This window comes from Rhinatrema bivittatum, chromosome 3 (genome assembly GCF_901001135.1).
Source record: "Rhinatrema bivittatum chromosome 3, aRhiBiv1.1, whole genome shotgun sequence".
Lineage (NCBI taxonomy): Eukaryota > Metazoa > Chordata > Amphibia > Gymnophiona > Rhinatrematidae > Rhinatrema > Rhinatrema bivittatum.
The window spans coordinates 411,839,306-411,983,484 of record NC_042617.1 but is presented as its reverse complement, the minus strand read 5'-3'; the positions used below and the strand labels follow the sequence as shown (position 1 = coordinate 411,983,484).

At 41.9% G+C, this 144,179-nt stretch overlaps 1 protein-coding gene across 1 annotated transcript; it reads right to left on the bottom strand.

Annotated features, from left to right (window-relative positions):
• Nucleotides 1-30,328: 30,328 nt before the first annotated feature.
• LOC115088608 (collagen alpha-1(IX) chain-like) lies at nucleotides 30,329-135,072 on the bottom strand. Its single transcript, XM_029596868.1, has 26 exons — nucleotides 134,943-135,072; nucleotides 119,943-120,066; nucleotides 109,475-109,862; nucleotides 104,955-105,032; nucleotides 104,693-104,785; nucleotides 104,549-104,602; nucleotides 103,674-103,727; nucleotides 103,530-103,583; nucleotides 99,787-99,840; nucleotides 99,573-99,626; nucleotides 97,731-97,784; nucleotides 86,088-86,141; nucleotides 82,618-82,671; nucleotides 74,042-74,086; nucleotides 73,884-73,937; nucleotides 73,726-73,779; nucleotides 72,922-72,975; nucleotides 69,204-69,275; nucleotides 69,069-69,104; nucleotides 61,578-61,622; nucleotides 54,573-54,605; nucleotides 54,336-54,482; nucleotides 51,941-52,117; nucleotides 48,310-48,400; nucleotides 40,262-40,339; nucleotides 30,329-31,060 (listed from the first exon to the last, which is right to left on the bottom strand). Exons 1-26 carry the CDS (start codon nucleotides 135,070-135,072, stop codon nucleotides 30,864-30,866), a joined length of 2,328 nt encoding a protein of 775 aa, XP_029452728.1. The 3' UTR covers nucleotides 30,329-30,863.
• Between the last annotated feature and the right edge of the window lie 9,107 nt (nucleotides 135,073-144,179).

Genomic DNA, 144,179 nt, shown 5'->3' with positions numbered 1-144,179 from the left:
TCTACTGTCCTAGGAAGATGATGGAGGCTTAAGATCAAAGCACTGACGCCTTTCAGAAGGAGGGAGATTTGTTGGTGTCCAAGGAAGATCCTGAGATTGAGAGAACCACAAAAAAGGTAAAGAACAGTGAAAGATGAATTAGTGCTATACTCCTTGCATTTCACTGAAGATTTGCCTTAAGTTTTGCAGAATGGATTTCTGGTTAGAGTGCCTGCCAGACTGGGTGATTTCTGGTAAGGACTGCCTGCCAGACTGGGAGATAACACTCTCAGAGTCGCTGCTTAGGAAAAATCATCAGAAGCTCATCTGTTGAGTGAGTTCCAGTTCAGTTACTGAATTACAGAGTTGTGCACGCCAGAAAGTACACAAAGGTGAGAAAGTACACAAAGGTGAGAACTGTGGGAGGGTCTCGTTTTCCTATGAGTACTTTATAGTTAGTGGGCAGTGGAGGGAGAAAACCCCTGTAAGATTGTGAAGTGACTGTAACGTTTTGGACTGTGTGCTATCTTTTGTTTAAACTATTCTTCAGTGCACATGCTACTGATTTTATTCATCTGCATAAGTTACTCCAGTAAAGGATTTATTTTTTAACAATAGAAGACTGTGTGGTACTGTGTTATTCTTCTTGGAAGATGTCAGAAGACCTCCCCAAAAGTTTAAGAAGCTGGAAAAATGTTTGCTTTCCTCCTACCAGGAGAGAACCGTAGGGGGCATGAAATGTTTGCTTGCCACACCAATCCTGAATGTGCTCCAAATTTCTAATTGCTGGTGGAACGTCAAAATACTTAGAGGAGGATTTTAGGCCAGTACTAACTTTTTGACTAACCCTTGATGCATTTTGCTATCTGCAGTGCCGATTTCAAATGGAAGGAGAACTATCAATATCACAATTCAGTGAGATTCGTATTCAAAAGGCAAAAATTGCCAAACATCTCCCTGCAGAAACTCAGCAGCTCTAATATTGTCTCACTTAAATTGCACAAGTCGTTTGTGCAAGGATTGTTTTCAAATTCTGTTAATGAATGGCACGATATAGAGTTGCTATGAGAGCCTGCTTTTTTGTGCTTTCAGCACTAGCCACTCGTCTGAATGAACGCGCCAGTCCCCTAAAGCACAGCGAGTTTGTGCATGTGAACTTTTACCAGCTCATTCTTCCCAATTTAGACTGCCTGTCAGCCTTATACAGCCCCCAAATCGATGTGCTGCTGTGTTACCTTACACTATCACTTGCCCAGGGCTGCTCTTTCCTCCATAAGGAAATATGTCAATTCCCCCAGTGTGGACGTGGCGTTTCCGAGATATGCAGAACCTCAGAGACGCTCCTTTTACAGACAGGATGCAAAAGTTTGCATTCAGTAAAGTCTATAAATATCTGCCCTAACTTTTTTATTCATCTTGAATCTGGATGGATTGCGCTTCTTCATGATCTCGAGATCACATCTGCTCATGCCTATTTATGCACAATGTAATACGGCACAGAGGAAGTGAAATATGAAGCTCAGGATGTGTTCTTTCCTGAGCTGACAAACAATACCAGAGAATGGTCTCACAATCTCAGCTAATGGCTTCAAATCAAGAAAGAGGAAATCTTGTGTTTCTTACTCCTTTTTCAATGTGCAGGGAAACTGAGATATCACATGAAAGGCATCAAAAGCCACGCATGATCAACTGGAATGTTTCATTTTTACAATGTGGCTTTTATAACCATAGGACACAATCTCTGAAATTATTTTTCACAGAAAGATAAGGAAAGAGGCAAGTGTTCTGTAAATGCAAATAAATTCTGTCCTGAGATGATAGTTTCAGCCCAGTCTCATCATACAGGAATGAAGGATAAGAGTAACCAAAGGCTTGATGTATCCATTTTTCTAAAAAGCAAAAGCCTTTCCCTTGAAAATTTATATAGTAACGCAAGAGAATAAAAAAACTTGACAAGCGGGGGAATAAAATATAAATGAATGAATGAATGAATGAATGAATAAATAATAAATGAGATAAATGTAAAATACAAATGTGTATGTCCATTGAAAAGGAGCATTTTCTCTCTGCCTTATATGATCTGGTTTACTAAGAATTTTTCCCATTCTGTGTCCGTGAGATAAAAAACCCTTTGGTATGAAAAGTCCACTGATTGCTGTCTTATAGAAGCAAACTGTCAGTTTTTCAAACATGGTTATAGTTTTTAAAAGCATCAGAGAAAAAGAAAAAAAGCAAAATGCAATCCTTGGATGTTGATGTGCTCAGCTATGAAGTTCTTTTTTAAAAAAAAAAAAAAAAAAAAGGGCTTTGCACAAAAAAGAGTGCAAAACAACTAGCAACACAAAGAAACTAAAATGTAAGATCTTCAGCTATTTTTTTGTGCAAAGCTCCTTTTGCAAAACAACTTTGCAAAAGTGTGCTTGATGATAAACTTTGGTGCATTGTTCGCTACATACAAAAGTTATTTAAATTCCACATTAATAAGCTGCTGCAATGCAAAATCATGCAAAGCAGTTCATTCATGTGTGAATTTGCAAAAAGTAGGCATGCTAAAAAGTCTTTGCAGGTCATTATCACAAAAGATAACTACACCTTAATAAAGTATAGTTAACTTTGTGGCCGGTCCAGGGGAATACTTATACCACACAAAGAGGATCAATACAAAGAATCAATTTATTTGATCAATATATAACATTCACCTATCTAACAATAAAATCTAACTAACCACTCATCCATCTCATACACACCCCACATAAAATCATAATATTCATCAATAAACATGAAAAATTGTCATATACTGCATGTGCAAAACTTCAATACAATGTATGTAATAAATTGAGTTTTTTAACAATTTGTGCAAATATTTTTCTGCAAATGATACAAATTTAAAAATCTTTTTCTAATCTTCCTAATATTGGATAATTTATACAAAATACAAATCTGTATAAAGTACAAATGCTTTTATGTGAATATAGACTGACCTAAATAACAGCAGGACAAAAATAGTCCATAACTAGTTTTGAGCAATTAATACAAAATACAACTGTATAAAGTGCAACTGTGTTTATATAAATGTTGATTGACCTACATGACAGTATAATGATGTTAGTCCATAAATAATCCTACAAAGATCTTTGTTTCGCCCGACATCTCTCAAGGGCTTCCTCAGGGATGAACTAAAACACCAATATAAACCCTATATCACAACGGGTGTATTTATAAATCTCTTCCACACGTTGAAAATCTTCACATGAAAGAATTTTATTGTAGCTCATCAATATCTCAAATTCTATCCCATTCGGGACTTCATGTCTTCAAAAATGCTGAATAAAATAGAAGCAATGAATAAATTTAAAGAACAAGTACCAGATTAACATGCCAAGACCAAAAATCCCCAATTTCAAAAGGTATAACCTTCTTTGAAAATACTGAACAAGACTTCATATATATCCCAAGGATACTCCCCTATCTTTTCTCTATCTCTATTATCCTATCCCCACACTGATTCAAGTTATTACACGAGCACCAACAAACCCACATCACTTGAAGCCCCGCCATCCCATCGAAAATCTCAAGTACAATCATTACCTTCCCGATATTTATGAGAAAGTGTTCACTTAAATGACTATTCCAGATATGTTCACATCAAAGTACTCCATCTATAACATAAATGCACAAGCAACGTGAATCACGTATAAACACCCCAAACCCATTTTATTTTATGTTATTTTATACCACTAATAACATCCTACCTGTAGACGAAACAATTCAAACTCACTGTATAATCATATGTTTCTTCAATGAATTCTTCTCAAAAGGATATTTTCTAAATAAATCATCACCTAAACAAAACGATATATAATATACCCACAAATATTTGCACAAATTGTTAAAAAACTCAATTTATTACATACATTGTATTGAAGTTTTGCACATGCAGTATATGACAATTTTTCATGTTTATTGATGAATATTATGATTTTATGTGGGGTGTGTATGAGATGGATGAGTGGTTAGTTAGATTTTATTGTTAGATAGGTGAATGTTATATATTGATCAAATAAATTGATTCTTTGTATTGATCCTCTTTGTGTGGTATATGTATACAGTGTTGTGACTAAGAGGTTGTTTAGTTGTTTATAACCCGTGTGTGACTATACTAGCGGTCCAGGGGAATGGCAGTTTGTTTGTACTAGCCCATGATGTCAAATGGGTCATGGAAACTGCCCTTCCACCCACCACCATCCCTACCACCATGTTTTCAAAACTCCCTGGTGGCATATGTGGATATGACCCCTCCCTCAACCCCAAACCACTCAAGCCGAGTTGCTCCGCTGCTGAAATCCAGGCTTTGTTCTTTATGGGCAGCGGTAAGAGGGTGATTGGGCTGATATTAACATTCTTGGATCTGTCATCTTGATGAATAAGCCGTATTTGGACATTGGGCTTCTGGCCCCGCCCCTTATACTTGATGTGGACATCAGCCACTGATTGAAAGCTGCTGTGGCTCGCCATTGCAGCTTGTTGAAGAGGCAAACCTAAGAAGATTGTCTCTTAGGGAGCCTCTTTGGGAGAATTAACAGAATTTCAATGGGTGGGGGGAATAATATAGGAAATGGGAGTATTATGATGTCGTTTATTCCTGTTTTGTGGGGAAAGGGAAATATGGGAGGTAGAATGGGAGGGGAGAGAAGAAGAATAGTAATGGTGGTCAGGTGGGAGATAGTTGTTTGATTGTTCCAGAATGCTCTGTAAAAATAGGGAAAAGGAAAGGAGGGGGAGTGTAAAAAAAGTAGCCTAAAATGCTTATTAATTAATGTGGGCTCCTAGCAAAAGCATTGGCTTTCTGTTAATGATTTGATTATTGATAATAATTTGCCTTACTGAATCCTAGTTGACCAATAAGCAATCTATTTCCATCACACAGGCTTGCCCAAAGGTTTTCTCATTGTTAAGTTTTAATAGAATAGGTAAATGGGGGGGGGGGGAGTTGAGGTGTAGCTATTATTTTTATAGATTTTCTACCTTTGAGAAGACTTTACTTGGATTCTGTGCAGGGATATAAAAATTTTTCAGTAAAGTTAGAATATGAAGAAGCAATAGTGATTTCACTATGGAACTGTCCCCCTGGTGATTCTAATGATCTATTTAAGAACATAAGAACATGCCTATACTGGGTCAGACCAAGGGTCCATCAAGCCCAGCATCCTGTTTCCAACAGTGGCCAATCCAGGCCACAAGAACCTGGCAAGTACCCAACAATTAAGTCTATTCCATGTTACTGTTGCTAGTAATAGCAGTGGCTATTTTCTAAGTCAACTGAATTAATAGCAGGTAATGGACTTCTCCTCCAAGAACTTATCCAATCCTTTTTTAAACACAGCTATACTAACTGCACTAACCACATCCTCTGGCAACAAATTCCAGAGTTTAATTGTGCATTGAGTGAAAAAGAACTTTCTCCGATTAGTTTTAGATGTGCCACATGCTAACTTCATGGAGTGCCCCCTAGTCTTTCTATTATCCAAAAGAGAAAATAACCGATTCACATTAACCCGTTCTAGACCTGTCATGATTTTAAACACCTCTATCATATCCCCCCTCAGCTGTCTCTTCTCCAAGCTGAAAAGTCCTAACCACTTTAGTCTTTCCTCATAGGGGAGCTGTTCCATCCCCTTTATCATTTTGGTCACCCTTCTCAGTACCTTCTCCATCACAACTATATCTTTTTTGAGATGCGGCATCCAGAATTGTACACAGTATTCAAGGTGCGGTCTCACCATGGAGCGATACAGAGGCATTATGACATTTTCCGTTTTATTCACCATTCCCTTTCTAATAATTCCCAACATACTGTTTGCATTTTTGACTGCCACAGCACACTGAACCGATGATTTCAATGTGTTATCCACTATGACGCCTAGACCTCTTTCTTGGTGGTAGCTCCAAATATGGAACCTAACATTTTGTAACTATTCAATGGGTTATTTTTCCCTATATGCATCACCTTGCACTTATCCACATTAAATTTCATCTGCCATTTGGATGTCCAATTTTCCAGTCTCAGAAGGTCTTCCTGCAATTTATCACAATCTGCTTGTGATATGACTACTCTGAACAATTTTGTATCATCTGCAAATTTGATTACCTCACTTGTCGTATTTCTTTCCAGATCATTTATAAATATATTGAAAAGTACGGGTCCCAATACAGATCCCTGAGGCACTCCACTGCCCACTGCCTTCCACTGAGAAAATTGTCCATTTAATCCTATTCTCTGTTTCCTGTCTTTTAGCCAGTTTGTAATCCACAAAAGGACATCACCTCCTATCCCATGACTTTTTAGTTTTCATAGAAGCCTCTCATGAGGGACATTATTTATAGTATTCTTTTAACCCACATATTCCTTGTGTTAGTTCACAGTGGCTTACAACTTACATACATACTAGAATAAAAACAAACTAAAAACAATTACAAATTCAGAGAAAGAGAGAAAAAAATACTCCAAAGAGAAAAAAGTATTTTAGCACAAGCAATGAGAAACCCTTATTTGTTAGTAATGGGTGATTTTAATCTTGAAGTGGATATTTAGGGATACAAGAAAGCTAGGGTGTTTTGGATTCATTGAAGGTTAGTGAATTAGAATAAATAGTTGTTGAGAGGACTCACACAGGGGGCCACACTCTGGGCATGGTCTAAAAAACTTCTTTGGCATTAAAGTGTGGTGGGTTGAAGTTCTTGGGTTCTGAAAAACATCTGTGGAGTTATCATTTAATTAGCTGTAGGTTTGATCATGTAGTTAAAGCAAGAGGGAAAACAGAGAAGATCTTGCAACACTTCAAACTTCAAAGGGTAAATTTGGGAGATGCTTGTTGAAAAGGTATTACATTTGTTGGATAGCCATCTGCCTAACGATTTGAGTACTGCTGATGACTGGACCATGGGCTGGCACTCCATGTTGGAACAGGGAGTATCTCTTTGTGGTACAGATTTTAGGGTTAACAAGAAGGATGGTGTTAAAAAGAATAAAGGGTTGGTTTCTCCATGGTATACTACTGGTATGTAATTGTTGGAATTGAAAAGACATTTGCACCAATTAGAAAGGCAATGGAGGAAAACGGGTTTCTGCTGAAGATAAGTCTCAGTATCGGGTAGTCAGTAATGAATATTTTAGGGTTATAATTCAGGAGAAAAAGAAATACTACTCTAGGCTTATTGAGAAGACCTATAATAATCCCAGAGTAGTTTTCAGTGTGATCAACTCTTTTTTGGGCTGTAGGAAGGAAATTTTGCTGTATGATGATTTCCCTCAATGAGAAGAGTTGAGTGTTTTCTTTGAGGAAAATAATATATCTTTATGCAGAATTTGTGGAAGGATTTAGGAGTTTATAGTAATGCATGAGAGGATGTTGACTTGTTGCAAAATGGGGATTTAACAGTTAGGGATAAACTGATGGAATTTGAACTGATTTCTTTTGTGGTATTTACCACTATTTTGAAAGAAGAAGTCAAAATTTTTATTTGACCTTAGTCCAACCTTTTTTATTTCAGGATTTCCAAATTTATAGGGTCATTCTTTATTGTGCGATGTGCCAGTATTGCAGCGGTGTTATTTAAATTAGGGGAAGAGGAGGAGTGTAGGCGGGATTTGGATGGAGTTATCTCCCAGCAGCTCTGTGAGCGATAATGTGTTTCATATTATCACCGACAGCACCACGGGAAATAACTACTCCTTTTCCTGTGGTACTATGGGGGCAATAGTGTGCGGTGTGCCCGCACAGCCGCGATGTGGCCAGCTGCCCACTATCACCCCTTTTTTTTTTGTGACACATCATTCTGCTATAAATATAGAAGTATGATAAATCTAGGGGTTAGTTTTGAAAGGACTATGGAATTTAGTTAAAACATCATTATTTAAAGAAAAGTCCCCTCAGTTTTGAAAACAGAGGTAAGTTCCTCTATTTTGAAGAACTCAGATCTGGACCCTAGGGGGTGTAGTAATTATAGGCTAGTGGCTAATCTCCCATTCACAGCTAAGGTTATTGAAAAAGCAGTTATGAAGCAGGTTGTGGATTTTATGGAGGAAAATGAGAAATTGGATCAGTCCCAGGTTGGATTTAGGAGAAGCTGTAGCACTGAAACTGTCATGGTAGATCTGATAGAATCAGTGCCGCAGCACCTTGATAGATGGTTTTCCACTTTGTATCATTGGACTTGTCCAGTGCTTTCAGTTTGATCGAGCATCCAGTGTTGCTTTTTCACTGTCCTGAGGTAGGCTTGAGAGGAAACATTCTACATTGGATATCATCATTTTTTACAAAATAGAATGCATATAGTGAATTTTCAGGTAGTTGTTAAAATATGTAAAGAGCAATTTGAAGCTCCCCAGGGGTCTTTATTATCCCCAATATGTTTTAATATTTATTTAGCCTCGGGGTGTTTGATCATTTACGTTTAACCCATTTTTATACACTGACGATATGCAAATTTTATTGAATTTGGGATATGATTTTGAGGTGGCTTTAATGAGTTTTAAGGAATATATGGGGCACTGGGCAGTGGGCAATTGGCTTAACAACAATGGTTTAGTTTTAAATGTCAAGGAAACCAAAGTATTACAGGTTGGTGGAGGCTTGGGAAAAATGTTATTTACAGATTGGTGATGAGCTGGTGTCAGTAAAAGAAGAGATAAAAGCAATGGGGTTAACATTGGATGGTGGTTGGAGCTTGTGAAATCACATCTGTGGGGTGATGCGAAAGGCCATTCATTACCACCACAGCCCTGAAATCTGTGGTTTACACATTGATAGTCCATGATAGACTACTGTAATGCTCTTTACAGTGGTGTACCAGGGATATCTATCCAGCTTTTATAGATCATTCAGAACATGGTGGCTAGGTTAATCATGGGTGAGATTATGCAGCACCATTGTTAAAAAATGTACATTAGTTTCTTATAAGATCTCAATATAAGTTGGTTTAAGGTGCTAGTATAGGCCAACAAAATATTGAAAGGGAAGGTCCACCTCACATGAAGGATCACTTGATATGGAAAAAATCAAGTAGATTACAGAGAAGTCAATATTAATTCCAATTGCAATTGCCATCAGTCAAAGCTTTCTGCCAAGTGAAATTACAAAATAAAGCATTCTCCATGGTAGTTCCTAAATTGTGGAATGAACTCCCCTTGGAGATCAGGGAAGAACAGGACTTACTGAAATTCTGAAAGAAAGAAATGTAAGTCTTGGTTCTTGCTGAATGATGTGAATTGAGAAAGTTGATAGAAATTAACCTTGTAATTCAAACTGTAACTATGATGTCTGTATTATGATGATTTTGGATGTTATTTTTGTTTATGGATTTATTGTATGATTATATTTTATTATTGTACACCATTTTGAGCAATTTTGCTTAAATCATGAAAGCAGTTTATACATTTTTTTAAATAAATAAATAAATGTGATAAAAATGGTGTCTTCTATTAAACCTCACCCTTTAAAACCCACTTCCTTTGCCCCAAAAAATGTATGTTCCAGTATGGACCCCCACAATGCTTTCCCCCCAAATTTTACCCCCAAAATGGGATAGTCTTTTGGGGCAGGAGTAAATTCCACTCTCTCATGCCCCATTGGTGCCATCTTGGATTCTGGTACTAGATGACCCCATATGCCTCTTTGCAAATGCTTTGGCAAAGGAGAACATGGTGTCAGCAGGCACCATTTTCCTGCTCCTACATTTGAGCTTGCACTAATTTTGGGGAGCAAGGGGGCTGGGCTTGAAATGGTAGAGCTAAATAAAGGATAACTTTTTTATTACATTTTCAACCCATGAGTGGGTCAGGATCAGGAGTGACAATGGGGAGGGAGGGTCCATGTGGACCACCAGATATTTTTGGAAACACAAGGGCTGAAAATCAGATGAAGCTATGGCCCCTTTAATATTGTAATAGCCATCAGGAGCCTGAGCCAGCACCTTGCATTACTCTGACCAGGAAAATGCAAAGTTCCTGTCCATGTCAACATGCGAAATGCTACAGAGCACAAGAAATAGAGAGAAATCTTACTTAGAGAAATTAAATAAGGACCATCATTTTATAAAGACCAGCATACTAAGCACTACCGGTCCAAAAACCTTCTTTGCTTTTTAGATAATCATCGGATCCATTGAACCTTATAATGTATTGGTGTGACAAGATAATCCCCTGAAGCTGAGGTTTACCTCAAATATGGTGCATTTTGGGATTGATGGGATTTTCATACCAAAGATAATAAGAACAAAGTGTTTGTTCACTTTTATTTTATTTGCATAAAAAATACCAAAAAATATACCTGGACTTTTGGACGGATGATTTGCAGTTCTTCAGCCTTCCAAGGCAAATCTTCTAAAACTCAGAATTTAATTTTTCACAAAGCAACCTAGCTTCTCGAATTGTCTTTTCTGATTTCTAAGAGTACAATATTTAAAGCCATTTACCCAGATAAACAGTGAATTACCTGGACAAATTGACTTAGCTGAAAATTGCCCTCTTCTGACCAGCTAAATATATGATCTGTCTTACATAACATGAATATTTTTAGTAGGATGAAAAAGGGCATTCTTAAGGTGATGCAAGATGATGGAGGCAAGTAGCTGAATGCTCATAATGCTGCCGTGTTCAATATATCCAATAAATCACTTTTCTTACCTGCATATATAATAAAGAGAAAAGGTAACACTTGGGTCCTACTCCTGACCTGATCAATTGGTTTGTTCATTGGTGGACCATAATGTCCCGGGTCTCCAGAGCAGTGCCATTTGGCAGTGAAGGTGAGGAAAGAAGTGCCACAGATATTCCTAGCCATCTGGGCTTCTATGAGAGCTGAAGAACAGAGGACACCAACAGACCCAGCTGTGGGAACCTCTAGATGTATGTTCCAGAAACAGTAGCTGACCGTTGAGGTCATTATTTCAGCAGGCTTGAATGAGGCTCCACATAGGCAGTGACTCCTTGCTCAGAGGTAATGCCACAACCTGCCCTTTCCTTTGATGAGGCTATGAAGGTAACAAAGCAGTCAGGTTGCAATATTGACAGAAGGGAGGTTACCAGAGGAGTCAGTGTAGTATTCCATCTGGAGAAGCCAACAGGAGGCTATTTGGCTGGCCATTGAAGAGTTGAGTAAGTTCTAGTTGGGGAATATTCTGAGTTTATGATTCAGTTCTGTACTCTTACTAATAAGTTTGCTGTTCAAACATTTGGGCTTTCAGATTGCAACAAAAGGTTGAATGAATTGGAAATAAAAGTTGCTAAAGTTCAGCAAAATGAGTCTTTGTTGGTAAAAGATAACATAGAACAACTTTCAACAGCTGGGTGCACGCCCATATATGCATATATAATATGGACACATGAAAATCTTCTCATGTACTTTATAATCTGAAGATATATGATATACACAGGCTATCAAATATGTGGAAATGCACCCTGCAACATGCATGTGCATGTAAATAAAATATGGAAATACATATTACAGCTATCTGAATAAATTCTGACTTATCCAGTTAAATAGCGGCACTTATCCATATAAGTTCCAATTTATCCAGCTAAGCATCTCCCTGTCTCTTCTCTCTTCCAGGGTATACAAGTCCTTTGGTCTCATTTCGTATGGTTTTCCATATAGACCACACACCATTTTGGTCACCTTTTTCTGGACTGCTTCCAGTTGTGAAGGGCAGCTATAGGGGTGGGATTGTAGCACCACTTCTTGGAGCAGCGCAGGGTGACAAGGCTAGAGGCTAGGCATGGGCGGTCCGGTGAATCTGGAATGGAGATCTGGAGCAAAGTGCTGACTGGTATGAAGCCCTGAAGCAGAGTGCAGGTAACCATAGGAACAGACTGGAACTGAGTGCTGGAAAGCGTGAACTGGAACAGCAGGAACAGGCTGGATCTGGATGCAGGTACATGTGGAGTGACTGCAGGTATACATGGAACTGGAACAGTGGAACAGACAGGATCTGAGTACAGGTAAGCATGGACTGGAACAGCAGGAACAGACTGGATCTGGATGCAGGTACATGTGGAATGACTGCAGGTATACGTGGAACTAGAACACTGGAACAGACAGTATCTGAGTGCAGGTAAGCATGGAAATAGAACTCTGAAAACATGACTAGGGCAAGACAGACTAGGACATGACAGGACAAACCAGGATGAGGACTACACAGGACATACAACAAGATAGCCCAAAAGCTGCAAAGGCAAGGCAGAGAGATCAAGAAATAGGAAGAGACCTAGAGAGTCTCAGGGCTAGGCCAGATCAGGGAAAAGAGAGAGGACTAGTATCATAGAAGAGACTTTGGAGTCTCAGAGCTAGGCCAGGGGTCAGAAAACAGAGAAGCCTAGGGTAGGCCACAAAGCAAAGAAGGGTCGGAAGGCCCATTGGCCAAGGCTTGGAACAGAAGGCTGGATGACCACAAAGCAAGACAAAGGCAAACTGGGGTCAGAAGGCCCAGAGGCCAGGAGATAGGGCAAAGCAAGGTTCGAGTCAGAAGGCCTGGAGGCCTTGAGACAAAGCAAAGAATGGCTTAAGAAAGCCACAAGGCAGAGGTGGCTAGAGCAGGGAGCCAACAAAGACTTAATGCCGAAGCATTGAGGCATAGGAGAGAGAGTTAAGTAGGGCTGGAGTCTGGGTATGGTGCAGGCAGGAAAGAAGGGCTTGGCCAGCTAAGGGGTGAAAGCTTGTGGAGGTCCTCCGGTGGTGCGGAGGCTGTAGGACAGGTGGAGGCCATGGACCAAAGACATGCTGGTAGTTTGGAGCCAGACTCACCGGGGTCCTCTGGTGGAGGGGAGTCTGCACAGTGGCCAGAAACACAACACTTCCATTCTGCCCTTATTCTTTTTTGAGATGAGGGCTCCAGAACTGAATGCAGTACTCTAGGTATGTATGCTTTTAATGATATGTTTTACGTTTTACTGTAATCCTGGCAGGTATGATATCAGTTACCCCCAGGCTTGATATTAGTTTTAATTAGACGCAGATTAAGTTTAGTCAGAAACAGCAAGAGTGTATTTGTTCTCTATATGCGATGTGTGTATTAGCCATTTGTCTTTGTATTGTATATTTTTAGGACTGTTTTCTTTTTTGGAACCCACTTAGGGCTGGATTTTCTAACACCACAGGGATTTGTGAATCCCGCGGTAATGGGGAAGGGGGGCAAAGCGGGGGGGGGGCGGGCCTGTAAATGCCGGCAGCGATCACATCACCGTGGTGTTATCGCTGCCAGCTTTCACACCCAATAGCACCACTGTGAAAGGTGGGGCTATTGGGCACGCTACTGGCAGCGATTAGGTGTCCTACCTTTTTGCCATCGGCGAAGTTGTCGCAGAGTCCATCCCGACACCGCCCTGACTCCTCCCCTTCCGGTGCGGACTCCGCCCCAACTCCACCCCGATTTAGCTATCGCACACGATCCCTTTAGAAAATGACCCCCCTTAGACATAATGATAATGCGGGATATGAGATTTTTTTAAATACATAAGCAAGCCCAGGAGGCTGCTCCAATTTCTGCAACTCAATTTTGATCACTTTCCCAAAAAAGATGTATAGGTGTAAAGTCATAAATTAGATCATTAGAAAAAGAAAAACTATTCCTGGAGCAATTTTAGAGTAGTAGAAGAAAATCCCATGTACATTTTATTTTAAAAATGTGCACTATTTTGCCATCCCCCCCAGCCACCCATCCAAGTAACATGTACAAGTACACAGCTGCTTTTAGTATGCATATTTTGGTTTTGCTAATTTTCAAAGGGAAACTACACTCATGGTTTCTCTTTGAAAAATTGCCTCAATGTATGCAGGATAAAAGTGTCCTCATATATTACACTCAATGCAGACTCCTCAAAAGCAGCTCTGTCGGTGAACAGAACCCTTACATAATTGGTTTATGTTAATTATGAAGTGCAAGGGCAAATAGTAGGATGATGCCAGGTATTTTATCGTCCTCTTCCTATGTGACACAAATATGCTCAATTATCAGAAAGAGCTTATTCAAAAGTTTCAGGCTAAGGATCTGATTTAATAAACCATGCTAAAAACTGGCCATTATAATATACATTATTAATTATAATTTTGATATGGCTTGCCTTACTGTGAATGGGGTCTACATGTGTTATCACACATGAGCACACAGTGATACAGTAGCATACTTTAGTAAGTCAGTTCCTAAGATGCTAAAAGGACAATGTACTAAAATGCATTAACACAGCCCTTTAAGTCATGTTAATTAGCTCACATTAATGGCATGCACATTAACTCTGCATTAATTCACTAGCATTAAAGTTAGTGAATTAACATGAATGTTATTGCATAAACTTAACCACAGCTCTCAAATGTGTAATTAATTTTTTTGCATTGATGGGTCTGTATTCATTTTTCCATCATTTAACACACATTATTTTTATGTGTTAATAGACAGTAATCTGTTTTGCATAGTTTTGCATCCTCAGTACCTAATTAACATAGGTTTCTTCATGAAAGCTCTTTTAAGCTAACTATTATGCATTAAAACCACTATTAACATATGTAAACTGTCAGTTTACATTGTAACAAAATAACAAGAGAGAGAAATACAATAAACAGGGAAGGGAAGGGGGGAGCAGTAATGAAGGAGGAGAGAGGACAGCAGTAGGAAGGATAGGGAAAGAGAGAAATTTGATAGGAACATTTGAAGAAAATAAATTAACAATAGACACTATGTACAGGTGGGCTGGTAGGTACCAGACCAGTGATGGCATGGGCTAACAGCACTTTTAATGTAGTTTAATGTTTACCTAAAGGTTAGCACATTTTAGTGCATTGGTGTCTAAGGGAGCCATAATCAAAACTGCCTGTGTTGGTGTAAACTCTCCAGGTACTTTTAGTTTGGCTTGTGTTGGAAAATCCCATAGGTACTCTTACTGCACAGGCTTTTACTTTTTATTGCCCCCCAGAAAAATTAGCCACAGAGATTGTGCCGCCTTTCTCTATGCATAACTTTTCCACTGAAAATTATACGGGTAGATTGAAATATGCACACACTTCCTCTCTATGCCCCCACTCTGTCACCTGGAACACCTCCAAACACTGTAGACAGGTTGAGTTTATACAAATCCCCACCTAAGCAGGTAAAATCTTTTTTTTTTTTTTTTTTTACCAGCAGAAAGGGTCTTCAATATCAACTTCAGGGAGGGCAATTTTATAACTGTGCATGGTCAAGAACATCTGTACATCTCTTTTATGTGCAGACTTCAGACCAACTTTTCAAACCAAACTTATGAACATAAATTCACTTGGAAAAATTGTGGATAATTAGCCCGGTACATGCACAGATTAACTCTCACAAAGTTTCACCTCTTCTTCAGAAGCCTAACTTGTGAAGGTTAATTTATGCTTATACTCTTTTTAAAAAGAAGAGTAGACATGTAGGTTCCAGCCCCCCCCTCCCCCTCCCCCTCCCCCTCCCCCCAATCTGTCTCCTCTGCTCAGCCTATTGCCAGTTTACATCTGTGGAACCCGACTGGGCATGTACTTTTATGCACACTGATCCCTGAGCTTTTTCTAACAACCTTTTACATGCATAAAACCAAGTTGTATGCTTGTAAATAGCTTTGAAATTCTGGCCCTAAATGGTACAATTATATGGATTCATTTGTTTGATTTGATTTGACATTCTGCATTATCCAGAATTGTATCGATTGCCCAACATATTTGCAATGTGCAACAGAAAGAATTATAAAGAGGCATAAATCTAACTAACGTGTCACCTTTTTATGTTTTGGGCTAGAGTCCTTAAAGATTAAATCTTTATTGGAAAGTTAAAGATAAAGCCAAGAAAAAGTAATTTAGCAATCCGGATGTTTACCTTCTTTATACAAAAGATTTTTTTCTTTGGCTCAGCAGTTTACTCCTGTTTCTTTGGGTTTTCAGCTCCTCAGAACGCAGGATTTTAGACTGGCCTCTGTTCAGAATCACATGATATATTATTACAATATGCACGACCCCTCATTATTTCTTCTCAGATATAGTAAGTTGCTCTTCTAATATCCCCATCATCTGGAATTGAGCAGAGTAAAAGTAATCACACAGAATATGCTCACACTATGACACCAGCTGGATTTAAGAAGCAGCCAAAAATACTTGGATATACTTCAATCATTATACTATCTCATTGTGATGTCCTCAAAGCCACTTACATGGCATCGTTCCATATGAAATAATGGAAATAAATGGAAATAAAAAGATCTGAAATTGTTCATTTCTGGTGATAAAAACATCAACATAAGTAAAAGGAAGTTAATGAGAGTTCTATACAGGAGTTATGAAAGGTTCTCGTGTGCCAAAATACAAAAAAATATAAATAAAAATAAAATGTCTTGTCCTCTTTGAACATTTTGTCTTGCCCTGACTGCATTATCAGCAGATCCAAATATCAAGGAGGAAAAAGCACTTCATAAATAAAACATGCCTGCTTTTTATTACTTCTTTGGCTTCAGTCTCCACTCTACCCCTCCTTCTCTATAAGATGCCTTGACAGTTTAGAGCTAATTTTGCAGCGCAATCTAGTACAGGAAGAGCAGAAAGATGGGAAAAAGGACAATCATCTGCCCTGCACAAAAGAGTCATTCTTTATGCAACTCTATTCCCACTGAATTCTTTTAAAATTCTTTTTTTAATATACCGATGCTCAAGACCAGGTCTTATCGTACCGGTTTACAATGAACTAGGGGGAAAAAAACCAGTTAACAATGGAAGCAAGAAATTATATTATAACAGGGAATGTGGAACTTGGTTGTTAGAGAAAAGGATAGGTTAAACAATTTCTAACTGGAGAACAAAGCAAATAATCAGAAATGTAAGTGCTTACATGGTAAGCATTATACATCTGATTATATGAAATTTCAGAAAGTATTGAAAATCTTTTTGTTTTTAAATGCTTTTATTTATTGATCTTGTTGTTTGTTTTTATTTGTTATGTGTTGCGCAGATAGTAGACCCTTGGCCCGAGGTGGGGTTGACGCTACCCATAGGGCAAGCCCTACGGGTCCCCACCATCGGGTGGCAGAGCAGGATAGGAGGTGGAGGCCGACTGGAGCTTCACCAGTACCAGCCCACGTTCCACTTAGGTTGAGCCCTCAGGTGCTGGGGCCGGCTGGACTTAGGCGGGCCTCCATGTGATGACTCCCAGTTGATGTAGACAAGGGTATGCCAGGAATCAGCAGAGGTATTGGAGGGCCGAGGATGGTCCAGATGAGGCAGGGTTCCAAAGACCCAGATGACAACAGGTACAGAGGAGAGCAGGGGGTGTCCAGGTAAAAATAGGATGAAGCCTGAGAGGCCAGGTCCGTAGGAAACAAGGAGAGTCCAAGGCAAACTAGAGTCAGGGCAGGCAGCAGGAAGGCACAGTTCTGGAAGCAGAGCTGAGGTCAGAGCCAGGAGATCAAATCAAGCATAGTCCAGATGAAGCAGGGGTCAATATCAGAGAATCAGTCCAAGCATAGTCCAAACAAAGCAGGGGGTCGAAACCAGAGAATCAGTCCAAGCATAGTCCAAACAAAGCAGGGGTCAATACCAGAGAATCAGTCCAAACATAGTCCAAACAAAGCAGGGGTCAATACCAGAGTATCAGTCCAAGCGTAGTCCAGATGAAGCAGGGGTCAATACCAGAGAATCAGTCCAAGGGTACGAGGAGCAGATGAAGGGACAAGCAGGAACAGGAACCAGGAACAACGGCAGGAATTGGAGACAGAATGATGACAGGAACAGGAACCAGGAACGAGCAACGAGTACACGAGCAATCATGGAGACTTGTTGCCAAGGCAGGGAACAAGTGGCTGGGCCCTGCCTTTTATACAGAGGCCCAGTGATGTCATCATCATAGGCTGCAGGCTACTTTCCCACCGTGGCCCCTTTAAGAGAGCACGAGTTGCACGCACGCCTAAGCCGGAGCCCGGAGGAAGCAGAGCGGCGGCGTCACTACGCAGCCCTCACAGGGAGGCACGCTGGGTGCAAGGAGAAACCACGCAGGAGTCAGAAGCGGCAGAGGTGGCTGCAGGCACTCAGGGATGGAGGCGGCTGTCCACCGCAGTGAGCGAAGGTGAACTGGAGCTGGCAGCTGGATTCCTAGGGTAAGTGGGCCCGGGCATGGTCCTAGCATGGCCAGGAAGCGTAACTTTAACTTTTTTAGATCATATTAGCAATTTGGGAATACAGTTTGATTCCCATTTGAACTACATTTCTCAAATTAGAACCGTCTTATCTAAAGGCTATTTTAAAATAAAACAAGTTCATCATCTTGGGCCATTTTTAGAGCAAAACAATTTTTGAACAGTTGTCGAAACTTTCATTTTAACTACAGTAGACGACTGTAAATCCTTATATATGAGTCTGCCTGTTTACAACCCTTGCAATATTTTCAAAATTCTGCTGCAAGGCTGATTACAAAAAAGCCAAAACATGAACATATCACCCCCATATTGCAAATTCTGCATTGATTACCTGTAGTCCAACAGATAAAGTTTAAAATTATCATGTTAGTATTCAGATCACTTCAAGAAGATAGTCCAGATTATCTGTCTAAGATATTTAGGAAGTATACTCCTTCGAGATTATTGCAGTCAGCCTCACAGCATTTACTTGAGATTAGGGATGTGAATCGTTTTTTGACGATTAAAAAAAATCGTCAGATATTTTTTAAATCGTCAAAAATCATTAAGAGTCACGATACAATAGAAATTCCCCCGATTTATCGTGAAAAATCGTAAATCGGGGGAGGGGGAGGGCGGGGAAAACCAGCACACCAAAAACAACCCCTAAACCCACCCCCAACCCTATAAAACTAATCCCTTACCTTCCCCCACCCTCCCGAACCCCCCCAAAACTTTTACAAGTACCTGGTGGTCCAGTGAGGGCGCGGGGACCGATCTCCCGCTCTCGGTCCATCGGCGCCATTTTGCCTGCCACTCAAAAATGGCGCCGATGGCCCGATAAAAAAAAAAAAAACCCGACTTTTAAAAACAACCCCTTAGCTTCCCCCACCCTCCCGAGCCCTGGTGGTCTAGTGGTGGTCCCGGGAGCGATGGCCGCCACTGTCGTAAAGATGGTGCCGGCCAGCCAGTGCTCCTACCATGTGACAGGGGCCAGCCAATGGCACGGATACCCTGTCATCTGGTAAGGGCAAAGGGCCATCGGCGCCATCTTTATGAGTGGCAGCCGATGGCCTGAGAACGGGAGATCGCTCCCGGGACCACCACTAGACCACCAGGTTATCTTCAAACCTCTGCCAGTTCCTGAGGAGCCCTGGACACACATTGTGACTGACTTCGTAGTGGATCTACCATCCTCTAGATTTTTAAGATCAATCTAGATAGTTACCGTGTGCTTGGCTTCTTCCAAGGATATCTTGACAATTAATAGCTCACACTCTCCAATGATATAATTCTTCTCTGCTGGAAAGAATTTCTTTGAAAAGTAGGAGCAAGTCATGAGTGTACCATTATGGTTATGCTGTAGGAGGACAGCACCTACCCCAAGAATAGACACATCTACAGTAGGAATGAATGATTTGGATGGATCTACATGGTGTAGGCACGGATTAAGGGTGAACTCCTCTTTGAGATGTTCAAAGGCTTGGATAGCATCTGTAGTCCAGTTCTTGGTGTCTGAGCCCTTTCTAGTTAGGGCTGTGAGTGGGGCCACCAAGGAGGAGTAAACAAGGATAAATTGCCTATAGTAATTTGCAAATCCCAGGAAGCATTACAGTGCTTTAAGGCCCACAGGCCTGGGCCACGCCAGTATGGTATTTTAATTTATCTAAGTCCATACAGAGGCGAGAGATAATATATCCCAAGAAGAGAAGTTCTTCCTGTTCAAAAGTACACTTCTCTAACCTAGGATAGAAGTGGTATACATGGATTTTCTGGCAGACCTGTTTCACATGTTATCGGTGCTCTGACAACAACTTTGAGAAGACTAGAATTTCATTCAGGTAAACTACCACATGAAAGTAGAGGAGGTTCAAGAAGATCTTGTTTACATAAATTGGAAGACTTTGAGGGCATTGCACAACCAGAAGGGCATCACTAGGTATTCATAGTGTCTTCCATTCATCACCCTCTCAGATTCTGATCAGGTTGCATGCCCCTCAAAGGTCCAGCTTGGTAAATATTTGTGCATACTGAAGATGGTCAAAGAGCTCAGAGATCAAGGGAAGAGGATAATGATTCTTCTTGATAATAGAGTTAAGACCACTATAATCCATGCAGGGACATAACAACCCGTCCTTCTTTCCTATGAAAAAGAATCCAGTCCTTGCAGATGAATAAGAGGTGAATGAAGCCCATGCCCAAGTTTTCTTTAATATATTTGGTCATAGTTTCTATTTCAGGAGCAGAGAGCAAGTATAGTCTGCCTCTGGGTGGAACCTTGCCAGGGACCAAGTCTATGACACAATCTTAGGAGTGATGAGGTGATAGGATCTCCACCTGCTGCTTGCTGAAAACATCAGCAAACTTGGTATACTGTGGTGGCAGACCCAGAAGCTCTGAAGTAACTGTCTGAGCCACGGGCACCAGAGTCAAGACTTTGCTATGACAGCTAGGGCTACATCTGGTAATTTGCAACATGGTCCAATCGATGTGGGTCTAATGTAGCATGAACCATGGTAAGCCCAAGATAATTGCATTGATTGCCTTGGGCAACACTTAGAGGCTGATTTGCTCTTCATGCAGGATCCCTGTTTGCATGGTCAGTGATACTATGGCTCATGTAACATGTCCGGGCAAGGGTTTCCTGTAAAAGGGGATTACAAGCAGGGTGTCCAATGGAATCTGTGGTATGTGATAGTGTTCGACCAGAGCCTCATGGATAAAGTTGTCCCCAGTTTTGATATCCAGAAAGGCAAGAGCGTCAACAAGAATGTCCGCAAGAAATAGGCGTAATGGGACTAGCAGTTGTGGGGAGGTGCAGAGAGGATCTAGGGTGGCCTCTTCCACGAGGTCTAGGTCCTTGAGTTTTCCTGACTTATTCAGGCAGTGACTTCCAAAATGCCCAGATGCAGAACAATATAAGCACAAGTTATGGTTATGGCACTTCTGCTTCCCCTCTGCTGACAGCTTGAAGCAATCTACCTGCATGACTTCTACTGCTGCAAGTTCCGGTCTGGAGGAGAGCAAGAGGTTATAGAACACTGGAAATTTGGGACAGGGCAGACAGGACACTAAGCCGAGCCTCTCTCTCTGGCCTGTTCCTGAAACCTCAGGTCTAGCCATTTGGCTAGACTTATCAGGCTTTCCAATGTATTTGGCAGTCCCAGATAGCTAGCTCCTCTTTAATGCACTCTGAGAGTCCTTGTCCCTGCCCCATAGAAGTTCAGAGGCCAAAGTGCAGATGTGCACTGTGTACTCTCTCACAGACAGGAAGCCTTGCCTAATCTGTAGGAATTCAGATGCCTTGGAAGCCATGCGACTGGGCTCGTTGAGATTTGACAGAATTCTTGCAATAGGCGCATCAGGTTCCCCAAAGGAGTGAGGCCCAAGCTAGAGCAGCGCCACCCAACAAGGACTCAGTCTGTTAGAAACAAGGATACCTGCAATTCAAATTGCATCTGACATTGGCTAAGGAAGCCTCTATATTTTAATCGATCTCCATCATACCTCAGAGTGGAGGCACATGGAGCATGAGAGTAGCAGGCTGCAAGATGGGTGCTGGAGCTGAAGACAGATCAGGCTGAGCCGCAATGCCTCGAAGATATCCAGTCATAGTATTAAGCTGATCCTGCTGCTGCTGGAGCCAATGTGCTAAGCCGGCAATGACAGAGGCCAGAAGCGTATCCATCAAGCTCATGGTCTCAGGGAACTGTGAAGGATAGAGGTGGTGTGAGCCCTATGTACTGCTGTGTAGTTGATGTAGCCTCTAGAGCAAACCCACGAGGCCTACACCAGCAGCTGGAAAATGCACCATGTAGCAGGACAATCTGGAGCTTCACCTATACCAGCCACCTTCCCCATAAATTGAGCCCTTGGATTCTAGCAGCCGGCAGAACTTAGGTGGGTCCCTAGGGCAGTGAAAAGAACTAGAGTCCAGAAGCATACCGGGCTCCGGGCAGAAGCAGAATAACAGAGTCAGAGACAGGCCAAGGTCTGGGCAGGTGATTAGCAAGAGTGGTCAGGTCCAGGCAAGGGTTCAGATCCAGGCGGCAAGCAATCGTGGTTAGGTCCAGGCAAGAAGTCAAGATCCATAGACTCAGGCCAAGGGTGGACAAGGACACACATAAAACACTAGATGAAATGCACAGGACAAGGCGAGGCTGGACAAGGCAAGGCCTGAAAGCAAGGCTGGACGAGGCAAGGATAAAAGAGGCAAGGGTGGAGGCAAGGCTGGACGAGGCAAGGCTAAAAGAGGCAAGGCTGGATAAGGCAAGACTGGACAACAGAAACACAGGAGAACAGAAATCAGGAACATACAAACAATATATATTGCTGAGGTGAGGTAATGCTACAGGGCCCTTGCTTAAAATAGTCTGGTTGTGCTGACGTCATTGGGAGGCAACACTCAGAGTTTCCCGCTGCAGGGCCTACATTATGTGCACACGTGTGTACAGTCACCTTAGGGAAGGCAGTGACCTGGTGGAATCAGCAGCAGTGTATGACAACAGAAGTGTGTCACCACAGCAGGAGGCCTCAGGGAGGGTTGGTCAGCAGTGGGGGTGAGTGCAGCAGCTCACAGGTCAGTCCTCTGAGCCGCCACACATAACAAGATGAGATAGTAATTTCAAATATTGTTGGGTCTGCTGAGGATCATTTGGTCCAATCTATCCAGTTTTTACTACTTATGAATATATCAGAGACTTGCTCCAGTTTCATATTACTTGACCTTGTTCTTCTTCTTGGAGTTTAATGCAGCTGTACTATGACTCTGTCCACATTAGCTTGTTTTCTCCCCTGTATGAGCCTCTAATATCGATTTGAACAAATAGAGCTCTTAAATTAGTTCTGCCCTCAGGTATTCCTATCCCTCCAAACCTACACAAACACATACACTTTTCTAACTGCTACTTCCTTACCACTATTACCACCGCACTCTGTTTCTATCCTGAGCATGTTTAAATATGACATAGTTTTGTATGCTTACTATCTTGGCTGATACGTTATTACAGGCACCCACCACCCTTTCAGGAAGGAAGCTATTTTTTTTCATATTTCCTCCTGAACTTTCCTTCCTGCAAATTGATATCATGGCCCTTTATTCTTGAATCTCTTTTTAAATAGAGCAGAGTATTGTGGTTAATGCCTCCTTCCATTTTATTGAAGCAAGCTTTTCCCTTTGTCTACAAGAAAGTGAATTTTGAATTCTTAAGCCTGAGTGGGGTTTGTGTTGCAGAGCTTTGGCTTTTCTGAACTGCTTCCACCCTATCACCATCTTTACAGACATATGATGTCCAGAACCGAGCACATTACTCTGGGTGGGATCTCACAAGTGCTCTAAAAAAGAGAAATATGACCTTCTTTTTCCTGTTGGTGATAGTCACTCCCATGACCATAGCCTACGGTTAAAGGAAAGGAATAGTTTTCGCCATAATTAAAGATCTATGACTCATAGAAATTGATATCTTTCAGCTTGAACTCATGATCAAAGGAAATTGAGACTGCTTCTTCTTATATATAAAAAGTCATATCTGCGAATTATTGCTATTTCAAAAGAAGTATCTGTAAAAAATTCAGTTTTACATCTTTATTTAAGAAGAAATTACTATATTTAAATGATTACATACATTAGATTGAAATCTTGTAAAGGACAATTGGCTTGGTTCTATAAATTAATGTGCAATATATTTGCTGTTTTATTTGGGATGCATGAATGTGTGTGTGTGTGTGCTAGTTTAGTTTTTCAAGTGTTTATATAGGTGAACATGTGATTGTATTAAATTACTATTACACATATTGTGAATGTGTTGTCTCTCTATTTGTGTGGTAGAGTTAATGATAGATTAATAGGGAGTTATATCTAAAAGGTTACCCTCTGTATTATTATACCGTATTGGTTTCATAGCCATCATTAGACATGCCCAAAGAGCAGATCCAGGAATGAGGTTCAAAGCGTGATGATGGGGACTGGCAGGGGAGGAAGAGAAGGAGACCCTTGAGTCACTGTAAGGCTGGCCATCTCCTCCTGTAAATGTAATGAGTGTCTGAGTAATGGGATTCAAAGTGGGGCGCACAGTGAGTGATCATCAGCCAGTGAGGAATTCTTCCCTAAACAGAGTGTGGCAGAACATGTTTTGCAGGCAAGACCTCTCTGTTCCTCTGGCACTCGGGCATTGTTAACTGTGACATCAAAACTAAACCTCAGAAGTACAAGGACTATGACAGTGAAAGAACTGAACTTACTATAGATTGGGAAGGAGGGAGGAGGAGTGGGAATAAGGGGAAGGAATGGAGAGAGAGAGTGAACTGGGGATGGAGCAGGGAAGAGAGGGAGTAAAACTAAGCACTTCAAGGGAGGGAGGGACACAGGGAATTGGAAATGGGGGCAGGGATGGGAGTAAACCGGGGATTGTGTGGGGAAGGAAGGGACAGAGTGAACTGGGAAATGTGGGAGGGAGGGAATGAACCAGGGTTAGTGAGGGGTTTGTGGGGGAGGAGGGAGTTAACCATAGTATGTGAGGGTATCAGGTGGGGGAAGAAAGTAAAAGAAGGAGAGCAAAGGATCAAAGGGGCTTTGGAAGGGGGATAAGGAGAAGAGGGAATGGAGGTGTGATTAGGGGGGCTGTGACTTCCTTTCTGCTCCTTCTCTACCCTATCTGTAGTCCTGTCTCTTTTCTACTTCTCCTCATCCCAGTCTTCCATCTTTTTCTTCCACCCCATCCCCATCCCTAACCCCATCCCAAATACTCCCTTACTTCCCATCCTTGATCCTTCTCCATCCCACACCTGACCTCTCTTCTTTCCCCTCCCTTCTCACCTCTATTCTCTTCTTTCCTGAATCCTCTCCATACTCACCCTTTGATCTCCTCTAACTCTTATCTCTCTGCCCCTCCTACCTAAGAATCTTTCTTCATATCCCTCCTCTGCAAATTCTCATTCCCAGATCCCTTCCCCAGCCCCAGTCACTAAAATCCTTTTTTCCTCTAATGAAAAACCAGTTATATTAACTGGACACAGACATTTCTGAAAACAACTTCATTTTTTAGAAAGTTTAAAAATATATTGAAATTGCAAGTTTATGCAAAATTATGCAAATCTGCCTCATAATTGCTGCAGAATTTTGAAAAATCTGCAACAGAATGTGTTAACTCTTGCCACCTATTCTTGAAAATGCTGCTGCAGAAAACCGGGTGTTCTTGTTATTTTTAATGTTATTTTATTCTTATCATGAAAAAAAACAACTTTTAAATAAATAAAATGTGAACACAGATAGATACAGGTAATCATACGTGCACTGAGGATCAAGTAAGACTAAGGAAGTGTACGGAAGAGTAAGACTACTTCACCTCTTCCTTTCAGGACCTGTTGCGAGGTCCCAATGCTCTATGCTAAATTTCTCTATCCCAGAAGGTGTTCAGAAAATGGTAGTGGAACATCTAGTCAAAAGCACCACAGTAGTCAATGAATTGAGCCACACTGCATACAGACTCAAGAAACATTTTAGAGAAGCAGCCTAGGCCAAACAATGAAGGAGATTATGAAACATGGCTCCTATACATATACATGCACAAGCAGGTCTTCTTCTCATCTGAAAGCCAAGGAGTGAGTCCTCCTCTTTGCCTACAGCACTAGCAGCATCAGGGGGTGGAGCAGCACAGTGAATTTAGCAGCGGCCACTAAGTGACGGCGTGCACATGTTCCCGTCCATGCTTAAAATACTCCCTCTTCTGCTGTGCTGAATCCCTTCAGCCCATTGTATATGCCCCAGCTTAATATAACACATGTAACTGTTTACTTCAACACAACATACATAACATTATTAACAGTTGATGCACAGGGATCAATGCTGGGACCAATTCTGTTCAAAATCTTTGTGAGCGACATTGAGGAAGGGATAGAAGATAAAGTATGTCTACTGGTGGATGAAACTAAGATCTGCAACAGAGTGGACATGCTTGAAGGAGTAGAGAGAATGAAAAGTGATTTAAGAAAACTTGAAGTGTGACCGAAGATTTGGCTGCTGGGATTCGATGCGAAAAAGTGCAGAGTCATGCATCTGGGATGCACTAATCCAAAAGAGCTGTATGTGATGGGGGGTGAAAGACTGATGTGCATGGACCAAGAGAGGGATCTTGGGGTGATAGTATCTGAGGATCTGAAGATGTCGAAGCAATGTGACAAGGTAATTGCTAAAATCATAAGAATGCTGGACTGCTTAGAGCAGAACTTTTCAAACTTTTCATGTTGGTGACACACGTTTTAGACAAACATAATTTCACGACACAGTAATTCAGTCTACTAGCAAACCAGAGGTTAAAGGTTAATTGAACGAAACGTATTTCGACAATTTATGTATGTTTCCTTAAATATATACATAAATAAAATGTTTCACGACACAACCTATCTCATGAAAACCTTTCATTTATATTAAAAATATATAATATTCCAAGATTAATGTTATTGATATAATTTGTGAGTAACAATAATAAAACAAATTGTATGTCCCCCCACACACTCATCTCTCTCCCCCCCCCAAGCACATATCTGGCCCCCACACACTAATATCTCCCCCCCCACCCAGCACGTCTGTCCCCCACACACTCCTCTCTCTCCCCCCACCAAGCACATGTCAGGCCCCCACACACTAATATCTCCCCCCCAGCACATCTGTCCCACACACACATTCATCTCTCTCCCCCCACCAAGCATATGTCTGGCCCCCACACACTAATATCTCCCCCCCACCCAACACGTCTATCCCCCACACACTCATCTCTCTCCCCCCCCCCCAGCATGTCTGGCCCCCACACACTAATATCTCCCCCCCCCCCCCCCCCAGCACGTCTGTCCTCCACACACTCATCTCTCTCCACCCCCCCAGCATGTCTGGCCCCCACACACACACTAATATCTCCCCTCCCCAGCACATCTGTTCCCCACACACTCATCTCTCTCCCCCCCAGCATGTCTGGCTCCCGCACTAATCTCTCTCCCCCCCCCCCAGCATGTCTGGCCCCCACATACTAATACCTCCCCCCCCCCCCCCAGCACGTCTGTCCCCCACACACTCATCTCTCTCTCCCCCCAACCACATGTCTGGCCCCCACACATTCATATCTCCCTTCCCCCAGCTCATGTCTGGCCTCCACACTCATGTACCTCTTCTTTTTGATTGTTGCCAGTGTTTCATGAAAAAACAAGCACTATTTTCCAAAAAAACAAGCCTAAGCACATGTCTGGCCCCCACACACTCATATCTCCCCTCCCCCCCAGCACATTTCTGGCCCCCTCATTCATGTACCTCTTCTTTTTGATTGTTGCCAGTTAAGTGCTTCACTCCCTTCAGGGTTCAAGCCTGCCGTGGTGCATAACACCTTCCATGATCACCAGACACTGTTGCTTGCAGTCAGTACTCCTCGTGGCCAGGCCTCATCGGCAGCAGCAGCCAATGACAGGGACAGCTGGGCTCAAGTCCCACCCACCAAGCCCAAAAAAAATGCGATTGACAGCAAAAATCACCCAATAATAAGTAACCCACGAACTGAAAAAAAAAGTAAATCACTGGAAGAGAGCGGCTATGTGGACCGGGCCTGCGCAACACACCTGCACACTGCAGGCGACACACTAACGTGTCCCGACACACAGTTTGGAAAGCTATGCTTTAAAGTCTTGGTTGGCTTGCAAAACTCCATCTGCCAGTCATTCCTTGCAGAAATCCCTCTGCCTTCCTGGAACTGATTAAAAAAAAAGCATTTCCCATCTTTTTTTGGATGCTGTGGAACTGTTTCCATTTAAGCTGTGGGGGTAAACTCCCTGTGTGTGCAGCTAGCCCCAGAGATAGCAGACCTTGGACCATTCAACCAGACAGTTGCAGAGAGATTGCCAGATGTTGCAATCTCCTTCCTGGATGCATACATTAAGATTTAATCTAAGTTATTATTTTTATGTTGGGCAGTTAGCTTTGCAATGTAAGTGTTAAAAGTGGGGATTGCTCCTGATTCTGAAACATCTGACATAGGCACCTCTTACATCCAGAAGGATTGCTAGGTGATGCCTAGCAAGTCTAAGCCATGTCCCACTTAATTGCCATTCATTGTGAGTTATAGCATGTCACGATAAAAAAAAATCCATACAAGAAATGAAAAAAGGTATAATATAATTTTGTCCCTGGTGAATTTGGATCATTTTATTGATTTTGATATAAACAGTTTCAAATATATATATACGGTATATATATATATATATATATATATATGAGTATTATTCATCCCCCAACCCTAATTATCCTTTTACTTTCAAAACAAATACTGATGGTATAATCCAATCTGGAAATCATTTCTGTATTTGGAAGCATCATTCTTAGATCACTTTGCATTGACCTGATAAAGGAAGCATAGGTAAGAACATAAGAACATGTCATACTGGGTCAGACCAAGAGTCCATCAAGCCCAGCATCCTGTTTCCAACAGTGGCCAATCCAGGCCATAATAACCTGGCAAGTACCCAAAAACTAAGTCTGTTCCATGTTACTGTTGCTAGTAATAGCAGTGGCTATTTTCTAAGTCAACTTAATTAATAGCAGGTAATGGACTTCTCCTCCAAGAACTTATCCAATCATTTTTTAAACAAGCTATACTAACTGCACTAACCACATCTTCTGGCAACAAATTCCAGAGCTTAATTGTGCGTTGTGTGAAAAAGAACTTTCTACGATTAGTTTTAAATGTGCCACATGCTAACTTCATGGAGTGCTCCCTAGTCTTTCTATTATCCGAAAGAGTAAATAGCCGATTCACATTTACCCGTTGTAGACCTCTCATGATTTTAAACATCTCTATCATATCCCCCTTCAGCCATCTCTTCTCAAAGCTGAAAAGTCCTAAGCTCTTTAGTCTTTTCTCATAGGGGAGCTGTTCCATTCCCTTTATCATTTTGGTCGCCCTTCTCTGTACCTTCTCCATTGCAACTATATCTTTTTTTAGATGCGGCGACCAGAATTGTACACAATATTCAAGGTGTGTCTCACCATGGAGCGATACAGAGACATTATGACATTTTCCATTTTATTCACCATTCCCTTTCTAATAATTCCCAACATACTGTTTGCTTTTTTGACTGCTGCAGCACACTGAACCGATAATTTCAATGTGTTATCCACTCTGACGTCTAAATCTCTTTCTTGGGTGGTAGGCCAGAATGCAGTAAAATTAATGTAGTTAGTCCAATAAAAATGTGTTACCTACTGTTTATTTGTTAAACTTTATTGCTATGTATCTACGTGGCATGGCATAATCTCACTATTGTGGGAATCCCCTGGTCTCTCACTAGATGGAGCTAGATCCCTACTATAGGAATTAGATAGCTAGAAGGTGATATTTTCATATCAGCACCTCCCCCTGAGGATTGCCTGTGATAACTGTAACCCCTTCCTAGAATTGGGGGCTAGGAATAGGTGAGATGTGGCATTTTTGGTTGGCATTTGAGGAATGAGGAGCTTTTGGGATTTGCTTTTAGAGTGTGACCTGTCGTCCCCATCCCCCCCACGAGTATATTTTTGGAGGAAATTCCTTTCTAGGCATTGCCTGCTTTTTAAGGATCTACCTCAGATTCAGAAAAGAGATTTGATTTAAGATTTTCTCTGTGAATTGTTTCTGGTGTGCAGCCTGGGTTTCTCCTGGAGATGGCCATCCCCCTGATCTGGAGTCCAGAACACTGAAGACCTGCTAGCTCCCATTTAGGTCAGAGAAGGACTGCAGAGAAAGTAGCACCCCAGAAGAGTTTTGGGGTTTGTCTTTTTTCAGGACAGTTGAGTGAAGTATTTTCTCTTCTTTTAGAGGAGGTTTCTTTCACTGTTTAGCCTGATCTTTGTCAGCTACAGTCCATTCCCTCTGAAAGGGCATCAGGACTGAGTTTGGAGAAAGAAGGATAAAGATCAGAAATGGAGACCCACCACTGAATCTCCGCCCCCCTCCCTCCCCCATGGACACAAGCACAGGCTGAGTGAAAGTAAAAATAACCTTGGACTCAGGTAGGATTTTTCCATGTTCTAAGAGGATTCCATATGAGGCTGAGCATCTGATACTCTCAGTTCAGGAGTGGTAAAAAGTGTCCCAATGAACCTGAGCTCAGAAAACCTACACAGAGGAAAATGGACCCTCAGCTGTAAAAGCCAACTTTTTATTGATGATTGGACATTTATTTAATTTTTTCCAAAATCAGCAAAGTTTATTTGAACACCCAGCACTGTGACCAGTTCATCTGTCCAGCAGCATTGCATCACCACACTGCCAGAGTCTACAGAGAGACTTACACACATAGGGAAAAGTGCACCACTGTCGAGAAGGACTGCCTTCACCCCTACAGAAAGGACCCACTCCTTGGGGAAATATTGGAAGGGGAAAGGATAGTGAAGATATCCCAGAAAACCTACATTCTTTTGTGTGTCCTTTGGGATATAGCAAACCCATGAAAAAAGGATTACATGATTTTAACCAAAACAAAAATTAACTCCGTTGTTATACCTTATATTATGCTTGATGAATGATACGTATCTCATCACTGTCATTCAAAAGCCAGCCTAAAGCATCTCAGAGTTAGTCCATTTAAAAGGTATCACCTGGAGCTTGTTCATGTTGACTTTCATCTGCCTTTACAGAAATTGTAACAGTTTTAGAAAGGAAAACAACTTTGCTTGCCATCTGTTTATTTTTACCATGTAAACCTCTAAAACTTTTCACGGGAGTTCATTCTGTCCACTTTGCTGATCACTGTTAGCTGAAAGATTGATTGCATCACACCCGGCTGTTAGGCATTTTCCTGGTGGTCCTCTGAACCCTGAATGTCCTCTCAAGCCAGGCTGACCCATATGTCCACGTGCACCATGCTGTCCAGGATTTCCATCAAATGTAAGTCCAGGCCTCCCTCTTTCACCTTAAACAGTTGGAAAAAAATAAAATAGTAACTGATAATAATAAGTCAGCATATTTTTCTCTTCAGCATTTCAACATTGTCTTCAACATTTTTGTCAGCAATATTGCAGAAGGGCTACAGGGAAAGGTTCACCCTTTTGTGGATGATATAAAAATCTTTAGCAGGCTATGCACCCTGAAAGATGTGGAAAACATGAGGTGAGATCAAGTGAACATTGAGGAATGGTCTAGAGTTTGGCAGCTAACAAGTAAGCTATAAAATGCAAGGTTATGCAATTGGGTTGAAGTTCTCCTGTGTGCAGAACAGTAGCAGCATCTGGGTGGAATCATATCTGATGATCTAACGATGGCCAAATAAGTAGATAAGGTGACAGCAAAAGTCAGAATGTTAACAAGTGAGCCAGCAGGAAAAAGGAGGTGATAATGCTTCTTTATAACTCTCTGGTGAGACCTCATTTGGAGCATAGTGTACAATTCTGGAGACCTCACCTTCAAAAGGATATAAACCAAATAGAGTTGGTAAAGAGGATAGCTATTAAAATGGTTAACAGTTATCATCATAAAGCATATGGAGACAGAATTAAAGATCCAAACATGTATGTCCTGAATTAAATGAAGGAACAGAGAGCTATGATAAAGACATTTAAATAACTCTAAGGAATAAAGGCATAGAAGTTCTCCAATAAGGGGTCATGTGATAAAGTGAAAAGAGGAAGACTTAGGGGTCCATATTCAGCTGCTGAGCAGCTAGTTCATTTAGATGGATACAACTATCCAGCTAACGTGACCGGGATATTCAGTGGCACAGCAGTGCCGCTTAATATACCCTGCTATCTTAAAAGTTAGCCAGAAAGGCATATCCGGCTAACTTTAGAGCTGGCTACAGTGCGGTGAATCTAACCAGCTAACTCCACTCCTACCCAGAGTGCCTACTGCCAGCCCCAGGAATGCCCCCGACATAGCCGGTTAAATTCTAGTTGGATAAAGACTTCTGGCTAGAATTTAGCTGTTTAAGTCACCGAATATAACTGCTAAGCCATTTAGACAGATAACTTTTCAGTCATCAGTCTAAATGGCTTTTGAATATCCACCCTTTAGAAGTAATCTAAGGAAATGTGGTGGGGAAAGGGAGCAAAAGAAGCAGGGGCTAGACTTGGAGAAAGAAGGAGCAAATGCTGGAAAAGGGGGAAAAAAAGCAAGGGACAGATAAGGTAGAGAAGGGGAAAATGGAGAAATGTGAAGGCAAAGGTTAAAAAATGTGAAGGGATGGGTGAGGCGACATTATATGGATGTGGGATCGTGAGAGGATGCAGGACTAGGAGAAGGGGGATGAGTGGGATGAGATAATGAAAAGGAATGATAGAGCAGGAGAAAGGAAATTGGAGCAGAGGGATAGGTGAAGAAGCGAAAGATGTGAGAAAATCCAAGGAGACCTGAGAAAAATGAAAGGAAAAGATGAAAGCTGAGAAGAGAAAGAGGGAGAAGCTGAGGAAGAAAGGAGGAAAGAGATGGAGCTCGGGCCCCTGGTGGTGGCGGCATTAGGGTAGAAAGAGCACATAGGGAGCTGGAAACAGCACATGCTCTCGGACACCCCCATCCCTGCACACTTGCAAATGTATGTGTACAACAGTAGTGCACACATATACACACCCGGCATGAAAATGAGAGAGAACACCTGGGGAACACAATAAGGAAGAAACTCCTCCCCGTCCCACCCCCAGCTTCTCACTGCCAAAATTATGTTACCCAAAAGCAGTGCACAAAAAAAAATTAGAAGGGCCGTTGGTCTGCCTGACAGCATGGGACTTCAAAATACCCTGCCACTGTCCCCTTGCCATCTTACAGACAAGAAAAAGGTTGGGAGGAGAGGGGAGAAACAAAGTAGGGTTTGGACTTAGCTGAAGGAACAGTCTTTAAGGGGTCCAGCTAGGTTACGTTTGTACATATTATGGATTTTTTTTTATTTTTTTTTAAATATTTCATCTATCATTTTCCATTATACATTTGATAATCCTTCCATTATATACCATAATATTGATTAACATTATATTATTCAGTTCTCAACCTTTCATAAATACCACAAAAAATTAAATTAACCCACTAACCCAAGCATTATAATAAGGATATTCAAAATATAACATTCAGAAGACAGCCTAACAGGGAGGCAAACAAAAATATAATCAGGAGTTAAAAAAAAGAAAACAAAAGGAAAGGGCTTTACATAGACTCACAGTGATATATTCAAATAGACCTTCTACCTCTTAAGCATTGGGAGATGATGTTACTGGCCTACGGGCTTCAATAAACTGGCGCAATTGGTCAGTTTGAAAAAACACAAATATTTCTTCCCTTCTTTAGAATACGTTTTCAAGGGTATCGTAATGAAAAGGAGAAACCTAAGGATTCTATGCCCTTTTTTACTTTCAAAAACATTTAAAAATTGGAGGGGCAGCATCTATATAGCTTTATGCTGCTGTACCTGCTTGTGAATTCAAAAGAGACATCCAATAGCCAGGTTCTCTAGGTAAGCAGAAATTAAATATACTTCAAAGAACTTGATCTACACAGGATAAGATGCAAAAACATAGAGTTGTGTTTCAGTCCTAGAACAGAATAATCTATTAAGCTTCAATGCAGCACCTGAAGGAGATCGAGAAAGAAGGGTGGAAGATCGCAAGCTTTAGGTGCATAAGGCAAGGAGAAGAAGCCACACGTACACACACATAAAATCCTCTTAGAATACCAAAGATTCCCTTCTACAGATAAAAATCACTGTGTAGAAATGAGATCTTTTGAATGTCTGTGTGCAATTGTTCTGAGTGACTCTTTCATTGTAATAGTACGCATTTAGGTACTAAATAGGAGAAAAGCAATAAACGGTACATCATTTGTTCTTAGGGTTTTGTAAGTACATGTTACGCTCCTGCCCACAAGAAGCTTGGGCAGGCTCTTACCTTTCTCACAGACAGCCAGCCACGCTGCTGCTTCTCTTTCTCCCTGAATCAGCTGGGGCTGTCCCCGCAGCTCTTGCCATGCGGTCTGCTTCTCTGCTACTGTTCCTGCCTTTCCCCGACGTGCTGCTGCGATCCCGGGACCTTTAGCCAGCAGCGAGACCGTCTCTCCCAGTGCCTGCTTCAGCCCGGGTCCTTGCCCGGCAGAGAGCCGTCCCGGCCGGTGCCTGCAGCTTGCTACAGCTCTCTACTCTCCCTGCAGTCTTACCTCTGCTCCTGGGGCTGTCTTCACGGCATGGAGCCGTTCCTGCAGTCAGCCCTTCCCCCGCTTCCTCTGCAGCCAGCACTTCTCTCTACCGGTGCCTGCAGCCAGCCTTACCTTCTCTGTTTCTGTCCATGCGGCTGGGAGCTGCTCCACTGAACTGCCTTCACCCAGCTCCAGTCCAGGGCTGCTCCGCGGCTTCCTTGGGCCCTCCACGTGGCTGAGGACGCCACCAGCTTCCAGCTCTTCTCTCCAGCCTCCTAGGGCGCGAGCGCGCGCCTCTTTGCTCCTCTTAAGGGGCCAGCCAGGTGTGGCCCCCTGCTGACCCCTCCCTGGGCGTTGTCCACCTCAGCCCTACTAAAGGGCTCAGCTTTCAGTGTGTCTTTGCCTTCGCAAGGAGTTGGTCACTCCTGAGATCCTCGTTCCAGGAGATGCCTTGTATTCCAGCCTTCTGCAAGGTCCTGTGTTCCATGTTTCCTGTTGAAGCTTCTTGTCAAGTTGTTCCAGTCCTGATGTCTTCAGTGTTCCAGTCCTGATGTCTGTCTGCCGTTCCAGTCCCAAGGTCTGTCTCTTGATCCAGTCCTGATGTTCCTGATGTCCATGTTCCAGCCCAGAGGTGTGTCTCCTATTCCAGTATATGTGTTCCAGTCCTGATGTTCCTGATATCCTTGTTCCTGATCCTGATGCTTCTACCTGCCTTGAGCTGCCAGGAGTGCAGCGAATCCTGCTTTGGCTGCCGGTGTGCAGCAACCAGCTTCTTTCCTGTTACCTAGATGTTGGTGCCAGATCCTGTTCCTAATCCAGTCCATATGTTCTGCCCTTCGTCTCGTCTGGCTCCTGAGCCTTCTGGCCTGTTGGGCCCTGGAGTGGCCAACAGGTGGGATTCGTCCCTGTGCTCTGGAGCTTCTGTTCCTGCCAGCCGATGGCACTTCGGATGTCAGTAAACCAGCATCGGAGTTTGCTTCGCCTAGATCTCTCCTGCATTCTCCCGCTCTCAGCGTGGTCCGTGACCAGCCTTCCAGGGCTGTGTAGGGCGCGCATGGGACAGGGTGGTCCGCGACTCAGTCCCGCGGGTGGCCTGAGTAGGGCGCCCTGAGGGTCAGTGCCCTTGTCTACCTTCAGCCCTCGTTCCTGATTCTACCTCTGTGCATCCAGTCCTGAGTCCTTGCCTGTGCCTGTCCACGTCTATGCATCCAGCACCTCGTCCTGAGTCCACGTCTATGCATCCAGCACCTCGTCCTGAGTCCACGTCTATGCATCCTACACCTCATTCCTGAGTCCACGTCTTTGCCTGAGTCCACGTCTAAGGATCCTGCATCTATGCCTGAGGCCACGTCTATGGATCCTGCACCTCATTCCTGAGTCCACGTCTATGCCTGAGTCTACGTCGTTCCTGAGTCTCGTCCGAATCCATGTTCCAGTCCTCGCTATCCTGGCCTCCATCCGGCCTGCCGCTTCGTGCCGTACCCTGCGGCAGGTCCGAAAGGGCTAGGAACGGTCGGAGGACTGTTCACAAGACCAACATTGCGTTGTTGGGTCTTCCGAAGCGTGCAGGTCCGGAGGAGGGCCTGTCTTCCTTGTCACTCCAGCCCTGCTCCCGTCCAGCCCATGCTCGGGCATGCCATGCCTCCCACGGCACTTCTTCAGAGCCCTCTGGGGTCGAGCCGTGGCCCAAGGACACACATCACCCAGGAGTGGGATCGCTCTCCTAGCGCTCCACAACAGTACAGCCTTGAACAGGTACAACAAGTTGCCTGTGTTCATCTATGCAGAGCTGATTCTACCATTAGGGGAACTAGGTAGTTGCTTAAAGTGCCAAAATATGTTTTTTTTGTGGGGGACTAGCTAAAATCCTGAAAATCTCCAGGAGTAGCTAAAATCCTGAAAATCTCCAGGTGCCGTCTGGATTTATCACAACCACTAAATAATATTTAATATGAAACTATGTTACAGTATTTGATGGCACCTGTTTAGTTAATATTACTCAACACATTTAAGTTTGAAATTATGTGCTTTATTGTGAACCGTTGTGACGGCAACTAGCTTAACGACGGTATAGAAAAGATTTTAAATAAATAAAAATAAATAAATAAGGTATGACCCTACAGGAGAAACGGGAATAGATGCTGAGTACATGTTGACTGTGGAGGCCAAAAGGAAACTGGATGGATGGGGGAGTTGTGGAGAGAGAGTGTTGGGTGCGTGGAGAAAGAGAAGGTAATGAACACTGCAAAAATGGTACTTGCCAGGTTCTTATGGCCTGGATTGGCCACTGTTGGAAACAGGATGCTGGGCTTGATGGACCCTTGGTCTGACCCAGTATGGCATGTTCTTAAGAGATTGGAATGATGTGTGCTGAGCAGGGAGTGAAGGGAAGAAAAGGGGAATGCTAATGCTGGGGGGGGGGGGGAGAGAAGAGAGGCAAATTGCTGGACAGGGGGACAGAGAGTAGAGATACTGGGCACTGTGGGGGGGGGGGGGGACAAAGAAAGGGGGTACAAGACTTGGCAGAGGATGAGAGGAGAATAAGAGTGGATGTTGAGCAGGGCAAGAGAGGGGGATGCTGTGCCAGCATTTCTACCAATAGGCAGGTGTGCAAAAGGGAAGGCACAATATTCAATATTCACCTGGGGTACATAACACCCTTGCCCTCCCCTTGTACCTATGTGTCATCAAAATAACCATTAAGTATGCATAAGAGTAACTCACCACACTTCCACAAATACTGCCAAAGCTGACAATGTACAGAAATAAACAGCTAGGAACCAAATGTAGATGGCAATATATATGCTTCTTCTTCATATACTGATATTTCTCATCCTTACTGCTGTCTCCTATGCTACCCCTTATCCCTTCACCTCCACCTCTTGACTCTCTCAGAACCTTTGTCTGGCCTAATATCCCTATTCCTCCATTATACATACACACCCAGCCAGCTGGATGCTTAAAAGCCCTGCCTCTCCTCCTTCACATTCGCAATTCGCTTTCAACCTTTTTTCCACCCAGGCCTCCAGACCACTTCTCTCTCACCTTTCATATCATTCTCTTGACACCTCTAAACCAGCTCTCCTTACCCACCTTCCATGATACCTCCTGACTATACTGCTTCTCCTTTCTACCTCCAGCAATTCCTCAGCCCTTGCTCTTCCCAGTTACACCTTCAGGCTCCATTTCCTTCCCCATTATCCTTTCAAGTCCCACTTCTTCTTTGCAATACCCCCATGCCCCAGTCTTGTCCCAAACTCTGCTATTTCCACTGCTTTCTGTCTCTGCCCCACCCTATCACACCTCCGCTTTCTTATTCCTTTCCCCATCCTATAATGGTTTTGCCACCTCATCTCCACCCCAATGAGCCTCCTGCTTCCTCATTCCATCCCTCCTTCCTCCCAGTGATGCCTCCACCTTCTAACCCCCACCTCTGACCTCCCCACCTCCTCACCACTCCTGCAACTGTACATCAGCGTCTTACTATATCCTTCCCCTAAACCCCTGATGATATTTGTATTTCCTTGCATTGCTTGTTCCTCCAGTAATACCATCACCCCAATCACCTGCCCTCCTTTCTTCTCTTGTGATACTCCACTGCTTCCCTCCTCCCCAACAACTCAAATTTCTCACACTGCACCTTGTACTCATCTTCACCCCTCCCTTCATCTTCCAGTCCACACAGTGACATTTTTCTTCCATTCCCAATATCTTCCACCTGCATACTGCATGCTAGGGATTCTCTTTCTTGCCCTTTTCCCTGTCCCCTCATTATATGCCCCCTCTTTCCCCTCCTACAAAAATTAGTGACTCTCCTTCTCCTTTTTCCGCATTCACCATCTCCCAGAGCCAATGCTCCTCTACCCTGATCTCCTCACAGGGCGAACGCTCCTCTTTATCCTTCCTCATCCCTTTTGCAGTGCCAATAGTCTTCCTCTTCCTCACAATGAGTGTAGCATATTTTATGGTTCTGAAGGTGGAAATTTGAGGAGGCAAGGACTAGTATCATCCAGGTTGAGGAGAAGCACCATGGAGAGGTTTGACACAAGCAATATCAAAGCTAGGGAAGGGTGAGCTCTTGCACTATGGTACTTTTTTCTGTAAAGGATACACTTGGATAATAGAATGGCTATTGCTGAATGATGTCTGCCAATTGTATGATTATATTCTGGTCTGTGAATTCTAGTCTCTTTCAACACTTGCTAATTGTGAAAAAAAGGATAACACTCATTAACCAAACATATGTGGCTCAGAGTTAGCTAAGCAAATATACCCAGGAAACCCAAAGGTCTCATTTGTACATTGTAACTTATCACCAGAAGGTTTTTTTTTTATCACAAATTACATGCATAAATATAGAGATATGATTCAAATTTATAAAAAGTGGGATTTGTCTTAGATCCATTGAGGCAATCTTTTTAATCTTTCAATCTTGAGCTGAATTTGGATAAAATTCAAAATAAATTCAATAAATCTCAAATAAGTTTGATTAGGATTTTTTTAAAAAAAATCTGAAGTGGATCTACAATCCAGTCAAATCTGTTTGTTTGTTTATTTATTTATTTATTTTTAAATCTGAGGCAAATTTTTTAATTTGCTTCCAACCTTCCCATGAAATCATCAATTAACCAAATTTATTCTAATCTGTAGTCTTCTAAGGTTTTTCATGAATGTCATAACACTCATAAAGATCTCAATTTTATAACTTTCCATTAATTATTTTTACCTTTTTCATGATTTTAAACATTTCTGACATTTTTCATATCAAAGTTTTGGACATTTCCTATGATGTCCCTGAATTTGAATACTTTTTCAACATTTTATAAAAGTTTTTATTATTATCCTTCATGTGATCTTTTTTGTAAGATTACATAACTGTTTGTCAATGGTGATTTGGATGCCTGGTGTGCTCTGCTATCTTTCTTCAGATCACAATAGCCAGGGGGGAAATAAAGTCTTTTAACCAGACTGAGGTTCTGACCCCCAAAATAGCAAAACTGGATATGTTAACTGTGCTATAAATTTTGCATTTGTGCCAAATTTAAAACTCACCCCAAAAATAACTCCTTAAAATCAGTGCATACTTGAAAATTGCACAAGGTATCTCCAAATATGCCATGTATTTATTTTCCACAAATTTAAAACAGTAAGCAGTTTTCCTATGACAAATGTAGTACTTCAGAAAACTTTGTGCAAAATTATAATACTTGCTACAAGATGCACAAATAGCACTGCATGACCTTTACCCAGTCCTTAAATCCAGCTCTTTCTGCTTTTCAAGTTAATTTTTAGGTAATGTTACTCTTCTTTCTTTAACTATATTATTAAGTATACCAAAAGCTGCTAGAAAAGAAAAATAAAGAATGTTTCAACCATTTGTCAGTAAAGATATTACATTGACTCCTATTTAATCTGCCTGCTAGCATGTATCTCTCAGACAGAGAAGAGATACGCAAGGGGAAAATGTGGACCAGCCACTCTGGATGATTCTATTTTTCCAGTTCATATTTTCCCTCCATAATGGTGAAATATACCAGCTGCAAAGTTTGAATCAGGCCCATAGTTATTTGCTTTCATTCAATTCACAGAAAATTATTCACAACGAAATGCTTCTAGCAGTTTTTGGTAAAGATTACTTTGTCAGTATAATATAGTGTATAATAAACAAAAGGATATGTATAAAGAAAAACATATATATATATATAATATCACCTGATAAATTAGAATAGAATGACTACTATTTTGATCAGGCACTTCCTATTGTATAATACCTAGGCAGGTTGAAGGTTATTTTCTTATTATTGCATAGAAGTGCCTGATCAAAATAGTAGTCATTCTATTCTATTTTATCAGGTTGTAAAAACAAAATTAAAATCATTTCTAAAGTTTTTTTCATGCAACAATATCATGGGTTAGTAGGAAATATTTGCCAAATCAGTGCTCAGTAGTCCCAAATCAGTTTCTGACCCTACATTCAGCTTAGCTGTAAAGTAAAAATAATTACCTCTATGGCCTTGGTCTCCTTCAAAACCAACAAACCCAAAGCCTTTGGAACCCTTATCACCTTTATCTCCGGCTTCACCTGAAATAAAAATGCAAAGGTTTCATTTTCATTACAACAAACCTTTTAGTTGTACTCTTGATGGCTTATGGGTACGCAACCTTGAGGGGTCCAGATTGTGTTCCTACCCCAGTACCACACATGGTGCCCCTTGTTGGTAGTAGGATGTTCATAAGAAAACACCACACCTAAATAGAACAATATAAAACATTTACTACAAACTTGAGGAAAAAACAATGAATCTGAATAGGTAGCAACAATGAAGTTGATATTCAAAAGCCATTTAGCTGGATAAATGAAAGGTTATCCATCTAAATGGCTAGCTGGTTATATTTAAAGCCATATGGAGTTAATGACTTATGTGTCTAGAATTTAACCACATAAGTTAGGGTGTTCCTGGGGTAGATGGGAGGCATTTCCGGGTGGGCCAGAGTTATCTGCATAAACGTATGCAGCTAACTCTAGTCGTGCCGTAGGGCTGCCCTAAAGTTGTCCAGATATACCTATCTGGCTAACTTTAAGATAGCCGGGGATATTCAGTGGCGCAGACTTGCTGCTGTATACCCCCGATAAGTCAGCCGGATAACTATATAGCTATATCTGGCTAACTTACCCCTAGATTCATCAAAATATTTTGTTTATTGTGTGCATGACATGCACAATAAACAAAAGGGGCATGTCTATTTAAATTGCCAGTCTGCTGCATGGCACAGCTAAATAACTCTTGTAGCAGTGTGTCATCGAAGTGCGCAGTGTTTCAAGCAGCACATTATTTTTCATCAGTATAAAAGCTGACTACCTGCATCTCCTTCTTTGAGGGTGTGTCAGGCATTGGAGTGAGAGGAGAGGTGGTCATTACAGGAGTTTTGGAGTGGTTCTTTGCGATTGCTGAGTAAGTTGTTTTGTTTTCTGTAGTCATCTGTTTCCCTTTGTCTATTGAGATATTTGTTGAAGTGAAAGTTAGTAAGTCCAGTTTGTCTGTTTGTGAGGAGAAGAAGAGGAGTTGAGGGGTGTGAGAAGCAGCGTAGGGTGTGAGGAGGAGCAGAGGGTGTGAGGAGGAGTGGAGGAGCGGAGGAGTATGAGGAGAAGCAGAGAGTGTGAGGAAGAACGGAGGAGCAGAGGAGTGAGAGGAGAAGCAGAGCATGTGAGGAGGAGCGGGGGAGTGGAGGATGTAAGGAGGACTAGAGGAGTGTGAGGAGGAGAAGTGGAGGAATGGAGGTATGTGAGGAGGAGTGAAGGAGTGTGCAAAGGAGAGGAGGATGAGTGTGTGTGTGTGTGTTTGTGTGAGCATTGTGTAGTGTGTGTATTGTGTGTGTGTGCTGAGAGGATAGGGTGACAGGCCTGGGAAGAGAGGAAAGAAGAGGCTTGAGGCCTGAGGATAGTAGGGGAAGAAGGAGGCAGAGGGAGTGGGAGATGAGGGCAGGAACGCCATGGGAAGGAGGAGTAGGAGTAGGGACAGGAGGAGAAGTAAAGAGGGGCAGACGGGAAGGGATAGGAAGGTGCAGGTGGAGGAAGGGGTTAGGCAGGAAAGAGTGGTGGAGGGAGCAGGGCAGCATAAGGACTGACAGACAGGGCAGAGGGGAATGGAGTTGGTAGGCCAGGGTGAGGTGGGAGGGAACTAGGGAGTGGAGAGGAGAGTGGGACGGAGAGTGAGGGAAGGGAGGACACCTCTCTGGGAGAGGAAATGGCACCTCCTTCAGGCAGCCAGGTAGCACCATGGCAGCATCAGAGAGCCATAAAGTTTAGTGTAGCAGAGAATAAGCTTTTCATTGCTGGTGTCCTGCAGCATTACGCCATGTTTCTAAGACAGCCAAAGGTCAAGTATGGTGAAACATTGCCCAGGCCATCAGCCACCACAGCGGAGTACAAAGAAGTGGGGAGCAGGTCATCCATTGATACTGGGACATGAAAGCTCAGCTGAAGGCAAAATTAGCATTGAGATACGAGCATGAACGGCAGACTGGAGGAGGGGCCCCCTGTCCTATAGTAGTGACCGAGATGAAGCAGTGACTCATAGAAAGGCTGGGACTGGATGTTTTTGAGAGCATGGATGAGTGGTTAGATACCACATGAGCTTCAACTGGTAAGTAAACCTCACCCTAAAATGAGCATACAGCAACGGGTGTACACATAATTTGGCATTAGTTGATCACTTTGCAAATAAGTGTACCTGTGATGTCAAATAAATATACCATACTTGCTGGCATATCTACTTATGTCTTTATTTTGTTTGTTGTTTCTTCTCTGTTTCCACAGCTTTTGAGCAGCAAGCTGCCAATCCAAGCCAAGAATGCCTAGGACCCAGCCGCGATGCCTCTAGGACCAGCTGAGAGGCCCCTGGGACCAGCAGCCTGATACCAATGATACAGAGGCCCTTACGCTGAAATACACGAGGAGGAGGAGGAAGAGCAGCAGGCAGAGCAATCACAGCCTATGTTCTTGCTGCAGCACCTCGGCTCATGAACCCCAGTTCATGTGGACCTCGATCTGGAGACATTAATGGAGGCAGGCAATCTGGACTGGAGCATTTAGCAGGAACCAGCACCCCATGCCAGCCTGTGGACTCTCCATCACCAGGCCACATGGTGGGCACAAGCCCGTCTATGCCCAGGTTGCAAACTCATACACCACCAGTGCCATCATCACCGGCACCAACACTGCCACCATCAGAGCCACCACCACCATCAGGGCCTCCGCCAGCAGCACCCACACTGCCAGCAGGATCGGAACCAGCAGGCACCTGCAACAGGTATGACTGCAGTTAAAGTCAGGCACTTGCAGGGAGAGATACGGGTCCTGCGAAGATCCATAGACAGGCAGAACAGGATCTTGCAGCAAACCATGGCTGCCAACACACAAAATGCTAATAGCATTGGTGCAGCTATTAGTAGCCTCACCAACGTGCTGATGCAAATTCTTCAGCGCATGCCAGAGCAGCACTCAGAGTCCTCAGCTGCACCCCTTGCATCAAACATCCCACAGCAGTCCTGGAGATTCAACAAGTCACAGGAGTAGGCCCCCAAAAATTATGCCCCCACCGCACCAAATGGGAAGCCATGGTGTGGTAAGAGGCCTTGAAAAAATGTATAAAATGGCTAATAAGGGCCAAGAAGGGAATTTTTCAAAGAAGACTGGGATGGTCTCTTCACAGAGATGCTGTGCCGTCTAGATGGAAGAAACCGGCTCAGTGTGTCCTTACTACAGAGTTGCTGTGCCATCTAGATGGAAGAAACCAGCTCTGCTTGTCCTCAGTACAGAGTTGCTGTGCCATCTAGATGGAAGAAACCGGCTCAGCGTATCCTCACTACAGAGTTGCTGTGCCGCCATGCACGATGGATGATATTTTGTGAAGCATTTTCAAACAGAACACTTACTAAGATGCGGTCCTTGAGCCACTGAGCCTATTATGGCCTGCTTTAAGTAGAGATGTGCAGAGGGACACCATACATTGCATTTGGGATTCGTATTCGTCGGGGGACAGATGCGTTGCATTCGGCAAGGGGGGCCCCCCCCGATACATTTATATGTCAATTCCAATTCGTTTCCCCGCTAAAATTAAATTAACTACAACCCCCCACCCTTCTGACCCCCCCCCCCCCAAGACTTACCAAAGCTCCCTGATGGTCCAGCGGGGGATCCGGGAGCCATTCCCTGCACTCATACCCTCGGCTGCCGGTTTCAAAATGGCGCCGATAGCCTTTGACCTACTATGTCACAGGGGCTACCGGTGCCATTGGTCAGCCCCTGTCACATGGCCATTGGCGCCATCTTGTGCTCTTCCCATGTGCAGGACATCGTTCCCAGACCCCCACTGGACTACAGGGACTTTTGGCAAGTCTTGGGGGACCCTCCTGACCCCCAAAAGACTTGCCAAAAGTCAAGCGGGGGTCCGGGAACGACCTCCTGCACTCCGACCATTGGCTGCCAGTATTCAAAATGGCACCGATAGCCTTTGCCCTCACTATGTCACAGGCCTGCCGTCGGGTTAGGAAATGGATGCCGGTAAAATTAAGATTCCGTTTCTCTAACCTGCTGACCAGCAGACAGATTTTATTTATTTATTTATTTTATTTTTGGTTCCTCCAACTTAACATCACTAGGATATTAAGTTGGAGTGTGTACAAAAAAAAGCAGTATTTTCTGCTTTTCTGTCCATGTTTCTAAGTGTAAAATGTGTGGCTTGGGGTAATGGACATGCATTGAAAATGCGTGGCCAATTATGTGGTGAATCAATTTCAATCATTGCTGGATAAGCACGACTTAGCATCAGTGATTCAAACGCTGGATTTATCCAAAATGGACTGCTTGCAAAATTGTTTACCTGGGTCTGTCCAAAACACATGTTGCATGGGTTTAGAATTATTCATAAAATTAATGCAAGAATGATTAATGAGTTAAACAACAAGGTACCTGCCACCCCTCTATTGTCTGACCATAATTATTTGTCTATAACTTACGGTATTCAGTTTAAGGCACTTACTTTGGTTTTTAGAGCATTTCATAATATGTCAAAAGTTCTTTTGAAAGATTTAATTTCTCCACATGTGCCTGGAAGGATTCTTAGGTCCTCTAGGGAAACTCCCCTTGAATTTTCATCATTGAAGGCTATCCAGCTTGTAGATATTAAAAAGAGAACTTTTTCCTATTCAGGTCCACATTTTTTGAATCATCTTCCTGGTAACCATTGTAAACTTATCTTGCAATTATCTTGTAATTATCTAGAGACCAGTATTCAGCTATACTTAGCCGGACAAGAAGGGACTTATCCGGCTAAGTGGTGGTGGATGAATATCTGGTCCTATTCACCAGCCGCCACTTAACCAAATACGTACTTATCCATCTAAATAGTTAGGCAGCTAAGTGGTTGGTGGGATATGGGTGTTCTGAGAAGAAGCTACTCATCTGGATAACTTAGGCCTGGATTTATCAAAATGCACTAAATATTAGAGATTTGAATCGGAACCGGAATCGGTTCCGTTTCACATCGTGCATTTTTTTTTCGTGCGGCCCGATCGGGTCTTTTTTTATCGGCTGTGCCCGAGCCGATAAACAAAAAACCCACCCCGACACTTCAAAACAGCTCCCTTAGCTCCCCCCCCAAAAAACATTTTAAATCACCTGGTGGACCAGTGGTGGTCCCGGGAGCGATCTCCCGCTCTCGGGGCGTCGGCTGCCACTAATAAAAATGGCGCTGATGGCCCTTTGCCCTTACCATGTGACAGGGTATCCGTGCCATTGGCCGGCCCCTGTCACATGGTAGGAGCACTGGATGGCCTGCGCCATTTTTAAAGATGGCCAATTGTCTATTCAGCAATATATATACTGTATATTTTACGGTTATATTTTGCCAGTTGTTCCTATCACATCATTTATTAATTGTTGCATGTTAAGAACACAGTGTCTGATCCCAGGAAGGTGGGTGTGAGCAGATTAAAGTCAGAGAGGGGAATGGAGCTGCCTGTTATAGAATCCTGTGCATGGCCTGGGTTTGTTTGCTATATGGGCCATTTGCTGCAGACTGGAAGCACTCCAGTACAGTGGTGCAATGGCTTGGGGGATTAGCAGCCTTGCTTGCAAGGAGAGGACTGCCAGAGATGCCCAGCCACTACTTCCCTCAAATGCACTGGACTACTCAGTCCTGATGGGAGTAGTTTTGTTCCTGAAGAGCGTTGGTCTCTACATTCCACACAATATAATAGTTCAGGTTCAGGTACTTAATCAGTTAGCTGGTTACATTAGTAATAAAGCTGCAGCCAAACAATTCTGTGTGGTGTCTTCCATGAGTATTTAGCACCCTCCTCCCCCTTGGGGCACATGGTCAAGACTGCCTTGGTTATATCAGAATTAGCCCATCATGTACAAATTCTAAATTTATACTTAATGATGATCACCAATCTTCATTAATATTAATAACAATAAAACTACAAAAATGTAATTTGTTTGAAAAATGTTAAATCTGAGCAGTATAGGCATTCAGATGTTAATACAATTTTGCAAATGTTCAGATGATAATAACAAATATTAACATTATATACCATGAGCACACATGTCAAAGCCATTTACCAGGATAAACTGCAATTTACTTGAGTAAACTGACCATTTAAAAATTGTTCTCACTCAATCCAACAAAAAAGTGTGCCCAGGCTTCCATATCTTTCCTACTATTAGCCGGATTAAGAGGAGGCATTCCCAGGGGTATATTTGGGGCAGGAACAGAAAATAATGCATAGATTATATTTTCAAATCTACACAAGTTATTTTCCATAGGAATTTTACCCACACAAAATTCAGTTATAAAAGTCCATGAGAACATTTGCTGCAGTAGAACTTGGAATTAGGGATCAATTTGAAACTGTGAATTATGAATTTATGGTGATTTTGGAGGCAAATCCGTTATAATTATTGGTGGTTTCTTGTGCTTTTCTAACAAAAGAAACAAATAATAGCAACAAAATTATATAATGGAATCATAAGATCAAAACTGATGCATGAAAAATTTCTGTAGTTTTTCATACTGGAGGATCAAAAGCAAAAGTTAATCCCTTATCCCAGACTGCAATGGGTTAACATTCCCTGGCTGTGTCACCTGATCCTCCTTGGGAAGAAGAGGGGTTGTAAAGATTACCTAGCTAGGGTAGTAACTTGTTTTAGTCAGTCTGCTGCCCTTCTTCACTTCTAGTCAAACCAGCACAATTTCTATGTACAGAACCAGGTGTCTATGTAGATAATGTGAAAGAATCCATCTGGAACGGAGAGGGGAGGGGCGGTGAGTGATCCTTGATCGGGAGACCCGTCCCCTCTGACATCACTGAGGACTGTGACGGACGTTAAAGCGCCAGAACACCAGGCGTCGTGCGCCGTGCGCCGAAGGGGCTCGACAAAGGGGCACTCCCCTTTGTGCATCCCATAGTGTTAGCTATTCCCCATGTTCTTTTATATCCCTTGTTAACAATCCCCATATTTAAATGTTTAATGTATTTGAGAAAGGTAATGCATGAGTACCTGCAAAGTTTGTTTAAATGTAAACCGATGTGATATGTAAAATCGAACACCGGTATATAGAAAATAATTTATTTATTTATTTTTATCTCAGCTTTTCAGATAAAGTATCCTTGCATGCCACCACTGAAGAGCACCGAGTCACTTTTTACTTCACAGAGGTACAGTAACTTTCAAACCAGCACACATGCGCACATTTGTATCCATATGTTGACATGTGCAGGTACACGACCATTTTATACCATACACACACATATGTGCAAATGTTATAAAATAGTTTGGCCGTGCGCACATATGCACTGAATTTTAAGTGGGCGTGCGTATGTGTGAGCGAATCCAACTCCTACTGAGTAAATCAAGGGATTTTAAAAGAGGCATGTGCTGACATCATTCCCAGTTTTACTAGTTCGTCCCCAGTTTGCCCCGTTAAGAGAGAAGTCCTCCAACCCCACGGTTTCGTAACCTTCACTCCCCCCAGTAATCTCCGACCCTTATCTCACAGATCTGCCTGGTTTCCTTTAAATTTTAACTTACCTTGCATCCGTAGCAGAAGTAGAGTTACAGGGCACGGGGCCTCGGCGCGCGCCAGGTCACATCAGTATTTAAGCGTGCATCTTGGGTTCATGCCCCAACACGCCCATACTCCACTCAAACCATGCCCATACCCCGTCCCTTTTTGAAAACCTTTGAGATGTGCACGCTGTGGGAGATACCCACGTATCTCGATGGCTTTTAATATCTGCTTGGCACGCACGAGCCTGACTTCTTCGTGCATCCCCTAATTATGCACGTGTCAGGCTTTTAAAATTTACCTCTAATGGTTTTAACTGTAGGCATGGAATCCCTACTGCACACAACAGGTTCTGACCCTGAACACAGACTGCTGCAACTCTGCCAACATTTCAAACATATGGCTCTTGTTTAGTATTTTTTATTTACTATAAATGGTGCAGAATGTATATACTACTATTCATTTTAAACACAGGATTTACCATTTTGTCCTTTTTTCCCCACATCTCCTTCTTCACCATATAAACCTTCCAGTCCAGGTTCTCCATTAATTCCGTTCAATCCCGGTTTTCCCTATATATATTTAAAAGAAATCATGCGATATCAAGTTGTTGTACTTTATTAAAAAAATAAGTTCTGTGTTTCCCTGTACGACAAGGAAAAAGCACTGCATACCAAGTAACTAATAAACCAGCTAGAGCATCAATAACTGAATAAAAACTCAATTTTTAAAACGTGAAATCAATTGTACTGGTATTCTATCATTTAGATTGTTTCCATATAATATCTTTTCAGTTACATAGGTGTCCATGTTCAATGACATTTAGTGGGATAATATGAATTATCAGGCTAAATGCCGACGTTTGGATATTTCCATCACTTAACCAGTTAAGTTATCCAACTAAGGCTTAGATTCATCAAAATGCTATACATTTTGAATGAATAACACCTGTGATAAGGAAAAGGGGTGAGATTAAGAATTTTTGAGTTACTGTATTGTGTGCTGTTTTAGGAGAGAGAGAGAGAGACTCTTTATAATACTATAAAGGAGAGAGAGAGAGAGAGAGAGACTCTTTATAATACTAGTGATTTGTAATGAGGAAAGATACACAAAGATGAGATTTCATCAATGTTCTCTCGTCCTAGCCTGATGCATCTCTATCTGGGTACTATCAAGCTAGGGCATGAGAACATTGTAGAAAACTCATCCAGTCTTCACTGATGTGTACTGTGCTGTTCGTACTATGCTGTTCGTACTGTGCATGTAAAACTGGCCCCAAAACCCTAGTCCACCACCAAAACTTCACCTCAAGTTACTAGATGACCCACCTATAGTAGTATAAATAGATGACAATTATATGTGCCACCCCAGAGGTTCTCTCTCTCTCTCTCAACAGAATTCATGATAAATATGAATTTGCCATGGAAAAAGGTTTAGTTAATGCCCCTTATTTTCATAAACCCCACTCAAACTCCCCCCCTTGAATAAATTTGCATTGACATCTCGCGATGTAATAAATAATGTGGGTGTTAGGGCCCTAATGCCCGCGATAATGGCCTAACGCACTTTGATGAATGACCGTGTAAGTTATATGGCTAATTCTAATATTTAGAGTTTGCCCAATAACTTATCTGGTTGTGCCATAGAGTATTTCTAAAGTTAGGTGAACATATCCAGCGGCGCCACCACACCACTGAATATCTTGACATACTAAGCCATCTATGTTTCTGAGCACAAAACATAGGTATTCCAGGGTAGAGATGAGGGTGAAGCTGGGCATTATGAAGATACTTTTGATTTTAAAAGGTACAAGGTCCATCTTCAGTAAGCCATTTAGTGGGCAAGTAATCCGGCTAAAGTTAGCTGGATAACTTATTCCCTATATTCAGCCGAATAAACGTCCCACTAAATTTTCTTTCCTAAAGCTATCTGACTACATATGGCCAGATAACCAAAAATACCTAAGTGGTTATGTTATAATTTTTAGTTATCTGGCCAAATATAGCCTGATAACTTGCTACTTCACCAGATATTTTGAAAAGATATCCAGTTAAGTAGTGATGTGTTTAAAAATAAATAAATAAATAAATAAGGGGCCTGTGGCCTGATTTTCTGCTTCCCACCCCCCAAATTTAATAGATGCCCTATTGGGCCATGCACCCCTCACCCCACTACACATCCCTTCTAATTATTAAAAATGTCCCGGGCCCACTACTAAGCCTGCCTCCCACCCCATTACTGTACATATTAAAAATCTTGTTTTGCTGCTGGACCCACCCCCCCAGTCCAAAGATGTGGTATGGTATGGATTTCTTTTAATTGATAAATTTCGGTGCTTCTTGGGTAGTTTCTTTTTTTTTGCAGTCTATCCCGAAAAATCACAGGTAACATGTTCCTCAAGCACTGCAACATGATTTCTGAAACATATTTGTATTATGTATGTATATACTGAATAAACCAAAGTTTAATATTTAAAAGTATTGGGGCAATTTTCAAAAAACCCTAAAATGGCAAATTGATTCAGTTACAGTTGGACAGATAAATTATCCTGGGTATTTGCCGCATCAGGTCAGGTCGACACCATTTTGGAAAATGGCGTCAACTGGGCTCTAAGCTAGGGGATGTAGGGGAGGCCAAGGGGTGCTCACCTAGAACACCAAGGTCTTTGTTTTCTGATGGGGAGGGGCTTGGGGGATCACTAGACCCCAGGGAGTTTGTAACATTTTGGCTAGGCGGGAAGGAAGGGGGAAGGTGGGTGGGGGGGCTGCTGTAGAGAGAGTTATTAGAAGAGAGGGGGCTTTGGTTGGGGTGGGGTGTAGGTTTTAAGATCAAGGGAAGGGGTTTGGGATGGGGACAGGACATTGCCACACAGTTTTAAAGTTTATTTTTTTTAATTATTTTTAAAGCCCATGCCACCTCAGAAGGTGGCAGGGGCCTGGGGTCTCCATAGATGCCCCAGGGGGAATTTGCCACTTGGTGCTGTGAGCCCTTTAATGTGATGGCAACCTTGGCCATTTTGCCGCCCAATTTCTTGTCATGAATTTCTCCTACAATCAAAAATCACATGGCATGACCACCGCAATACTGTACCACGGAAGGGCAACATATCCCACAAACACCCACCATGATATTTTGCCCCTCCCACGATAAAATATTGCGGCTTAGAAAATTACCCCTATGTTTTCAAAAACAAAGTCCTACTTAATACAAATGCACACAAGTGATTTTTCTATCTTATCTCTCCATAGACCAACATATGCTTCATCAATAGTTCTATGTTCATTATATTTAGGGTCCTTCATTTTCAGTTTAAACCAATTTTCACCCATAAATGCCTGGATTTTTCCAGAACTGACAATTGCTTTAAACCAATTTTCACCTTCATTTTAGATTGATTAAAGAGCAGCTCGCAGTGTCTCATGACCTGCAGCAACTGCTGGAAGCCAGTGTGGGCCAAAGCACCTGCAGTATTTCCAGTCCTGCCCTCCACCAGCAAAAGCACTTGTGCCCTCCAGTGCCGCTGATGTGGTGTTTCAAGTCCTGCCTCCCCCCCTCCCCCAGGGCAGGCAAAGTGCCCGTAACTTAGTGCCACTAATGCAACATATGAAGCAGGTCATGCCCACCAGAATCACTTCCTGGCAAACTCTCCCTGGCTCCTGCACAAAAGCAGAAGTGCAGCGCTGCAGAGTGCAAGAGCCTCAGTAAGCAAGCTGCCAAAAAAGAGAGGAACAACCTGGAGCCTTCACTAGTTTGGATGAATAGGGAGGGAAGATGGAGATTCTCAAGAGTTTGGGGACAGAATGGGACGTGCTAGGCAGGTGATGGGGGTAGAGATAGGGATGGTGCTGAATGGGTGAGTGGGAGAATCTGTTTAATATTGTATTACTGTCCTGGGCTTCTGTCCACCAAAATAAACTCTGATAGTTTCCCGGAAATATAATGACTCACATTTTTTTCACTGATTTTTTTTTTCCTGTTTTTGTTCTTGTCATAATAAACCCTGATAAATTCCCAGGAAAATTTTTAAAAAATAAAAACCAAAAATGAAGGTTCCTAATTCTAGTATAGGAAGTTCTACAAAACATTCTTGCACCTTGTGCATGAATACTTACAGGCTCTCCTGGTGGTCCAGGCAAACCAACAGCTCCCGGTGGTCCCATAGGAACTTCTCCATACAGCGGACAGGCACTGGCACAGCTCCTTCTCACAGCATAGGCAAATGTTGACATTTGTTCTCGAACAATTCTTCTACACACTTCAGTCACATGAGATGCTGGCAAAGAAGGCCCCTAAGGCATAAAAATGAATAGCAAACCAGTGTACTGTAATTCAATTACTGTAGCCTCCAGAAATGCTTTTCTGCACTACCTGCAATTTTATTTATTTATTTGTTTGTTTGTTTTTCTATACCGATGTTCATCGTACATATCACACCAGTTTACATAGTAATAGAGGGGGTCTATCGATGTAGACTTCCTATTTTACATTGGAGCTTCGTGAGCTTATTGCACTTTGTAACATTATTTCATTATACAATGTACAATAAACTAGGTAGCTTTTTACCTTGAGAATAGTTACTATTTACAATGAAGTTAATAACTTTTTGCAGTGACTTTTATGTGTGTGTGGAACTATGTATGTGGTATAATAAGGTTTGTATTGTTGGGGTTGATCACAATGAGGGCTAACGCAGTTCTGTGGGGGGTGTTGTGGGATGTAGTGGGAAGAGGAGGGAAGATGTGTGTGAAGGTGTGGGGGGGGGGGGGATTTAGCTTTGTGTGTTATAAAATTTATTTCACCCCTCTTCCAATACAATAGCCCAGGGTGGGTTCCAATTAACAATAAGCAAACAATTCTAGCCTACTGTGTGCCCTTCTGTGATGTTCCTGCCTTCTGATGTCATTAAATATAAGAGTCTGGCACAGTTTTAAAGCATGTTTGCAAATGATTATGTTTCCAAACAAAAGATACATGTACTTTACTAGAGCACTTATACCAAGTTGCATAACTGGAAAGAGTACCTAATCCATAAAGACAGAAATACGTAACAACAATAACTGGTATTTATGTTATTCCTAATCCATTTTTTCCATAAAAATGTATTAGGACAATAACTTTCAAATCGGTGCATGTGTACACATTTGCACGCATACATCAGCCCAAGCATATGCATGCACGTTATAAAATAGCCTGGCTGTGCGCAGATATATGCCAGATTTTAAGTGGGTGTGCGCCTGTGCATGCAAATGCCACTTCTATCTTGTAAATGGGGGGAATTTAAAAGGAGCGCATCCTGACACTATTCTCAGTTTTACCAGTTTGTCTCCAGTTCAGCCAGTTAAGAGACAGATCCTCTAAACCTCCCCTAGCTTGATAGCCTTCACTCCCCCCAGTTATCCCCAACCCTTAAAACCCCTGCAAATCTGCCTATTTTTCTTTATTTTTCAACTTACCCGTCTTCCATAGCAGAAGCAAAGTTACACGGCAGGGTGCCTTGGCGCGTGCCAGATCACGTAAGTATTTACGTGCATATCTGAGGTTCACACCCCTGAATGCCCATGCTCAGCTCAGACCACACCCAGGCCCCCTCCCCTTTTTGACAATGTCTGAGATGTGCACACTCCGGGCGATAATGTGCATATCTCGGCAGTTTTTAAAATTCGCTTGGCACGCACAAGCACAACATATTAATGCATCCCCTTATTAATGCGCATGTTGGTCTTTTAAAATTCATCTTTAGTGTACTAATTCACATAGGGGCGGATTTTCAGACTCCGCGAATAGGCCTACTTTTGTTTGCGCTCCAGGCGCAAACAAAAGTACGCTGGATTTTAGTAGATACGCGCGGAGCCGCGTGTATCTGCTAAAAACCTGGATCGGCGCGAGCAAGGCTATCGATTTTGTATAGCCGGCGCGCGCCGAGCTGCACAGCCTACCCCCGTTCCCCTCCAAGGCCGCTCCGAAATCGGAGTGGCCTTGGAGGGAATCCTCTAACGCCCTCCCCTCACCTTCCCCTCCCTTCCTCTACCTAACCCCCCCGCCCGGCCCTGTCTACACACCCCCCCCCCCCTTACCTTTCTCCGGGGATTTACGCCTCCCGAGGGAGAAGTAAATCCCCGCGCGCGAGCGGGCCTCCTGCGCGCCGGGCCGCGACCTGGGGGCGGGTACGGAGAAACTATTTTCCTATGTATAACAAGGTTCCATATGTATGGAGGATTTCAGCAGGCTGGAACATAATACTTGTGTTGGAATTTAGCTTCAACACTAAAATTAGATTTGTCTTTACTGTTCCCCTATAGACATTAGACAATTCTATTCAAATCCTGTAGTTTGCAGTGACTACTACAGTAGTGCTTAAAATTAAATAATTGATAAAGAAAGTTATATTGTATGGTACATCAGAAATATTTAAAATTGAAGACAAAGAAGGTAGGGTAACTTACTGCTACTAATAGGAATATATTGTAATGTTGGTGAACAGCAATTTAAAGGAAAAAACAACCTCACCGGAGGACCAAAAGAGCCAATATTTCCTGGTAAGCCGTTATCACCAGGAACACCCTGTTCTCCAGGTGTGCCTTGGCGTCCGATCTCTCCTGCTGAGCCCCTTTTACCCATGACTCCATGAAGTCCAGGTGGCCCTATGTCTCCAACCTTAAATGAAAATGTACATTTTAGAAAAAGAATTGATGACAGAAAGCCAGCACTACACATGAATACTGTACAAGGTGAATGTGTACTTACACTTCCTTTGGGTCCTTTAAACCCTTGGGCTCCCTTTAAATGAAAAAAAAAAAAAAGACACCTTTGTTTTCTTCCTTTTGGAAAGTAACATTTCTATTAGTATCCCCACTGCTCTCTCAAGCAAAGACAGGAACACCTTCTAGTAGTAGTATAGATCCTGCTAGCAAAGAATGTGGCAAAGTATCATCTGGGAGAGTCAAATGCTCGGTCTTGTTAATAAAATGCCTGACCTGAAAGTAGAAATTGGCTATAGATGCAAAAATGTGATGTTGTGTGTAATGAATGGTTATTATCTTTGATCTATCACCCTCCCAGCCAAGAATGTATTGAGTGGACAGCAATAGGTAACTATATTGTGTCTCCAGCCTCTTGGACCAAACAAATTGTAATTATAGGAGACTAAAACTTCCTTGCTCTTTAAAGCATTTATATATCGAAACAATCTATGTAAACCCAAAATATGGAAACAATGATATCCCCCATTTGATTATGACTTTTTAAAAGTTGGTCTCAAAAACTAGGTGAACTGGATTATCACTCTGTTAGCAGTGTCATTTTTGAATGCTCAATGAATGAAGTAGCACCAGTGCTAATAAGGAAAGTGAATAGATCAAATAGCTCAGTACCCTGGCATTTTAAGTTATTGATCAAAAAACAGCGAGCCACATAGAGTGCTGAACACAAACGGCAAAAGGATAAGATCCCTGAAAACGCCACAGCTTTTAAAGCAACATGACAGGCTTATAGGGCAGCTTTTAACTTAAATAGAAAGGAATATTATACACAACTCAAGAAATCTTTAAATAGGACAATAGAGCTGTTTTTAATTATCTGTTCATTATGTAAAGTACCGAAAATAAAAACTGACAAAGAAACTCCTGGTTGTCAATCGTTATCTGATTACTTTGAGACCAAGATTAATTTATTGTTAAAAACAACTGGTACCATTACCCCTCCATTAATTACTTCTAAGAGCTGCCTGACCACTGTAAACGGGATATCTTCTAATTGATTGCTTCTACTGAGCTGGAAAATACACTTAACAGATTAAGAAAGCCCCATTGCCTTCTAGATCCTTGTCCACTGACTGTATTTTATAATAGAAGGACATTTTCTAAATATTTTAGTTAACATCGTGAACCACTCTTTATCTGATGGCATCCTCCCTAATGTGCACTTGTACATCCAATTGTCAAATGTAGACCTTTCCAGTTGACCAATGTTCTAGCTACAGACCAATTTAGAATTTGCCCTAGTAAAAATTATCAGATGATCTGTACTGGCACAGCTGACTGATTTTCGAGATCAACAGAATATTTGATGTCCCCACCAATGTGGATTCAGACGTGGTCAAGGCATATAAATACTGTTTGTATCTTTGTTAGATTTCTTGCATCTCCAGGCAGACTCTAACAGGGCTTTTATTGCTGTGTTTCTTGACATCTCAGCAGCCTTTGACAATATGAATCACGCCCTTGTGAATTAGGCTGCCATTGTGAGTTAGGATTAGGGGGGCAAGTGCTCACCTGGTTTACTTCATTTTTATCCAGGAGGACATACCAAGAAAGGTGAGGCTTATGTCACTTTACCTCATACAACTTAATTGTAGATATCCCTCATGGATCTGTGCTCTCTGCTATACTTTTTAATACTTATCTTTACCCATTATGCATCATTTTTTATCAATATGTGCCTTTTTATAAAATATACACCAGTGATATACAGCTCTTTTCCTTTAACATCTGCGCTGTCATATGTTTTATCCCAAGTGACTCAATGTTTACAAAATGTAACCCCACTCCAGCGGGCCTATCCTGTTCAGGTGGAGCCATCAACTTATGGGTAGTCTCTTTGTGGCAAGGACCTTGACTACTCTTTCAGTGCTGGTGTGGATCCTTTGACTTGGGAAGAAAGGGTTCCTTTCGGGTCCCAGTGCAGGGGTGGCTAACTTCCTTCCGAAATTTCCTGGAAGAGGGTAATTTATATCCACTGTGAGCTGAGTGCCCAAATAACACGCTGGAGCCACTGGATTCGTATCCAAAATAAAGTCTTTACTGCAAGCACTGATTGAATAATGGCACAATAAATATGTTTCCAGCTCCACAGTCTTCCCAATTCCTTTTACAATTCCTTTGTCCTCTATCTGTGCAGGAGTCTTTAAAGTAGGCAACAGAACTATCCACCCTCCTGGATTTGGAAAAATGGAAGTCACAGTGGGAAGGGCAGCCCTTAGATGAATGGGAAAACTCGTTCCAAGCTGACCAAAAGTCCTGTCTCTCATACAGGCTGATACAGTAAGGACGTGTAAGAAAGAGTGCGGTAGTGCCGGGCGCACCCGCGTTTGCCACACGCACAGTTTAGATCACATACCGCTCGATACAGTATTTAAATGACACGCAAATACAAGCCGCGTCCAAAGCGCATCCATGAAGTGTCCATGAAGTGCAATCCATTTTACTGTATAGAGCGCTATACAGCGCCTATACAGTATCCTGGGAGCACTGGTACCTGTCATTTCAAATGACATTTGAAATGACAGGTACCAGGAAGTGGATGGTTCACCTGTGCGCGCAGTTCCGATTTTCTGCCTCCTTCGGACGGGCAAGAGATGAAATTTCACGGGCAAACTTTCCCTCAGCCCCGCTCACCTGCCCTGGCCACGGCCACGCAAGCCCCGAGCAGCAGAAGGGCATCCATGGGTGCCGGTCTCCCGTGCGGGCTCGCTGACAGTTCCGGAGCAGCCCCAGTTCTCTCTCCTCTCCTCCCAAGGCACGCACCACGGCTCCCCTGCTTCCCAGGGGCAGCCGGTGGCGAGAGCGGCTTCAGCAGTCTGGGGCAGATCGGGCGCTCCCCATGCGAGGCGCAGCTTCCAGCAGCCCCCGCCGGTGAAGGTGCATGAATGCCCACCTGTACGTGCATGAGAGCAATCCGTGACCTCGGACGTCCAGCCGGGCGCTCAGGTCACGGCGTGCGCTCATGCACCTTCGCTGCCTTGAGCGCCCTGTATGTGCATGAGCGCACGCCGTGACCTCGGACGTCCAGCCGGGTGCTCAGGTCATGGTGTGCACTCATGCACCTTTGCCGGCGGGGGCTGCTGGAAGCCGTGCCTCGCATGGGGAGTGCCCGGTCCGCCCCGGGCTGCTGAAACCGCTCTCACCGCCGGCTGCCCCGGGTGGCAGGGGAGCTGCGGTGCGTGCCTCTGGAGGAGGGGGAGAGAGGACTGGGGCTGCTCCGGAGCAGTTCTTGTTTCTGCTGGCGACGTATCTGTTTGTCATTCAAAAGAAAATTCACATGCAGTAAGTTTGTTAGAATTTATTCACTATTTGCTTTAATAACATGGCGAGTCGTTTTCTCTCTTTTGTTCCTGGCTGACAGCTTAATAGCATCATTTCAGCTTTAGTATTGCTGCCACTTTAGTAATTATTTCTCCTTTGCAGTGAGCTTTAACACTGTTCATTTTTGAATTTCGTCTCTCTCTGCTAAGTTTACCACACTAACGCCAGGGTAAGGGTAGGCGGTAAATTAACAGGTTAAAGACGCGGCAAAACAGTGGGTTAAAAAGGCAATAATTGGGCCACACGTTACTGTATCAGAGGGAATAGCTAATCCGATCATTTACATATATACATGCCGCGGGCGGAAAGGGATATGCGTCAGTTTCAGGAAGCGGTAAGGATTGGTAAAAACGGATAGTGAATCACGGGTTAGACTTATGCGGTCAAATTGGGGTACAAAGTGGGTTAGAAACAGGGTAACCACAGCCGCGCTTTACTGTATCGGCCTGATAGAGAGCAAATCCTTTCTCTCCCAGGGGTGTGAAGACTCCTGATGAGTGTCCTCCAAATCGTAAATATGTTCTTATTCACAGTTAATAGTTCTTGTCCTTTCAACTCGATGGGGATCCCTTTTGGGAGGGATCCTAGATAGAATTGCAACTTCACAGGTCCCTGGATGGGTAGGAAGAGGAGGAAAAAAAACCACTTCCACCCAGATCTTCAAAATAACTTCTTTTGGTTCCCAAAAAGGAAATTACACTGGAGTTGCCCCTTGCAATGGGTCACCATCACTTCTGGGGTTGATCTTCCCTATCCCTGGGCATCCCAAACACAGGGTTCCCCATTCCCAGAATCCAGGAGAGGCCCAGGTGTCCAGCAAGACTCCTACCACATAAAAGTAAAAAAGCCAAAATATCCCCAGAACAACCACTCTGCACCTGTGGCGTTCTCAATCTGTCCTGAAAGATCCCAGGTAGGATGGAGCCCAGACCCCAGGTAGGCCAAAAATACAATTGAGGAAATATCTACAACCTTCCTCCTGAACTACCAACTTAGACTGCCCCCAGATCCCTTGGCTGAGCTCTGCTCTAAAACTTCTGATGTGGGACATCCATTCCAGCACCCTCAAGGGGAGGGGCTGCAGATGAATGAATCCTCCCCTAATTATCTCTCTCGCTAACCGCACTAGCACTATTTCTCAGGGCTTACTGGTAACCGAAAAGGATGCTCAGGTTACAAAAATATAAACACTTGGATGAGAGCTAACCAGTTAGTTTTAAATATTAAAATAAAAAACAGAAGCAATGTGAATTTATAAGTAGCGAACTCCAACAACTTGCATTGGACTTAAATTTCATGGAAATGTCCTTCCTTTCAAAGAGATGGTATGTAACTTGTGGTTTCTGATTGATTCTACTCTAGGCTATATCATTATCCCCTATTTGAGTATGATGCTACAATCAGGGTTTCATAAATTTTATTATGCTATTTAAACTATATTTTATTGTAGAACAGTTGCTTGAGCTTTTCGTTTAACCACTGTAGATTACAGTAATGCATTGTTAATTGGTCTGCCCAAGTTCCAGCTACGTGCTATTCAACTGTTGCAAAATCCCACCGCTTGTCTTGTATTGTGAGGAAATTCTATGGATCAGATTACTCCAATGCTGATAAAACTCCACTTGTTGCCAGTGGAACAAAGAATCACATTTAAGATCCTGGTTCTAGTCTTTAAATCAATTACAGAGTCTGGCCCAACTTATCTGTCTCAATTGCTGTTATTATACGAGCCATGACGAAGCAGTATTTTCTGCTTTTCTGTACAACTTTTGGGCTGCTCAGAAATTAAGGCCTGCTCTGGGCAGATGTTAATTTCTGAGTGTAAAAATGTGTGGGTCCGGCGCACATTTTTTTTTTTTGCATCTGGGGAGCATAGCTAATAGCTTCGTTATTGCGCCCGTCGGTCGCAAACAGCTGCGCCCTCTGTTGCCTACCTTTCTTCTGCTTAACTCCATTCATCTTGGGAAGACGGCTGCCTCCACCTCTCTACACCAACCCCTCCGGTGTCTCCAGTCCAGAATGGGCGATTGCATTCGCCATCTTTCTCCTGGGATTACCTAGGGCATGCGCGCGTCATGGCAGGAACCTCAGGGGCGTCCCGACCACAAGATGTCACAAGCTCAGGACATTTATACCCAGTTCACAATTCCAGCTATGAGTTATCAAGGAATCCTCCACGCTGATCTCCCCTCGCTACTAGATGCTCCCGCTCTGTGTTCGCTCATTCCAGGACAACTTAGGTACCCGCTCCTCGGGGGCCTTGCCTCGCTCCTCTTTACCCTCCGGGGTATCTGCTACCAACAAGGACGTCCAGGTACCCACTCCTCGGGTCCTTGCATGTCTGAGACCTCCGCTCCTCGGGGCTCTCTCCTACTACAACTACCAGCATCAGAGTGAATACTGCCGCATCAGTTCTGTCTTTGCTGTTTCTCATCTCTCTCTCCATAGACTCCAGAACACCTTGCACTATGGGACTGGTGAGACTGTGGAACTGCCATTCCACTCTGCTACATACAGACGGAACAGTATCATCTGGCTCTCCTCTCCTAGCTGGGATTTTCACCCAATCCTCGGGTTACCATCTACATTGCAGTACAATAAAGATATATCTCTGTGTCCATCTCTGCCTAGAGCTAGCCTATCGCTGCAAGTCCCTACAGGGCCCTGCCCTGTGGGAGGAGTCATCTCTTACAGTGACCAAGGGCCCATGCTTCAATGTCCAAAGTACAACACTCATCAACATGCATTTGCATGTGATGAGCGTTATTAGTTTCGCTGCGCATTGGATGCGTGTTGTGGATGCGCTAATTCCCTTGTAGCATAAGAGGCTGTGGACACAAGTTCACAACGCGTGTCCAACTGTTGGTAAACCAGGGCACTCAGCTGATCACACCATATTGTATTGGCCTGCAGTTTGTAAAACTGCAATGATCATATGCTGCAATTTCTAATGTAATATAAACTACTTTGGGTGAATTTCATATTCAAAATAGTAGGTAACAAATCCAAATCAATAAAAATAATAAATTTAATAATTAATCTTTTCACTTTATCATTAGAAATTTTTTCTAGACTTACATTTTTCTATTAATTGAAGATTTGGAAATTTATACCAAATGATTTGAAAATCAGCTACATTTTTATTACAAGGGATTTTCTGATTGTGAAGCCTTTCCCAGTAACAATTAAAGATAAAATAAATGCATTACTTTTAAAAATATATTCTAGTGAAAATGGCCTAATTTTAATAATCCATAACATAGTTTGTAATAAAAAGAAAATTAAATTATTAGTATAGATTTTTCTACATCTATATTATAGTATAAAACACAAAAGCATACATCCCATTTCACATGTACAGTAATACTAATCATCCTATAAATGTATATGCAAAACAATAATTTATGTAAATTCATTCCTATCTTCATTTTTACCTTAATATAATAGTTAAATATAATTCCCATTTACTTTAGGATGGTCTGTTATAATTAAAACATTCCTCTATTCAAATTGACCTCTTCTTTCAAAATTAAAGCTAAGAATCATAACTTTAGGTACTATAATTTGTTAGATAGTTCAAAGTGCTTTATAACAACATGAACAATCCACTATGTTCCGCAATTATTTTTTATTATTTTTTATTTAAACAAAAAGACGTGTTATGTTATACCTTGTGGCCATCTTTACCCTGAATGCCTGGATTACCAAAATCACCCTATAGAGCAAATGGAAGAAACATTTAATTGACAATAATCACATAATGTTTCACTAGTGGATAATATACTGTAATTTGTGCACAATAATTATTTTAAAACATAGCATTGGCATAATACAATAAAAAAGAAAGTTACAAACAATAAGTGTATAGCTCTAACATGCAGTATTAATGCACCATACCCCAGATTTTCCTATAAATCAAATCTGTTATGTAACACATCTATCTTCATCATTTCAGGGGAAGATGCATTCCTTTCTAATAACATGGGCCATTTAAATATCAAAAAACAAGTATTATTTTTTAACCAATATTATCAAGTATTGATTTTGAATGTACTGAAATTTTGGAGGTCTATATTCAGTCACTGTTCAGATAGCAAATTTAGACCTAGATTTATCAAATTGCTATAAATATAGTAGAAATAGTACCTGCGATCAAAAAGGGGTGTGGTTAGGCTAATTACCCTGCTCCCTGAAAGGTACAAGAGGAGTTGATTTGTACAATGCATGCTCTACCTAGCTTCAAACAAGCTTCAAACAAGCTAGGTAGATAGTACATCAAGCTAGGTGGAGTATGCATTGTATAAATCAACTCCTCTTGTACCTTTCATCGATTCAAATGACAGAAAATCTTCAGTGATGTTGTCAATGTTCGTACCTCTGACTGTGAATGTAAAACCACCCACCCAAACCTCCCCACTCCTAAACCCCACTCCAAGTTAAAAGTATGCTTATCCATGGGATCTGCTGGAGAGTAGTGACCCTGATTGGTTACTGTTAAAGAAAGGATACTGGGTTTGATGGAACTGAGGTCTGACTCAATATAGCATATCTTATGTTCATATTTATTTATTTAGATTTAATTTGCCTCTCTTTAACTCAATGTCAAATCACAAAGTGGATTATAGTCAAATTATATAAAATATGATAACAAATGCACATCAGATAATTTGGAAGTTTTCCATTCCATCTTCTAGTATAATGTAACTTAATGTTTAATGTATCGCCTACCCGCGACTTCTGTTGTACTGTAAACCGGTGTGATCTGTATTTCATACAGGAATGTCGGTATATAAGAATTCAAAATAAATAAATAAAATAAATATGTAGTATAATTTGCTGTGTTTTGACTCCTGTATTGTATATCTTGTTTTAAGGGAGAAATATCCCAACAATAAAGGATGATCAAATATATGCTGAATTAAACAGTTGCAGCTTCAAGACATCTTTGTAAATATTTAGTGCATTACAACACTACAAGGTTCATATTCAAAATAATTCCAACTCAGAAGTTATCCAGCTAAATGAATATTTGGGGAATTAGTCCACTGTATTTTAGCCAGCTATTTTATTATCTGGTTAAAATTTAGTAACTTAGGGGCATTCCTGGGCATTTTAGGAAGGAGTTTCGTTAGATGCCTAAATTATCCCGCTAACTCTGATCTTCGGAGATGGCTGGATAACTATCTGGCTATAAGTCTGGTTTAGACATTGAGCCGTCCAAAACTTACCCAGATAATGTTAGTTGGCTAACTTTAAGTTACTGTGGCTGCACCATTGAATATGCCTGACTCTATGCCATCCTTAACATATAGTGACACCTCTCCAAGAATATAATCAGCTCTGTCATATCAATATAAACTGTCCCCTGGTATTACAGTAATATAATAAATGACATCAGATAAAAATCAAAATGGCCAATCCAGTCTGCCCAGCCAGGTGTTTAGGTTTGTAACTGCCAATCCATACAGGTTACCCCCTCACCTTCTTTTAAGGGTTGTAAATGCTGTCCTATGCAAGTTACCCTCTTGCCTTTTTAGGGTTGTAACTGCAGGTAACCTCTATATAGTAAAGATACCATGGGTTCCTCATAACTTTCTGCTGCTGTACTGTACATATAAAGTAAAGTAAAGTAAAGTAAACTGTAAAGTAAAGTTAGCATGGTGCTATATTTCCATCCTCTTGCCATGAGGGATCCTCTGTGTTTATTCCTTGCCCAAACCTGTGTCCCATTGGTTATCCTTCTTCTATCAGGTCTCTGAGATGCCTTTTATATTCATGTTATGTCACTCCATGCTGCAACCGTACCTAGAATACTGTGTTCGGTTTTGGTCACTACATCTCATAAAAGATATAATGGAATTAGAAAAGGTGACCAAAATGTTAAAGGAGATGAAACAGCAAACCTATGAGGAAAGGTTAAAAAGGTTAGGACTTTTCAGCTTGGAGAAGAGATGACTGAGGGGAGATATGATAGAGGTCTATAAAATCATGAGCAGGGTAGAACAGATAAATGCAAATCGGTTGTTTACTCTTTCAAGAAATTAAAAGATTAAAGGACACTCCATAAAGTTAGTAAATAGAACATTTAAAACAAATCAGAGAAAATATTTTTTCACTCAATGCAAAACTAAGCTCAGGAATTCATTACCAGAGGATGTATTAAGGCAGTTAATGTTAGAGATGTGAATCGTGTCCTCGATCGTCTTAACGATCGATTTCGGCTGGGAGGGGGAGGGAATCGTATTGTTGCCGTTTGGGGGGGTAAAATATCGTGAAAAATCGTGAAAAATCGTGAAAACGTAAAATCGCAAAACCGGCACATTAAAACCCCCTAAAACCCACCCCCGACCCTTTAAATTAAATCCTCCACCCCCCCGAACCCCCCCCCCCCAAATGACTTAAATAACCTGCGGGTCCAGCGGCGGTCCAGAACAGCAGCGGTCCGGAACGGGCTCCTGCTACTGAATCTTGTTGTCTTCAGCCGGCGCCATTTTCCAAAATGGTGCCGAAAAATGGCGGCGGCCATAGACGAACACGATTGGACGGCAGGAGGTCCTTCCGGACCCCCGCTGGACTTTTGGCAAGTCTTGTGGGGGTCAGGAGGCCCCCCCAAGCTGGCCAAAAGTTCCTGGAGGTCCAGCGGGGGTCAGGGAGCGATTTCCCGCCGCGAATCGTTTTCGTACGGAAAATGGCGCCGGCAGGAGATCGACTGCAGGAGGTCATTCAGCGAGGCGCCGGAACCCTCGCTGAATGACCTCCTGCAGTCGATCTCCTGCCGGCGCCATTTTCCGTACGAAAACGATTCGCGGCGGGAAATCGCTCCCTGACCCCCGCTGGACCTCCAGGAACTTTTGGCCAGCTTGGGGGGGCCTCCTGACCCCCACAAGACTTGCCAAAAGTCCAGCGGGGGTCCAGAAGGACCTCCTGCCGTCCAATCGTGTTCGTCTATGGCCGCCGCCATTTTTCGGCGCCATTTTGGAAAATGGCGCCGGCTGAAGACAACAAGATTCAGTAGCAGAAGCCCATTCCGGACCGCTGCCATTCCGGACCGCCGATGGACCCGCAGGTTATTTAAGTCATTTGGGGGGGGGTTCGGGAGGGTGGGGGATTTAATTTAAAGGGTCGGGGGTGGGTTTTAGGGGGTTTTAGTGTGCCGGCTCACGATTCTAACGATTTATAACGATAAATCGTTAGAATCTCTATTGTATTGTGTTCCATAACGGTTTAAGACGATATTAAAATTATCGGACGATAATTTTAATCGTCCTAAAATGATTCACATCCCTAGTTAATGTAGCTGGTTTTAAAAAAAGATATGGACAAGATCATGAAGGAAAAGTCCATAAACTGCTTATCCCTTGCCATAAGCAGCATAGAATTTATTTACTATTTAGGATTCTGCCAGGTACTTGTGACCTGGACTGATTATTGTTGGAAATAGGATACTGGGCTTGATGGATCATTGGTCAGACCCAGAATGGAGTTTCTTATTTTCTATATTTTCATTGTGCCATTCATTCTAAATCTTTAATCTTGTTTTTCAGACTTCTGTCATTCACATACAGACAAATTAGAGTATGTGCTATTTTTATTGACAACCTGCTTATTATCCATTGATACAGGTAATTTGGATTCCTGCTCTTTATTTAATTGTACCTGAGTTACTTCAGCCTTTATCATAACTTATCTATTGAAGTATTCTAACTTTCTTGTAATGTCAGTACCATTTGAAGAAGACTTTCTCCAAACCATGTGCTCCTAAGCAACTGTCAGCTTTCCCCATGATCTAATGTAACAGCTGCTCTATTTGCCTTTTAAATCTTAGCACCAGCAACCATGTTCCATCTTGGTTAAGGTGGAACCCATCCCATTGGCATAAGCTCCCCCTTCTCCAGGATCTAATAAATCTAAAGCCTTCTTCACTGTACCATTGTCTCATCCATACATTGAGACTCTGGAACTCAGCTTGTACATGGAACAGTGAACATTTCTGAGAATGTAACCCTATAGGAGCAGCTAGTCCTCAATTTCCTACCTAAATTCCTAAATTTGGCTTCCAGAACCTCCCTCCTGTACCTTCCTATATCACTAGCACCTACATCTTGTGACAAATATTGGGAATTCCAGATTGTAATTCCTTTAATAGTTATACAGACAGTTGTCATAAGATTTGAGACTGTGCTGTTTATCTAGGCAAGATGACAGAGAAATTGCTAAAGGTGAGAGAACCAAACTGACATAAGAACATAAGAAATTGCAATGCTGGGTCAGACCAAGGGTCCATCAAGCCCAGCATCCTGTTTCCCAACAGAGGTCAAACCAGGACACAAGAACCTGGCAATTACCCAAACACTAAGAAGATCCCATGCTACTGATGCAATTAATAGGAGTGGCTATTCCCTATGCAAACTTGATTAATAGCCGTTAATGGACTTCTCCAAGAACTTATCCAAACCTTTTTTGAACCCAGCTACACTAACTGCACTAACCACATCCTCTGGCAACAAATTACAGAGCTTTATTGTGCATTGAGTGAAAAAGAATTTTCTTCGATTAGTCTTAAATGTGCCACTTGTTAACTTCATGGAATGCCCCCTAGTCCTTCTATTATTCGAAAGTGTAAATAACTGATTCACAGCTAGTCGTTCAAGACTTCTCATGATCTTAAAGACCTCTATCATATCCCCCCTCAGCCGTCTCTTCTCCAAGCTGAACAGACCTAACCTCTTCAGCCTTTCCTCATAGGAGGAAACAAACAAATAATCATTAGAAGCTTAAGTTTACTAGGCACATGCAGCAAGAAAAAATTCATTTCATTTTAAAATTCATTTTGTGGCAACCCTAATTCATTTCATTAGTTTGTATACAAAATGAATGTATACAAAATGAATGTATACTCATAAAGTTCCAAGTTACTTCCCTGCCCCTTCCCTTCCCTCCCCCCCAAGTTATAATATCAGTTACAATGTAAAGCCCTGTTGGCTGAATTTGCTGTTTTCTGGAAACCGATGTGATGTCTCGTGCGAATGTCGGTATAGAAAAATGTTAAATAAATAAATAAATAAATAAATAAATAAATAAAACAAAATTCATTTTTTTTGTTTGATTTGTTTTCATTTGCCATTAAAGTCAATGGGAGGAAGGATTACAGGTAATTTAAAGCCTATATTGGGTTCCAGAATATGGGTATTTTTATTGTCTTAAAACTTGCTCAAAGAAATCAACAGAAGGAGGAAAAAAAACTCCAAGGTACCTAGAAAGACTGAGGAGATTGGAAAATGGCACCAAAAGTGCCATGAATAGGCTACAACTCTGTAAAGAGGAAAAGGAGTACCAGCATTGGCAGCAATTCACCAAGTCACTTAAGAAAAGCAAAGAAGCAGAAAAAAGCTCCAAAGCTCCAAGAGGCACCAGCATCAGTGCAATGAACTCTTGATGACATCTCAAGTGGAAAACGGGCACTAAAAGTGGCATTAGCATCCAACGGCAAACATGAAGGAGGAACAAAGTAAAAAAATGTGTCATTAAAATCTCCACGGCAGATACTGAGGAGCTTTGAAGCAGCACAAAGAGTGGCCTCAAGGCTCCAAACCACCATGGGAGGTGCAAAGCAGCCACCCAACCCCAGACTGGCAAGGTGTTAGCTCTGGGGTATGACAGCAAGGCACAATGGCAAAGGAAACTCTAAGGTGTAAGGTCTGAGCATGGAAGCAAGTCTGAGTGGCACAAAGATCCCCAAGGTGCAGGATGGAATTTATATTTTCTTGTAGAATGGGTTTGCCAAATGTAAAGTTTATTATCACACTTACTACATCAAATTGGTTTTTCTAATTATTGTGGGGTGGTAGGAAAGTAGTGAGGGCTGCTTTATCTAAAGATCATTTTCCACATCATTACATTGAGCTGCCCTCAGCTTGCTAGTTGTCAAGATTTTCTGCTTTTACATGAAATCTCTGGCACTACTTCAAGTCTTATCACATTCAGAACAGTAAAATGTTATGCTTGAGCATCTTTTGTCTTGTGCCAGAATTTTGTCCTTCAGAATGAGGGTTTTTTTTGGCCCCAAAAAATCTTCCCATATCCTGTACCTGAATGCTATCAAGTTGGCACTTACTCATTTATTGGTTTTGCATGAGTCCCTCTTACTACTTTAACCTTTTATTGTATTCCGTTCAGTAAATGGTTTCTCTTGAGCATCTTTTGTCTTATACCAGCAGCACTTCCTCTGAATTAGGGCTTTGTTGGAGAAACCACCCCAGTTTAATCAAACATACAACAGAGTGGGTGAACCATGATGAGATTGTTGGAGGAAAAGAAGAACCATTCAACAAGTTTGGGGCTCTGGTAAATAAACCTGTGTCTTTTTTACTCTTCAAATGTATTTTCTGGGGACAAAGCACCCTATTACAACAAACTAAGAAGAGTGCAAATGTGGGAAAAACACCCCCGGGTTCCAAAAGAGAGCATCAGCAATATTATGGAAGGTGGCATGTGACAGTAAATTCTTTATCGTGGTATGGCGTTAAGTCCGTGCGATAGGACTGTCACATGGTGGGAGCAATGGATGGCCCACACCATTTTTTAAGATGGCACTGGCCGTCCATTGCTCCTACCATGTGACAGGGGCCGGCCAATGACACCGATAGCCCCTGTCACATGGTAAGGGCAAAGGGTCACCTGCACCATTTTGTTTACTGGCACCCGACAGCCCGAGAGTGGGAGATCGCTCCCAGGACCCCACTGGACCACCAGGGATTTTAGGCAAGTTTTTTGGGGGGCAGGAGGATAGGGGATTGTAAATAATTAGATCTAAAGGGTCGGGGGGGGGGGTTTCAGCTTGGGACAGCCAAAAAAAAAAAAACATCCGGACCACAGGAAACGAAATTTCCCTTGGGTCCACGATACCGAAACCAGAACCAATTCCAGCACCTGATTCACATCTCTATTAATCACTGGAGCTTTACAGTATAAATCTTAGCTATGTAACTAACGTTTCTAATCTTTACTTAAATACATATTAAATAAAGATACTTTTATGGGTTTATAATCCCAATAAAATTCTCTAAGAGGAGATAATTATCTTGGCAGCATTACTGAGTTATGGTCAGGTTGCTATATCTTTGTATCAGTGGGTTAATTGAAGACATATTTCTCACAATACCTTCTGTCCTGGTTGTCCTGCGAGGCCTATATGACCCTAAAGGGAATAGAAATTAAACTTTTAAAATTACTAGCTCTAGTGTTCGAAACATTTATAATGCACATTCCATATTGCTGAAAAGCAAAAAAAACTTACAGCAGCACCAGGTAGTCCAATGAAGCCAGGTCTGCCAGGATGACCGACTTCCCCTTTTCGACCTTGAGCACCCTGTCCAAAAAGCATGATGTAAATATTTCAAATATAAGTTCAAAATATACAGATTCATTTTCAAAGGAGTTATGCATATAAATATAACAAATTTTCATAGCAGTTTTCAAAAGCCATTTACCCACGTTAAGTACACTTAACATGGGTAAAACATATTGACAATTCAATGGCATATATTATAGCAATTTTGAAGAGCCTAGTTGCATCAGTAAAGTGCAGTAATACATATAAAACCCAGTTTTAAGCATGGATATTCTTTTGAAATCAGGCCCTCTTTTAATAATTGATAATTCTAATGATACACTAGCTGAATTTTAACCCTAATAGATACACTAATAATCTAACAATAAAGATTAGGGATGTGCAGAGCAAAAGTTTATGTCCATATGTCAATATGTCCAAAGGGGGTCCCATTTGCGGTCAATATGGACATAAAAAAAATTAAATGAGTTGGGTATATGTCCATATGTGCAAAAAAAAAAATTTAAACCCCCTCACCCTCCTTAATCCCCCCCCCAGACTTACCACAACTCCCTGGTGATCGAGCGAGGAGTGAGGATATGCATTGAAAGTGGGCCGAACGAGCCTTCTGGCGCGACAACGCCGGGAATCTCGTGACGTCGGCGCCACATGATTCCCGGCGAGTTCGCGCCGGAAGGCTCGTTCGGCCCAAAAAGAACTTTTGGCCAGCTTGGGGGGGCCTCCTGACCCCCCCAAGCTGGCCAAAAGTTCCTTTTGGGCCGAACGAGCCTTCCGGCGCGAACTCGCCGGGAATCACGTGACGCCGCGTCACTCGACGTGGCGCCGACGTCACATGCTTCTCGCCAAGGATTGCAGAAATGGCGTCCTCACTCCTCGCTCGATCACCAGGGAGTTGTGGTAAGTCTGGGGGGGGATTAAGGAGGATGAGGGGGTTTAAATTTTTATTTTGGCTCAACAATCGCGATTTCCAACATATCCAACATAGCTATGTTGGATATGTGGGAAATCCGATCGTTTATGTCACATCACTTTTTTAAGTTAAAAAAAAAATATGCGTAGCGTTTTACATATGCGGTCAATACGAATGCACACCCCTAATAAAGATATCCCACTCTTATTTTTGTTCTAGTCTTGATGAAATGCCTCCTTTAAACTTGCTTATCCGGATGCTTAAAATTTCTACGTTTTGGTTGGCTGCACTGTATCAATTTGTTATTTCACATTTCCATTTCAATGCATTGTTCTTATGTAAGGCATCCTGAGTAGGAAAAACTGAAACTAAACAAACAGGCAAATACATAACATAGTAGATGATAGCAGATAAAGATCATTTGGCCCATCCAGTCTGTTCATTTTTTCCAGTCTAAGCATCTATCTTAGGGGGTCATTTATCAAAATGCGCTAAGGCGTTTTTGCATGCGTTAAGGGCTGATCGCATGCGAAAAGCCCCGTTAACACATGTGATAAGCCCTTAACACGTGCGAAAATGCCTTTAACGCATGCGATAGCGCCATATCATATGGTGCGATGCAAATCCGAAAAAGAGGAGGAGTGGGCTCGGTTTACCAGTTTGCGAAGTCCTATCGCACGGACTTAACGCCAATTTTAGCTACACCTTTTTCAGTAGTGTTAAGCCGTGTGATAGCTTGCGTTACGGGGCGGTAAGGTGTTAGCGCATTTCACGATTTCTCCTCGAGGTACTAGGTGGGCCTCCCATAGGGATATAAATACCTATCTAGAGAGAGGGCATTATGGCTAAGTGCGCTCTCTCTCTCTCTCTCTCTCTCTCTCTCCATTAAATTGTATGCAGGAAATACAACAGGTTTGGCACATATCACAATTTGCGATAAACTGTCTATTAGCATAAAACACACCCCTTTTTCTATCGCATGCGATACTTATCGCATTTTGATAAATCCAGGCCTTAGCTTCCAGTCATGGAAACATGACTGCTTATAGAGTATTATCTAAGTCAGTTTTTATTGTCTTCCTCTTTGGTTCTCTACCATCCCGGGTAGATGAATACGAAAGATACCACATTTAATCCAACACCCAAAGTTTAGTAGCAAGCCTTGTAATTATCTAACCAGATACCAAAACAGGTGCGGCTGTTGTAACATCTGGCTGTCCTAGGTCTCCCTGACCTTGCCTGATTTTATCCACTCACCACCAACCTGCCAACATTCACCTGCTTTGTTTCTGGAGAGTTGTAGGCTGCTGGTTCCAACCTGGCTGTGGGCTGTGGTGTGAGCAGGCAGTCCTTCCTTTACCTGCCTCTTGCTTTTTCTTTATCACCTTCCTGCTTGCTGCTACTCTTGAGGGAATGAAGGCTGGGTTGCCTGCTCTGTTTCTACCAATGTACTCTATATCTATCCCAAACATGCTTGAATTCTATCACAGTTCTGGTATGCATCATCTCTGTTGGTGGGTCATTCTATAATAGGCTTTCTAGGTTAAGAAACCATTGAGATGATGAACACCACTTCTTATTTTTAGAATTCAGCACGGTATCTCTCACTTCATTTGTATACCTATTTATTTATTTATTTATAATATGTCTCATTTCCATACCCACACATATTTATTTATATATCATTTGCATACCTATTTACTTTATTAGGTATTTTCTAATATGTTGATAAATCCTAATAAACTAATTTGTAAATATAGGTTAGGGAGTCATTTACAAAGCATTTTTCCCATAGACACAGAATTGGAATAAACCTTTAGTAAATATGGCCATAATTCTCTAATCCATTAACATATCATCATGAAGTAAAGCAAGAATGTAGTTTTCAAAGGCATTTAACCTGGAAAAATGATTTGGCTGAAAACTACCATCCTCAAATGCAGCTAAAAGTATACTCAGATTCCGTAGTATGTGTACTTTCAGACACATTGGCCAATCAGACTCATCTGTTGACTGCTATTGTTGGGTGGGTGGTCTGGGTGAACTAGAGAGAGTTCAATGAACTGAAGACAGACTGGATGATCTGGTGGACATATCAACAAACTGGTGATTTCAATTACATGCACATTTTTTTAAATATACCTATTTTGCGTATAAATCTGGGTTTTACATACACAAGTTCTAATTTTTTTCACATGTAAATATTTACATTTATGTTTATAAAATAGGTAGAGAAAGTATATGCTTCCAATGCATTGCTAATATTCATGCATAATGAAACATAAGCACTTATGTAAGGAGGTGGACATATGCGGGTTTTATAATCTGAATGGTGCCACACTATTGAATATTATTTATTTATTTATTTTTAGATTTTTATATACCGGTGTTCCTGTATTAAAATACAGATCACATCGGTTTACATTGAAACATAAAAATTACGCCAAGAGGCGGTACATATAACAAGGTTATAGAACTTGGAAAACATGGAAAACAGGTTCGAAAAATAATATAGTTGGCTATCTTTAGCTGATAAGTTTATCTGGCTAACTTTAGGACTGCTCTACAGCGCAAACAGAGTTACCCAAATATGTTATCCAGAAATGCCCCCAGATCACCCCTATGTGATACAGCTAAATTTTAGCCAAATAATAAGATTTCCAGCTAGCCAGATAAATTCCCATAAGTTATCCAGCTAAATGCCACTGAATAAGGACTCTTATATGGCCCATCCAATCTTCCAATTATACTTACTGTTCTCCCTCTTGAACCCTCAGGGCCTGGTTCCCCTGGAAGCCCTTTTTCTCCCTTAAAGAAAAGGGAGAGGATGAAGGTAAGAAACAGGTTACACTCATGTATTATATTCCCTATGGGGTAGATTTTTAAAAAGTGCGCCTTCGCGTACTTTTGTTGGCGCACCAGGCGCAAACAAAGGTCCACTGGATTTTAGTAGATACGCGCGTAGCCGTGCATATCTGCTAAAATCCTGGATCGGCGCGCACAAGGCTGCTGATTTTGGGCAGCCGGCGCGCACCGAGCCGCGCAGCTTGTCTCCGTTCCCTCCAAGGCCGCTCCGAAATTGGAGCGGCCTCGGAGGGAACTCCCTTTCACCCTCCCCTCACCTTCCCCTCCCTTCCTCTACCTAACCCACCCCCCCGGCCCTATCTAAACCCCCCCCCCTACCTTTATCCTTGGATTTACGCCTCCTGGAGGGAGACGTAAATCCGCGCCCTCCAGAACCGCCCTCCAGAACCGCCCCCGGACCGCCCCGGCCCCAGGGTCCGCCCCCGAAACACCGCATCCCGCCCCCAAAATGCCGCACCGATCGGCCTCACCCCGACACACCCACGACACGCCCCCCTCGAAAAACCCCGGGACTTATGCGAGTCCCAGGGCTCTGCGCGCACCAGCAGGCCTATGGAAAATAGGCGCGCCGGCGCGCAAGGCCCTGCTCGCGTAAATCCGGGTGGATTTACGCGAGCAGGGCTTTTAAAATCCGCCCCTATGTCTACAGTGTGTAAATGATTAAATCTGAAGTTTGAAAACTACTTTTTTTACCTTCAGCCCTAAATATCCTTGATTGCCCTCCTGCCCTTGTGGTCCTTGGTAAGCCTAAACAAAATTTAAAAAATTCAAAAGAAAAAGAAAAATGAAAAATTTCTATTTAAATAGACTTGTACGAAACATTAGTTGCTTCTGTAATTCTGTCATCATACTTCAATACCAGGATCTCCATCTCTCCCAGGCAGTCCAGGGTCTCCAATTATTCCCTAATCCAAAAAGAGAGTTACATCGAGTGAGTATATGCAAAATGGAAATCTGTAAACAATAACTATTCATTAGAAATGCAAATACCAGCACATGCTTGCAGTACCTGATGACCCTCTGTACCTTGTCTCCCCTGAGGACCTGGCATACCCTAGAAAGGTCATGAAAGATGTTAGAAATAGAAAATAATATTTAAAAAAAGTACATAAAGTAGATAGCCCATTTTTTCTGGCTCAGATGTTTATAAATAAACAGTAGAATATTGATTGATATCATTTTGTATCCATACAATAATATATAACACCATGCTCAATTCATCCAAATAAAGAACTTAGGAAATATTGCAAGGGAGCCAGGAGGATGAAGGTGCCATACACAGAGACAGAAAAAGAGGAAAGAAAGGAAATTGATTTGTGGAAAATGATAAGAAGTTTTGACTTGACTATGTTAAGTTTAAGGTAGCAGTAGGATATTTAGACAAAGATGTCAGACAAGCAAGCTGAGATTTGGGACTGGATTTTTGTTGGAATTTCTGGTGTAGGGAAATAGGTCTGAGATAAAGCAGTTTAAAAGTGGTACTGAAAACTGTGAGAGATAGGGAAGAAGTGTAGAAAGAAAAGAGAAGAGAACCTAGGGCAAAGCCTTGAGTTACAATGACTGATAGCGGAATAGCAGTGGAGGAAGAACCACCAGAGGATATAGTACAAGTATGATAGGAGAGGTAAGATGAAAACCAGTGTAGGGATCCTGTTAGTACCCTACTAGAATGTACCATTTGGGTGGGGAGAGACATGGTGGTAATTTTGTTGGTTTACAGCTTTCCCATATGGAAGCTGATAATGGATGTGTCCCTCTGCCTTATATAGCCTGACCACCATTTTACCTTGTGAATCCTCTGTTTTTGCTTGGGAGGTAGCATGCCTTGCCTGTCCTCTTGTTTTCTTTTGTTTGAGTAGATGCCTTCATGAAGTCTTTTATCTAGATGACATTTTCTTTCCACCCTCCCAATCCACTCTGTTGTCTTCTATTAATTTATTTAAGTTTGGAGTACCCAGTAACTTGGGACTCAGTTAAGCTAATTTAATTTCTGCTCTAACATCTACTGTGAGAAGTTCCCTTCATGCAAGAGGAGTATATGATCATCAAGATCAATGAGAAGATTACTTTCAGCCATCCTGAGAAGAAGAAAGAGAAAGGGGGAAAGGAGAGAAGTTTGGCCCCATCCATGGTCCAAGAACATCCACTGAAGATCTGGAGAACAGGGGAAAAGGTATCACCCTGATACTAAAAATGAAAAGAGAAGATAGGAGATAAATGACTATGTGATATGAATTCCATCTTTAATATTTCACCTACATTGGGAGGGAAGCTATCAGCTTGCCCTGTATCCAATAAGAGAGAAGAAATCATAGTCATATAGAGATATTTTACTCAGAACGCTGAACCTGTGGCTGGAAGGTTCATGTCAAGGTTCGGCGTTCTGAGTAAAATATCTCTATATGACTATTGAGCATTGACAACTTTGAATCACAAGGAATTGCCCCCTGATGTAGGCTTCAAAACACAGCTCCATGTTGTGGATATGTTGTCAAGCAAAGTAAATTTTACCTGCAATATAAAAAAATATAAAAAAATATACACAAAACATTTAACCGGCCGACGATTATTGATAAGGCAAATGAAGGTCTGACTATACCGGAAGTGCCTATTATGACTGGCCACTTTGATGGTTTATGGGGTCCCTCAGGGTTCCTCCCTTTCCCCTACCCTCTTCAACATTTACCTCTTACCTCTATGTCATCTACTTACTAAACTAAACCTAACTCACTATCTCTACGCGGATGACATCCAGATACTCATCCCAATCTCAGAATCCTTACAAAAAACCTTGGCTCACTGGAACAATTGTTTGCAACAGATCAATCATCTTCTCTCCAGCCTTTGCCTCATTCTTAACAACAACAAAACTGAGATCCTAATCATCAATCAAGACATCAACATCAAACTTCTAAACCCAGCTGACCTACTCAACTCATCCACTCCCATATTAAATCACTCACCACATGTTCGAGATCTAGGTATCATGCTAGACAATCAGCTCAATTTTAAAAAATTCATAAGCACAACCACCAAAGACTGTTTTTATAAGTTACAAGTCTTAAAAAAATTGAAGCCTCTTCTTTATTTCAACGATTTTCGGATGGTCCTACAAGCCATTATTCTATCAAAAGTCGACTATTGCAATTCGCTTCTCTTTGGCCTTCCATATTCATCCATCAAACCCCTCCAAATGCTACAGAACTCTGCAGCCAGAATCCTTACCAATACAAATAAAAGAGATCACATCACCCCCATTCTCAAGCTCCTCCACTGGCTGCCTATAAAGCAAAGGATCCTATATAAAGTACTCACCGTAATTCATAAATCCATTCACAATATCTCTCCTCTTCAATTATGTAACCAACTACGCCCTCACTCCTCCTCTAGACCCATCAGAGGAGCATATAAAGGCACACTCTATGTACCTTCAACAAAATCCTCGCATCATAAACGTGCCATATCTACAGCAGGCCCCATTCAATGGAATGCGCTCCCACCAGACATTCGGCTTGAGTTCTGCCACTCTTCATTCAAAAAAAAACTTAAAACCTGGCTCTTTAGCCAAGCTTTTCCAGGACCATGATCATCATTTTTTCCCCTCCAACCAGCAAGAACATATCTTCTTCACAAACCCCCATTTTCCATACCACTACCTACTTCGGTATCTAATCTCTTGCTGCAGGACACTTGAGACTTTCTCACTTATACGTTATAATTTTTATGCTCAATAAGACCTGTCAACTTAATTGTTTAAGTCTTTTTTTTTTTTTTTTTTCTCCTTTATCTTTTGGTCATCAATGTTACAACGTTATTGTTAAATTTTGAACTTATGTACACTGTTCCAAGTTTCATAACCTTGTTCTATGTAATGCCTTTTGGCAATTTTCATGTTCTGTTTCAATGTAAACCGATGTGATCTTTATTTCATATAGGAACACCGGTATATAAAAATCTAAAAATAAATAAATAAATAAATTTATTATTAATATAGGACTTTTTTGTTATTGATAGCTTTAAGCTGGTCCTACATTTACCCTCATTGTGCAGAGTATAATATTTATAAACTACAGGAGATCACAGAAAGAGGAAGATAGGTAACAATATCTGGAAAAGCTAATAGATGATGGGAAAGAAGTTTGGAATGCAAAGATACAAATGGAAGAAAAAATAACAAAGATGGTAAACTGAAGGGACAAGGCCTCTTTTTAAATATGTTAGTGATAGAAGGAAGTGCAAAATTGGCAATGTGAGACTCAGAGGTGAAGGGGAGGAATATGTAGAGGCTAATAAGTTAAAACCCGAATTGCTTAACAACTATTTCTGTTTGGAGTTCATTGTAGAAGGGCTGGGATCACTACCACAAAAAAATGAAGAAAGGAGCGATGGAGAGAGATGGGGGTACATCTGAAGTTTTTAAGAGAACTTAGAGAAGTTCTGGCTGTGCCACTGGCTGAATGTTTCAATGCTTCTTTAGAGTTGGAAGTAGTTCCAGAGGACTGGAGACACTGGATGTGGTTCCTATTCATAAAAGCTGAAATAAAGAGAAGGCTGGGAACTACAAGCAAGTTAGTCTGACAACTGTGGTAAGCTAATTAATGAAATCGCTGATGAAACAGAGGATGGCACAGTTTCTGGAATCCAATGAATTCAAGATCCAAGGCTGAATGGCTCTACCAGAAATAGGTCTTGTCAGGTGAATCTGATGAATGTCTTTCATTGGGTGACTAACTGTTTGAATCACGGGAGAACATTGGATGCAGTGTACTTGGATTTCAGTAAGGCTTTTGAAAAGGTTCTACATTTGTGACTTAGAAATAAATTGAGCTCCCTTGATATGAGTTTCAAAGTGACTGACTGGCTGAGTGGGGGCAACAACAAAGGGTAGTGATAAATGGAGTTCATGCAGAGGAGAGGGAAATTACTAGTGGTATGCCACAGAGATTAGAAGGATTATTAGATTAGAGGAAATGTGGGGAAAAGATTATTAGATGAGGAATGTGGGAAAAAGAATCTGCAATCACAAATAAGCGTGGGCGTAGCTTGCTTGTTACGGCGGTTACTACCCCAAACAAATTAGCCTGATACTTCACTTTCAATGCATATCCAAGCAGATCTCTGCTTCAATGGCAGGGGGGAATGAAGAAAAGAGGATTCATATTCAATCAACCAACAAGGACTAACTTGTACAGGCTGGAAAAACAAATAAGCGTGGGAGTAGCTTGCTTGTTACGGCGGTTACAACCCTGAACCAATCAAGCCTGTTACTTCACTTTGAAGTGAACAGCTCACTGCTTCAATGGCAGGGGGGAATGAAGAAAAGAGGAATTATATTCAGACAGCAACCAACAAGGACTAAATTCCTCATTTGGAATATTGTATACAGTTCTGGAGACTACATCTTTAAAAGAATATAAACTAGTTGGAATCAGTCTAGATGCTGGCTACTAAAATGATCAATGGAATTCATTCTAAGCATTTCGGGATAGACTTAAAGATCTAAACATGTATGCCCTGCAGGAAAGGCAAGATAGGGAAGATATGATAGAGACATTTAAATACCTTCAAAGTTTCCATGCAGTGGAGATGGGCCTCTTTCAAAAGAATAGAGGTTCTAGAATGTCCCCCTAGAATGAGCAGTCATAAGATGAGAGTGAAAAGGGGTAGACTCAGGAGTAATCAAAGGAAATATTTCTTTACAGAGAAGGCAGTGGATGCATGGAATAGCCTCCCCAAAGGGATGTAGAGACAAGGACAATATTTGAAATCAAGAATGCATGGGAAAGACAGGATCTATGAGGCAGTTGTAGGAATCATAAAACTAAGAAGTTGGTGTGGATGGGCAGATTGGATAAACTGTAATGGTCTTTACCATCATGTTTCTATATTTCTATGAAAAAGAGGAGGGAGATGGGACATTAGTTTGTAGGGTATGTAGGGTCAGTGAACTGTTTTGAAGAGCAATGTGATCACATCATGTTGAAGGAAGAGGGGAGAGTCACAGTTGCACAGAATGTGATAGATGGAAGGGATGATTTCAGAGGAGAAAGAACTAAAAAAATGGGTGGGAATGAATTCAGAGAAACAAGTAATAATTTGGAGGAGGAGAGAAAATGGGCAGTTTACTCCTCTGTGATTTCAGAAAAGGAAGAAAGTGTGGCAAGGGCCAAAGGAAGGAGAGGTGAGTTAAGTAGGGGCAGAGAATTCATGATCAATCTTGTCAGTCTTCTCATGAAAGAAGTCAGTTATAGTCTGGGAAGAGAGTTAATAGCAGGTGGAATGGCAGGCAGAGGCAGTTTGAAGAGTCAAAGTGTGGCAAAGAGACGATGGAGGTTGGAGGCAAGAGTATTTGGCAAATGGACATAATAATCTTGCTGGGCAAGTGTAATAGTGTTAGGAATATGAACCCTTAGACCAAGGGGAGTTGGTGCAACTTGTCCCCACCATTGGCAGGCAGAGTAAATCGGAGTGGAGGCCCAGGACCAGCCTATGTTCCCCTTATGCTGAGCCCTCGGATGCCGGGGCTGGCTGGAAATAGGTACGGGCCTCCAGTGGATGGATCCAATGCGACAGGTGTAATAGGCCACGACAGGAAGAGCATATGGCGTGGTTCAGGCCAAGATCTAGGCAGGCAGCGATCAGACAGAATCGTGAGTCAGGCAGAGGTCTGGGCAGGTGGCAAACAAGCAGATTCAGGAAGCAAGCAGTGATCAAAGTCAATCTGAGGAGAAATCAGGAGCCAGTCTGAGGTCAAGAGCCAGGAATCCAAACTGAGGAGCAAGGAATGAAGAGGGTGGAAAAGACAAGACGCTGGAAACAGACGAAGGCAGGAATCAGAATGCAGGGAAACAGGAACCTGAGACAGGAACACTCTCCAGATAAGGAATCAGTAACAGGTAAACTGGCAATCCACTTCTCAAAGATGTGATGACCAGTTGCCAAGGCACTGGAGGGAGGAGGGAGGTGGCCTTATATAGGCCTCTTCCAATGATGTCATAAGAGGGTGCCACCGAACCATTCCCACCACTGGCCTTTTAAAAGTGGGGGAGATGGCCACGCGCACACCTAGGAAGGCAGAAGCCGAGACTGGGAGGAAGACAGCTCCTGTCCAAAATCCCCGAAAACATCCTGCCACATTGGGAAGAGAGAGGCAGAAGCGGCATAGCCCGTTGCCACACTCATCATAGGCCTCTATGTCAGGCCTTCCAGGAGCAGGGAGAGCGCAGCATTGTGAGACCATGTGGCCGGGCCCAACTAGAAGGTTGGCACACAATCCACCGAGCATAACAAATAGTAGACCAGAAGGAGGTGGGCATGAATTTTAATTTTACAAAATCAGCATGGAAGGAGGCTTCAGCCAGAGATTTTCTGTACAGTGGGTGCAGGAAGATAAGCAAATTGTGGGGGTGAGCCAAGTATTGGGTTTGGTATGCTTTACAGGCTGGGGAGGGATAGAGCAATAGTGACCAAAGCAGAGAAGAGTATAGTATTATAAGAAGAAACTGCTCATCAATGGACTCTGACAAGAATGTAGAAGAGGGGAGAGATAAAACAGTACAGGAGATATTGAAGGAGACAAGAGCCTTGATTTTCCTGAAGGTGTTGGTGGTCATTGGATGAGACTGCAAGAAAGGGTAGTTAGGTGTCAAAGTTATCAAATGATGGGAAGAAAAGAGGTAAAGAAGCCTGAGCAGGAGCAGTTGGAAAAAGAAACTAGATCAAGTCAGTAGTCATGCTAATGAGTGGGAACAATAGAGCTTACTTTGAAATTGAATGAAGAGATTAAAACAAAGTATTTTGGGGCAAAAAAGGAGAGTCATCAGCATGAAGGTTAAAGTCCACAAACGTATGGGAAGAAGAAGATGGTTCCTGGAAGAAGAAAAGACAGGAACCAAATTCGGCAAAGAAGGAGGATAGCTGGGGTACTTATGAGTAGGACAATAAATGATATCACCTAGAGTGAAAGTGGGGTGGAAAAACAAATGGAGTGGGACTCAAAAAAGTGAGCTTAAGGTGGAAGAAGGGGATGAAACTTGCAAGAAGAGGAGAGTAGCAACTGAGCACTGCTGTCACAACCTATCAAACATGACTGTGGTGATAGTGTTGGGAGAAATGGTACTCTCCACTACAGAGAACAGTAATAGAAGCAAAGTCCTCATGGGAAAGCCAAGTCTTGGTCAAATCAAAAAGATAGAGGGCATGAGAGATAAAGAAGTCATGAATGTAGGCATGCTTACTGGAAATGGAGCAGGCATGCCACAGGGAACATGAGAAAGGGAGATAAAAGGCAGAAAGGAAAGAGATAGGGATACAATTGGAGGAGTGACAGCTTGAAGTCCTGGTCCTCCAAGGACTAGGTTTTATGTATCCAGATGAATGGAGAAGGAGGAGGAGATTACTGAGAGAAGCAGAGGGACAAGCATAAGATGGTCTCAGGGAGAGCAAGGAAGGCTGGATAAGAGTTAGAACATTTTGAAGCTCAAGAGCATTAGGGAAGAAAACTAAATGGCTGGGGAACTGGAACATGTTTACAGGGACTTTGATACTTGCAATGGTGACACGGAAGAAGAGCAGTAGAACCATAGGAAGTAAGGTGGCCTGCAGTAGTCATCTGGCATCTATTGAGAAGTGCTGCCTTTATGGCCTATTCGATGCCCAAATTCTTTTGGATTATGGTGACATATGGTTTCTAAATTGTTTTGTTCCATATTATAGTATTGTAATTATGTATAGGTAAATACAAGAAATATTGAGTTATTTTGTTTTCCTGGTATTTCTCATTTTGATTCTCTAACATTATCTGTAGGAATATAGGAATGAACTGTAATTCCCACAGGCCTGGAGACAAGCTAGTCTGATTCCAAGCTTTCTTAAAACAGTATATCTTTATTATAGCTTCACACATGCACAACAATAGACTCTCTTCCCTTCAGAACAGTATACTCTCTTTACTTAAAGTTCAGTACTGCTTCCCTCAGTACTCACAATACTTCATCTCAGCTCAGTCCTGGAGACCTGGGCCTGGTCTAATTATCCCCACCTGGATCTCAGCTCTTATTCCCCAGTCTCTGGTTGCACTCTCTGAGCCCTACCTGCCCCACAGAATCCTGCCCATAGAGCATGCTCTACTTAAGGAATTTAAGATGGACCAGGCATCTAGCCTGGTCCTGCATAGGTAAATAGGGGAACACAAGGGGCACTATCTCACAAGAGGTTATTCACTAGCATTATGAAGGAACAGTAGTTATCTGTTCTTTACTTCAGGGTCTAATGTCATAATACTAACATTTAGCATTTTCCTAGACATTCAGTTTCTCATGATGCTATTACATGTCGATCTCTACCTCTTGATCTATACTCACATGAATGCATTAAATGACTTGATGCAGCCAATGCCCATATTAAACTATTTAAACTAAAGTTTAATGAAGATTTAACCTTCTTCTGTAGTAATTATTTTTCTTTTCCTGGCTGAAATTCTTTCTGGCCATGAGTGTATACTAGATTTATACCCAGAATAGGTAAAATAAATGAATAAGTATTTATGTATACAATAATAAAAAGAAAAAAAAACTGTTTTCCTACTGGAATTCCTTTTAAACCTGGTGGTCTGGGATAGCCTGGATCTCCCACAAGGCCCTGCAATTAAACACAGAGATATTTTTTTAATCCACAATTAAAAAATAAAGCATCAGGACCAAACTATGATTTATAGAGTAATCCTGTTATCTAACACAAATTGTAATAAAAGATCCCTATTAGCATAAAAAAGCACATTTGTAAGTTTTGCTTTTTTAAGTTTGGTAAACAATATTTTCAACAAATCAAAAAGGCAGCAATGGGATCAATTTTGGCCCCATCTGTAGCATGCATTAATGTCTCTTTGAGGAAAAATATATCTGTAAGTCATCATTTTGGTCATACATAAAATTTTAGAAGCATTTTATTAATGATATATTTTTTACTCACTGATCATTAAAAGCTTTCTATTTATAGATTAATACATTGTATTCTAATTTACAATTTACTATTCAAAGTAATGAGTAGACTATTTCTTTTTTGGACATTTTTATTTACAGAGTTGCAAATAGAGATATGCATTGTTTTTTGTGTTCGTGTCATTCTTCATTTTTCGGCCGCCATGGAAAATATCGGGTTTTTTCGGTTCGGGTCTTTTTTTTCGCGAAAAATCGATTTTCAGTTAGTGTACGCTAACTTCCCGTTAGTGCACGCTAACTGCCATTAGTGCGCGCTAACTCCCCGTTAGTGCACACTAACAAAAACCGTTAGATTTTGTTAGTTTTTGTTAGTTTTTGTTAGTGCCCACTAACAGGAGTTAGCACGCACTGACTCCCGTTAGTGCGCACTAATCGAAAAAATGAATTTTTGCAAAAAAAATGGGAAAATCCCGATCTTTTTTGGGCTCCCTGAAACATGCCGAATTGGACAATTTTGTTGAAATTTTCCAATTCAGCAAAATCGAATGCACATCTCTAGTTGCAAATGAGTTATGTACCACTGTCTACATTAAGCCCACAGACATATATATACTTCTTCAATTTTCTAGCCACCATTCGACTTCTGAATGAAAACATTCCGACTGGACAATTTTTAAGATTATGGTGATTGTGTACATCAACAGAGGAATATAGAAATCAAGCATTACATATGGGAGAGAGATTTCAACAGAGAGGCTATCTAAATACATTAGGCAATTTTACAAGTGTGCTTTGTATGCTAATAGGGATCTTTTATTACAGACTATGGAGAAATCTTCATTAACAAGAATGGTATGAATCTCCCTTTTGTGACTAGCGTGTGTTTTGTTAAACAAGCAGCTTTTTGTCATTGGAACATTTTATCCATATATGAAGTTTTTAAAGATTGCCCAATGTTTGCATTTAAGAAGGGAAGAAATATAAGGGACCAGTTAATTTAGTCAGTCCTTCCCTCTCTGTTTCTGACTGAACAGCATAATGAAATTGGTGATTTTCAGTATGTCTCATGTTCTGTATGTGATCATTGCCTGGTCAAATAAGGCTTTATTTATTCCAGATTATACATAAGTTTTTAGGTCATTTCGACTGCACTACTCCATCTGTTATTTATGTGATTGTATGTCTGTGCAACAAAATATACATCGGTCAGAATAAGAATCAGATTAGAACTCAAAAGCTGTATACAGAATAAGAAAATGAAAGTACCACTTCTAATATATTGGATTAATATACACCATACCCCTGATCATTTGAAATTTTTTGTTATACAGCAAGTCACTTTACTTCAGAAGGTGATGCTTCTTTAAATTTGCCTCATCAGGAGCAGTACTTTATTTTCCGATGGACCCAGAAAACAAATTGGAAGATGATCCAGTTGGCTGTGTAGCAGTAAAGAATGCGAAGATCGGTGTATAAAAAAGTCCTTTATTAGAAATGGCCCGACTCTGGCCGAGTTTCGCACTTTGGTCGAGAGCTGCCTCAGGGGTAATGCATGTTAGTGGTAGGATTTTCCGAATACACTTTGCAGTCTCTTTTGTGCTCTGTACTTTGGAGACAGAACTGAGCAATACAGTTTACCCATCCTGAGTTGGACAACACAACTACATGGTTCAGTTTACACTTGCCCGCGCTGCCTCGGCATCCCCCGGCACAGGCTGCAGTGCCGGGGGACTCGGGACCGCCATCCCAGCCTGCCCCCGAACCGTCACCACGCCCCTAGTTCCACCCCGGACCGCCCCCTGACCCCAGACACACCCCCGGACATTCCCCCTCTCGCCCCTTTTACGAAGCCCCGGGACTTACACGCGTCCCGGGGCTTTGCACGCGCCGGTGGCCTAGGCAAAATAGGCGTGCCGGCGAGCGAGTGCCCTGCGCACGTAAATCCGGCATGATTTACGCGCGCAGGGCTTTTAAAATCTAGCCCATATTAGTCAACTTTTTATACCACTGTAAGAGGGGCCATTCTGAACTCGGGGTTAAGGTTTTAGGGGTGGCTTAGGTTTTGGGGGGCAGTTTTACATGCAGAGCCAGAGGTACGAACAGCACAGTAAACATAAAAAGATGAGATTTGTACAATGTACTCTCGACCTAGCTTGATGCACTCTACCTAGCTTCTATCGAGCTAGGTCAAGAGTACAATGTACAAATCTGATCATTGTGTACCTATCATCAGTCCAAATCACATAAAATCTCCGGTGATGTCTGTGCTGTTCGTACCTCTGACTGTGCATGTAAAACTGCCCCCCAAAACCTAGGCCACCACCAAAATCTCACCCTGAGTTACTAGTTGCCCCTCTAACAGTGGTATAAATAGTTTCCTTATATAACAGCCTTATAAAGAATCTCTCTTGCTCTCTCTCTCGCTGTCTCTCACCTGCTTGGGCAATTGTATTCCTGTATATTAGTGCAGAAATGACAGCCATAATTCTAAGGAACTTTCTGTGTCTTTACTCCTCTACCATTTGCTCTTTCAGATAAATTTAGCTGTGAAGTGAAACAGTGTTTCATACAATCCTCTACCTAAACTTAGGGAGCCCAATTTTATATGCTTAGGGCTAGACTGCATATAAAAAGTGCATGTGGATTTCAACCATAATTTTCAAAGTGGACTTGTGTTCGTAAATTAGCAGATATGTGTGACCCCGTTGTGCAGCACACACAAGCACATTTATGCCTGCATGGGAGAAAGTGTAAATGTTCACATGTACCTTTACGAGCATGTGTCTGATTTTAGAAAGCACACTTACCAATGGTTTCTCTGCCCTAACTCAGCCCCTGGGAATTCCTCTTTCAAGTGCACATAAAAGTACGAGTAACATAGCTTCTATGCATGCTTTTCCACATATAACCAGGGGTAATTTTCAAAAGACCTAGATTCATGAGTAAAATGGTGCTTTTAAAAATGATTTTAAAAATCACTCTTTAATGTACCAGAGATATCATGAGCAGCACCTGTTAAAATATGATTCATTGCCTGGATTAGACAGAGGAAAAGGGAATAAATTGTGTAGAAAAAGTGTACAAAATATTTTTAGATAATTACTCAATTAACTTTACCCTAATTCCTTCAGGGCCTTGTGGACCATCATCTCCTGAAAAGCCATCATCACCCTAAAAGTGCAGAAATAAGGAAAAAAAAAATAAAAGGATGAGGGTTTTTTTTAGGGCAGAGATTTTCTATGTATCAGAAAACAAGGTTAAAAATACAGGACCTATGCAAACAACAAATCAGAGATGTACAAATAAATGATTAAGTAAGTGATCCAAGGAAAGCATTTCTCCCCACTTTGAAAATTCCCGGTTTGTGCTGGCATGCGCGTGGTGTCATTTTCTGCATGAGCATTTATGTACATATTTACCAAAACTGAAAGTATGAGTGTAAATGCTTACCCCCCCCCCCCCCCAATTCTGTCCCCTAGAATACCTCCTGTGAGTGCAGGGAAAACCATGCATGAAATCGTGTTTCATATGTGTGCTTTTCCATGCACAACCCACCAGTTCTTTTTCAGAAGGAGATTTACATGCATACATAATTTTGAAAACTATCTCCTTATATGTGCACTACTGTATTTCGTAATGTATGTCGAAGGTGAAATAATCTTTAATGTGAACCATCTTATGGTTACAAAGGTCTAATCAACTTTATTCATGCATTTTTAAATTGCATTACATCTATTTGTGCAATTTTAATGGTCACTTTTTTTTTTTTTTTACGAGGAATAATTATATAAAAACATGAAAATGTCATCAAAGATGCATATTTATCACATATAAATCCTCCTGGCAGCAATGCCAAGCGGAAGAACCTGGCTTTATTTACTGGTTCAGGCCTTTTGTTCCCTGGATTGGTTGGGGCTGAAGATGCTGGGGAGGCATGCAGGGTTCCGGAAGGAGTCCTGGTGCTGCACCTCCCCACCCCCACTCCACCACCAACCAAGGGCTGTCGCTGGGAGGGAATATATAATAGGAAAAAAAATCCTTGAGTAGTTGCAAATGAAAACTCTTAGCTCCAGATGCCAGCTCTGGTTCCAACTGAGCTGGAAACTGAAAGGTACAGGAGAAAACTCCTGAGTCAAACACAATTTTTCAAAGCTAAAGATTATTATATAAGATTGTTTTACTTAAATTTCCTCAATTGCCAATGTATTTTTCAGCTTTTATTTATTCTCAGCTAATATATTTGAATTGTAGACAACTTGCAGTGTTAAGGGAATAAAGGAGGAAACATTCTCTTGCCACATTGATTTATACCAGTATTTAGGAGACCCATCTAACCAGGGCAGCCTATATTATTATATAGTTCCATTGCTCTATGGACTGTGTATAATTGATTAATTATGGGATAGATATTCAAAGGCAGCCAGCTAAGCAACTGAGCCGGATATAGCTTATCCGGCTAAGTTACAAGGACATTCAGCGGCATAGCTATGCCACTTTATATTCATGTACAAAACGCTACTTATCCAGGTAAGTGTATTCCAGTTAAGTCTAGACATGCTCAATAGCAGGTCTAGACTTAGCAGGTTAACTTATCCGGCTAAGACTCAATATCGTTACTTAGCCGGATAAGTTATCCATCTAAGTAGCATAGCCCCGATCCACCCACCAGATAGCTAGATAAGTGACTTATCAATAGGTCCAATATATATACGAATACCAGATTTTCTGGGTTTGTGTGGATGCAATGTTAGACTTTCTTCCTCTTATGTCAGACTTACAGTTGAAATGTTTAAAGAAGAAACATATAGTTTTGCAGAAAACATTTTTTTTCTCAGAAAAAGTAACATGTGATCTAAACTTTGAAGCAAGAAGAATTGGCTTTCCAATGGTTGCTAGTCACCTGACAATATGATTTAAGAACATTAAAGCCAGTATCAAGGAGTAGACGGTGAAAACTAATCCTGCAAGATGAGAAGTGACCACTATGAGGCTTCCTCGCCTGCTGATAACAGAGAAGGCGGTCACTGTGGGCCCTCCAGCTGACAAGAAAAGAGCTTGGTACAAATCAAGACATGACAGCATCACTGTGGGTCCACTCCCCACTGATTGCTGACAATAGAAAAGCATGCAGTTCAGGCTCTTCTATCCCTACCAGATGACATAACAAAAAAAGATCAGTGCAACTCAGTTCCAGTCAACCACTTAAACAGAGACAGTAGGAGCTCCATGCTGACCAAAAATGTAAGTGGGATCTGCCAGTGCTGCATGGCTACCAGACAACCAGGAGTGAAGCACCAGCTGGACTGCTACTGATAAGAGGGTGGAGATGCAACTCCTCTGTATGTGGTTTCGACTGGTGAGCAGCCATTGGGTTAAGAGGTAAAGAAGGTTAATGAAGGAAGAATATAGATAATTTTAGTGGTAACAAAGAAATACAATTTAAAGAAATGAAGTGTGAGTGACCGAGACAAGGAGGCCTTGGATGGAGGAAGAAGGGTGAGAGATAGAGAGGTTGATGGAGTCCTGGGAGATTTCAGAAGTAGAGGAAGATAGAGAAGTTAGAAAAGGTGGTGAAGGGGCACCAACGGCAGACAGAGACATGGGGAGGCACAATAATCTTTTCTGCAAATTTTTATGGGTTTTCACTTGTAACCTTCTGTTAAGCACTACAAGTTGAAATATGACTTAATTTCAAACAAATAAAATCACATTTTTGGTGCAGATGTGTTTCTGCATTAAAGGTGAATTTTAAAAGCCGGGCGCACGCCAAAATCGGGAGCTGGGTGCACATCTACAACACATGCACATATCCACCCAATTTTATGAGCCGCCCACATGCACGCACAAGTACCGATGCGTGAATATTTAACAACGTGGAAAAAAAGGGATGGGATGTGGGCGGGGAATTAGCATTCTGGGGCAGGACAAAGAGGTCTGTACACAAGTAGCTACACATCTGGGTGCAGGTATATCTCAGCACAAAGTTACTTCTGCTATGAAGGAGGTGTACATCTTCATAAAACTATTTCCAGGCATCTATGAAGTGTTTGAGGGGTCTGGGTTAATTGGGGGGAGTGCAGGCTAAAGAACCAGTGGAGTTTGGGGGACCCAACTCTAGAATGGGCAAACTGGTGAAAGTGGTCATGGGCTGGATGTGCGTCAGTTATAAAATATTCTCACTTGCGTGTTCCATGCAATATTCTCACTTGCGTAGGCATGCAAGTTTAAATTTAGGGGCACACACATGCGTACCGGGGCTATTTTATTACATGTGCACATATGTGTGCGCAGGATGTAAAACTGCCACGTATCTGGCCATGCGCCCACATACACATGTGTAAATGCGCATGCCTGAAAGTTATCATCCCTGTAAAAGTACTAGGGGGCCTATGTACTAAACATTTTCTCCTATTTAGGGGCAGATTTTCAAAAGTTTACGCACGCCGGGCCTATTTTCAAAAGGCCCGGCAACGCGCGTAAAGCCCTGGGAAGCGTGTAAGTCCCAAGGCTTGCAAAAAAGGAGGGGAGGGAGCGGGGTGGGATCAGAGGCTCCCGGCACAGCGGCCCATTTGCCGCTGTGCCGGGAATCGCACGCCGGCAGTCGGCCGGCGCACACAACTTACTTCAGCCCCAGGGCTGAAGTAAGTTTTACAACAAATGTAAAAACAAGAAAAAGGTAGGGGGAAAGGGCGGGGGAGGTAGGGGAAGGGAAAGGAAGGTGGGGTGGGGGGTAGGAGCGGCCTGGGAGGGAACAGGGGAAGGCAGCGCGGCTCGGCACGGGCTCACCGTACACAAGGTGCACAATTGTGCACCCCCTTGTGCGCGCCAACCCCCGATTTTATAACATGCATGCGCCTGTGTGCATGTTGTAAAATTGGGCGTACATGTGCGCGTGACGGGTAGCGCGCGCACATGTACGCCCGCGCGCAGGTCTTAAAATCTCGCCCTGTTTATGGGAAAAATGCTTAAAGGTAAATTTTAAAAGCCCGGCATGAGCATCAATTAGGGGATGTGCGTAGATGTCAGAATTACATGCACTGACCGTATTTTAAAAAGCACCCAGATACGCATGTAAATGCCGCAGCACGCACATCCAAAAATTTCCAAAAAGAGGTGAGTTGATAAAGCAAGGAGGAAGGCGATCTAGGAAAGCCATGTGGGCAACAAGAAAGATAGACGCCAAATAATGTCCATTGAACTTCTTTATTAGGAGACTGGATAAACAAATACTGAACCGCCCGACTCAGATCGAGTTTCGCCCCCTCAGGGGCTGCCTCAGGGGCTGTTGGAGAAGTGTCTTATGTACATCTAGGGGTTTTCATGCATAAATAATTTGTTCAAAAATGCTGCACGTCAGAGTGGTATGGCTCCCGTATCTCAAATTTTGCACGGAGCGTAATTATGCCAGTGATTTCAATGCGCTGCGAACCCCGCCGTAGCTGCTAACACTGAGCACGGAGCGTAATTATGCCAGTGATTTCAATGCGCTGTGAACCCCGCCGTAGCTGCTAACACTGAGAGCTGTAATCTCGACAATGTAACACCCGGCGCGCTTGTCTCCTTCTGAACGAATCAGGAGACAAGCGCGCCGGGTGTTACATTGTCGAGATTACAGCTCTCAGTGTTAGCAGCTACGGCGGGGTTCGCAGCGCATTGAAATCACTGGCATAATTACTCTCCATGCAAAATTTGAGATACGGGAGCCATACCATTCTGACGTGCAGCATTTTTGAACAAATTATTTATGCATGAAAACTCCTACATGTACATAAGACACTTCTCCAACAGCCCCTGAGGCAGCCCCTGAGGGGGTGAAACTCGATTTGAGTCGGGCGGTTCAGTATTTGTTTATCAAGTCTCCTAATAAATAAGTTCAATGGACATTATTTGGCGTCTATCTTTCTTGTTGCCCAAAAAGAGGTGAGGCATGGACGTTGTCCGGGCAGAATGTGGATGTTTTGGAGCCTGGTCAAGAGATGCATGTGTAAATACTTAAGTGCCTCGGCGCATGCAGAGGTTTCTTGCTGTGTTACTTTACTTCTGCTATGGAACGCGTGTAACTCGTAAAATAAAAGGATCGAGCCATTTCTAAAGGGTTTAAACAGTCTGGGGTAACTGGAGGAGTGTAGGCTATCAAACCAGCGGAGTTTGGAGGACTTATTAACTGGGCAAAATGGTGGATGAACTGGTAAACTGGGAATGTTGTGGACGCACGCCCCTTTTTAAAATCCACTAACTTACACAGTAGAAGCAGGATTTTCACATCCATGTAAAATTTGGCGCACATGCACGCAGTCAAGCTATTTTATAACTTGCACGCATATACGCATGCAGGTTAGAAAATAGCTGCGGCCTTGGGCATCGGTCGGCGCATACGTACAAATGTGCGCCCTCACTCCAGTTTGAAAGTTACCATCCCTGTATACAGCTACTACTACAAATAGGGCTCTGTCTCCTGTGAATTCCTCCTGTACTGAGTCTTTGTATATTCATTTTAAAACTTCGAATTCTCCCTATCCAGAATGTGCTCTATTTTGACCAATAATCAGTACACCAAATCTTTTTTAATATTATTAATAAGTTCTGGAAAATTAACTTTATATATGCTATATATGCAAGGTTTTCTCCCATTTTTTTGTCCTTTGGTAAAATGCTTAGTAAATGGGCCTTAAATCCCTTGCTAAGTGATCTATGTAATAAGCATTTTTTCCAAAGACACAAAATGTGAAAAATCCTTTTGCTCATTAGTCCTTAAATTAATTCATAGATATTTAATAAACAGAGGAGTCAAAATGAAATGGAAAATTGGATTGGATGATTTTAACTTCTAACCTCTTCTAACAATAAGAAGTGCATTTTCAAAAGATGTGCTTGTAAAAAAGCATACGTGCACATACAAAAGTGGATACATGAGTATAATTTTTTTTCAAATCTGCAAAATCCGTGGATACATTGGAGTCCACAAGTAAATGTGCTTGTGTAAAAAAGGGATATGTTGGGGTGTTCAATTCAATCAAGTCCATAGGGCTCCATAATATTTAGACGAAATATTCATCATTGCTCTAATTAATGTAGCTGTTTATCTCGATCTCCTCCTCTGATGTTATTGTTCACTCAGTTACTGTTCAATTGAGATAAATAGCTACATTGATTAGAGCACAGGTGGCAAACTCCAGTCCCCGAGGGCCACAAACAGGCCAGGTTTTCAGGATAACCACAATGAATATACATGAGATAGATCTGCATGCTCTGCCTCCAATGTATGCAAAACTATCTCATGCATATTCATTATGGGGCGGGCCATCCATTGCTCCTTCCATGTGACAGGGGCCGATCAATGGCACGGTAGCCCCTGTCACATGGTAAGGGCAAAGGGCCACCGGCGCCATTTTGTTTACTGGCTGCCGATGGCCCAAGAGTGGGAGATCGCTCCCGGGACTACCGCTGACCACCACGGATCATAGGAAAGTTTTGGGGAGGTCCGCAGGGTGGGGGGGGTGTAAATAACTAAATTCTAAGGGTTGGGTGTTTTTTTGTTTTTTTTTAATAAAGGTGCCCCTCCCCCCGCACTAACCCGAACAATGAACTTTCCCCAAGGTTCAGGGAAAATCCGTCTCGGGCTTTGGGTCCTCTGACCCATGCCGAATTGGAATATTTCTTTGAAATATTCCAATTCTTTGAAATATTCCAATTCAGCAAAAACGATTGCACATCTCTAATGGTTATCCTGAAAACCTGGCCTGTTTGTGGCCCTCAAGGACTGGAGTTCACCACCCCTGGATTAGAGCAATGATGGATATTTCGTCTAAAATCTATGGAGCCCTATGGATTTAATTCAATGATTAAATGGAATTCCTTTTATCCAATTAGTTAACATTTTTCAGGGTACGTCTTGTGACTTAAATATAAGGTGCATGCACCAGCGTTTTTCGACTTTGACTTTGAATCGTGAATGAGAGTGTCGCTCTGTCTGCAAGCATTTAGATTAGACTGAAACGTGAGTAAGAGACTGAGAAAATTGGTGTGGTTTTATATTTTATCTATAATAATAATAATTGCACTGTTATTCAGCAACTATGCCGCTGAATATCCATGGTCAAGGCATCACTTAGCAGGATAAGATATAGGGGCGGATTTTAAGAGCCCTGCTCGCCTAAATCCGCCCAAATCCGGGCGGATTTAGGCGAGCAGGGCCCTGCGCACCGGTGAGCCTATTTTACATGGGCTCACCGGCACACGCAGACCCCGGGACTCGCGTAAGTCCCGGGGTTCTCCGAGAGGGGCGTGTCGGGGGCGGGCCCGAACCGCGCGGCGTTTAGGGGGCATGCCGGGAGCGTTTCGGGGGCGGACCCGGAGGTGTGGTTACGGCCCGGGGCGGCCCGGGGGCGTGGCCGCGCCCTCTGGACCCGCCCCCAGGTCGCGTCCCGGCGCGCAGGAGGCCCGCTGACGCGCGGGGATTTACGCCTCCCAGAGGGAGGCGTAAATCCCCCGACAAAGGTAAGGGGGGGCTTAGACAGGGCCGAGTGGGTGGGTTAGGTAGGGGAAGGGAGGGGAAGGTGAGGGGAGGGCAAAAGGAAGTTCCCTCCGAGGCCGCTCCGATTTCGGAGCGGCCTTGGAGGGAACGGGGGTAGGCTGCGCGGCTCGGCGCGCGCCGGCTATACAGAATTGATAGCCTTGCGCGCGCCGATCCAGGATTTTAGTGGATACGCGCGGCTCCGCGCGTATCTACTAAAATCCAGCGTACTTTTGCTTGCGCCTGATGCGCCAGCAAAAGTAGGCCTATTCGCATAGTTTGAAAATCTACCCCATAGTGTATTTGAATTTTCAAAAGACATTTGACAAAGTCAAATCATGAGAAGCTTTTAGGAAAACTAAAAGGTCATGGGATTGGAGGCGATGACCTTTTGTGGATTACAAGCTGATTAAAATACAGGAAACAGAGTAAGATTAAATGGTCAATTTCCACAGTGGAAAAAGGTGAACAGTGGAGTACCTCAGGGATCTATACCTGGACCAGTGCTTTTCAATATATTTATAAATTGTCTGGAAAGGGAAACAACAAGTGAGGTAATCAAATTTGCAGATGATACAAAATTAATCAGAGTAGTTAAATTACAAGTGGATTGTCATAAATTGCAGGAGAACCTTGCGAGACTGGAAGATTGGGCATCCAAATGGCAGATGAAATTTAATGTGGACAAGTGCAAGGTGATGCATATAGGGAAAAATAACCCTTGTAAGTTCACAATGTTAGGTTCTATATTAGGAGCTACCACCCAGGAAAAAGATCTAGGCATCATAGTGGATAATACATTGAAATTGTCAGCTCAGTGTGCTGCAGCAGTCAAAAAGCAAACAGAATTTTAGGAATTATTAGAAAGAGAATGCTGAATAAAACAAAAAAATGTCTTAATGCCTCTGTATCACTCCATGGTGAGACTGCACCTTGAGTACTGTGTACATTTCTCTCAAAAAGATATAGTTGCACTGGAGAAGGACAGAGAAGGGTGACCAAAATGATAAAGGGAATGGAATGGTTCCTCTATGAGGAAAGTTTAAAGATGTTAGGATGTTCAGCTTGCAGAAGAGTCAACTGAGGGAGGATATGATATGATAGAGATCTATAAAATCATGAGCGGTCTAGACGGGTAAATATGAATCGGTTATTTACTATTTCAGATAATAAAAGTACTAGGGGGCACTAATCAGAGAAAATACATTTTTTACTCAATGCACAATTAAGCTCTGGAATTTTTTGCCAGAGGATGTGGATAGAGCAGTTAGTATGGCTGGTTTTAAAAAGGTTTGGCTAAGTTTTTGGAGAAGTCCATTAACTGTTAATAAGCAAGTTGACTTAGGAAATAGCCACTGCTAATACTAGCATTAGCAGCATGTGATCTACTTAATATTTTGAGTGCTTGCCAGGTACTTGTAATCTGGATTTATGCTCTTATGTTCTTACTTAAAACTGGGTTTTATGCGTGTAAATGCGCTTTATGGGGTAGATTTTAAAAAGCATTTACTCGAGCAAAACTGGTTTTTGCTCGAGTAAATACACTTTACTCAAGTAAGTGGGCTTTTCAAAATTGCTACAATATATGCCATTGAATTGTCCATAGGATTTACTCAAGTAAGTGCACTTTACTCGAGTAAATAGCTTTTGAAAATTGCTACGATAGTATGTCACATTTACATGCGTAACTCCTTTGAAAATGACCCCCTATGCGTGTAAGTAGGCTTTTGAAAATTGCTACAATATATGCTTCTTTCAAGGCTATTTTGTAAAAGAGTTACACATGTAAATATACTATCATAGCAATTTTAAAGCTATTTAAACATGTAACGTGCACTTTATTGTGAATATCTATGGACAATTCAATGGCATATATTATAACAATTTTCAAAAGCCCACTTACATGGGTAAAGTGCATTTACATGTCTAAAACCCAATTTTAAGTGTGTAAATACTTTATAAAATTACCCTCTTTATGTACATAAATCCTTTTGAAAATTACCCCCACTGTCTCCATTTGTGGGTACAAGATCTAGTATCACTCCTCCCTTTGTGGGTTCTATCACCATTTGTCTGATGAGAATCCCTTGAGGGGCATCCACAATCTCTCTATTTCTTGCAGATTCTGTAAAAGGGATAATCCAATTCATATCTGACAGATTAAAATCCCCCAAAAAGAAAAACCTCACCCTTCCTTCCCACCTTTTGATGTATTTAGCTAGATCTCTGCCAGTTCCTCTACCAATGTAGATGGATATGCCATCATCTCTTTTTAAGAGCAGCCCATATCACATCTTACTTTCCCTATGTATCCTGCGTATCAGTTGTTTGGAAATTGTTTATAACTTAAAACGCTGCTCCTCCCCCTTTTCTGTTATCTCTATTGTTCTTCAACAGCTTATAACTGATATGGCCATATCCAATTCATGAGACTCAATGAACCAGGTGTTTGTAATAGCAACAATATCCACATCTACTTCCACCATTAGAGCCTGCAGATCTAGAACTATATTGCCCAGACTATGAGTAATTGTGCTCATAGAGGCAGATTTTCAAAAGGTTATGCCCGTAAATCTGCCTGATCAACCTAGTTTGATGTTACCCAGGTAGAGAGCCCATCAAGCTAGGTTGAGAGAATATTGTACAAATCTCACCTTTGGTTGAGTTTCCTCACTCCAAAGGACATCAAATCTTCACAAGAGTGCACTGTTCTGTTCATATGTCTCACTCTGAATGTCAAAGTGGCCCCTAACCCCTACACTACTGCCTAAACCTCACCTCGATTAACTAGGTGGGCCTCCTATAGAGGTATAAATACCTAACTCTCTCTCTCTCTCTCTATCTCTGATTAGAAACACTGTGGAGCAGATTTTCAAAGGGTTACGCGCGTAACCCCGAAAACCTGCCCCTTCGCGCGCCGAGTCTATCTTACATAGGCTTGGTAGCGCGCGCAAGCCCCGGGATGTGCGTGTATCCCGGGGCTTGCAAAAAGGGGCGGGGCGTGGGCGGTCCAGGGGTGAGGTGGGGGTGTGGCCTGAGCCTCCAGGCACAGCGGCAATTTGCTGCTGTGCCCGGGATCGCGGGCCGGCTGTTTTGCCGGCGCACGTAAGCTACACCTGCCGGGAGGCATGTGCAACTTCTCCAACAAAGGTAGGGGGGGTTAGGTAGGGTTGGGGGGCGGGTTAGGTAGGGGAAGGGAGGGGAAGGTGGGGGGAGGTGGAAGGAAAGTTCCTTCCGAGGCCGCTCCGATTTCGGACATTCCAATTCTATTGGCTTCCTTCTGCCACATCCATCTTCTAGTTTAATTGTCTCTTCTATTTGTTAGGGTCAGTCAATAGAAATTGATTTTCTAATTGAATTGCTCTCGCTGGTCAGAACCATTTTAGCATCTTTGTGAGATATACTGGGCTTTTCATATGAAGAGCCCTAAAAGTCAAAGTTAGTACTTTAAACTTGATTTTCTGCTCCACAGGGACCCAATGCAGTGCTTTCAAAGCAGCAGAAATGTGAATACTTGTAGGACTGCCAGAGATCAGGTGAGCTGCTGCATTCATAAGCAGCTGCAAAGCTGCCAAGTGGCATTTGGGTAAACCCAACTAGAGAGCATTACAATAGTCGATCACTAAGAGATCAAAAGCCTGGATAACCAACCTGAAGTCATTACATTCCAAGATGTTTTTAAGTGTTGTAACTTCCTGAGCCTAAAGAAACCATTCTTAAACACTAGGTGCAATTGGGACTGAAATGTGAAAGAAGCATCAAATAGGAATCAAAGATTTCGGACATTATCTAGAAAAGGAACAATAGCCCCATCCATAACCAGCTGAGGGGTAGGGAGCTCAGAAATTTGTAGGGGAGATCAGAATTGCCTCGGTTTTATTTAAATTTAATAGCAAGCTATTGTTATTCATCCATTTCTTAATATTTCTTAAGATCTGGTGAATCGTATTATACTTCTCTGTTAAATCCGTGGATGCTGGGAATAGAAGCTGAATATCATCAGCATATATTTTAAAAGTTATCCCCAAATCCTGCAAAAATCTACCTAAAGGTTACATATATATATATATATATATATATAATATATATAAAATAAGGCTGCTGATAAGCAAGATCTTTGAGGATCTATAGAATACTTGTCTGAAAAAGGTTTTGGCCAACATGAATGAAAATTAATTAGTGCATTATTTGCAGTGTAGATTTATTGCTTACATAATTGGGTTATGATAGCTTTCATTCATCTTTACCTTCACTCCTCGGAATCCTGCAATTCCTTCAAATCCTTGTTCTCCCTCATCTCCCTGAAATATTAAAATAGGTGGGGTGTATATCAAGAGAACAAGAATGAATTATAAGTATACCGTGCACACTACGTCATTGATTTTCATTGTAAGGCGAAAGCTAAACTCCTTCCAGTAGAGCACAAATATAAAACAAACCCGGGGTACCAAGTAAAGGTGCTACAAATAAAGAAAACTAAAAATGCAGAAGATAAAGACAGAATGACAGACATAAAAATATATTAGGAAAGTCTGAAAGGTAATACAGTAGATTATCTTCTATTTGGAATGGTTGGGATGAAGCTTGTCCTGGATAATGGATTTTTCTGGATAATGGAAATTCCAGATAAGGTGAGTTTTCGGATAAAAGAATTTTGAAAAATGGAACTTTTCTGAATAATGGAACATACAAAGCCAACCAGTTTTCGGATAATAGAATTTTTTCCAGGTAATAAAACTTAGGCTGAAGCCCATGGTTTTTTTTTCAGATATAGAAAATTCTGGTTGAAGGAACTCTGGATAAAAGACACTCTACTGCATAATATTTACTGACAGAAAATAAGCAATGGAGATAAAAATGTCTGAGAGGTATGAACAGAAACTTACATGTTTGCTCCTTCAGAGGCCAATCCAAAAGGTAGAGTTTTCCCTTAAGGTAAAACTATGGGGTCAGTATTCAGACAATTTGTCTGGCTAAGTTTTGAACTTAACCAAAGAAACCGTGTGCTTTCAAATTTCCCATCACTCTGAATGTCTCCAACTTATCCAGCTAATTATATAGCCAGTGAAAAGTTAGCTGGATAAGCTGGAGGAATTCTCAGAGCATTCCACTGTGGTATCAGGTTAGCTGGATAACTTATCTGCCCATCTCCGATATTCAAATTCAGCTGGATAAGTTATCCAGCTCACTCTGGTCATACCAGAGAGCAGTCCTAAATAGCTGGGTAAGTTTATCCTGCTAACTAGGACTTTATCCAGGCAGCTATATTCAGCACCTTATTAGTAGTGCTCCGTTGTGACAATTTATCCGCTCGACGAGCTGCTAAATATTGACCTCTATGTGAATTGCTCTTTTTGTCTATTGGGTCCCAAATACAAGGGAAAGTAGGAGAAATAAAATTCTGTCTCTATTATTCTTTCTTATATATGTTTGTGCAACAACTAATTCCTTCACTACTGTTATATTTACTAAACATAGGGGTGGATTTTAAAAGGGTTACGTGCGTAATATACACGTGTAAACCTTTTAAACCCGCTCCTGCACGCGCTGAGCCTATTTTGCATAGGCCCGGTGATGTGCGCAAGCCCCGGGACACGCGCATGTCCCGGGGCTTGAAAAAAGGGGCGGGGCGGGGTGGGGCGGGGCGGAACCGAGGCCTCCTGCACAGCGGCAGTGCTGGGGGATCGCACGCCGGCTGCGCAACCTACACCTAACCAGAGGCAGGCGCAACTTATAAAATAAAGGTAGGGGGGTGATTTAGGTAGGGCTGGGGGGTGGGTTAGGTAGGGAAAGGGAGGGGAAGGTGGGGGGTGTGGAAGGAAAGTTGCTTCCGAGGCCGCTCCGATTTCGGAGCGGCCTCGGAGGGAACGGGGAAAGCCATCGGGGCTCCCCTAGGGCTCGGCGTGCGCAAGGTGCACAAGTGTGCACCCGCTTGTGCGCCGACCCTGGATTTTATAATAAGTGCACGGCTGCGCGCGCATGTTATAAAATCTACGCCCGTGCGTAGCTACTAAAATCTGGCCCATACTGCATTAGCATGCATATGAGCTGTAGAAAATATGATTTGCAGGTTTCTCAGAAGAAAATACCTTTTCTCCTTGTGCTCCAGGTTCTCCTTTATATCCCATTAAACCTGCTATTCCCTAAAGGAAAATGAAATAATTAGAGCACAGACCATGGCTTCCTAAAGTAGTAAGCCACATATCAACAGACAAAGCTTAAGACACTTTGCATTATATTTGAAATCTGATGATCTTCAATATGTATTACAATACACAAAAATTCCCACAGTATTTTATTTACCTTGAAACCTTCTACTCCTGGCAATCCTTTGAGCCCTGAAGGACCACGAACACCCTTTCAAAATAAAAATAAAATATATTTTTTTACATAGGTAAACCATGCATTTTACATTGAGCCATGATAAAATTTAATATAACTGAGCGGGCTTCTATATTACCAACAATGTATTAAGCTATATAATTTGAATTTTCCTGCATCACTATCCAATATTCTGACTTTTGTTCCATTTAGAGTAAACTTAGACTTATTACGTTAGGGGGCGGATTTTAAAAGGGTTATGCGCGTATATTACAAGCGTAACCACGAATACCCGCTCCTGCGCGTGCCGAGCCTATTTTGATTAGGCCCAGCAACGCACGCAAGCCCCGGGACGTGCATATGTCTTGGGGCTTGAAAAAAGGGGCGGGGAGTGGGCGGTCTGGGGTGGGGAAGGGGCGTGGCCAGAGGCCTCCCTAGGGCCTCTAGGCTGGGGGATCACGCGCTGGCACTCAGCCAGTGTGCGCAACCTACGCCTGCTCGGAGGCAGGCGCAACTTCTTTAACAAAGATGAGTGGGGGTTAGGTAAGGCTGGGGGGCGGGTTAGGTAGGGGAAGGGAAGGGAAGGTGGGGGGGCGGAAGGAAAGTTCCCTCCAAGGCCGCTCCAATTTCGGAGTGGCCTTGGAGGGAACGGGGAAAGCCATCGGGTCTCCCCTAGGGCTCGGCGTGCGCAAGGTGCACAAATGTGCACCCCCTTGTGCGCGCTGACCCTGGATTTTATAACTTGCGCGTGGCTGTGTGCACATGTTATAAAATCGGGCATAGATCTGTGCACGCCGGGTTGCGCTCACAAATCTACGCCCACGCATAACTCTTAAAATCCGGCCCTAAGTGTCTATTCTGTGTAGGAACATCTTTGGTTTCTTATGGAATATTAACTTCTGGGTGGTACCTAAGCACATGATAAGGAATCTGTGACAGCCATAACTCCAAATACAGTGTTTTCTTTACCTTTTCTGATTTTAACTATAGTAATCTACTGAACTGTAATTTCCTGAAATGTCAGTGGTTGCTCATGATTTATCTAAAAATTGCCAGGAAAATTACTTTAACTGTCTGATTGGCCTATGAGCTAGGGCACAGAGGTTGGGAGTCTGAAGATCAAATTTAAATCCCATATCTTGTACTTATTCATTGGATGGTATTCCGAAAATTAAGAGACCCCACCTAGGACAAAATTTCTGTTGGATGAGACTTTTTCCTTAATTTTCTTCCACAAATAGTAGCATACATTCAGGAGCTGCTGTGGCTTGTGAAGCATTCTGAGACACTGATGATATCAAAAGAGTTTCCCTTCCTTTTCACACTGAAGTGATTCTAATCAATCTTCTATACAATGGTTTGGCTTCCATTATTTCTCATCACAGATCAAAAAATCTGTTATTTCTCTCTGGGTAGGTGGTAGCAGTCATAGTATATTTTGATATAGTGACCAAAGTTAACTCAGAGCTGTAGAGCAGACAATACACTTGATAATAGCAGAAAAACAAACCTAGAAAAACAAAAAATATTCAAGTAACCCATGAAATTGTGGCACAAAATTCTTTATCATGCTCAAATTTAAAATATATAAAAGGACTGTGTGCCATGGAAGGCAGATTCAAACTAGTTTGTTCCAATACTTTTTCCTCTAATGCATCTCAAAATTCCAGCACTCGCAGGTGAATTTTAAAAGCTTGATGCGCGCATCGAATAGGGGATAAGCAAACAAGCGTTTTTAAAAGCCTCCCGGATATGTGCATGTCTCCTGCTGTGCGCACACATTTTTTTTTTTTTCAAAAAAGGGGAACAGCTAACAGGGGGAAGGAGGGCTATTAAACTGGGGGGTTGAAAGTGCAGTCCCTTAACTGGGTGAACTGGTGAAAACCTGGGAAAACAGGCAATGATGTCAGCGCGCATCTATTAAAATTCCCCACTTACATGGTAGAAGTGGCAATGACTCGCGTAGGCGCACCCCCACCTAAAATTGAGTGCACCTATGCATGCATTCAGCCTATTTTATAACATGTGTGTATATAGCTGCATATGTTATAAAAAAGCCATATCCCTGGGCGTGGGCCAACAAATGCGCCAGCGTGCCGGTTTAAAAGTTACCGTCTTAATGTTTCCTCTTTCTTAAAAGGTGTATTAGGGTCATATCCAGTTGGAAATCGGGAGCTCCATTTCAGATGTTCTTTAATTGCGATTGGAAGAGAAATAAATCAACCTTCTTTCAATTTCTCTTCACCTGGAAATGGCTTCGCATACAGAGAGAAAGAGGATGTTTCAGAGACAGGAGGGCTGAAAAGGGACTAGGAGATACAGAACAAGGGATAGAAAAAAAAGAATAAAGAGGGATGCTTTGGTATGTGCAAGAGAGGACACAGGTGAGAGTATAATGGCATATAAGTGCATGTGTAAAAGGAGGAGGAAAGGTGCTGTAATGGGAGGGACATGAGGATTTTGCACGGGAAAAGTTTAAAGGCAATAGAGAGAAACCAAGGGCCTGATTTACTACCCCGTCTTTCCCAAAGATTCAAAATGGGGAAAACGTCTTAGTAACTCAAGCCATAAATCAGCCAGGAGAGCAGACAGAGCAGCAAGAGATCTCACATACAAATACAACATTCCAAAAGGACTTGACGGTGAGAAGTAGAACATGAAGAGAATGGATAAGAGATCACACAAATCTAAGGACAATTTTCAAAGCCATTTGCACGTGTAAATAGTGATTTACATACATAAATCGTTGGTCCAAAATTGCCCTCCCTCTATGCAGCTAAAAACATGGACTAAGGCATGTACCTTAAGCCAAATTAAGAGGTGGAAATCCCGGGGCTCGTGTTTTTTGGTTGGGGGAGGAAAATAACAGACAGGGATGGTAACTATTTTGGGCACATAAGCACACACGCCTAGGGATGTGGCCATTTTATAACTTGTGCACGCAGGTGTGCGGCTGTTATAAAATAGCCTGACCACGCGTACATGGGCATGCAATTTAAAGTGTGTGTGTGCCCAGTTGTGTAAATTGGGTATTTACTGCAATAATCAGTGCATTTTATAACCAGCGCACATCCATACCATGAGCAGTTTCACCAGTTCAGCCACCAGTTTGCCAGTCTAGAGTTACATCTTCCAAACCTCTTTGCTTTAATAGCCTGCAACCCCCAGTTAGTTACCCTATACCCTTTAAACCCCTCAAAGATAGCAGGTTTTTATTTTTATTTTTTTAACATACACCTCCTCCATAGGTGAAGTAAAGTTACGCGCTACTGGACCTGGGCGCATGCCCGGTCACATAAGTATTTATGCGCACATCTGTTGGTCACACCCCAAAATGCCCATTGCCCTCCCAGACCACACCCGAGTGAGATGTGCGTACAGTGAGAGATGCACACGCATCTCGGGGCTTTTAAAATTCACTTCCTAGATTTCATATTCAACCTACATGCGTTATGTTCCATGAGAAAAGTGCAGGTGCAAATGCTCCTGGCTATTTTGTTCCTGAGACAAGTTTTAAAGCAAAAGTACACATGCACGCTCTCTTCGTTAATTAGGGCAAAGTCTGCAGGTAAAAAATACCCATGGACATTGTCCCAATCTCCGGTAACAAATTGCCTCCAACTCTATAACATGTTTGGATTTCTTTTTCAAGGAAGACAAATTCCTGCAGGGTTTTTTTTTAACTCTTCTACTGTACCATGTACAGATGAAATAGAAATACTCGCCTGTTCTCCAGAGGGCCCTCCCATTTCCTGTTCACCTTTAATGCCTATTTCACCCTGGAAGGAAAACAAAATGTATTGCAATTTTAAAGAAGAAAAAGAAACTTCAAGTTTATATATTTAACATCTCTAAAAATGAAGTCTTACTTTGGGGCCAGGTTCACCAACAGGTCCATCAGGGCCTGTATCACCTCTTCTTCCCTACACAGAAACAATATATCATTACAAACTGTTGCCGAGTGCACGTCCGAGACGTGCTTCAGGTAGAATACATAACAGGCAGTGAGCAGGAAAAAAATGCTGCAGGAATTAGAAAAATATTCTCTTTTAATGCCCAATGAGTTGTATGCTATGTTGTGAATGTTTTAAGAAGTTACCACAAGGAGCAATAAAGTTTTTTGCATGCAACAACAATTTGCTTATTTTTTAGTAGCTTTGTTTGCCTTTTTTTAAAGAGTCTATTGTAAGCAATGTACATTAGGAGAATATTATTGCATTTTCATAGTAACAACAAAAAGACAGTTTACAAAAGCACCATTTAATTGCACTTTCCTTAAAAAGACATCAAACTGCGCGTGCAAACAACAAAAACTGTGTGAAAAAAAAGAAAACAGCAATATAAGCATAGAAAAGGTCAGAAAATCGAAGAATCTACTCGCACCTTAACTAACACCAAAAACATACTTTGTAGTTTCTAGAGCAAAGTTCAAAAATTGTCTGCTCCATTTAGCTCACATAAAAGCTCCAAACCAGCTTGTAGGATACTTGCATACATTACGTTAGACATATTTGTTCAATTCATATTTATTCTCAAAAGAAGCTTCCATCACAAGCACAGCAGTCTTAAACATCACCAGAAGAAATCCTTGCCCCCAAAAAGGCAGGAGCAAAAACAACCAGTGTTCAGATGTTTAATGTTGGAAACCGTTAGCACTTAAACTTTATTATCCATATATGAGGAAAAAGGCAAAGGAAAACTTGTTGTGGGTTTCTATTTGAAATCCAGAAACCAACATGATTACCATATTTCCATTTCTGCCAGGTTCTCCTTGTTCACCTGTGCTTCCTTTCTGCCCCTATGTAAAACACAAGACAAAGGTATATTATTTTTGTGGTATCAGGAAAAAAAATTTCACATACTGAAATATTACTGTAGCATATTATACCTTTGGGCCCATTATTCCTTGATCACCTGGTCTACCATGGGAACATTCACAAGAAGGATTTCCACCTAGGCCTCTATCAGCATTCCCCCCACACTAAAAAGAAACGACAAATTGAGGATGCACTGTATTCCAATGTCATACTCTGGAAATTAGATCCACAATTCACATTAACCATGCACTGAGAATATCTTCCTCTGGATTAATAATAGCATTGGATAATCACCACAATGTGATAATATCAATGCTGGAGATGTATACTCACAGTCTCAGAGAGTTCACAGCATCCTTCCAGTGAAGCTTTCTCTGGATCACAATGTATTTCAAACTGTTGCAAATCCAGCTGCCAGACATAGTGATATAAAGTGAGAAAAGATGATAAATCCTGAAAACAATTATTCAGTCTATTTTCATATTTTGCTGTGCAATGAAATTTGTGAGGACTAAGATGTAATACTTCAGACCTTATTTTCAAAAGATTTTTGACTTACAGATACAGATGTACAAAACTCTTTTTTCCATGATAAGCCTCTTTTTTTTAATTAAGCAAATAGGAATGAAGCTTCAAAGGAGTTCTGCGTGTTAAAATAGCATATATACTTGCAAGTAGCATGTGTGCACATATATGCTATTTTATAAACGTCTAGAGCATGCACATATTTTCAATTTCATTGGTACATTTTACTGTGCTAAAATGGGGCAGTCTACATGTGTTCCGGGGTACGATACTGAAGTACATACGGTAATTGCAATTTTTAAGAGATATACATGTAAACATTACCAAACTTGTTTGTATACTTTTACACATGCTAATTGATATACACAGGTGGAATCAGACTGGTGGATATTTAGGGTGTAGTGCTAGATCGACTAAGGGCCTTATTTTCTAAACGGATCGCACACGATAACAAAATGGGGGCGAAGTTGGCCCCGGAAGAGGAGGAGTCGGGGCGTCACCGGGGCTGACTCCGCGAAGACGCCACGGACGACAAAAAGGTAAGGCCCTTTTCGCATCCGAGTTCGCGCCCAATAGCTACACCTTCTAAGGTGGCGCTATTGGGTGCGAAACCGGCAGTGATCGCACCGCGACGGTGCGATCGCTGCCGGTTAGCGCAGGCCCACCCCCCGTTTCGGCCCCCCGCCCCTCATTCTCTAAAGTATCGCAGGCCTGCGATACTTTAGAAAATGAAGCCCCAAGTGAACTAGAGAAGGTATCGATGAAATGATGATTCCAAGTACTTGTACATAAGTTATAAATTACTTCCCTCTGTGTTAATTTTGGGTGTTTATTTACACAGGGCCAGATTTTCGAACCTATGCGTGGGCGTAGATTTGTGCACGCAACCGGCGCGCACAAATGTACGCCCAATTTTATAACATGCACGCGCAGCCGCGTGCATGTTATAAAATCTGGGGTAGCACGCGCAAGGGGGTCTACACGTGCACCTTGCGCCTGCTGAGCCCTAGGGGAGCCCTGATGGCTTTCCCTGTTCCCTCCAAGGCTGCTCCAATTTCGGACCGGCCTCGGCGGGATCTTTCCTTATGCCCCCCACCTTCCCCTCCCTTCCCGCCCCCCAGCCCTACCTAAATCCCTCCCCACCTTTATTTTTTTATTTACGCCTGCCTCTGGGCAGGTGTAGGTTGCGCGCACTGGCCAACTGCCAATGCGCGATCCCCCGGCACAGCCGCTATGCCGGAGGCCTCAGTCCTACCCTCACCCCACCCCGTCCCGCCCACTCCCCACCCCTTTTTTTAAGCCCCGGGACATACACGCATCCCGGGCCTATGCAAAATAGACTTGGTGCGCGCAGGAAGGGTTTAAAAGGGTTACGCGCAAATATTACACATGTAACACTTTTAAAATCCACCCCACAGTGTCAGAATTATTTCATGTGTAAAATATACGTACATATCTTTATAAAATGGGTACCAAAAGTAAGGGGTAGATTTTAAAACCTGCACGCATGCTTCCATGTGTATGCGGTTTCCGCCGAGCGCACATGGATGCACTGATTTTCTAAGATGCGCACGTCGCCGCATGCATGTTATAAAATACGATACCTGTGCACACATACATGCTCGATTTTAATATTGGTGTGCGCATGTGTGGCCGGGTTGCAACTCGCACGCGGGGGGGAATTTTTTAAAGTACGTGCAGTGACATGCTGGGCCTTTACCCAGTTCCCTATCCCCCTACCTACTCTGCCTCCCTTTTCCCCTCTCCTCCCCGACCCCTAAAATCTTTCTTCTTACGTTTTTCTTTTTTTTTTAAACTTATTTCACCTGAAAAGATGAAGTAAGTTCCACATGACTGCCAGTGGCTGGTGCGCGCTTCCCCAGGACAGGGCCTAATGGCCACTGTCCCAGTTGGCCCCCACCACTCCCGGCCCACCCTTTCAAGGAGCCCGGCACTTCCATGCATACTGGGGGATACGCGTATGGCCAGGCCATTTTTAAAAAGTGCTAGGCGTGCATACGACCCGGCCATGTGCATATCCCCCGGGTGTTACGTGTGCCAGGCTTTTAAAATTTGGGCTTGTGCATTTTCTTACAATGCAAATATATGTGCATGCTGAAACATATGCGCATACCTTTGGAGCAGAAATCTGTGGTATAAACTATACAGCTCCCACCACACAGATGATAAACTACAAGCTTTAATCTCCACACATCCACTTATTTGTAGAAATGCTGTATTGCGGATAGGTATGGAAGTTGGCCTCATAATATACAACCTTGGTGAAAGTTTATTGAATAATTTGAATAATACATAATTATGTAAAATATTAATATTGTTGTGTAGGTCTACCTATACAAAAGCTTTTTAAGATAAGCATGAAATACTGTAGTGCATTCTGAAAGGAGTATATTAAAAGAAAACCAGAGATTTATGGTCTATGGCATTCATTGCAAAAGGAGGTAAATTGAGCAGACTAGATAGGCCATACGCCTTATAGTTAATATCTGCCGTCAAATGCTATGTTTCTATGCTTAAACTATTTGTATTTATTCTGGATATATTTCTACCACAATACACTTCAATGGATTAATACTGTAAATACTAGAACTAAAAGAGTTTACTTAAAAATGTCACTGAATTAGTTACAGTTCTGATAAAGCAGTATATTCATGTTTGATCTCTGGTTCCAGAATAATTATATCCAACTTAATTATTGAAAATCATAACATTATCATTTTAGCACAAATAACTAGTTCAACTGTTTTTGTTGATAAATGTACACACAATACAGCTACTTTTGGAGATGTGATCCCATTGCCCATTAACTAAAGAGAGATTACTTTTGTAAAGGTGTTTAATCAGGAAAGAAATCCTTTTCTTAAATGTATTTAAAACATTTTGGGCTGAATTTTCAACAAGATTTATACACATAAAGACCCGTTTTATGCATTTAAATAGGCTTTTGAAAACTGCCCTGGGGGTTTTGTTTGTTAAAGTATGCACAAAAGGGATTTCACGCATACTTTTACACGCACTAAAAAGTGGCACTGCAAACGGCGGACTTGGGAGCGAGGAAATCATTTACATGAGTACTTTCCATTTTCAATTGCATGAGTGTAAAATATACACTTGCTAAATTGCAGGTGTAAATGTGTGCGTGAATGCCATGAGAGATCTGCGCACATTTGCCAATGTTCAAAGTGGATGTATGCGCATAAGTCCACTTTGAAAATTCAAACTAAAGTCTGCATGTAATTTCTACATACAGGGGCAGATTTGTACATTTGTGCGCGCTATCCGGCGGTGCACACAAATGTACACCCGATTTTATAACAAAAGCGCGTTGCCGCGTGCATGTTATAAAATCCGGGGTCGGAGCGCGCAAGGGGGTGCACACTTGTGCACCTTGTATGCGCTGAGCCCTAGGGGAGCACCAATAGCTTTCCCCGTTCCCTCCAAGGCCGCTCCAAAATCGGAGCGGCCTCGGAGGGAAATTTTCTTCTGTTTCCCCCCCCCCCCGCCCATCTTTCCCTCCCTTCCCCTATCTAACCACCCCCCAGCCATACCTAAATCCCCCCCTACCTTATTTCAAGTAGATACGCCTGCCTCTGGTTACCTCTGGTAGGCGTATCTTGCACGTGCCGGCCAGCTGCCGGCTCGCCATCCCCTGGCACATCCGCTGTGCCAGAGGCCTCAGTCCTGCCCCCAAACCACCCCCGGACCTGCACCCCACCCACGACCCCGCCCCTTTTTCAAAGCCCCGGGACATACCCGCGTCCCGGGGCTTGCACGCGCCGCCAAGCCTGGGCAAAATAGGCTTGGCGTGCGCAGGGGGTTTTTAAAGGGTTTCACGCGTAACTCTTTGAAAATCTACCCCACAGACTTTAGCCTGATATTGGGCATTATCTAATTACCCTCTCTAGGAGAAATCACTTCAAATCTGCAAGTAGATAGAACTGCAAAACAATCACTGTAATGTAGTTGCTCTTTTAGCTAGAGCTCTGCAATTTTTGGTGCTCTGAATTCAGTGACATCACTGACTTCTATTGCTAGGGGTGCCAGCATAAAGGAGACACCTTTGATTTTCAAGCTCTGTGATTGCCAAAATGCAGCAGAAGATAGCACTACAAATGACAGGGAGGTCTTAGGTTAAGGGATTAAATCCAGGTCTAATATGATGGGATGAGTAAAAATTCATCCTTGGACAGAACAACTTTGGTTAACTTTACCAGGAATAGAGGGTGAGGGAAATGTTCTGCTTTTCTACTTCAGAATATTAGAAATAGATTATCTAGCAAAAATTCAGTACAGCATCTTACCAAAACAGATGATTCATCAATTTCTCTTTTTACAATGGATGTATATCCATTCTTGTAAACTGGGCCTTGTTCGTTTATTGAGACTGCATTGACTTCCTGACAGTCAATAAATAATCTCACTTGATTCCCTTTCACACTCAATGCTAACTTGTGCCAAGAACCATCAAAAAGTTTGTTCACATCATGGAATGTTTTGATCATAAATGTCTTCTGTGGTGTGGCATAAAAGAAGTCCAATGATTTTGTATCTCCAAGGAAGCGAATGCCAACTTGTTCTTTGCCTTCTGAATCACTAACTTGCCACAAATTCCACACATTTTGTGGAGTGTCATCCAACATCTTAAAGGTAGTTATGATGGAATAATCTGATGGTAGTCCATCTGGGTAGACAGAACTGTAAGACAAAAATGCAGTGTAATTTATTGTCCATTATAAAACCCAAATGATAATGTGCTGAGATGTTTTACCTAACACACAGGGGTAGGCTGCTAAAATGTTGAAAATTTCTGTGGGAACTTGTGAATAACCTTGCAAGAACAGTGACTCTATGTAAATAAACCAAGTTGTCTGGAATGCTTGCCTGTAGAAATCTATACCTTCAAACCACAAAACAAAGAGATGTAAATTTTCAAAAATTCTTATTAGATCTTTGACAAAAAACTTGTGGCATGAAGCTATAGGAGGTGGCAGCCTACAGTACTTTGTAAAGTGGAAATTTATATCTGAACCAAGACAAATATATTTTAATCAATAAGATAAATATTTAAGGGTCAATATTCAAAGCCATTTAAACAGAAACTCACAAGTTATCAGTCTGAATGCAAGTTTTTGAATATTGAGCCACTTATATGACTAGATTTTAGCTGGATACGTTATTAACTAGTTAAAATCTAGCAAAATAAAAGAAAGGCATTCGGTGGTGGGGGGGGGGGGTGTTTAGGAAGGAGTTCAGTTATCCAGCTAAGGGCCTGATTCATCAAGGTATTTTCCCCATAGACACAGAATGGGAGAAAAGTCTTAGTGAATCAGGCAGTAAGTTAGCTGGAAAAGGTTAGACCTGCTTCAGAACAGAGGGAGGGGAACGGGGATGGGTGGGCTGCATTTCAAAGGGTCTTTTTATGGTGGAGAGGATTGTGGGGGCTTTAGCAGTTGTGATTTCAAAGATTAATTGTGAGGGAGTGGGAATTGGGTTAGGAGGCACACGTTTTAGTTTTTTTTTTATCCAGCCACTCAAGACCACATAACTTTAGACCTAACCAGACATTAAGATCATAAGAACATAAGAACATGCCATACAGGCTCAGACCAAGGGTCCATCAAGCCCAGCATCCTGTTAACAACAATGGCCAATCCAGGCCATAAGAACCTGGCAAGTACCCAAAAACTAAGTCTAATCCATGTTATCGTTGCTAGTAATAGCAGTGGCTATTTTCTAAGTCAACTTAATTAATAGCAGGTAATGGACTTCTCCTCCAAGAACTTATCCAATCCTTTCTTAAACACAGCTATACTAACAGTACTAACCACATCCTCTGGCAACAAATTCCAGAGTTTAATTGTGCGTTGAGTAAAAAAGAACTTTCTCTGATTAGTTTTAAATGTGCTACATGCTAACTTCATGGAGTGCCCCCCTAGTCTTTCTATTATCCGAAAGAGTAAATTACCGATTCACATTTACCCGTTCTAGACCTCTCATGTAATGTGTATGTGTAATGTGTATGTGAGACAGGGAGGGTCCATCTGTGTGTCAATGTGTATGTGTGCAAGAGAGATAGAGCATGTTTTTGGCTGGCTTGTGGCTGTGAGAGAGGGCATGTGTGTGATTGAGCCTGTTTGTAATTGAGATAGAACGTGTGTGATTGAGAGCTTGTGTGTAAGTGAAATAGAGAGAGCATGTGTGTGATTGAAATCCTGTGTGTAAGAGGGAGCGAGAGCATTGTGTGATTGAGAGAGACTGGCCAGAGAGGTGACGTGTGTATGTGTGAGACTGATCAGGGAGATGACTGGTGACTGGTATGTGTGTGCTTGTGTGTGTGTGTGTGTGTGTGTGTGTGTGTGTGTGAGAGAGAGAGAGAGAGAGAGAGAGAGAGACTGGTTGGGGAAACTTCAAACCTCATCCAACAGCACCCATCCTGATATCGTTAAGCGTACTCCAGCATACAGCCGGATCTCACCAATCAAATTTCACCCGTCCGCAATTGCATCAAACACCATCCAGCACTCATCCTAACCTCGTCTATCTTACTCCAGCTCGCATCCTGATCTCATCAAGCACACTCCAACACGCTCCCTTTTGGTTGCACCGACCACGACCTGCCAAGCCGACCACGGTCAACACGCCGACCACAGACGGATCTCAGCGCCTGCCAGTGCCGACAAAGAACCGGCCCGGGGCCTCCCGACTCCACCGGAAGTGAAGGGAAGAAGCCCGGAAGAAGAGGAGAGCATGCCAGCGCCAGCACGGAGAAAAAAAAAATAAAAATAAAGAAAGAAAATAAAATAAAGAAGAGAAAAGAAGGGAAAACTGCAAAATTCAACGGAAAAACCCACCAACCAGACCAATAAGAGAAGATAAAGAAAAGGTAAGACTGACCATCGCCGGGCGCCGTCCCTTGATCCTCCCTATGCCCCCGAACCTCTCGCCGGTCTCCAGAGCCGCATCCCACTGTCGCCGGGGAGGCGGGCCCAAGCGGCCTTTAAATTATGGTGCTCGACTGCGGTGTATGCCCCTTCGTGCAGTCCCTAAGTGCTCCATCCCTTTCAGTCAGTACTCCATCGCAGTTACAAACCTCTCCCAGTCATCATCAACTCATCTTCAGTCATGCTCTTGTACCCTATCCCTACCATCAAAAACCTCTACAACAACCGCAAAAAACACGCCGACCCTACATTCCTCCATCATAAGCGTTTGATACCCATAATGACATCCCCATTCACTCAATTCCTTGGGCTATCCTTATTCTCACTAACACACTTTAATGCCCAATCCATTTAGAAAAAAACACATTCAGTCAATGACTATCTCCTGAACTCACAACCGGATATATGTGCCATCACTGAAACCTGGTTGAAACACACAGACCTAGCCCTAATCAATCAACTACCCCTTCACCTCTACGATAACCATTCAATACCTAGACCCAAAAACAGAGGGGGGGGGACTCTGCTTAGCTGCAAAAAAAGAGTTTAGACTATCCCAACAGATCACTATACACACCTCCCGTCTGGAATTTGCACTTTTTAGCTCAAAACAACTCCAAATTTCTCTACTCTAAGCTCCACCCAGCCTTTTAGACTCGTATCCATCTCCGCTCATTGAGCTCATCGCCAAACACATCAAAAACGACACCCCAGCAGTCATCTTGGGAGATTTTAACCTTCACATTGACGTGACCCCCCTATCCTCCAACTGTGAAACGCTACTGTCCGCCTTCAAGGCCATAGGCTTCTCTCAAATAGTCAAAAGTCCCACGCACAAAGCGGGGCACACACTGGACCTTATATTCATAAACTCAGGCCTTACACATTCTTCCCCACCTCATTGCTCCCCTATCCCATGATCAGACCATCTAATGGTCACTACGGATCTCTGTATCAAGGACAATCCAGTTTCACCAGTCCCCAAAATCACAATTCACTACAGGAACTCAAGCTCCATGGAAGACCTTACCTCCTATCTTTCATTGGAACTCTCTAACCTCGACCTTTCTGACACAGAGGCAGCCATCACTTCGTGGCATTGCATCATAAACAAGGTGGCAGAAAACTTATGCCCCCTAAAAACTAAAGAGCTAGACCCATTCGGTAAAAACAAAAAACCATGGTTCACACAAGAACTAAAACACCTCAAACTAGAACTGAGAAAAAAAGAACACGCTTGGCGAAAGAGACCATCCAATGTTACATTAACAGAGTACAAAACCCTCATGCACAGTTACAGAAACAACATCCTTCGCACAAAGAGAGATTTTTATTCCCACAAAATTCACAATTTCTCCTTCAATGCCAAAGCGCTGTTCTCTTATGTCTCAGAGCTCACGAAACCCACTTCTCCAGTTATCCCTGACGATCAAGCCCAAGCTAGATGCACAGAACTTGCTCAGTTCTTCGAAAACAAAATCCTCAACCTAATAGCTCCTCTGGCAACATCTAATACAGAACCTTCTGCTCGCTACACTCCCCCCTTCAGCCAGAAAGCAAACCTAGAATCCTTCGAACCCACATCCTCACTTGAAATTGAATCGATTCTCAAAAAGATGAAACCCTCCACACATCCGATAGACTCCATTCCATCCAAACTACTGCTCACCATCCCAAATACCATTGCGAAGCCATTAGCAGAGATCATTAATCGCTCGCTAGCCCAAGGATTAGTACCGGACTCGCTGAAACTAGCCACCCTCAAACCTCTCCTCAAGAAACCCAACCTGAACCCTGCAGACCCGGCCAATTTTCGCCCCATCGCTAACCTACCATTTGTCGCCAAACTTATGGAGAGGATAGTTAACAAACAGCTCTCAGAATACCTAGAGGCCCACAAGATTCTCACTCCATCCCAATTCGGATTCCACAAATCCCTCAGTACGGAATCCCTTCTAATCTCACTGACAGACAGTGTCCTCACCGGACTGGAGAAAAAGACCCCCTACCTCCTGGCACTTCTTGATATATCCACCGCTTTTGACACCGTGAAGCACTCTATCCTCATCAATCGGCTCTCAGACATAGGCATTTCAGGATCAGCCCTTGAATGGTTCAGATCATTCCTTTACAATAGGACTTACAAGGTCAGAATAAGTAATAAGGATTCTCACCTGGTCAAGTCCACACTCGGAGTCCCTCAAGGATCCTCCCTCTCCCCAACACTATTTAACATTTATCTTCTCCCCCTATGTCATCTGCTCTCAAGTCTAAAGGTCACACACTTCATATACGCCGACGACATCCAGATTCTGATGCCAATCACAGAATCTATCTCCAACACCATTAATTTCTGGAACAATTGTCTACAGTCCATTAACTCCCTTCTCTCTAGCCTTAACTTAGTACTCAATACGTCAAAAACTGAACTTATGCTGATCACCTCTAATGATCTCCCACACACACGTAAGAGACCTCGGCGTTATCATCGACAATAGGCTGAACCTAAAAAAATTTGTCAAGAACACAACAAAAGAATGCTTTCACAAGCTACACATATTAAAAAAACTGAAACCTCTTCTCCATTTTCAGGACTTTAGAACAGTCCTCCAAACAACGACGAGTGAGATAATCAAATTTGCAGATGACACAAAATTGTTCAGAGTAGTTAAATCACAAGCAGATTGTGATAAATTGCAGGAAGACCTTGTGAGACTGGAAAATTGGGCATCCAAATGGCAGATGAAATTTAATGTGGATAAGTGCAAGGTGATGCATATAGGGAAAAATAACCCGTGCTATAATTACACAATGTTGGGTTCCATATTAGGTGGGTTCCATATTAGGTGCTACAACCCAAGAAAGAAATCTAGGTGTCATAGTGGATAACACACTGAAATCGTCGGTGCAGTGTGCTGCGGCAGTCAAAAAAGCAAACAGAATGTTGGGAATTATTAGAAAAGGAATGGTGAATAAAACGGAAAATGTCATAATGCCTCTGTATCGCTCCATGGTGAGACCACACCTTGAATACTGTGTACAATTCTGGTCTCCGCATCTCAAAAAAGATATAATTGCGATGGAGAAGGTACAGAGAAGGGCTACCAAAATGATAAGGGGAATGGAACAACTCCCCTATGAGGAAAGACTAAAGAGGTTAGGACTTTTCAGCTTGGAGAAGAGACGCCTGAGGGGGGATATGATAGAGGTGTTTAAAATCATGAGAGGTCTAGAACGGGTAGATGTGAATCTGTTATTTACTCTTTCGGATAGTAGAAAGACTAGGGGGCACTCCATGAAGTTAGCATGGGGCACATTTAAAACTAATCGGAGAAAGTTCTTTTTTACTCAACGCACAATTAAACTCTGGAATTTGTTGCCAGCGAATGTGGTTAGTGCAGTTAGTATAGCTGTGTTTAAAAAAGGATTGGATAAGTTCTTGGAGGAGAAGTCCATTACCTGCTATTAAGTTCACTTAGAGAATAGCCACTGCCATTAGCAATGGTTACATGGAATGGACTTAGTTTTTGGGTACTTGCCAGGTTCTTATGGCCTGGATTGGCCACTGTTGGAAACAGGATGCTGGGCTTGATGGACCCTTGGTCTGACCCAGTATGGCATTTTCTTATGTTCTTAATTCTATTTTCAAAAATTGATTACTGCAACTCTCTGCTAATTGGCCTCCAGCTATCACCACCAAACCACTACAAATGTTACAGAACTCGGCCGCTAGGATTTTAACCAACTCTAGTAGAGGAGAACACATCACACCTATCCTAAAAACCCTATACTGGCTTCCTATCAAATCTAGAATCATATTCAAAGTTCTAACCATAACCCACAAGTCCATTCATTCCCAAACTTCGCTAGAACTAAATTGTCCACTTTGTCATCACACATCTTCCAGACCAATCAGAACCAGCTACTTAGGCACCCTATATGCACCTCCAGCCAAGTCATTGCTCAAGAAACGTGCTTTCTCGATTGCCAGTCCCATTCACTGGAATGCCCTCCCCACGGACCTTCATCTAGAAACTTGTAGTCGAACGTTCAAAAAGAAGCTTAAAACTTGGCTTTTCACAAAAGCCTTCACTTAAAGGTCTCTCTCCCGAGCCTTGGTCCAGGGTTAGATCCACTTATCTCTTAGCCCTATATGCTTGATGTTTGATGCTGTAATGATATACTGTTATAATTTATTCTCTTGATTTTACCTGTTAGATGTGCGTTATGCTCCACTCATGTTTACTAAGTCTGTTATAAATTTTTAAGGTTTTTTTTGGTAATCCATTACTGACATTAATTGACTATGACTTGTAATAGTTGTTAGACAATTTCTTTGCCTTATCTATAATTCCATACAAAGTTTTGCTTTGTTGTTTGTACCTACATGTTCGATGTAATTTCCAACTTTAGTTCCCTGTAAACCGACGCGATATGTACTAGTACATGAACATTGGTATATAAAAGCCTTTAAATAAATAAATAAATAAATTGGTGTGTGAGAGACAGAAACTGGTCTTGAGGGTATGACTGGTGTGTATGTGAGAGAGAGAGAGAGAGAGAGAAGAGATTGGTTGTGGTCCCTAAAGAAGAGGACCGTGAGGACAGCTTCAGCAGCTACTGCTGCTTCTGGTGTGGCCTGCAAGGGAAAGGAGTAGGAGAACTGCTAGAGAGGGTAAGTAAAGGTGGCTTTTTAAGTTCATTTCTCTTGATTGACTACCATTCTAATTATTGGGTAGTATGTGATGTGTCTGCTGTTTGAAATATTTTATTGGTGTTTAATAAAGGTTTCAAAATTTGCTTGAGTTTAATTATTGGATATTCTATTCATCAGCTGTTTTGAAATTATTTTATTAGTATGATTTTATAATTATGATTCATGATTTATATATATCTTGATTTTATTGATTGTTTCATGAGGAATGGTGACATTTTTGTTTTTCCATTATTGCACTGTTTAGAGTCTGGCGTGATGCGTTTTACAGTTTAGTTTTTGTCTGCACATTTCTATTTATACTTTATGTGGCTTTATTCTGTTTTTGGTGAAAGTTTGTATTCTGCATGCAAAGACTGAGATGAAGCATTCATTTAGCATGTGGTTTCTCTGTAGTGATCTGTAGTAGCTTGGCCTGTTCTGTTTTCTTGATAGGAGGTGTATTGATATTTTAGATTCTGGTGTAATATTTGTGGTATTCTTTTTCATAGGTGGGGTTGTTATTCTTTGAGTTTTGGCAAATAGTACTGTGTTGATATGGTAGGACCATGCTGAAATATAGGGGTGTGTACATATATATGTAAATTATATATGTAAATTATATTGTATATGTAATTGGGTACCCATGGGCCAGTATGGAGAAAAATCCCCCGGGCCACTATTTTCCCTCAATCCGCCCCTGAACCTTACTAACGAGATTAACTTACAGAGTTGACCAGCTCAGCAGCAACTCTTGCAACCCTGTGACAAAGTTATTGATTGCATTTTTTTTTTTTTTGCACTTTCTTATGTCTACAGTTGCCTGGAACTTAAAACTGGCCCAGATGTCTATTCCTGAACATTTTAGATCTGTTGACTGTTGTTTTTGGTATTGCTACAATATTTATCATATTCAATTTTTTAACTACAAACAACGGTACTGTTTGCACAGTAAATTTTCATATCTATTATTAATTGTGCAATTGTACCACACTCTTCCATAAAACGTCTTGCTAATGAACAAGGCATGCTTACATTAGAATATGTGATAAAGGTTTTTTTAATTTGGGTAATTTTTAAAAGGTTTCCATGCATAAAACTGGAAATTATGCATGTAAGTAGCATGTATGTGCTTGAGTAGTAAAAGTCTAATTATACATGCACTCGTAGTGTTGCATGTCAATGTAACCAAATAAAAAAGGGAGGGCTTATCCTTATTCCAGGGCAAGGTTCAGCAGTTCACTCGCAAGTTACTATTTTATAAGCAGTATACCCACATACATGATCAAACTTATAAGCACACTTTTCTACCTGTTAATTGAGTCATGGAAATGAAATCACATTACTCTTTTGTCTACAGTTTTTGGGTGGGAAGTCTGGGTTAAGTGGTGGGGGTCCAAGATGAGGTGGTAGAGAGTCTAGGTGAACTGGTGAAAATGTGGGTGAACTGGTGGAGGAGTCAGTAAACTGGTGATTAAAAGCATGCACACAAGTATTTTTATAAGCGGAGTATGCACATGCTTTATAAAATTCCTGCTTCCATATATAGACTATGGTCAACACATGCATATTACAATTATTTCCTGTGTCAAATACATGCGTGTCCCTGTATAAAATAGGTATGGAACATACAGTATGTGGCTCCCTGCATTAATATAGTGTGCACCAACTAAAACATATGTGTGTATTTTCCAATCAGATATATGCAGTATTTTATAACATACATGCATAACTTTGTGTGCACATAAGTATAAGTGCATCTGCTGGCTTACACATGCTGTTGAAAATTACTCTCTATAAGTCCAAATTGGCTCATTCTACAGGAAAATTGCAGCAGGCCAGAATTTAGCCAAGACATGGACATCCATGTTTGCAAATGTGCAATGAGACTTATGGATTGTGACCTCAGTTCCATCTAAAAGTCAGTAGTACCCTCATCAATATAGTTGCTACAGCATCTTGCTGAAGCATTGGGTCCCTACTGGATGAAAAGGGAAATATCCCACTCCTAGATTATTAACACGACTTCTTGCACCACCAAATATTCTCTGGTGGTCACCCATCAGGGAAATGAATGCATTGAACCTTGCTTAGTTTCTCTGATTTCACAGAATAAAAGGTCGATGTAAGTGTAGAGTCAACATGTGCCTAAACCATTTCAAATTGGTCAAGATATGCCCTAGCAGTTTAGAAACATACTTACATTATGTGAATCAAGCAGAAATGTATCCTTCATCCTATTATTTTAATCAGCTGATACACATTTGTACATCCAGACTTCTGCACTTGCATAAATGAAAGCCTTTCATTTCTCAAGAAGAAAAAGGGAGTTCAGATCCATAAAATAGAAATATTGTATATATTTGGTATAACTTCACTTACAAAAATCATTCTTTTTTTATATCAAATTTCAATTGCATTTCATGCTTTAAATTCTTATTTACTATACTTTACTATTTGATTATCATTGGTTGAATTGTTTTTTTGTTATTAATTTGTTCTTAATTGATTCATATTATGTCCACTTTATTTCTTATTGACTGTAAAGCTTGTTGCTGATTTATTGTTTATTGTAAACCGAGGTGATGTTTTTAACGTGCCGCGGTATATAAAAAAAATCTCTAAATAAATAAATAAATTAATTAATTAATACAGTGCAGTTAGTGTTCAGATATATACACATACAGATGAGACTTCCAGCATGCACTGAGAATAAACTATATTACTGTTCATTGGGTGACCTGCAGTTTGTATTCACCATACTTGAAAAAGACGAATGTCTTTTTTTTGTCTTCCCCCCCCCCCCCTCTCTATCTTTGAGCACCACTGCACAGAAAGCATGGGGAACCTTTGCCAATCCATGGACTGGAGGGGGTGCCTTCTCTGAGGCACGCCTTCAGCACGGGTCTCTAACCAGACGTTTTCCACAGTAGCTGCAGCCATCTCCCCTCCCTGGGCCTGAGTGCAGTACCGCCACAAGTGGCTAAATTCAGACCAATTCTGATGAATAAGGCACGTGCTGCAGTGTGCAACCTGGGAAATGAGACACATGATCTAGATTTCACAAACATTTATACTATGTACCGTACATCAGATTTAAGTCATCCAGGAATATGCTAGTTCAATGCAGATATTTCATACCTGGTTCTCTTTTTTAGGTGAAGGGTGGGGTTTATGCGGAAGGCTGATGAACCTGGAAATGATCCTCCAACTGTACTTATACCTGATTCCATGGACAACTTAAATCTTTGAAGAAGGTCAAATACTGCAAAAAAATAAAAAAAGATTTTTCTTGTTTAGAAAAAAAAATGTAAACTAAAACATAATATGTTCCAGCTTTCATTAAGGAGGGTTCTACTGCTGCAGTAAGCATTCATTTGGTGCCGCTAGCAATAAAGATGTTAGTGAAATCATCAAGCTCCCTTTTTCCCATGACGGTCAGGAGCTGCTGACATCACTGCTCTGCATTTACTATCACAAATAGATTTTTCCAGAATTAGTAAAGCCTTCTTCAAGTAGCCTTAGCTTGCAATCCACTTGAATCCAAAGCATAAAATCAACTGTTGTAAATATCCATAAAACGTCTTCTGCCCCAGCCATTGAAACAAAATCTATAATCTTCCATCAGGCTTGTATAATCAAATCTGTTCAGACACATGAGGGACACAACTCACTCCAATCTGTAATACTTTCGTTCAACAAAAGAAAATAATTCTGCAGGAGTAATAGACAGAAATGGGGGGCGTTATACAAATACCCAGAGAAAATCTGCTTCAGTATAGAAAGAAAAACAGACAGGAGGGTCAATATTCAAAGAGATCTAGACGGCTGGGTAAAGTTTTCACACACTGCAATACTTATATTTCACAGAGGAGAGAGAGAGAGTAAGAGAGAAAGATAGAGAGATAGAGAGACTATTTATAAGGTCCTCCTAGTAGTCAAGTGTTTATATCTCTATAGGAGGGCCATCTAATAGCTCCAGGTGAGGTGTTGGTGGTGATTAGGATGAGATAACATAATAGAAATCTCATCTTTGTGAAATTTTCCTCACTCCAGATGATGTCAAATCTTCACCGAGATGTACTGTGCAGTTCATACATCTCACTCTGCATGTAAAACTGGCCCCTAAGCCACCACCACCTCACCTCGAGCTATTAGCTGGCCCTCCTATAGAGATATAAATAGTTGGCTACTATGACAGCCTTATAAATAGTCACGCTCTCTCTCTCTCTCTCTCTCTCTCTCTCTCTCTCTCTCTCTTCCCCCCCCCCTAGTAGTAAACATGGTCCCCCACTGGTTGTATGTAGGAATTACCACAATTCTGGCACTTATCTCAAAGCTCTTCACATAGGGGCAGATTTTTAAAGAATACGCGAGCGCGTACTTTTGTTTGCGCTCCAGGCGCAAACAAAAGTACGCTGGATTTTAGTAGATACGCTCGGAGCCGCGCGTATCTGCTAAAAACCTGGATCGGCGCGCGCAAGGCTATCGATTTTGTATAGCCGGCACGCGCCAAGCCGCGCAGCCTACCCCCGTTCCCTCCAAGGCCGCTCCGAAATCGGAGCGGCCTTGGAGGGAATCCTCTAACGCCCTCCCCTCACCTTCCCCTCCCTTCCTCTACCTAACCCACCCGCCCGGCCTTGTCTACATCCCCCCCTTACCTTTCTCCGGGGATTTACGCCTCCCTCTGGGAGGCGTAAATCCCCGCGCGCCAGCGGGCCTCCTGCGCGCCGGGCCGCGACCTGGGGGCGGGTACGGAGGGCGCGGCCATGCCCCCGGACCGCCCCGGGCCGTAGCCACGCCCCCGTACCCGCCCCCAAAACGCTCCCAGCACGCCCCCTAAACGCCGCGCGGTTCGGGCCCACCCCCCGACACGCCCCCGACACGCCCCCCTCGGAGAACCCCGGGACTTACGCGAGTCCCGGGGCTCTGCGCGCACCGGTGCGCCTATTAAAATAGGCGCACCGGCGCACAGGGCCCTGCTCGCGTAAATCCGGGCGGATTTACGCAAGCAGGGCTCTTAAAATCCGCCCCATAGGTATTAGCGATAAACTGCCTATTACCATAAAACACTCCCCTTTTTCTATCACATGCGATATTTAGTGCATTTTGATAAATCCAGGCCTCTGTTAAGAGGCAGGATTAAGTTGGGGAGTGGGGGTTGTTAGGAAGCTAGCCCTGTCTTTCAGCACTAGCTAACTAACTTACAGTGTCATTTATCAAAATGCATTAGGACGTACCATGTTCTCTTTACTTACGTAGAAGGATCCATGGTACAAATCTACTCTTCTTTCACCTTTCATCACTCCAAATCACATTAAATCTTCACTGATGGTAACTGTGCTGTTTGTATGTATGCCTGTGCATGTAAAACTGTCCCCTCCAAACTCATCTCACCCTCCAAACCTCATCTCGAGTTACTAGTGCCCCCTCCTACAGTGGTTTAAATAGTTAACTTTTTGTGAGCCTCTGCCCAAACCACCATTCGCGATAAAATCCTTTTTGGCTGGTAACGCAGCTGCAGTAGATTTCTCAGTGTGCAATGTGAAAATAACATGCGGTGTGATAATGGTATCGTGCTTTGCGGTAAATACCTATGCGATGCAGTATCATGAAAATTAGCCTAACCATGCCCCTTTTATATCATAGGCGCTATTTACACTATTTATAGCAAAATGATGAATCTAGGCCTCAGTTGACCAAATTTAAATGATGTAATAGCAGGCCTCTTGACTCTTGACATAACTCAGCCAGCAAGGAATTCCAATATATTGGAGTAGTGACTGAAAATGTCCTATCTCGGTTTTCAGCTAGGTGTGCCATGTGCATTGACAGCATATCAAGGAGATCTCTTTGATACGAACGCAATGATAAAGGGATATTATACAGATGCATCATCTCATTTGCCCAGGGTAACGAATCCAGTGTTATAAATTTATGAATCAAACTTGCCATTTTATATTTCACTCAAAATACTACAGACAACCAATAGAGGTCTGCTAGGACAGGGGAGATCAGTCTAGCAACAGCATTCTTAAGAAACTGCAGAGCTTTTAATGAATAGTCAGGCAAGCCAATATAATGGAGTTACAGTAATCTAATAGTGGTAAAATGAAGGGCTGTACAACAGTCCTGAAATCACAAGGCTCCAAAAGAGACATGAGGCCACACAGCATATGCAGCTTAAAGAAGCCTAATTTGACCACAGCCTTTATTTGAGGTTGAAATAACAATGCTACGCTTTTTACACTTGAGACAGCGTGTAGTCAACACTGATAATGTCGGTGGAATTGCTGTTTTCTGAGACAAATTGAATATTTCTATCTTAGAAATATTCAGGGCTATGTTATTATGAGATATCCAGGTTTTAACTGTATTGATGCAGATTGAAGCAGATTCTACCAGTTCAGCACAAGTAGATGACAATTTAATAAAGAATTAGATGTCATCTGCATAAAATCTAAATCCATCACACAAGCCTGATAGTAACTTACAGATAAGGGTCATGTAGATGTTGAACAGAAGTACAGAAAGTGCTGAGCCAGGGACACACCAGAAGAAATGTTGTGCTGTTGTGAGCAATCATCGTTAATCCCAATTTGCTGTGATCTTTCAGATAAATAGGATATGAGCCAGTCAAGTATGGTTTCGGAAATCCCACATTCTCTAAATCTATAAATTATGATCTGGTGACTAAAAACGCTCAAACGCCACAGTGATATCAAGGAGTATGGGAAGATATTTGTTTCTACTATCCAGGCCCCATCTGATCGTAACAATAGTGCAAAGTAAAAGGATCTCGGTACTGAGAGTTTTCTGAAATCTGAATTGGAACTGAATCAGGATCTGGTGATCCTGAATGAAGTCATTCAGTGATTACATACATGTCCAAAATAAAATAATAACAGGATGGGGGGGTCTAGGTGAAATGGGTGGACTTCAAGTTGAACATAGAGGAGGGTCTTCATGAGCTGCAGATGGACTAGGCAAACTGGTAGACTAATTGGTAAAACTGGTATTTTCATTACTGTGTACATGTTATAAAATTCCCTAACTTGCGTGGGTAAGGGCTGACCTCCAGGGGAGGGGGGGGGGGCAGAAATAAATGCATCTAAGTAATGTGAGTAGTATCTATTTACATATCTCTTTAAAATTCAAATATGTGGGTATATCATTTGTGCAGACTTATCCAGCTAAATTCCAATTTATCCGGCTAAGTAGCACTTTTGCGCTCACGGAAGCAGTTTTGAAAGTTATCTTCCTAGTTTTCAATTCCTCTTATGTGCTCCTCTGGTTGAGAGAGATTATTTACTTTGACACACTTTCAGATAAAGCATTAGGCAAAAATACAAACTTGTTCCTTCTTAATAAAGCTGCTTGTACACTGGCTCCACCCACTTGCACGCTGCAGATCATTAAAAAATAATAGGTCTCTCCTTTCCCCAATAAAGATTGCCAGTAAGATCCAATCAACTCATGTATATCAAGCATGTCATCCTTTGGGGCCCTCCAACAGTTCCTATATTTTTTTCCTAATTAATATATTCTAAGATTAATTTGACACTTCATATCCCAAGTGGATTTTATTCTCAAAGTCATTGTCAGGCAGATTTAATACTCAAATTATTTCAATATACATGGCATTTTCTGGAGGTTTTCCCCACTGTAGCCATTCAGGCCTAAACTTTCTCATCTTCCTCTACTTAGCAGTTCACATGTCTCTTCCATTGGCAAGTTTTACTATTTCACCATCCTAGGAAGGTCTCTGCTCTCCCTCTCTCTCTGGAAAGGATCTGACGTTTTCCTCTAAAATTTCCCAAGTCTCTCACTGGGCAGTAGTACTTCTCAGCCAATGGGATGGGTGACTGGAATGTTCCACTCCCTAAACTAGATTAAGTGATTTGACCCTTTAAATAAATATGAACGGTGTAGACATCCAAAGGGTTTATGTGTCTAGCATCAGGAGTTAGTTGACTAAACCTCTGTTTTTGAATATTTCTCCCCTCTTAATGGCTAAATTTAGGGATCTAGTTTTACTAGATGCCTACATTTATCCACCTAGAATTAGGCAGCCCTAGGGTTGTGATTGGGTCAGTGGAGGGACGTTAGCCAGCTAGCATTAATTCTGGACAGCCCAAAGCTCACCATCCCTTCTCTAGTGCCTCCAAACCCCTCTCCCTCCTATCCATCCAATGTACCCATGTCCACCTTTTTTATCTTTCCTCCCAAATCCACTAACCCTTTTTCTCTTCCTCCTAAATCCATGGATAATCTGTTAGCCTGCAAACTCAGGATTATCATTGAATACATACCTCCCTCCGTGCACATCCACTATTTTCTCTATAATATTGTCAATTCCTTTTTGAGCACAGTCCTCAAACTCCCATTCACTCTCTCATCACCTCCTGCTTAGACTAATGAAAAAACTGCCCCTTACAAGTCTCTCACTGAACCATCTAGCTCCACCACATTCTATTAAAAATTCAGCACCACAACTTATCTTCTTTCAATGTCATTAACTCTGTAACCCCTTTTCACAAGGCATGACAGTGGATCCCATTTGCTTCTGCATACAGTTCAAGCATCTCCTGCTCACTTGCAACTCATTTCTTGTTCTTTATCTTTTCCTACATTCCTCCATATGGTATCTGTTCATTGGGCAAACTACTCTTTTTTGTGCTTTCTCCCCCATCACCAAATTCTGACTCTATGCTTTCCATTTTGCTTTACTGTATACCCGGAACAGCCACACTGAGGTAATTATTCATGCCTCCTCTCTGACCATAGTCAAGTTTATACCTAAAAAAACATCTTTTGAGGTTTGATCTTAAACCATAGCCCTTCCTGGTCACAGCCTTTAAATTATGTTTATTGTAATAATAAATACATTTCTGAAGTCCTCAATATAAAGCAAATCTTTCACCTACTGAAAAATTTAGAACCCAAAAATACTTGAAGAAACAATAAAAAATAAGATAATTGATTTTTAGTCAAGATAATGCCCTCCACAGCTTTAAACTTCTGGGATAAAATTGTCAATGAAATAGCAGATAAACTAAGCTCAGTCCAGACAAAAACATTCTAAAAAGGACATAATACGTCTAAACAAAAAACATCATGGTACAGCGAAGAGCTAAGACACACTAACAGATACAAAGAAAATCTGAAAAACAATGATGGAAATGCCTAGAAAAAGATACAGATCCCTACTAACAAAATACCGTGAACAAATCACTAAAGCAAAAAAAAAGGCTACTATGCTAAACAGATTCATGGTGTAATATTCAATTCTAAATTACTCTTCAAAACAGTTAAAACCTAAGTCAAGGACCCATCTTTCTCCATCTCGAACTACGACTTCTTTTTAAAGAATTCCTGCAATGAATAAGCCACTTCTTTGTTAGATAAAACCAATAGGTTAAAAATAGAATTTTCCACCTGCTCACCAACAAAAGAACCAGAAGAAAAACATGGACAAGCAAAATGGAATGAATTTGACATAGTATCTAAACTCGAAATTAACCAAATCATTACAAAAATAAAGCCTGCTATCCACCCACTGAACCCAATCCCCGCAAGTTCTCTGAAAATAGTATACCACGTAATCACTCCAACAATCGCAACCATAATCAACCACTTGCTATCAGAAGGATTGGTCCCTGCTGGGGCAAAACAAGCAGTGATTAAACCAATCCTAAAAAATAAAACTGGCAGAATTGATGATTGGGACAATTATCAACCAATTTCCAACTAGCCTTTTATTGCAAAAGTCCTAGAAAAAGCAGTGTTATCCCAACTAGAAAACCACCTAGAAGACAATAATATTCTATATCCAAATCAATTTGTGTTCTGGATTATACTGGCTACCAGTATAATCCAGAATTCATTATAAAGAATTAACAATAATTTTCAATATCATCAACGACATAAACCCCAGCTTATTAGGAATGACACTTCAACCATACACACCGCAGTGAACACTAAGATCGCAAAACAAAGGACTATTAACTGTACTGACAATGCGAATAACACATCTAACACAAATAAGAAACTGAATGTTCTCCATAGTGGACCCAAAGTGTGGAATTTTCTACCAGAGACATTACATATGATAGCAGAAAGAAAGAGTTTCAAACATGAAATGAAAGCATGGCTCTTCAGAAATGCATATGATTTAACTTAAAATATCAATATGCCGATAACTTCACTTTCAAAAATCATAGATAATATTAGTAGAACGAGTAATAAACAATGAGCAATGTAAAGTACATTATGACAACTTTCTGACTAATGCTTGAATGAAATTAAAATGGAACTTATAGATTACAAAATACTATCCTAGCCCCCTAGTTAACATGTATTCGATGTTGTGTTGACCTAGAATATGTATAAATTGTTGCATTGACCTAGAATATGATTGTTGAATTAAAATATAAAATAAAATATGAAAAATATGAATGTTGCTTTTGTAAACCATGGTGATCTTCTTTTGGAATGACATATAAAATGGTTAAATACATAAGTAAGTAAATAAATAAATAAATAAATAAATAAATAAAATTACATTGTAAAATCTAGAGAGTAGAAACTGCCTCTTATGTGTATTCTGCACTAAGGATGTGCATTCATTTCTTCTGTTTTGGTGAGTGTGCACAAACCTTGCCGAATTTCTAGTACACATATTATGCACATAACTCATTATTAAAAATACTTGGATAATATCTGTTTTTTCACGAGTAATAGATAGCATGTACTAGATAGTCAGTGAGGTATACGCATACCCACCAAAACAGAAGAAACAAATGCATATCTGTAATCTGCGCCGCACTGCATACACCTACTGGAGCAATAGAAATGATAAACAGCAACAATAGTAGTAGTAGATAAAAGTCAAAGCATGCCAGCAATGTAAAGCTGCTGGCACTGTACACATGTTCAAGACATCTTTTCTTTTAAACTATGACAGTAATTAGAAAAATGCCCTTTACCTGGAGTATCTGGTAAATCCTGGCATTTTGTAAAGTTGGGAACGGCTAGGAGCATTATAAGAATTAGAGGTTTCATTGTTGAGTCTTCTCTAGTGCATGTACCTACAAGGCAATATATATAGGATAAGTACTAAAATTAACAAAACAAAAAACTTATTATATGCAAAATTTGGTCTTAAAATATAGCATGTACAACTGTATGCACCCTTATCTTATACACACAACCTTAGCACCATGAAAGATTATTATGCAAATATGGTTTTACATTTTAGAAAGACAATAAAAATTACTTTGAGTAGATTACGCTTCCCAAGACCTTGACTATGTATGGATAAACTGGGAAGTAAAGGTTGTATTGTATAAAGAGATAGGCAAACTAACTGTGGTACAGTTTAGCTTTCTCTTCAGCTTAACAAGTCAGATTTCACTCAGCTTGAATTAAAAGTAAAATCTCCTGAAACACCTCAGATATTCCCAGTTCACCTGAAGTCAGATATTTTTAAGCACACCACCTCAGATTAGAGAGAGTAATTTTATAATACCATGTTACACCAATTTTAAAAGCAAACTTTTAAGTTCGCTTTGAAAAATATGTGAAATAACACACAAACTCACCCACACAAAGTTACACTTGCTCTTTTCAGAGTGTGATTTGTGATGTGACTTTATGTGCATAACTTTTTAATATCAAAAGTATGCGATTAAATCCAGCATTGCATATGCTGAGTAGCGTTATACTAGTAAGTAGCAAACCCAAATTCTGCCCCAGCTCCCCCATCAAGAATGCCTCTTTTTTGCATGCATAAAAACATGTATGAAATCTAGTTTCATGCATATTTTTTATGTGCACAAGACTGTATTTTATGTATGTAAATGTCATTGAAAATTCACCATTTAATTCCAAATTCCTCCAATTTTAAAATGAGCTGTCTCACAGTATTTGAAATGAGACAGCTCACTTTTTTCCAGCCTCGACTGGAAGTTGTACAGTCTAAAAGGTGAATTTTCAAAGAGCTGCATGCATACAAATTAGCAGATGTGCACACAAATAGCATGTATTCACATAAATGCTATTTTATAAACCTCTAACATACACGTACAAGAAATGGTGGGTGAATAAATTTGTATAAAAAAGGGGCACGCCAAGGATGTTCCAGGGTAGGGCCAACATTTATGCATACAAATTATTTTATAATTAGCAAAAGTGATGTGCATATGTATGTTACCTGCTAATTATCTGGTATAAGTGAGAACAAAATTCTTTATAGCCAAATACAGACTGGGTGAGGGGTTAGGGCCAAAAGGGGAAGTTCAGGCTGAAGAACCAGGGGGGTCTTGATGCCCTAAATATAGACTGGGCAAACTGGTGAACTCACTGGTAAAACTGGACATTTCCTTCACACATGATGTTACAAACTTTGATGACTTACACGCCTAAAAGTCGACAAGCGCTAAGGAAAATAAGCAAGTTAAATCTCCACATGTAAATGATTAAAATTAGGAGCACAAATACTCACATATAGGAAGTTTGTGCCACTTAATCTGGATACATTTTGACTTCTCCAGTTAAGTTGTGGCTTTGCTGCCACTTAGCCGGATAAGTCTCAAAAACCACTACTAATCCAGCTAAATAATATAGCAGGGTAAGTGTTAAAATACTATTTATCCAGCTATGGTGAAAACACATGGCATGTATCTTTTAGATACTCATGCATGCTGGGGTAGATTTAAGCGTATTTTATACAGTGTACACACATTTGCACGTATGATATAAAATATGTGAGCATGACCGCATGTGCCCCTATACATGCATATATCGGCACATGTACATGTTTTATTTTTATCCTCTATGCCACTACTTGAGGCATTGGAAAATTAAAGGATGTTCCCAAAGTCACACATGTCAGTGACAGAAACTGAATTTGAACTCCTGGCTCCTGGTTTATAATCAATTAGACCAACCTACAGGCCACCCATTCTACCTCTCGATCTTGCCCATTGGTGTGTAGAATTGAATGTTATACCGGTTGTTAAAGAAAAGGAGCATGTTCTTCAATATTTGGAATCGAAGGATACTGTTGAATTTTATATAATCCCAGCATCAATTAACTGGGTAGACACCTGACTATGGGGAATCTATATGTGATCTAGATAAGAAATGTTCCCAAAATACTGTATTACAAGGCTTCCGCTGATGGCTATAGTTGTATTGTTGCTAGAGCTAAAAATTGTTGTAAACCGTCTTCCTTCTGGTTGGACTCACTCTTGAGAAGAACGGGGCAAAATTCCCAGTTTTGACAAAAAATGTATGCAGATTGTCAGTGTAATTCCCATCCCATTCTGGTCCTGTGCATGGAGGCACAAGGGGAGGGTCATAGACCACACAAGGCTCCATGACCTCCTGGGATTCCTGGGGAGGGCAAGCAGAGTCTTTTCAAGGCCCATAGTGTTGTGAGCACTACCTGCTCACCAGTCCAGTCACTCCAAGAAAGATAGGTCCACACCATTACTAATGCTCAAAACCAAAATATCTTAACTGAAGAGCTGGCAAGGTAAACAAGAGTCCAAAGACAGAACCCTTAGCATAGTGCACCAAAGCACCTTGATCAAAAATGAATGCAAAATAAACAGAGTCTCTTTTCACCTCTCATACTTCTCCCTAAAACAGGTCATTCCTTAGGATGGGTACCCTTAGACCTTGGATCCTCCCAGTACCTGTTGGGTAGCTGAAATCTTTTCCTCAAGGATTCCTTTTTCCTTCCTTTCTCTCTATGGTCTCTCTTTCAGGTTATAGTTGAAAGCCTGGCTTTCAATATAGGTCCCAGAGCAGCTGTATCCAAGCTGACTTCAGATATGGAAGGTAGGGATGTGCATTCATTTTTCCCAAATGTGAAAAACTAAACAAATGGGGCCCATTTATTTCTTTTGTGGGGCCCTGAAACAAATTGAGGGGCCCCCCCAAATTAAATGAATCCAATTTGCTTGGTTCATTAAAAAAATAAATCTCCCATCAGGCCTAAGCCTAGGCCTAAGGCTGGGGCTTTGCCTGGGGAATAGACCAAGGCCCAAAGCAGGGGCCGTGGCCAATGTCCGAGCACAACACAGGTTCCTCGGCTTCGCCTACTTCTAGGTCGTGGCCCGATGCGGGGGGCCATGGTCTATGCCCAAGCACAATGCCAGGATCTCGGCCCAGGCCCAGGCCAATGTCGGGGTCTCAGCTGAGGCCTAAGCTAAGGCTCAGGACCCTAAAAAAATTGGATGAGGTCAGGAAATTTTCCTACTCCCACTTATTTATTTATTTATCCTATTTAAACAGTTTTATATACCGTGGTACGGACAGATCCATCTCAACGGTTCACAATTTATCACAGTAAAAATGGGGGGGAAAATAGAAAAATACAATTATTATATTATAAACATAGCTAAAAATCTAGCTTTTTATTACCAAAAGATAAAAAAAAGTAAAAGCAATATCAGTAAAAGGTTAAAACACACTAAAAATGCCTAAAAAAAACCTCCTATGTTCATTTACTCATCTGCATATGCTTGCCGGAAACAGCCATGTTTTTAGTCCTTTCCGACACCACGGTCATGCCCAGGCTGTATTGCTCTCTTTATTGTTTATCCTCTACAGTGAAGCCTCTCGATGTTCCCTTCTGCGATCCTGGGTGAGGATCACAGCTCCAGACCATTCTCTTTCCTTGCAATCTGGACCAGCCCCAGACTCTGTAGAGTCAGAGTTTTTATCACTTCTGTTCCATAACCGAGCCCCTCAGGGGATGTACCCCCCTTATCTGTCAAGAAGGCAGGTTACACCTCCTGACACATAGCTGACCCTGGGCTCTGGAAAATTCCTATACTGCTTCCAGATTGACCTCTTGGCCCATGCACATCCTGTGCACTTCCAGCAGATGTTTACCTACTCTTTAACACCATTGAAGGTTCCCATAAAGAGGAAACCTGCATTTTACCTTTAAACCTTTTAGCTCTTTTAAATTCTATGCACAATCTGTAGCATAGCTGCCACATAATAAAGCTTGTAATAATGATGTTGGTCACTGGATGGCAGTTCTCGATAAATGAGCATTGGGTAATCTGATGTAATGTGTTTGTAGAAAAATGTTTGCCTTTCCCTTTAAGGTTTGGGGAGTTTTCCTATTGGGTCCCAAGTTTTGAAGTGGGAGATATAAAAGAGTTGGGATTTGGCGGGGTTTTGCCCTTTTCTCCCAAGCCCTATCTTGTATGGGGTTTGAAGTAGGAATCTCCAGAGATGTGATCACACTGGAGTAACCAGTCTATGGGCTGGGAGGCCCGGGGACTCTCTAAGTGGAGTGGGATCCTGCAGGGTGCTCTCCCCCTCAAGGGGAGAAGCTCAAAATTGAGGGGGAGTATCAAGGAAATGGAGGGGGGGGTATCAAGGAACTGGATTCTTCCCTTCCAAGAGAACTACCATTCATCAAAACGAGAAGTGCAGGAGTAGGGTGAGTTAACTCAGTGGGGAACTGCCTTGTCATATTCCTTACGTGTGCGGTCCAGAGAACCTAGCGCAAAGGGAAAAGGAGAGATATCCTCCACACCCATAGGAATTTGCCATAGTGGTTTAGTGAAGAGGCCAGAGTAAGGAATGGTATGTCTTCCTCCAAAAGATTTACCCAAAATGGGGCAGAGCAGGATGCTTCAAGAGGGAAGTAACAGCTGCATGGTTGCCTGTGTTTCCAGTAGAACTTCTCCCATTTCATATTATCCACTTTACCATTCATTCAGGCAGTTAAACATTGTTGAATTGTTTCAGTAAGGCATTTTAAACATGTGTCATTAGGTTGCTCTCCTACTATCTCTTCACTTTCTTCTATCTTAGGATCTTCTGTGCTGACACCATGCTTTTTTGAAACCTGTTATGGCTTTAACCTTCTCCAATAGGGTATTCCAGAAATCCAACATCATTTCCATGAAAAAGTATTTTCTAACTTTGCTCCTGAGACTGTCTCCTTGAAGAAGCTTATCATGACTCATTGTTCTAGAACTTTATTTCCATCAAAAAGGTTTACCTTGGACATTAGTAACATCTTTCAAGTAGCTGAATTCTCTGCTTCTCATTTCCTGTACAGTATCAATGTTTAGATCTATTATGACAGTCGGTCACAGAGGGCTGCGACCGCTCTTACTTACATCATGTGCTACCGCCCTCTCTTCTTTGGGTGAACTTGTGGCTGTGGCTAGCCACTCCCGATGCATGTCACCCTGTCCTGGGACTCCTCATGGTGGCAGGGACACCGCCGACCTCCATGTCTCCTTTGGGCCTTCGTAGGCGCGTGCACGCGCTACTCAGCCCACCTTTAAGGATGCTAGGGTGGAAACCTCAGGGGCGTCTCCTCCTGATGATATCACTAGCCCTGGACTCTTAAGCACCACCCGGGCCTGGCTCTAATCGACTTGGTAATGAGTTTCCTCATTGCTGATTCCTGCTGCAGACTCCTCATGTTATGGTTGAAGTGGTCTTTTGGACACTGTGGTGGTGGTTACTCCCACAGGAGGACCCCCGTGAGGATCCACAGTGCTAGGCCAGACTCTGTACACCCACTCGCTCAGAAGATCTATCTATATTATACGGCAAGATGATACCACCAGAGGTGGCAGTAGTGAGGTGATCCAATAGAGATAGTCCTAGGACCCTCGGCAGAGGAGACCTGTCTCACAATAATGGTATGGGAATATCCCGGAGTAGGTCTCCCAGCACGGCAGAGCTGTGGATGAGTCAGACTGAGAATTAGATTACTCACTAGATGGAAGCTGTAAGGTAGAGATCCCAGCAGGCTATTCATCTCTACCAGTAAGGTAGAGATGAATAGCAGGCACCAAGACAGGAAGCGCAGATAGACACCTGTAAGAAAGCAAAGGGCTCCCGAGGAGCGGGTACCCAGGTTAGAGAAAATACCTTGAAGGGCAGAGAGAGCTTCAAGAAGGACAAGAAGCAGCAGAGTAGCTTAGACCGGAAGTCCCAATCCTTGCTAACTCGCTAACAGAGAGAAAGGATGCTATTTAAATACCCACGCAGGGGCGGGTAACTTCCGGGTATTCCCGCGCTGGTCCCTTTAAAGGAAGGGACATCCTTGCCGCGCGCGTCTTAGTGACATCAAGGGGTGGGGCTTCAGCAGCGGCATCGTTCCTGCCAGAAAGGAAAGCCTCGCGGCAGGCCTCGGAGCCGACAAACATGCTGTCCTCGGTGTCCTGGGAACTGACGGTCCCCCGAGGAAATGGGTAAGCATGTTCGACCTTGGGACCCAAGGTCGAGCAGCGTAACACCTCGGACCTGTGGTTCTCGTTTCCTGTACTAAGTTCCTGGCATGAGACACTCTCTGAGTTCCCGCTCCTCAGGGACTCGCTCCTGGGAAGGCCCTGTGCCTCTGACGCCCTGCCTGCTAGCTTCCCTGCTGCACCCATTGCACCTGGAACTACATGGCTTCTTGGAGACTCAGCGTTGGTGTACCCTGCTCCGCGGGCCATTGCCTTTCTACTTCAGTGACTGTGCCGCACTCCCCCGCTTCTTGGGCAGCGTCTTGTGTTCTTCAGCGACCGTGCCTCGCTCCCCTGCTCCTCGGGGCAGCGCCTTGTGTTCTTCAGTGACTGTGCCATGTCATCCCGCTCCCCGGGGCAACGCCTTGTGTACTTCAGTGACTGTGCCGTGCTTCCCTGCTCCTCGGGGCAGTGCCCTGATTCACTTCAGAGACTGTGCTCACTTCCCCGTTCCTCAGGGTAGTGTTTATGTGCATTGCCAGAGACTCCATTGGGCTTCCCTGCTCCTCAGGTAAGTCTACGTCATCTTTCCTGTGCCAGCTCACCACATGGCTCCGCCCCTCGGGTAAGCTGGCACAGGGTCTCCTCTGCCGAGGGTCCTCGGCACTCCTCCATACTATGCCTCCCTGCTCCTCAGGGCCTGCTCTGCGCTCCACCATAGTGAGTTCCTACTCTGGCACTTGCAGCCACATCCCAGCCCCTCTCTCTCTATACTCTCTGGGCTGTATCATCTGCTGCTACAGACCTCGCCTCCCGACAGTGAGGCCCAGTGGGGCTCCTCCCTATGGGTGGTACCAAATCTCACCTCAGGCCAAGGGCCCACTAACCCACAGATCCTAACAAGATCCTTAAGTCTTACCGTATACGACTTTTGATGCAGATCCTGTACCATTATGGTTCTTCTGTGAGTTGACTCCTCTTTGTCTAGATTCTTCCAGAAGGAGACAATATTCCAGGTGAAGTCTTACTGGTGACCAGTACAATAGCATAATCAGCTCCTTTTTTCTATTGGTTGTGCCATTCCCTATGCACCGGAGCATCCTTCTGGCTCTGGCTACTGCCTTGTCACACTCTTTTGCTACCTTTAAAAGATCAGATATCACCCCAAGATCTCTCTCTTGCTTTGTGGACATCGGTATCTCATCCACTCAACGTGTAGCGCTCTTTCAGATTCCTGCACCCCCAAATGCATCTCTCTGCAAGATTTAGTGCAGAAATTTAATTGCCACGCCTTCAGAATTTTTAGATCACTTTTCATACCATCTACTTCCTCAAGTGTATTAACTGTGCTGTAGATCTTAATCTTATCCACAAAAGACAAACTTTTCCTACTAACCCCTCCACAAAATCTCTCTGAGCAAAACGAGCCCCATGACCAAATCCTGGGGCACTCCAGTCATCGTCTTTCTTTCTTCAGTATAAAATGAATTTACCACCACACTCAGCCAATTTCTAATCCACTCCAGCATCTTTGGTCCCTCCATAGACTGCTCAATTTATGTATTTATTTATTTATGAACTTCTTATAAAGGACGGTATAAAAATCTTGTTGAAATCTAAGCTCCCCCAAAGCAGATAGTCTGATATATATATATAAACAACCAAATACACTCCCAATGGAGTGGTATACAAGCACATATCAAATTTTCACAATAAATCTTCTTATATGTGTGTGTGTGTGTATATGTGTGTTAAGACAGAGAAATAAAAGAAATCTGGAAAGAAAGAGGTCAATTGATATTCTGAAGGTAAGGATATCAGATCATTCATATACATGATTTCTATACAAGCAGTATTACTTGATAGATCTCTTAGAATCTTGAACAGATATTAATGCATTGTCATTTTATTGTTCAATCACTGAAAAAGAGTGCTAAAAGAAAACATCAAGAGGTCAGCAATCCAGCCCCATGCCTTCAAGCAGGATCCATTGTACATCCAGAAGTGAGCTTTATCTAATCTAATTTTATAAACCTCCAGTTACTGCCATTCTAGCTTCTGCCTTGTAAACTTTTGTGTATACCCATTATCTATTTATTAATGGATAAATACCAAATATCAAAGACACGCCTCTTTTTATAGCAAAGTTTCTAGCTCTTGTTATTAGCTAGTATCACTAACGATCATCAGCACTACATAAGACTAATTGCTGGCTGTTTTTCAGACATTCTGCCATCCTCTGCAAAGAATGAAACATTTAAATATTGAACTTCACACTTACTATTTGCTGTGAAATACCAGACTGCTATTCATTATTCTGAAAGACATGTATTGTACTGGATATATGCCTAACTTAACAATTTAGAAGTGAGATCTACAAATTCATTCTAATTGCTTTTTTTTCATTTTTATTGTATGCTTCAATATGTTAACCATACATTAGACCATTACTAAGGTAAGTGTTCATTTTGATAATACTCTGCTATGAATTACTGTTTCCCATAACCTCACCCCATATAATCACATCCTAGTTATTCTGCCTAAAATAAGAAAGAGACTTTGAATATTAAGTTCGTGTAGTGTGTATAGTGGTCATCAGACAACTATTAGTAATTGCAGGATAAATCTAGTTACATTTATATTAAGTGATGAGGAACTAGATTTATTTATTGGTGTTGGTATTCACAAATCTTCTTGAGTTTTATTATTTTTATTTATAAAACCATAGCAGAACAATTTAATATAGTTAGTAATATGCCATCTTTCAATTGTAATTTAACTAAGTAAAGTTCAATTTGAGATAGAACTGACCGATCTGAACCAGCAAGAAACACATGCCAAAATACCCAGCTCTATTAAAAAAAAAATCAACTATTTGAACAGAGAAAGTGATTAACGACCAACATTTAAGAATTCAGGAAAGGTCAAGCCATAAGTTTTTCAAATGTAGAAATGTAGGACCAGCTTTATGCTTTAAGCAAATTCATGCACAAAATCTGCAACTCAATTTACATGCATAAACTGAAACAGCACATCTGTTGCTCAAGGATTTAATGTCTTCACTTTCCAATGGGCGAACAGAAGAAATCTTGCAGTGAAAAGTTTGTCCAAAAGGCTTTGTGCAACTTTCACCTGATTCTTAAATTCAATAGTTTTATGCAAAATATCCATAGTGCTTTTTGGACACATTTTTGCTTCCACGGTATTTTTTTTTCTGTGCAATGTTTTTCTTCCAGGAGTTATGCAAAATGACATTTTGCCAACAAACTGGCCTACTATGATAGCAATACAATGTATTCTGAATTATATTAGGAATTCATTGTATTTTATGATGTTTATTAACTGATATGGATATGATGCTCTGCAATGATAATATATTGATTGCATTATTTCTTTGATGAAAAACTGCTTTGGGTCGTTCTTTTGTTCAAGATAGATAGTCTATAAGTGAAAATTAAAGTTAATATTAACCTGCAGACTTTTTAATCTTTTATTTGCTCAGAACTTAAATTTGGCCCTTAAAGTCACTTCTATCATAGTGGTAACACTATAAAACATAACTCAATAAATAATAAGGCATTTCAGAGGCAATCTGTAATGATATTCAGTGTTTTCCTCCATCCTCAAAAGGGGAAAAAGAGTATGTCAGGGTTCAATATTGAAGGTTAATAGAGAATAAAAACATCATATATCGGGGCATTGGAACAGCTACAATATATGTAGTATGCAACTGAGACCAATATTTCCAATAAAAAATGAATACATTATGCAATGTAATCAGTAGCAGGCCCTGATAATTTCCATGTTATTAGGTAATTACATCATCAAACTAAACAGCAAATCAAAAAGTTACTTTACATCAGAACAGTTCCTGCAAATGGATTAGGTTCTCCAGATAATTATTACAAATTGTATCCTAATTGTCTGTGCATATTCTGTAATATCTGAGTTTTGATCAAAGTGTCAAATGAATGATCAGTTGTATAGTTTCATCTGGTTGCTTTTTCTTGTGCGTGCTAAACTAATTGCAATTATATTTTATATTTTATCTAATGAAAAAGGGAGAAAAGGAAAAATACTATATGTGCAACAATTTGATTGCTTTCCAATGACACAAAAAATTAATTTTCAAAATAATCTGAGAATGACAGATACTTTATTCTAACAGAGGTACATTTTAACTGAAAGGAAGAAAAAGATAACTTACTTTATCCACTCTGAAGCAACAGATAAAGATGAGCAGCGTGGAGCTGTGAAAGGTCAAACCCAGGAGGATTTACTGGAGCATTCTTGCAACTGGGGAGCACAGAGGGAGAAAATGCCTGGGTATTCTGCTTTCTGGTCATAGGTGGAATTTGCAGCCTCTGTTCTCTAATTGGGTAGTTACTCTCCTCAGATCTTTCCAGAACACCCTCAATGATCTGCCATCAACTGGATCATCCCTATGGGATGACAAATCTAGGTGACTGCCCCAGGAGTAAATGTGTACATCTACAATTTCATGCAGGGGGGGCCCTACTCTTCAATCCTCTTCCACTAAAAAATAATCCCCGCTCTCCTAGTGCAAGGGAGGGCAACATCTGCCTTCTCCCCTGCTGGATTTTATCTAAAGCCTAAACTGTGCAGGGTCCTATATGTCCTTGGGATTCCCCCAGACCTGGGCCATTCGTATTTCAGATTGAAGCTGGCAGAGGAGAAGACAGTCAGAGGTAAGAAGCACCGTTTTCCCCCTGTTGACAGAAGAGGATTGGGAGAAAGAAAACGATCAAACCAGGGTGGGTAGGAGAATATCATACTTGATTTTCATAAGCGGTTACATGTATAAAATGCTCCTTTATGCACACAGATGCACTCTTAGAAAACTGCCATGGGCTTGTGCATGTAAAAGTATGCACGGAAGCGATTTTGTGTGTACTTTTACGCATACTTGTAAGTGTCATTCCTGCGGGTGAAATCAGAGTGCAGAAACCATTTACCCACATATTTTTTATTTTTAAAGTATGCATGAAATTGTAGATGTAGACATTTACAGCTGCTCCCAAGCAGGCATGCCACGCTGCGCACACCCACTAATTGTAAAAGTGTACCTACACACTTTGCAGTCTGCATGTACTCTCTACACGGACTTCAGCCTTAAGCGAGCGTTTATAAAATTGCCCGGTGACCAAATTTTACTTTATTTACTGTGACTTTCTTAAAAAATATATGCAGGTTGCCTCAAACTTTCTGATCAGACATTCAGGCTCGCACACTAGAGATAAGGTGCAGTATGTTACAGACATTCGCCAGACCTAAGGTAAATATATCTACTGTGAAAGGAATGAATTGGGAAGATTCCTCACATACTGCAACTGTTGCATTGCATAAGGTTTGTACCACTTCATAGGATGGAGTTCTGCTACTTAGCTATGTCAGTACAGTATGGATGACGGTTGCTGTCATAGTGGTAACACACTCTACACAGAGGCAAAAAAGCAAAGTCAGATGTGCCTTAAGTAGGAAATAATGTGATTCCAGCAATATGAAACTTCTTAGCTTATTTGTTGCTAATATCAAATATAAGGTCTGAGTCATGAGCTGAGATTGGTTCCTCCTTTGCCTTTTGGTTGAGATTGAGAACCTGAACTAAAATTTGGAGTTAATGCTCTGCCACTTGACCCCACCAGCGATATGAAACCATTTGGACTGTGGCCAAACTGGGAGATTTAAAAAAAAAAAAAAAAATTAAACCACTGGCCTGTTTTTATTTTCTATTGTAGTAGATACTCTTTGTAGGTCCCCTTTTCTCTAAAATAGTAGCTCTTAATACTCTCCTTTAGGATCACCTAGCTAGTGTGGTTTTCACAATATTCACGATGAACAGACATGACATATATCTGCATACAGTAGAAACAGTGCATGCAAATAAGCCCAGGCCAGAGGATGTAGGCAGCCAAGAGATCCCAATGCATGAGAGGAGAGGTTCACTGTGTATGAGCATGAGACACCCTCCAATTGTACGAGTGTCACTTGTGTGAGACTTGGCAAGTCTGCATTTAACAACATTAAAAGGAGTATCTACAGATTCAGAAAAAATGCTACCCATCTCCATTCCTTCAGTCTAAGCTCTCTGAGTAGGATGCCAACTTATTACAGAGCAAATGGAGAAGGACCACCGAGAATTAATTCTGTTATCCTTACAAACTTGTAAACACATTCCTCTTTTTTTTCTTCCTCTCGTTACTCCCTGGGCCCTCAGAAACCTAGACTTCAATCCTTGTTATTCTGTATAACATTCCTCTCGTTACTCCCGGGGCCCTCAGAAACCTAGACTTCAATCCTTGTTGTTCTGTATAACATTCATGCAGTTAATTAGATAATGTACCAGAAAAATTCCACTAATTAAGAGCCCAGAGATAATTCATTGGTCTCCTATGGCTTAGCCTTGCTGGATTGAGTAGGCCAGCTGTCCTCCTAGGACAGAGGTGGCCAACTCCAGTCCTTAAAAGCCATGAACAGGCCAGGTTTTTAGGATATCCACAATGAATATGCATGAAGCAGATTTGCATGCACTGCCTCCATTGTATGCAAATCCATCTCATGCATATTGATTGTGGATATCCTGAAAACCTGGTCTGTCTGTGGCTCTCGTGGACTGGAGCTGGCCACCCCTGCCCTAGGAGCTGTGAGGGTACCCTCCCCCCCCAATCAACCTCTTTGGAAATCTGCTGGAAGAAACTGGGTGCATCCTCATTGAGAGAAAAGAGGGGTAGGTCTTCCCTAGCCTGTGCAGTCCCAAAAATGGGCTCTCTGTTCCCTGAGTCCAGGCAGTGCACAGGGTCTCACCAGGTAGTCCCTTTCAGTTTGCAAACCCTGCTGATAGTCTAAGAGTTGGACAGGGGATCTGCCTTTCCTAGCCACTCCCTGGTGGGTAAGTTTGTATCCTGGGAATATTTTGGAATTAAATTTGTCAATTATAGAAAATAAGAATCTTAGCCTTAAGTATTGGCCAATGGGAAAAGTTTGATGCAGCCATCTTGCGGGATTATTTTCTAAAGGCTTATCGCACACGATACATACATCCGTATCGCGTGCCATAAGCCTCTATTGCGTGCGAAAAGGTGCTTTTAGCGTGCGATAGCATGCAAATTCGGGGTGGGAGGAGGGAAGAGTCGGCGGTGTCTTCACTGCCAGCGATAATGTTACCAACATTATCATCAGCAGTAGCGCACCGAATAGCACCACCTTTCACAGTAGCGCAATGAATGATGAATCCAGGCCTTGGATAGTAACTGTCAGAGCATAATAAATTCTAACATAATCATACATTTTCTGGTGTAAGGTGATATTAATATATGACCCATTTTTTGAATGAAAATATCTAGATATGCAATTTGATGCTGTTGACAGGTCATAGTGAATTACAAATCTGAATCCTCAGAATTCAACCAAACAGAAAAGTAAGACAGTGAGATAAAGACAATGCAAGCAATAGTTGCAAAAGTACCAAATCTCCTCTCGTCTGTACCACCTTCAGTCCAGAGCTTCCCCTCCATCACACAGCACTGCCAACCAAAACCTGTGCGAATCAGTGTTATATAGTTTTCCCAAGGAGCTGTGCCCAAAAACCAAGAAGAAATTCAATAACATCAGTGACACCACATGTATCTCATGCCCATCATTTTTAGCCAATAGTGGGCAAGGTACTAAGGGACAATGTACGAAAAGTGTGTTTAAACTCAAGGCACATACATTAATCATGTAAATATATCTAAATGTAATATAATTGCACCTTTTATATTAGGTCAATACATTTGTAGTAAACTTAACGATTAGTGCATGCACTAAAAATATGAATAGAGAGGGTAATTTTATAACTGTGTGAGCGGGGGTAAAGTCTGCATGTGACTTTTATACACTAACATTACCCCACATTTTCAAAGCAAACTTATACACAAAAGTTCACTTTGAAAAGTGCATTGCAATCAGTTTTATTATTGACTGTAAATTCTGCATGAAAAAATATAATTTATGATAATATGTTTTTTATATACTGTTTATTTTAGCTTGTAAACATCCTATTTGTGAACCACTTTTACAACGCAAGTGGAATTACAGTCAACCAAATGAAATAAATAAAAATAATACATATACAAATATATAATAATACAAATAAATAATAATAATACAAACTCATCTGCAGGTTATACCACAAGTCTCAACTCTACCCTAACTCTCCTCCCTGGAAAGCCTCTCCCCAGTGAGCATAAAAATATGCACCAAATCGTATTACATGCACTGACCTCTGGGCTATTTTATAACAGCCATTTATGCGCATAAAACCATGTTTTATGCACATAAATGGCTTTGAAAATTCACCCTTAAATTATTAGTGTACGTTTTTAATGTGCATTTTGTACATCAGCCCCAGAGGAATTTATTGTGTCCTAAAGAATCCATACATACACAAATGCTGAACAAATCTGACTAAACTAATTCAACTTTGCCCTTATGATTTATGAAAGACACCATTTGATCCTAAGGTCACTGCTGACATTATAACTTTATAGCTTCCCTCGGGACCTGCATAGCTCAGTACATACTGAAATGCATTGTATCCATTGAGAAAGATTCTTTTATACAGAAGACTGTGAGCTTTAGTGTGTTATCTGGGAATAATCTGGATTTTCCTAATTATGAAACAATAGCAAAGCCTATTTGGTATAATGAGTGGTGAAGATGACAGAAATGCCCCTATACTTACAGTGCTTTCTCTGTCTTTAACTGTGCTTCAAGAAGACAAGCTTTGTTTGCATGCTCCCTAAATCACAGATAATGATTTCTAGATGCTTAATAAAGTAGTGTGGTTGCATGTTAATCCACATCAATGTATGCAAATAAAGGTCAGTAAGCAAATATATATATAAGATGATGCACTTGTATTGCACTATCTCAATACATTTCTTGACAAGGTTTTGGAAGCCAACACTCCCTTCATCAGTTCAAAACAAAGCTTAGCAAAATTTATGTAACCCGAGCACCTTTCCGGGTTACCAGTAAGCCCTGGGACCGTACATGTTACTGCAGTTTGAGAGGGATAATTATGGGGGGGATCCATTCATTGGCAGCCCCTCCCATTGAGGGTGCTGTAATGGATATCCCATGCAGAGGTTTTATAGCAGAGCTCCGCTAAGGGCCTTGGGAGAAGTTTGAGAGGAAGGTTGGAGGTTTTTTGCCTGAGTTACATTTTTGGCCTACCTGTGGCCTAGGCTGCATTCTGCCCGGGATCTTTCAGGGCAGGTCAGGGCTCCACTGCTGTGCTTTCCTCCAGAAGGGACTCATTTGGGTTTTTTGTGGACCTTTGCGTGGTAGGAGCCTTACTGAATACCTGGGCCCTTCCGGGATTCAGGGAGTGGGAAACCCTGTGTTCAAGACATCCAGGGATAGACCTTCCCCTGAAGTGTAGGTGACCCATTCCAAGGGATCTCCAGTGTTATTTACATTTGGGAACCAGAAAAGATTATTTTTTGAAGATCTGGGAAGAGGAAGTGTTTTCTGCCTCTCTTCCTATCCACTGGCACTGGCTCTGCTCCCACTGGATTTACGCGCTTAGGGGCAGATTTTTGCATAGGCCGCCAGCGCGCGTAAAGCCCTGGGACGCACGTAAGTCCCGGAGCTTTCGAAAAGGGGCGGGAGGGGGCGTGTCCGGGGGCGTTCCCCGCTCCGAAATCGGAGCGGCCTCGGAGGGAATGGAGGCAGGCTGCGCGGCTCGGCGCGCGCAGGCTGCTGATTTTGCGCAGCCTTGCGTGCGCCGACCCCGGATTTTATAAAATACGCGCGGCTACGCGCATATCTTATAAAATCCAGCGTACTTTTGTTCGCGCAGCAGGCGCGAACAAAAGTATGCTCTCGCGTATCGTTTGAAGATCTACCTCTTTGGCTTTTGAAAATCCGGCCCTTATTTTTTGTACACCATCCTAATGCTTTCACTAAGGGGCGGATTTTAAGAGCCCTGCTCGCCTAAATCCGCCCAAAACCGGGCGGATTTAGGCGAGCAGGGCCCTGCGCGCCGGGAAGCCTATTTTACATAGGCCTACTGGCGCGCGCAGAGCCCCGGGACTCGCGTAAGTCCCGGGGTTCTCCGAGGGGGGCGTGTCGGGGGCATGTCGGAGGGCGG

Bases quoted from the DNA above. Each gene is read 5' to 3' on its own strand.
- LOC115088608 (XM_029596868.1), bottom strand. From the start codon at position 135,072: ATGCTATTGTACTGGTCACCAGTAAGACTTCACCTGGAATATTGTCTC. The intron at 99,627-99,786 runs GTAAATAAAATA...ATTTTCCTTTAG, and splicing joins CAGGAGTAGAAGGTTTCAAG to GGAATAGCAGGTTTAATGGG. The intron at 40,340-48,309 runs GTAAATCCTGTG...TTTTTATTTCAG, and splicing joins GGGGAAAAAAGGACAAAATG to GTGAAGCCGGAGATAAAGGT.